The sequence below is a fragment of the Lynx rufus genome, unplaced genomic scaffold (assembly GCF_022079265.1).
Source record: "Lynx rufus isolate CCGP_SWC_20201006 ecotype Redwood Valley unplaced genomic scaffold, mLynRuf1.p SCAF_7, whole genome shotgun sequence".
NCBI classification, from domain to species: domain Eukaryota; kingdom Metazoa; phylum Chordata; class Mammalia; order Carnivora; family Felidae; genus Lynx; species Lynx rufus.
This window is the reverse complement of record NW_025814889.1, coordinates 109,736,755-109,880,933: the sequence shown is the minus strand read 5'-3', so window position 1 is coordinate 109,880,933 and position 144,179 is coordinate 109,736,755.

The following is a 144,179-nucleotide window of genomic DNA, read 5'->3' as shown; positions in this document are numbered from 1 at the left end:
TTAACTGGAGGGATCACATCATGACCCCTGTTTCTCCATGCCATGTTCTCAGATGAGACTATTACTCTCCTCCCTCCTGTCTGCTCCCAGTGTTTTCCCAACTGCTGGTTCTACACTGTATCTTCTCTGGCTTTTTGTCATACGGTCTCTTTAAAAGTGGAGATTTTACTTCCTGATGCCCTCTGGACTTTCCCAGAGCAGAGCCTGCCAATTTTTAAAATTCTAAGCTTTAATTTCTGCTGGTTGTAAGGACTAATGAAATTTGGCCCCTCTTTCTTTCAAATACAAATATTACTGGCATTCATCCTCTCCATTCATGCACTCCCTGGTGTGAAAAATCTGTTTTCTGCCCTTCTCTACACCACTGGCTCCCTCCAGACATGAACAGCATGGTCTGTTTTGCCCCAGACCACATCTTCACCTTTCCTACCTTCAGTCTGGCCTCTTCTCTGTCGTTATTAATGGAGTTTATTCTGCCAGTTTTTAGGCCATTTTCTGGTTTGTTTACACTGATGTGAATGTTATCTAGTTGTATTTGTGGTACCAGGCAAATTTAGGGTACTCCTAGTCCACCATCTTCCAAGCCGTCTGAGATTACCTCATTTAACCATCAATAGATTTATGAGCTAAATATTAATCTTACTTCACAAATTAGGCACTGAGGCTTTCAGAAATTATGCAATGTGCCCAAAGTCATACAACTAATAAGTAGTGGAGTTGGGTTTAACTGGGTTATCTGATGCCAATGTGTACTTCCATGTGATACGATGGGAAGAGAAGAGTTGGCAATAATTCTGTAACTTGCTCTCCACTCCTCAGGGATATGATAGGGAATTTTTACTTTGACTAGACTCCTCGCCAACACTGCATTGCCATTTACTGGCATAGAGATAATCAAGTCATTATTTAAGAATGTTTTTGTCAGGATATATCTGGTCTGAATTGACTGCTTATTATAAATGCATGTAGAGTTATAGACTTATGGAATACAATTGGTTGAAGAACAGAAGTATGTCATGTAGGCTCTCAGCCTGAATGAATAATGAAGTATAAACAAGAAGCCCAAATCCGAGCAGCTTCCTTGTCTAAGTATATTGCATTCCTTGTTAGATCTTATCTGTTACTTTGAGATGGCAAATATGTCTCAAGGCAGGAAAAGGGACTTTTTTGAAGTCATGGTTTAGAACCTTTCAAACAAAAGCCTATCAAAGCAAATGGTTACATTGAAAAATTCTTAATATGATAAATTCTATGTATATTTTACCACAATTAAAAAAACAAATATTTAGTGACATAGTTGATAATTCTGATTATCAGAATATGTGTGTGTGTGTGTGTGTGTGTGTGTGTGTGTGTTCATGTGGCCTTTTGTTTCATGAGTAAATGTTTATGCTGATGAATGTTGGTGGTGGCAAGGTTAAGCTTCTTGATAGACACACTCTTCTTCATTGATTTAAACATTAAAATAGTAGGAGTCTTGAGTCCTTTACCCTTAACTGGAAGTAAGCTCATACACTCCTCAACTGGGTTTCTTAACTGGTACACAGCTGACTATCAAATCTTTAACTTAACAGTAAGAAAGAGTGAAAACAATTTCACTTTTTGCAATTTTTTTTTTGCAGTCTGAGTTTGTGTCTTGTTTATTTGAAAGAAGACTAGAAAGATTGAAGAGGTATATGCTTTCTAGACAGCTAAAGTATTTTTTTCCCTTTGTCTCACAAAAGCCTCAAAAGCACTATGTAGCTACAGATCTTTAAGCTGAATCCAGAAGATTAATTGCCAAGTCAGGGTTTTATAATTTTTCTTTGGACCTAATGTGTGCAGATAGATAGAAAAGTTCTTATTTTTCTTTCACTGAGGTAGGAATGAGAGTAATATTTTAGATGGGGCCTGGGAGTAGGAGTTGATAGTGAAATGTGGAAATAAAAATGGGAAGACTCTTTCTTTAGTGCTGAAAACAAAGAGAGAGCAGCCCAAACAACAGAGTTAGTTGTTTTTTTTTTTTAAGTTTATTTTTGACAGAGACAGAGTGTGAACATGAGCTGGGGGAGGGGCAGAGAGAGAGAGGGAGACACAGAATCCGAAACAGGCTCCAGGCTCTGAGCCATCAGCACGGAACCCGACACGGGGCTCGAACTCACAAACTGTGAGATCACGACCTGGCTGAAGTCGGATGCTTAACCGACCGAGCCACCCAGGTGCCCCCCCCCCCAGTTTTTTTTTTTTAATTTTTAAAAATTATTTATTTATTTATTTATTTATTTATTTATCTTTTTTTTCAGAGTTAGGTTTTAATTAAGAACTTAATTAATGAGGTAAACTAAAATAAATGGTATATATACAAGAACTATGTAACTACAATCTACCTAATGTCTATAGAGTTGATAATAGCCAAGTAAGAAAGTGTTAACATTCCATAGGACAGGACACATTCAAATTTTAATAATCAGACAACTACTGGAATGAACTAATATGAAGAGCAAAATTTAAAACATAATATTTCAGATAATTTTAGATTTAGTATACTTTTATAATTTAAATAGAAAGGAAATACCTGATCTTAAGCTTTTTAAATCAGGGCAATTTTATTAGTAAATTCTTGGCTTTGGGTAACAGCTTTCTATAGCTTCTTCATATAAAGGTTCAAGATGATATTGTATAAAACATTTATATTTTCAATAGCTGGAAATGCTAGGTATTTTGGCCCTCCCAATTATTACATCTTATTTAAAACCATGATATCAGGTCCAGGATGGTTTGTATTACTACTTACACATTCATTTCACTGCAATTATTCCTCTGTGACTTGATTATATGCACCTATATGACCTTTGAATGGCTGAAAGTCTGATGATGGTTGTGGCCAGGATGTATTGTAGCATTGCCTAATAGGGCTTCTCTTACACATGAAGCATTTCTTTTGCTATAATGTTGAGCATTGTTGCAACAATGAGGTTATTTTAAATCTGTACTCTGGAGTAACAATAGTTTCTGTGAACACATTCCTACAGATATGATCTGGTAAAAGGAATATTGTAAAGCCAAAAATATCAGGGGTTATAAAGCTAGAAGATTAGTATGTAATTCAGTTACAAAGTCAATCAACCGTAAGTCATAAATCCCTAAGAAAACAGGCTTAATTAGTTTGGGTGCACGCCTCGTGAAACATCTTGTCAGGGAACTTAATTAATTTTATTTAAAAAAATAAAAATAAAGCTTAGATTAGAAGCAATAAAAAATCCCAGTGGCATTTTGCCATTAATAGTCATTTTGTTGACATGCATGACCCAGAATACTATATTTTAGGATTATATATTGGTAACCTATAGTTAATATTGTGGAATCTCTTTGTTCCTTCTTGTGTGCGGCAACCTCACTTCATGCTATGCAATTTTAATTCAGTGAGAATAAAATTCCCCTCTGTAAATTACTCTTTCAAGTACGGCTGGTAATTTAAGAGCATAAACCACCTTTAACCAAGCTCTTTTGAGGGAACATATAATTTTGGAGGACATTCACTCACTAAGTTGAAGCTATGCTACAATTCTCTTCTATAATTCTGTCCATACTCCTTATTTTATGCTAATGTGTCACTGTTCTTCGTTATTCATTCCACAATAGATTTTAATCATGATAAAATAAAAATTGATTAAATAGAAAGAGCATATGAATACAACTTTGAATGTTTATGAAAAATGTCCTCATGTGCCATTTTCTTTTAAAAGTTCCAGTTGCATGATCATGTTGATATTCCCTAAATTATTTTAGCAGTCTTTACCCAATAATTGAAACTTAGTTTAAACATTAATCATTTTTCTTTTAACCATTGAAATATGAGAGGAAGGTATATTTTCCATATTTTATAAGTGCTTATGAAGTCAGATATCTAAAAGTTCAAGGTAAACTAAACAGAACTTAGAAATTTTCATAAAGTGGTTTCTGTTTATTTCATCTTTTTTTATGGGGAAAATATTATCTTTGTGTTAAGTCTTACCAGTTGTAAATTGCATTCCAAACTTAAATTATTATGTTTCTCACCAAAACCTAGAAGCTTAACCATTACAGGTCCAAAGAGTAAGCAAAGTAAGAACAATCAATTAAGTTCAGAAAAAAACAAAACAAAAAAAACTAAGAGTCAAATATATAACTCAACATAGTTACACAGGCACAAATAGATGAATTTGGAGGTTAACCATGGTGAAGAAGAATAATTGGCAGGCCACTTGGGTAACAAATTAAATCAGCAAAAGATATATACCTAAAAGCATCTTTCCTTTTTTTATTTTTTAGCATTATTTAATAATTACTAGGTTAAGCATATTAAACTGCTTCTTTTAGCAAATCAAAAACTCTTGAATATGTGTTTCAACTTAGGAATTAGGTACCATAATTTATCTTTTTTATCAAGAAAAAAAATCTCCCCTTCAGCCATCAAATATTTGTCTATCTACTTGAAACTATGCTTGGCTGAAATTTAAGAAAATTGAATATTTAAATTTTTTCTTAATTGAAATGAGGGGAAATATATTCTCAACATGATAGCCAAGTTGACTCATTTTATATATATCAGATCATGTTACTGCTCTATTGAAACCCTCCCTCAGTTTACCATTTTATTCAGATTTAAAGTTTAAGTCCTTAAAATGGTGTAGAATGTCCTTCATAACCAGCCTCCTCCACTTTTGAACCTTCTGACTTCATCTGCTACCACTTCTCCTTTATTACCATTGCTCTACCTTCTTGCTATTTCTTGAACATACCAGACATTGTCTCACCTCCCTCAGGGATTTTACACTATTTTCTCTGCTGACAGTATTCTTTATTCACATATATGCATGGATTACATCCTTACTTCCTCCAGGACTCTGCCCACTATGAGAATGAGTATTTCTTTCAACATTTAATATTAAGTAGCATATTCAGAGTTATCGAACTTACTATTTCCCTTGTCACTTAGTTCTTTTCCTTCTCTATTCCACTCATACCCATTTTATGTAATACATACTTAACTTGTTTATTTGGTAATTGGCTGTCTTCACCCACTAGAATGTAAGCTCTATGAAGGCAGGGACTTTGTTTTATGACATCTATATCTTAAGATCCTAGAATGGGAACCGACATGTAGTTGGCACTCAAGAAATAGTTGAAGAAGTCACTACATTGAAGAATAGAAAGTCTCCTCTCCAGGGGAAGTCTTGGAGAAAAAAGTCTTGAATTTGTTGCAAACATGTCTTTAAAATATTTCCATTTTGAATTTATTTTTTTTCAATAACTTATCTTGCCCAAGCAAATAAGATACTCTTAGTGAAAAGAGAAATGAATTTGAATAAATTGATATTAAGAATTTGTGTTTACATTCTCAATTAAAATAATTTGAGTTGGATTGGTAAGAAACTGGGTTTGGAAAATGAACATTAGTGATATTTTATGGTACCTTAAAAGAAAAACAAAAGGTATTGTATTGAGAAAGAAGGACTGGCTTCCCTTCCCAATGCCTGATCAAGATGATCTAAATACAGTATGCAGGAATAATTAAGAAGCTAGAGGAGAGAGTGTGCTATGCTGTCTAGAGATACTCATTTATTTAAACAATACTTGAATGCTTACCACATGTCAGACACAATTCTAAGTATCATGCAACTTTCAATAAGCCAAAAATGCTCATTTAAACAGAAAAATGAACTAGTAAATAAATGAAAATAATTTTAGATAGTGATATAACAAAAATTAAAGAAGATATAAACTGGACTCCAATGGGATAGATTGGATAGTTAGAGAAGAACTCACTTCCCTAATCTGAATTCTATAAGTAAACAATCATGAAAGGATCAGGAGGAATGCTTGCCAGATAGAGGGAATAAGACACACAAAGGCATTAGGACCAAAAAGACCTTGGTGTGTACAGAACAAAGTGGAAGCTAACAGTGTTGGAACACGGGGTGCTGGGGGAGTAAAAGACACAAGTAAGGGAGAGGAGATTGAATGGGCAAGCAAGATGTGTCCTATTGAAGGCTTTGTTGGTCATAGAAAGGACATTTAGTTTATGTCAAGTGCCATTTGAAGACTTGAAGCATGGGAGTGTCCTGATTTGTTTTTAAAACAGTTTCTTGAGCTGCTGTGTGGAGATTGTAATGTTTTGTCCAGATTTATGTAAGTAAATTTTGAGTAATAATATATTTCACTCATACTTTTGGATGATGCCTTTAGAAGGGAAATATGTTCATAAATACTGGATGTAATTTTACATTAAGGTTTCATAATTTACTTAATATGATTTTATTTTTCATTGTAATTTTGAATTACCTATTTTTATCTTTCAAAAATTTCTACCTTAGCCTGTCTGTCCCTTCACTCTCCATCACTTAGTTATTCTAATTATTTGATAATTGGTTAAAGTGGAAAATAAAATATTCATAATTGGACTGTCTTAGTTGTGTTTAGGCTTGTATATAAAATTAAAAATTTCTTTAGTATTACTACCAATCCTATGAATATACTTCCAAACGTATTAAGCTTTTTTCTCCTGATTTACATAATTTTTCCATTTCATCATTCTGTATGTATTAGTTTCCTAAAGGTGCTGTAACAAATGATCACAGATTTGGTATCTCCAAACAATATAAATTAATTCCTTCATAGTTCCGAAGGCCACAAATCATTATCATTGGAGTGGAACAAAGGTGTTAGTAGGGACACAGTCTGTCTAAAGTGTCTAGGGGAGAATCCAGCCTAACCTCTTTCAAATTCTGGTGGCTGCCAGTTTTCCTTAGATTCCACATCACTCCAGTCATCAAGGAGCATATTCAAATCTCTCTCTGCCCCATCTTCATAACATTTTCTCTGGTGAATTACGTCTCCCTCTGTATCTCATAAGGGTACATGTGATTGCATTTAGGGCCCACCCAGAAAATCCAGGATAATCCCATCACAAAATCTTTAATAATATATGCAAAGTCTTTTTTTTTCCCCATATAAGGTGATGTCCACAGTTTTCAGGCATGAGAACATGTATATCTTTTGGGAAGTCAGATTGTGTAGCATCTAATTCTTTTGCCTGATGTATCTAATTCTTTTGTCCCATAGATGTAGTTTGTTTGTTTTGCTCATTTAAAAACTGTTTTCTATAATTCTAATATCTGAAACAAACAGAAGGAAGAAAAATTCTGAGAGATGGATGGTTTTCAAAGAATGTAATTTCATTTAAATAAGAAAATTGGGGACTGTAAATGATAATTCATATTAATAAATTTGACACTCTCATAAGAAATGAACTCTTTTCATTAGAATTTGATAAAGTGTGTTTTTCTTCCCTAGAATTTGTGCCTCTTGATGTTTGTCAGTTCCTAATATATCTCAACTTCACTATTCTTGCCTGAAAGTTGATTCCACTACTACTAATAACTGACATTGGGGTGGGAGTTAAAACACATCCGCTGCTGAGAAGCCCAGTTGTTCTCCCTGCTCCTCTCCCACTTCCAGTTCTCACTCCTCCCTGGAGTCAATCACTATTAGTTCTGATCCCATTCATCTGCAGCAGTTTGCTTCTATGCATATTCTGGCCTGCAATTTCAATGTATTCTTTTATGTAGATATCATCTATTTTTTAATTGTTCTGTGGGTCCAAATTAACTTTGTTATAAATCAATATTGCATTTATCTTATGACATGTATTTTTTCCTAATTTGCTGTAGGAAAGGTAGTATTTCAGCCCACCGTATTCCTCAAAAATGTATTGTAATCTTACCAAGTGCCAAGCAGATTGTCACATTACAGGACTTCATTCCTAATGGGATTATACCACTCATAACTTCACAAGGTCATTAACATGACAGAAAAAAAGGTAACTAAAATTTTGGGGATTATTATAGAAGAGTTCACACTGGAAGAAACATTTGGAATGGATCTTGTAAAATGAGGAAACAGAGAATGTGAAAAAAGATTTTACAGGAATAGCTAAGAGCATGTGTCAAGACAAAAATGCGTGAAATGGTTGAGTATTCTGTAAAAGGTGAGATGTTTAGTGTCTTTGGAACACAGAGTGAGGTAAGTGGCAAAAGTTGAAGCTGAGGAAATAAAAGACAGTGATTTTTTAAATTAACTTTTTTCTATAATTCAGTAAACAAATGTTTATTAAATGTACACTATAATACAGACAGGTCTTTCATGCTGCCTGCTGCCCTTGCAGATATATATTGATATGTCAAGACATTTGAAATTTACTAAAAGAAAGAAGAGAACTAAAACATATTTTTAATTACAGAGATAAAATGATCAGATTTGGTTTTTAGCAAGCTGGATTTAATGTCAGACTGAAAAATGGTTTAAAATAAAGAGAAACCAGTGGCATAAGTAGGAGAGGTAGATGCAGTCTGACCAGAGATTATAGAGCCAGAACTAAGACTCTGTCAGTAGAGATAAAAATCCAGGATTATTCCCTAGAGATGTTGGTGAAAAAGAATTTCATTTCACTTATCTGCTAAAACTTGCTTGTATGTAGGAGTAGGTGTGGTTTAAGGACTGGGTTGATCTAGAGTATCCAACTTGGTTATGTGGATGACTTGGAACTCCATTTACAAATATATAAGAAATGAGTGATGAGTATTAAGGAGGCCACTTGTGATGAGCACTGGGTGATATATGTAAGTGATAAATCACTAAATTCTCCATCTGAATTTACTATTACTCTGTATGTTAACTAACTGGAATTTATCTATTTATTTTTTGTCAGTTACAATATTATTGTCTTTTAATTTTTTATTTTTTTTACTTTTTTTTAATATGAAATTTATTGTCAAATTGGTTTCCATACAACACCCAGTGCTCATCCCAACAGGTGCCCTCCTCAATGCCCATCACCCACCCTCCCCTCCCTCCCACTCCCCATCAACCCTCAGTTTATTCTCAGTTTTTAAGAGTCTCTTATGGTTTGGCTCCCTCCCTCTCTAACTTTTTTTTTCCCTTCCCCTCCCCATGGTCTTCTGTTAAATTTCTCAGGATCCACCTAAGAGTGAAAACATATGGTATCTGTCTTTCTCTGTATGTCTTATTTCACTTAGCATAACACTCTCCAGTTCCCTCCATGTTGCTACAAAAGGACATGTTTCATTCTTTCTCATGGCCAAGTAGTATTTCATTGTGTATATAAACCACAATTTCTTATCCATTCATCAGTTGATGGACATTTAGGCTCTTTCCATAATTTGGCTATTGTTGAAAGTGCTGCTATAAACGTTGGGGGTACAAGTGCCCCTATGCATCAGCACTCCTGTATCCCTTGGGTAAATTCCTAGCAGTGCTATTGCTTGGTCATAGGGTAGATCTATTTTTAATTTTTTGAGGAACCTCCACACTATTTTCCAGAGTGGCTGCAGCAGTTTGCATTCTCACCAACAGTGCAAGAGGTTCCTGTTTCTTCACATCCTCTCCAGCATCTATAGTCTCCTGATTTGCTCATTTTCACCACTCTGACTGGCGCGAGGTGATATCTCAGTGAGGTTTTGATTTGTATTTCCCTGATGAGGAGTGACGTTGAGTGCCTTTAACTAACTGGAATTGAAATAAAAACTTGGAAAATCTATTGGAGGAAAGAAAGAAAGAAAGAAAGAAAGAAAGAAAGAAAGAAAGAAAGAAAGAAAGAAAGAAAGAAAGAAAGAAAAGAAAGAAAGAAAGAAAGAAAGAAAGAGAGAGAGAGAAAGAAAGAAAGAAAGAAAGAAAAGAGAGAGAGAGAAAGAAAAGAAAAGGAAAGAAAAGAAAGAGAATGTTTATTTTAGATAAATTCTGAATACAATGGTAGGCAAAATTCTAAGATGGCTTACAAGATTTTCCACCCCTGTTTTTGTACATGCCCTATGCTTCATCCAGAGCACAAGGAATATGATAGATTTTATTCCTATAATTAGGTTATAATAGATGGCATAGTTGACCTATAGGAAGATTATCCAGGTGGGTCTGACCTAATCACTTGAGCCCTTTAAAAGCAGTAAGCTTTTTCTGACAGGTCACAGAGGAGGAAGTCATAGATTCAAAGCATGGGAAGGATTCAATGTGCCATTGTTGGCTTGAAGATGAAGAAGTTCATGTGACAAGGTTCTAAGTGGCTTCTAGAAACTGAAAGTACCCCCTGGGTTGCAACCATCAAGGGCAAAGGGAATTCAGTCAAATAGTTTCAAGGAACTAAAATTTTGCAGCAACAAGAGTAAGCTTAGAAGTGGATTTTCCCCCAGACTCTTCAGAAAACTCAGTCCATCCTATGTCTTGATATCAGCCTTGTGATACTTTTAGCAGAGAACCACATTGTACTGTGCTAGACTTCTGACCTACAGAAAATGAGTTAATAAATAGGTGTGGTTTCATGCTGAAAAGTTTGTGACATTCTGATGCACAAAAATAGAAAACTAATACAAAACTAATGTAGTATATATTCAAATCAGTTCAAAAACAATAAAAATATATATAAGGCAATAACTTTCAACATGTATTAGAAAAGTCTATGGTGTTACATAAGAGTAATTCGGAGTTTTAATTAAATTGAATGATTTCCTTGAAAAATCTGTAAAGCAATATTATATATAAAATATAGAAAACATGAACAGACCAGACCACTAGGGAAGAAATTGAACATTGCCACAGGATTTTTTTACAGAAAGTAAAGAATAGATTGATTTTAGGTTAAGTTTTAAAGCTTTTAGAATCTTTCCATATTTGGCATATTGAACAGCTATAAAGAAAAATTGTCTTCTCAGTCCATTTTCTGAGGCACATATGATAGAGGCAATATAAGTTTCTGTTTCTTAAAGTCAGTCACACATATTAAACCTTTACATTATTAAAAGTACTATCATACATGTATAAATTTAACATATGGACTAGATGCTTAATATATATTAAAGTATATAAAATTAAAACGTATAAATAAAAATAAAATATATAAAAATGCATTAAATGCTTGAAAACACGTTCAGTATAATTTTAGGAAATGTATAACAAAACAATATATCTAAAGAATCATGTAGATATAGGAGAGGACTATCCTGCAAAAGCAAGAAGCGTATCATAAGAAATTAAAACTTATCCTGGCACAAGTTGAGGAGGTGAGGGTGGGTAGTGATAGGTTCTGATTCTGGAGAGTGAGGTTTCAATCACATCATGGAAATGTTTTTATGCCATGCCTAGAAGTTTAAGCTTTATCTTTCATCTTAGGTAAAGAATACAATAATTTTTTAATGTGCAGGGTGATGTGATCAGTTATATTACTTAGAAAGGTAAGTATGCTAACACTGTGGAGAATGGGGTATATAGGTAGAAGAGGGTCTTGTCAGAATGATTGCTTAAGGTCCAGGAGAAGATGATGTACAGAACTGAGAGATGGCCATGAGGAGTGGGAGTTGAGATCATTTTTATGAGAAGTATCTGATGCAGAATTGACTGGATTTGGAAAGAAAAATGGACTATGTGTTAAAGGAAATAGCAATCTATTCAGAAAACTCTTAATTTAGGAGAATGAGCAGATAATCTCCTCATTTGCTTGGGGAATACAAGAGACCACACAGATATGTGGTTGAGAACAATGATTAATTTTGGACTTATTGAGTTTCAAGTAACTTTGTCCAGAAAAAAACAAATATATATCAGTCAACAAAAATATGGTCAGCAAATTAATCATGCCAGCATGTATCTGAAATAATCAGTGAAAACTTTAGACCATTATACTTCTGATGACATTAATGCAAAATTACTGTACCTAATTATAAGTATGAGAAGACTGGGTGCCTGGGTGGCTCGGTCAGTTGAGCATCAACTTTGGCTCAGCCCATGATCTCATGTTTATGGGTTCAAGCCCCACATTGGGCTCCAGCTCAGAGGCTGGAACCTGCTTCAGATGCTGTGTCTCCCTCTCTCTGCCTCTCCCCTGATCATGCTCGCTCTCTCTCTCTCTCTCTCTCTCCTCTCTTTCAAATAAATAAACATTAAAAAAATAAAGTATGAGACAACAAATATTTATTATTTACAAATGAGAAAATTTTAAGTGCAAGTTATAATAGGTTTGAAACTAAAATGTTTAAAAGTTGTATGTGTGTAGGAAGCAAATGAATTTGTGACTGACTTGAAGTAACATGTTATTTTACCTTTATAGACTACCATGGTGATAATTTCAAAAGATTGTGTAAAAAATCAAAAATACTTCTATTACAAAGTCCATATAAGGGACATTTTTTGAATGTCTTGTCATTCAAGAAGTACCTAGCATGAAAAAATTAGCTTAATATTGTTAAACGAAATATTTTTGAGGAAATATATTTTTAAAGTCAGTCTTAGGACTTACTAAGAATCTAAGTTCCTACTTTAATATGTTTAATTAAGATAGAAATAATTTTGCTAGATGAAAAAAATAAATTTCGGGTTGACTCACTGGAGATATGAAATTAATTCAGCCTAATTAGAAATGTTTTTGGGGGGCACCTGGGTGGCTCACTCAGTTAAACATGGGACTCTGGATTTCGGCTCAGGTCATGATCACTCACTCATGAGATTCAGCCCCATTGTAGGGCCTGCTTAAGATTCTCTCTCTTCCTCTCCCCTTGCCCTTCCCTTTCTTTCATGTGCATGCACGCACTCTCTTTCTCTCTCACAAAGTAAAAAATAATAAATAAATAAATAAATAAATAAATAAATAAATAAATAAATAAAGTAAGAAATGCTTTTGCTAAATCATAAGCTTGGTTTAAATACCTTATTCTTTTTCTAACCTATTTAAACCAATTGCCTTGCAATTAAACTAAGCTTACTAAGACCTGTTATTCTTCTATAGTACATTTTTGGTGGCTACTGTTAAGTTCTGATAAATGGCAAATGCAGAATATCAAATGACAATGGTTGTATACAACTCTAATAATTCACTATGTTCCCAGACTAAGGACTCAGTAGCATTGCCAATAAACCATAAATAGTAATACTTGTATCAAAATCCACAGAATTTTTAATAGTCTACATAATGCTACAGCTTAAAGGGAAATCAGTAATGCCAAAATTTAATAAATTCTAAAAACCGATGGCTTAAATTTTCTTTAAAAGATGTTATAATATGCTACAAGGAGAATGGCAAATCATCTTTGTGATATTCCTCCCCCAAATCCATAACTCCACTGTAATCAGGAGGAACCATCAAACAAACCAATTTGAGGGACAGTTTTCAAAATCCCTGGCCATTATTCTTCAGAAGTATTAAAGTTATAGATGAAAAGGTGAGTGAAAAAATGTTATAGATGGGAAGAAACTAAGGACACCTGGTCCACAAAAGGCAACATGGCATCCTGATTTAAATCCTAGAACAACAACAACAACAAAAAAAAAAAAAACAGAAAAACAAAAAAAACCCAGACATTAGTGGACAACTGGGGAAATCCGAATAAAATCTATAATTCATGTCTCTGCAAACTATAGCCCATGGGCCAGATGAGTCCAGCTGCTTGTTGTAAAAGTTTTATTAGAATTTGGCTACACCCATTTGCAACAACATGGATAGAGCTAGATACTATAATGCTAAGCAAAATTAGTCAGAGAAAGACAAATAGCATATGATTTCACTCATATGTGGAATTTAAGACACAAAACAAATGAACAAAGAAAGAAAGAGAGAGAGAAAGAGAGAGACAAACCATGTGAAACAGACTCTTAACTATAAAGAACAAACTGATGGTTACCAAAGGGGAGGTGGTTAGGGATATGGGTGAAATGGGAGATGGGGATTAAAGAACAGGCTTATGTTGAAAAATAAAGAATATAGCAACAACCATTTATTTATGTAAAGCCTACTTTCAAGCTATAAGGACAGAGTTTATTACTTGGGGAAAAAAAAACATATGGCCCACAAGCCTAAAACAATGACCAAGTAGCCATTTCCAGAAAAAATCCACTTACCACTGATTTGTTAGTATTATACAAAAATATAGAAAATATAAATATTAATTTCTTAGCTTTGATAATTGTATCATGGTTATGTAAAATGTAAACATTAGAAGCAGCTGGGTGAAGCATATATGGGAGCACTCTACTGTTTGCAACAATTCTGTATATCTAAAATTACTTCAAAATAAAATCTTAAAAAAAAAAAGATTGCTGGGACACCTGGGTGGCTCAGTTGGTTAAGCATCTGACTTTGGCTCAGGTCATGATCTCACAGTCCATGAGTTTGAGCCCCGTGTTGGGCTCTGTGCTGACAGCTCAGAGCCTGGAGCCTGCTTCAGATTCTGTGTCTCCCTCTCACCCTGCGCCTCCCCCTAATCCACGCTGTGTCTCTTTCTCCTTCAAAAATAAATATATATTAACAAAAATTTAAAAAAAAGATATAATGGCTAAGACTTTTGGCTTTGAAGTCAGACAAAACTAGATTTAACCTACGTTTGCAACCCACCAGCTGTATGACTTTCATCTCTAGAATTTTAGTAATAATAGCACCTACTCACCACAGGTTACTTTCCGATATTAAGTATAATGATGTACTTTTGGCAACTGCGTATGATAAACTCAATTTATGATAATTTATATGTAATAATGGTAGTGTTTATCACAATATTATAAAGTGTAATAATAACACATAGAAAAAATTTTCCCTAAAAAAGTAAATCCTTACAGGATTTTCCGTTTTTACTTTACAAAGTGGGTTGTCTCAAATCTACTGGGATTGGTAAATATTTATGGAGGAAAAAAGTTGTAATTTTCTGGTGGAATCAAGAGGGAGTATATCCATTTTCATTTTGATGGAAGTTTCTGAACAACTGTACTGCCCAGAATTAATGAATTATTCAGTGAGGTTTAGACTAATTCTAGAAGAAAAATATAGGAAGACATTAAAAATATATACATTGATCAGTACTCAGAAGTAAATGGTTTATTTAGCTTGAATATAAAATTCTCTGAACAAGCAAAATTATCTACTTAATACAATTTCTGAATGAGTAGTATTTTTACCAACCTATTAATGTAACCCTTTAAATCCTCTCTTGTGTCCTTTCAGACATGCAACTGTCAACCTAAGACTAGAATCTGTCTCAGTGCACCAAGCATATAAGATATGAATATATTTTGTAAATTATACCTCAGTCCTGTGACTGTATCCCAACATTAAAAATATAAAATTTGAAAATCTATCCTCAAATATTGTCATTTATAGTATATTAATATTCATTCCCACTGTTCCATTGTATTCAGAAGAAAAGTTTAGGAGCACTTGACCTGTATGTGTGTTTGATAATACATAGCTGTCCATTGGAGACATTGTAATTTGTTCCACCAAACACATTGAATGTTTGAGAAAATAACCCTATAGGCATCTTGGAGAACTTTTTGACTTTTGACATTGATACAGGGTTGACTTAACTACATGTCCTCTTTGAGATTTGTAAAACTCTAGTATTATTGCCTACAATCTTCAGTCTTAACAATTTGAATGTAGTAGTCATGTTTTATGGCAATTGGCCTGAATTGTTTCATGTCTCTTTAGATCTGAGAATAATTAAATGTGAAATATTGCTTTTGTACATGTCACAGCATTAGATGTTAAAAATTACCAGCAATTGTTTTCATATTTTTTAGAGTGGATTTTAATACTTTGTTGGTTCATCTGCTCTTTATACCTTTATTTCTCATTCTTTCCAATTCCTTTTTTTTGCTATTCTATACATGTATTTTGGAATCCTAGATTGTGTATTTTCATGCTAAAACTTTTGAGTTTAGAGGAAATCCAGTTGGAAGTATTGCCACTCTAACCAAAGATGGCACTCTGCTGTTCCAATAGAGACCAGTTTTCTAACATGACATTCTTCCACAAGTAAGTCAGAAGTGGCCACAGTGCCTTCTCAATACAGAGGCCCACACAACCATCACTATTAGAGTGACCACAGCTGCAATCATTTTGCTATCCCTACATTTGAACCATTTCCCATGCTATTTTGCTACCCATTATACTTCTTTGAAGATGAGCCTGAAGATATTGATATGCTATCCACATGATTCTGCAAGTACAAACATCGATGCAATTCAATAAATTATTTAAAAAATGTATTCTGAGTTTTGTGTTCTAGTAGACACTAAGACTGGAAAGATCAACAGATGTACCACCTCACTTCCCTATTCATAGCAGTATAGATGGATTTAACACATATCTCTTTTTCTCTTTGGAAAAATACTTTTGGTCATAGACAATAATGTCCATTTCACAGATGAAAGACAATTTGGACATTTGTTCAAGATCATTATTTTAAGTTAACAATCTGGGATTTGCCAAGTCTAAATGATTCCAAAGCCCACACTTACAGGCACTTAAAAATTCTCTGTGTGGGGCACCTGAGTGGCTAAGTCAGTCGGTAAAGCATCCAGGCTCTTGATCTCAGCTCAGGTTTTGATCTCATGGTTGTGAGTTCAAGCCCCGCATTGGGCTCCATGCTGGGCGTAAAGCCTACATAAAAAACAAAACAAACAAAACTCTCTGTGCACTTATGTGATAAACATCCCTTTAGCCAGCGTAGTACTTTCTCCTAATTTCCTATATTGTCACTGCAGCTAACACAACATTCTTTGGTAACATAGAGCTTTTTTGTAATACTGTGAGAAAAGAGATTGATAAAATAAATATATTTAATTTGGGTCCTAAATAATGCATAGAACTACTACATAACTGGTAGAGATTAATAAGTAAATCCATTCATACATTAATTTCACCAAATAATTTTTTGTTGTCTACAATATGCCAGGGGATCTTTTAGGTTCTGAAGAGTCAAAAACAGCAGAAAATGTAGCACCTGTGAGGACATTTTATTAAAAAAATTAATATAGATATAGCTTAAGTCAGGGGTCAGGGAAAACTAACAATGGACCAAAGCTTTGATTTGTGGTCATATCTTTTAAAGTATTTTATATATACAATACTAAAGAGTTTGGATTTGATTCCACAGGATAAATAAAAGTCAATTGAGTATATTAAGTAAGACAATGGACAATTAGTTTATGCAGTGTTCCAGTTCCATAATTATCACTGAAAAATTATGAGAAGTTAGACAAATGGGTTAAAATTTTCATTCCATAATTTTCTTATTTTATTTTATTTTATTATTTTTATTTTTTAATGTTTATTTTTGAGAGAGGGAAAGAGAGAGAGAGAGACAGAGCATGAGTGGGGGAAGGGCAGAGAGAGAGAGAGAGAGAGACACTGAATCCGAAGCAGGCTCCAAGATCTGAGCTGTCAGCACAGAGCCCAACGCAGGGCTCGACCCCACAAGTTGTGAGATCATGACCTGAGCCGAAGCCCGACACTTAACTGACTGAGCCACCCAGGCGCCCCCATATTTTATCTCAGATCAGAGTGCTAACTGTCAGTGCACCCTTCCTGTGGGGATAAGAGGGAGGATTTATTGGAAATGACTTGGGGTGGCAAGGAAAGGATTCATGGAACAGATTACATCTGCAAAGACCTGACTTTGTGAGAAAGACATGAAGATCCCTTCACACAGACATGGCAACAAATTTGAGGAATTTATGCTGGATAAAGAGGACACAGGTGTATGAGAGTGGTATGGGATGGTGAAAAGATGATAGAATGAACATATTTTAAGTACTGATTGAGTTAAAGAATCATAGGAGTTAATGTACTGGAGAGAGGGTTTTAAAAATATAGAGATCATAGATAAGAGCAGTGCTTAAAACTGAGATTCTGGAAGGATTGCATTGATCAAAAATGACAAAGTCTAGAGAATGAGATAGAGACAAATCATATATCATACTAGGATGTGATAATAGAAGTGCAGCTGGAGCAGGGTAGAAGACAAAATCATTGGAGGAGAGATCAAGGCATTGAGAAGCCAGGGTATTGAATAAAGTACTTATGAGCTGAAATAAATCATTATGAGTTGAAATCTCTAAGACTTATGGCAGGATTAATGTTGGGGAGAGTGACAGATTGGGTGCTAAAGTCTTCAAGGAACAAGGAAGAATTGCACAGGGGTTTGTAGAAGTCTAAAGCAAAGAGCATCAGTAAGAAGGACTGAGACTAGGCTGTAGGTGATGAGACACTCAAGCACAAAATTTAAAGAGGTAACTAAAACATTAATCAACAAGCTGAATAATATTTTAATGCTACATTTAACAGAAATCAAGATTAATCCAAAAAATCCATGATATACAAAATATTAAAATGTTAAATTAAGACAAGATCATGGTACGTAGGGTGATTTGAGATTAAAATATCATGTCTTTAGATACCAGCTCTATCTGAGATTTCTCCTGTGAGTTATTCAAATATGTACTCATTTCTCCATTTCTATGTCTGCTGGGCATCTCTAACTTAAAATGGCCAAAACTTAACTGCTGATTGCTACTTCGTTTTTCTCTGCTCCTTCTCCAATCTTTCCCACCTCAGTGATTGGCAATTCTGTTCTTCCTGTTGCTCAGGAAACAAACAAACAAACAAACAAACAAACCGTGGATTCATTGCTAAATGCATTTTTTCCCTCAAACCTCCTCCCAACATCAGCAAATTCTGTAATCTCTTCCCAATAAATCCAGTCAGACGCCTCACCACTTTTCAGCACTTTTGCTATCACCCTAGATTATGCAAACATTGTTTCCCAGCTGCATTTTTGCAAAGCCTTCTCAATTGGCCTCCTTTCTTCTGTTCCAGACTCCCTGTCAGATACTCTCTACCCTGCACTTAAAGACATGACTTTCTTATGAAGTCAGATCAGCTTACATGACTGCCCAAATGTTCTAAAGCATTCTCACATCTCAGAGTAAAAGCCAAAACTCTTACAGTCTCATATATATGGCTCCTAGATATCTTTGCAACATCTCCCACAAAATTCTCCCTCAAAGAGTTTCAGTAGAACTGGATTCCTTAGTATTCTTCAGATACATCATATATGGCCTTTGCCCTTGCTATTCTTTCTACCTATGGTGCTCTACCCCAAATATCCATACGGCTCATTACCTCACATTCATTAGGTTTCTCCTTGAGGATCACCTTATTATCATGTAATCACCTTTACTAGATCATCCAGATGGGGCAACGATGGCATCACCCATCACTCCCTATGCCTCATATCCCTCTGCATTTATATTTAAGGCTCTTATTATAACCCCCCAAATTGTGTATTTATTTGTTAGTGTCTCATAAATCCACGAGGGCATGTGGTATATCTGTTTTGTTCTCTGCCGAGCACAGTATCTGGAATACAGTATTTGCTCAATAAATATTTGTGAATAAATTGGTATTTAAATAAATTACTCAATCTTTAAATATTTACCAAATATAATTAGACGGAATTTTAAACATATTTAGAACCCAAATTTTAGTAATAGCATCTTTTCCTACTTTCAAATTTAAGTCAGTCAACTGAAATACTTTATTCTGAAAAGCAAACTTCTTTTATTTCAGACTATATCACTATTTAAAATATAGATTAATACAGTTAAACTAATTATCTGAAAGTGAAGTTGAAAAACATGTTCTATTAACCACTTCTTTTATAATTTTTTTCTTTCTGATTAGAATCTGATTTCTTTTCAAAATTAAACTTAAATCAAGCAGGTTAGCATGAAATGCTATCCAGAATGGCCCAATTGTTTCATACCAAACTCTAAGCTACATTTCAAGGAAATAAATTCAGTGTTGTCTCTGAAAGCTTATCAGCTAAAATTACCATACAGAATTGATCAGATATTTTTTACCTCAATCAAAAAAACTCCAGTGTTTATAATCAGAATAATTTATTTTCTTATTTATATAACCTACACTGCTTTATTTCACTTTATAAAAAGAAAGCCGAAAAACAGTGCTCCAAGACAAATGTTATAATGCACTAATTTCAAAAAAAAAAATAGTGGTATAATAAGCCTCTTTGCTTTCTTTGCAGGTATACAAGTTTCTTACTACGTATTTTATTTAGCATTTTAAAAATGAATGGCTTTATTTTTTTCTTTGACCTTTGTATCAAAATTTCTTTATGCTCTCAGATTTCTACCTAATCTTTTTTTTTTTTTTAATTTTTTTCAACGTTTATTTATTTTTGGGACAGAGACAGAGCATGAACGGGGGAGGGGCAGAGAGAGAGGGAGACACAGAATCGGAAACAGGCTCCAGGCTCTGAGCCATCAGCCCAGAGCCTGACGCGGGGCTCGAACTCCCGGACCACGAGATCGTGACCTGGCTGAAGTCGGACGCTTAACCGACTGCGCCACCCAGGCGCCCCAAGATTTCTACCTAATCTTAACACAGTGAGATTCCTGTCATCAACAACTCTTGTTAAATTGATAGACTAAAAGCACAAATGAGCAAAAAGATTACTTGTATAGAAATCTTAGCACATCTTTTGTCAAATAACAAAGTGTAAAACTCTTCCAAACTCCTTATGTAACATTACAAGTCAGAGCCAACTGGTTTCTCTATAAATTAGAAACTATGCAACAGAATAGTGGTACCTAAGAAAAAAGAAAATTAAAAAGGGACATATTTATACAGGCCTGTATCTAGAGAGTGATCTTGGCTGAAGTAAGAAAGCAAGGAAACTAAATTATGAAAATCATACAATCTGGATTTTCCCCCTCACCTCTCCGTCGTCGTCGTCGTCGTCGTCCTCCTCGTCGTCGTCGTCGTCGTCGTCGTCCTCCTCCTCCTCCTCCTCCTCCTTCTCCTCCTCCTCCTCCTCCTCCTCTCTTCTCCTCCTTCCTGTTTGTTTAAACATAGAATCTACCTTACCTGTTATGCCTAGGACAGACAAATGGATGTACATATATTTCAGGAGAAAATAACTTAGGAGCACAGTACATTTGCCAAATTACCCCATTTTAATATAGATACGTTTGTCTCACTTCTGAGATTCTGCATAATTTTAAACTCAAGTAAATGAAATAGCAGCTTATCCAAAGGGTTGAACATTTTCCTATCCAAACTGTGAAGTTCTTTTATCATTTATATACCATATGTTGGTTTTTCTTTTCTATATATGCATTAGAAACTAAGTGATTTTATAGCCTGTAGTTTGGAGCCACTATTATAAGCTGTCAGGTTTTTTGGTGCCCTAAAGGAATTTGACATTTTGAATGGTTGCGAATCCTACTTTTCCTATGGATACCTCCTCTTTGCTGCAAAGCAGGGATTATAGTTTAGAATATTTCCCTGGAATTTTAATCACTATTCTAGAATTTGAGTGATAGTGAAATCAGGTTTAATATTCCTTCTCATCATCCAGTGAATCGTTTTGGAAAATAAATTACACTTTACTCTTATTTTATGTGTTTCTCTTATACCTAAATAAAGACAATTTATAAAAAAAAATTATAAGTTAGGTTAACTCGCAGAGATTGATAGGTAGTTTCTAGAGGTCCATAGGGAAATAGCATAAATTGAGTATGCATTTTGATAGACAACTATTCTAGTTGTTTTACATATGTACTAGCATTGAATCAGTAAGATACCTTTATGATTAAGCAGTTAGTTTTTGTTTTCCTTATTGTTTCTAATAGATACCATTCTATTTGTTTTACATATGTGATGGCATTAGATGAATGACACTCCATGATTAAGCAATTATTATTGTTATTATTATCGTCATTTTTTGGATAAGATAAAAGATAAAAGCATCAGGCTCCATGCTGACAGCTCAGAGCTTGGAGCCTGCCTTGGATTCTGTGTCTCCATCTCTCTCTGCCCCTCTCTGGCTCATGCTCTGTCTCTCTCTCCCTCAAAAGTAACTAAATATTTAAAAAAAAAAAATTAAAAAAATGGGTTGGTACCAAATTTTGCCAGACTGATTCTTACAGTATCTCAGCATGAAGTTGATTTCATTTAGAATCCCCAGAATTTGGGTATCATTTTGGCCATTTGCTCATCTGGAAAACACTTTATATCTTCTGTTTCCTAAAGTATGGAGGGAAATACAAAGAGAAAGATTTCAAGGGCACGTTGAGGGGTGCCTGGGTGGCTTGTTGGTTGAGCGTCCAATTTCAGTGGTCTCGTAGTTCGTGAGTTCGAGCCCCGGGTCCGGCTCTGTGATAACCAGCTCAGAGCCTGGAGCCTGTTTCAGATTCTGTATCTTTCTCTCTCTCTCTCTCTCTCTCTCTCTCTCTCTCTCTCTCTCTCTCTGTCTCTCTCTCTCTGTCTCCCTCCCCTGCTCATGCTCTGCTTCTCTCTCTCAAAAGTAAATAAATGTTAAAAAAATTTTTTTTAAAAAGGGCACATTGAGTAGTAATCATGACAAGCATACACAACAAACACCATAATATAAAGCGAAAGTATTTGATACCTTTGCAACCAAGATAAATGGACTTATTAACCAGACTTTCCGTGGACAAACGAATCTTTCTCCAAGCATGTCATGTTCTTGTTCAAAACAAAACAAAAACCCATGGAACAAAAAAACAAAACCAAAAAACAAACAAAAGACTTTAGTGGCTCAACATTGATTACTATTCTATGCTTGGACTCCACTTACCTGTTGTGCTTCATTCCTTATCATGTTTCTAACAAACACTTTAGACTTATGGTCTTTAAAATGCTTATTAGGGGGGCACCTGTGTGGCTTAGTCGGTTAAGCGGCCGACTTCGGCTCAGGGCATGATCTCGCGGTCCGTGAGTTCGAGCCCCGTGTCAGGCTCTGTGCTGACAGCTCAGAGCCTGGAGCCTATTTCAGATTCTGTGTCTCCCTCTCCCTGACCCTCCCCCGTTCATGCTTTGTCTCTCTCTGTCTCAAAAATAAATAAACGTTTAAAAAAATAAATAAATAAAATGCTTATTAGACACTCTTAGCAAAAAAAAAAAAGCGAACTAATGTAGGCCTCACTTGCCAATATTAGTATGATTCTATATATTAATTGTATAAATGCACTGCTATCATTAGTTAATCATTTTGTTCACAATATATATTTTGGGTGAAGTTACTATTAAGCATAGCACATATTTAAAAAAAAAGTCATAGATAATTTTGAATATTTTGCTTTTATTTTTTAACTTCGTATAATAGTTTTGTAGAATTCCTTTTAAGTTTGAAGAGTTTTCAAAAACAGTAACTATATCTTCTCTTATTTAAAATGCAAAATAATGTACCAAAAGGATGATCCTACATTTTCACTCAAAATTTAGCTCAACATGACCAATTATTTCCTCCCTAAGCTATAGAAAATAACTTAACCTTTCTGAGTGGTGCTCACTTTTCTGGTTTGTAAGTTTATTTGGAAAACTGTGTATTTGGATAATAAACTTGAAAATAAGGAGAAAGGAGAGCTCTACAAAGAGTGATTGTTTAAGGCATTCTTTTTTAAGAAAAAAAATGCATGAGAAAACCATAAATAATTAAACTAGAAAGAAAGGAAATGAAAAAAATGGTAAAATTGAAGAGATAAGAGAAAAAGTGAATATTATGATATTGAATTCTTTCCTTATAAATCATTCATGTACATTTAGACATCCCCTAAACATTCTAATTTTTTTAGTTCTACGACATCATCTAGTCCAACCTTCTCCATTTTGTGGTTGGGAAAATTCAAGAATAAACTGGATGTGCAGCTTGTCCTAGGTCACACTGACAAAAATAGATATAGAAACCTAAATCTAGATCTCCTGAGGGCCAACTTCATATTCTTCCTGGGACACCACATTCCTTGTGTGGAAAGCTCTTAGAACTGAAGTTCAGAAAAGAACACAAATTAAAGAAGGACAAAAACCAAGTAAATCAGAAAATATATAAGAAGACAAATGGAAATTTATTTAAATTAATGGTTCTCAACTGGGGATCAGTTTTGCCCCAAAGGGGATATTTGATTATTTCTGGAGTCACTTTTTATTTGTCCCAGTTTGGGGAAAAGGAATGCTTCTGGAATCTAGTGAATTCATACCAGGGATGCTGCTGGATACCCTAAAATAAACAGGACAACCCACAGAGCCAAGAGTTATCTGACCCAAAATGTCAATAGTGCATCTGTCAAGAAACTCAAATAAAATTTTAAAATCCTAATAATTACAGAGAGAGAGAACAAGAGAGAGAGAAAGAGCAAAAACTAAGGAAAGCAGAGTGAAACGTGGAGATGAAAACATAACAGAAATAAGAAAAGGGGAAAATATATAACAAACAAGACACTACCAATTATATATATGCATATGAATAACTTGCTGGGGAAAGCATATGTCTTCACCTATTTCCAAGTGTATCCATTTTTCTTCTGATAGAGGATGAAGGATATTTTATCTAAACAAACAAATGCTTTCTTCACTGCATAGCTATGAGCAAAAATGTTAAATAATTTTACTGGAGGAAAAGGGCAACTTTAAAATGAAACCTTTCATGTCAGACTTTGCCTCATGGAGAGCATCTGCACAGAGGTATGGTGGGTTCTTCTGAACTCTAATTATATAGGAAATGTTGTCATGCCTTTACCATCAGGGTTCTTTGCTGTTCATAGATAAGAATGTTTTATTTTTCAGTTTTTGTGTGGTGTTTGTACATAGGGTTTGAATAATTATTTCATTTCCTTGAGGAGAAGTAAACATGTTTTCAAGTTCAGCTTCACATCAGCTATGGCTGCATGCATTTCAAAAGAACTCTTCAGTTTTCCTCCAAATGTATGAAGAATCAGAAGCAAAGAGATATATTTAAATAATTATAAAAATGATGTGACACTTAAGTGATTGTGAGTTCCAGGAACCATTCTGAGTGCTTTACATAATTTATTTTGTAGTCCTTATAATATGAGGTAGATAGTATCAGTACAACATCCACTCGATACACGAGGAAACTGAAATACATTGAGGTTAAATAACTTGACCATCATCTCACTGAACTGTAGTACAGGTTAGATTCAAATTCAAGCATCTGGTGCCAGAGCTCTTATTCCTAATCTGCATGATATATTTTCTTTGCCAATTTTGTCTGATTTCCAGGCAATTACATTTTTGTGAGAAGCTTCAGGAGATCTTAATAGATAATTCCATTTTTTTTTTCATTTTGTGGATGGAGCTGATACTTTAATTCACTTTCAGAGCTCAAATATATATATTTAAAATGCTCCTTTGCAAAAATATGTAGCAGGAATTTGCTGCCAATGCATGAACGAAGAGTAGAGCCTGTAGACTGATGCTGGCAGAGATAGTTCCTCACTAATGTCTATTATCCCATTATTAGTTAATAAAAATAGCAGTAATTTAATTTGTGTGGCTCTTAAAAGAGGGACAGTCAGCTGGCATAGACCCCTCAGTGCCTGTTCCCTTTACTTGTGTCTTGTGCCTGGAATGTAAGCTTTATGTATGGAGTCCCAGCATCCATTTTAGACAGTGAGATGACCATTACAATGAATGTCCCTTACCCAAACTGACAAAGCAGAAAAGGAGCCTGGAATCTGCTGTTTATGGGTTAATTATACCAGTTTAGGAGACTATTAGATTTTGTTTACCTGAGAGAAAAATAAGCAATCTTTTTATTTAAACTATTGCTGTTGCCAACCTCCTTCTGCTATTGGCAGATGAATCAAAGTCCTAAAATGTATGCTTAAGACAATGACTTATTACCCTTTGTTTTCAGCAGTGAACTTTCTTTTCTTTTCTTTTCTTTTCTTTTCTTTTCTTTTCTTTTCTTTTCTTTTCTCTTTCCTTTCTTCCTTTCTTTTCCTTTCCTTTGCTTTTCTTTCTTTTCTTTAAATAAAGGAAATATGGTTTACTGAGCACATGTGTTTATCTCCTCTCCCTGTAATTCTTATTGGAATTGCAGAAAATTTAGTTTAAAGCAAGAGGGAAAATATATAGCTATATGGAAAATAAGAAAGTTATGAGTGGAACAGAAAGAAACTCAATTCTTTACATTTGTAAAGAATTTCAGCAAGAAAGGGATTAGCATAAATATGATTGACTGAGAAACCAGACAAGTGTCTGTACACTCATGAGAAAGCTGTTGCAAAGATGGCAGCAGCTGTTTTCAGTGGGGCCCTAATGGAACTCTGAATTCAATGTCATCAAATACAGGAAGAGACCACTGTGCAGTCTTCAAAGCTATTGGAACGTTCATAACCCACATCATCATCTACTACACATCTGATCTCTCAGTAAATCCTACCACTTCTAGCTGCCAAATACGTACAGATTGCAGTCAATTGACACCCCTTACTGCTGTTATTATCATCTCATCCGAATTATTTACACTGTGTTTCTCCTCTGTTCAAAATCCTCCAATGGCTTTGCATCGGACTCAATGAAAACCAGAGTCCTCCCAGTAGCCCTCCAGGTGGTAATGATTTTACCTCCACTACCGCTATGACCTTATTTCCTACCACTTTCTCCCTAAGTCACTTCACTTCAGCCACACAGCTTCTCACTAAACATGCCACAGCAATCCCTCATGGAGCCTGGTCAACGACTGCTCTTCCCTTGGCTTAGATGCTCTCCCATCAGGAAACAGCATGGTTCCTTCTCTCACTCCCTTCAAGTATTTTCTTAAGGGTCTTCTTTTCTGTAAGGCCTTTCTTAACTACTTTATCTATAACTTTAACACTATCCCCCAACTCTTCCCTATCTGTTTTCCCTATTTAATTTCTTACTATTCATCACCACTCAACATACTAGGTATTTATCTTATTTATCTAGTTCAGTGTTTGCATCTCCTCACTAGAATATAAAACCCATAAACACAGAGATTATTACATTTAGTTTTATATTTATATATTATAAGGATGCTATATCCTGATCCTTAGAGAGCCTTACCCCTGGTAAACAACCAATAGGTGTTTTTTGTTTTGTTTTGTTTTTTTGTTCTTTTGTGAGTATGTGTGTTTTTGTTTCTGTTTTTTGTGAATGAAGAATACTTTACCAGTTTGGGGGGCTTTACCAGTTTACCGTGTGTGTGTTTTTGTTTTTGTTTTTGTGAATGAAGAATACTTTACTAGTTTTGAGGGCTAGTTGAAATCTTCCATCTCTCTGTTTAAATAGTCATTGAAAATAATGTTTTGCCTCTAAAGTCCTAAGATCTTCCTTTTTTTTTAATTTTAACATTTGTTTTTCAGAGACAGAGAGAGACAGAGTGTGAGCAGAGAAGGGGCAGAGAGAGAAGGAGACACAGAATCTGAAGCAGGCTCCATGCTCTGAGCAAGCTATCAGCACAGAGCCCAACATGGAGCTCAAACCCACAAACCATGAGATCATGACCTGAACCGAAGTCAGACACTCAACTGACTGAGCTACCCACGCGCCCCGTAAGGTCTTCCTTTTTAAAAAAGGTGAATAATCTCCTTAGGAGAGATCCTGAATGGGGTTTGGGGCTCACACAAATCAAGAAAGAACTACAGTTTTTCCCACATCTCCATAATAGATATTGAGAATAATAGAAAATGCAGTTCTACTGTAAAGTGAAATGAAGTGAAATGAATGAAGCTCTCCATCCCCAGAGTAAAGTTCCCCTTACTTCAAAATAATGAAAGGAAGGAAGGAAATAAGGAAGGAAGGAAGGAAGGAAGGAAGGAAGGAAGGAAGGAAGAAAGAAATCAGACTTCTAAAGTAATGATTATAAATAATCCATAAGGAGAGGAGAAACAGAAATCCAATGCCAGTTTCACTGAAACTAGACACAAACTAAACTCTTCCCCATCCAAAATGAATGTAAGACCCACTGTGAGCAGCAGAGTCTGAACAACTGCACAAGAGAGGAAGTGAGAGAAAATGCGATGGCTGCAGATAAAAGAGAGACCAACAAACCATATTTTATATGGATAAGGAGCTCATTTTTAGGTATAAAACCTTAATTTCATGTCTGTTATAATGGAAACTGTTGCCTGCACTAGAACCATATATTTCCTTAGATTTGGTTTGTTACTAAAGAGCAGGGAGAATAGAGCTGAATGAAGAATTATGCAGATGCACCATAAATGCAATGATGAAATGGATACTTTCTTAATCAGAATACTCAGAGTTAATACTCTTAGAGTAGAAAAGTAAAATTGAAGAATTGCTAAAATTCAGCAATATTACATTTCTTCAATTCCTAATGATTTCTCTAAATTTGGAGATGTTAAAAAACCATTAAAAGCTTAGGTATTAGTTTTGGGGTGCCTGGGTGGCTCAGTCCATTGAGTGTCCGACTTCAGGTCATGATCTCATGGTTTGTGGGTTCTGGCCCCACATAGAGCTCTGTACTGACAGCTTAGAGCCAGGAGCCTGCTTCGGATTCTGTGTTTCCCTCTCTCTCTCTGTCCCTCCTCTGCTTGTGCTCTCGCTGCCTCAAAAGTAAATAAATAAACATTTAAAAAAATTTTTAAAGCTTAGGTATTAGTTTTTATTTATTATACATTTTAATGAGTTTAAAGTATCTAAGTTTAGTCAGTGGTTCATAAAAATTCCAATATCTCACTAATGTCCAAATGACAGTGATAACAAAAACAACAAAGGTAAGAGGCAGAAGATCCATTTGAATTGTAGATGTAGAAATGGAGGGACTGGGCAAAACCATTCATGTGTAATGGCAAAGGAGCTTTCTATCTCAAGGAGCATGTTGATGGGTTGAAACAGATCCAGTACCACTGTGTGTTTGAATGAGAATTCCCAACAGCCAGAGGCTGAATTTGGCTCACTGATTATCTGGGAAATGGAGTACTAACCAAGCACAGTACTGGGCCTATCTAATCCTTTTCTCCTAAAGGAAAGGCACTGGCTCTTACATTGAAATTGTAATATAAGGTGAAAGTCTCACCTCCTGCAATGCATTTTTAGACATAATTCTATATAATTTAATGGCATGATTTCTGTCACAGAGCTATACTTTGAAAGTATTTTTAGGTTGCTGATATCTTACTTTTAGGAGATTTGTCTTTTAGGAAATTAGATAACAGTTTCTAGCCTCTAGTGATTCTAGAGAACAAGTATGATTCAGAGGAGCAGAACAAAAATACCTTCCCTGAAACAAGCCATCACTACCACGTTCTTGAGAAATACTAGTTCCCTACTTACTCTGTGTTCCTGAACAAATGAAATAAGAATGCATTTCTGATTTTGTTCTGCCTCTCTAAATTTTAAAATAATGTATAATTCTTCTGGCATTAATAATCTAATGTGGGAAACCAAATCTAAGTGGTAAACCAAAGCAAAGAATCTACCCTCTGAATGAAAACTTTTCTTAGAAATTCTGAGCAATTTATGGGGATATGTTGGGTACATAGTTGGGTACATAGGGTACAAAGTTGCAGTTATGTAGGATGAATAAATCCAGAGATCTATTGTACATAGTGATTACTATAGTTAATAATACCATACTGAATACTGGAAATTGGCTAAAAGAGTAGATTTCAGGTACTCACATCACAAAAATGATAACTATACAAGAATATATATTAATTAACTTGACTATAGTGATCATTTCACTATGTATATGTATATTAAATCATTATTGTGCACCTTAAACATAGACATTTCTGATTTTAAATTTTTTTAAAAGGTCTAAATAATAGAGTTGTGAAGTCTTTAGACACAAATTATTTAGTAAATACACTCTAAGTGGAGGTATCAATTTTATGTTTGCGATATGAAATGAAAAATATAGTGGATCTCATGACAAAGAGAAAGAGTGGCTACTAGAATCATGGAAAACTATATCTTTAAAAAGTGAAAATAGCCACCTCCTTTCAAGTACAGTATGTAACTTTAGGATATAAATTTGCTCTCTGTCCCTTTTAAAATAGAAGGTATACATTAATATTTATATAGCTTCAAAAATTATTAGATCATATAAGCATTAGTTTATTAGTAATCAGTTTCTATTACTAGGGAAATATGGGCATTGTTTATTGATGCACAGATACCTTATGATAATATGTCAGCAGAAAAGAATCTAAAAATGTGGAAGTTTAGAGTTTCCATCATTTTTACTCCTTTCTGATTCCTTGAATCAATACATTTTATGTATAGTTGTATATAGACATATACACATAAATGTATTCATGAGGATGATTTTTTTTCCCTTTAGCTCTTTGCATGGAAGTGACAAATCTCTGAAAATAGATCTGCCTTAAGGTTCTATGAATCTAACCTTTTATTTTCAAACTTTTCTTTCCTAAGGAGATTGACTTTTAACTCTGCTAGTATATTTTTGCCCCTCTGTGATACTTCTTGCTAGTTCTTAAGATCTTGTTTTTGTCTTCCCTTCCAGAGTAAGGTGTTTACTTTAGGAAGGACTGCTCAGTTTCTCCCCCAGACTGCCTTTACCCCAAGACTATCCATTCATAACTATCTTCCCTATTGCTGACCTCTGTGCCTTATATTCAACAACGTTCCTCCAAAGGATCAGGGTCAGAGCCAGAAGTCAGGAGAAAGTGACAAGTGTTTGTCAGATATATTATCGTAAGTGCCCTGTTATACTTAATGTATCTTAAGGAACAAGGGAGAAAATGTAGGTGAGCCAAGAAAGACCAGAAATCATTAGTCATTTAAATATTAGCCATAGTAATGAAAGCTCATTTTGTTTGTCCACAAATGACTTATGATAAGAATTTGTTTTTTAAATTGAAAAAGTAAGTAGTTAATTTAAGAACAGGACCTCAGTAGCAGGCTCTCAGGCAAGGTGAGGGTGGGGACATGAAGTGGGAAAGACATACAGAAATAAGTCAACCAGTAAACAATACTTTATGCAGAGAGAGGGAGACAATTTGTAAACACAAAGAGTTATAACATTTAACTCTGACATTCTGGAAAAGGCAAATATATATATATATTTATATATATATATACATACACACATATACATATATATACATATGTTGACTATATATATAGTCAATTGATCTTTAATAAGGGAACAAAGGCAATACAATGGAGCAAAGATAGTCTTTTTAGCAAATAGTGCTGGAACGAGACAGCCATATGCGAATAAAACTATTCTAGGCATAGACCTTACCTAGCACCATTCATGAAAATGGATCACAAATCTAAATATAAATTGTACTACTGTAAAACTCCTAGAAGATAGCATAGGATAAATCCTAGATGATATGGTGATGTATTTTTAAATACAACACCAAAGTCATGATCCATGAAAGAAATTGTTGATAAACTTGAATTCATTATAATTAAAAAATTCTGCTCTATAAAAGACAGTGTGAAGAGAATGCAAAAACAAGCCAGGGAGAAAATATTTGCAAAAGACACACCTGACTGTTATCTAAAATACACAAAGAATTCTTAAAACTCGATAGTAAGAACACTAACAACCCAATTAAAAAAATGGACCAAAGACCTTAACAGACACGTCACCAAGTTACACACATGACAAATAAGCATATGAAAAGATGTTCCACGTTATGTCATTAGGGAAATGTAGATTAAAACAAGGTACCACTGCCCACTTATTAGAATGCCTAAAATCCAAAAAACTGACAACATCAAGAAATAGAGAAGATGTGGAACCACAGGAACACTCATTCATTGCTGGTAGAAATGCAAAATGGTACAGGCACATTGGAAGACAATGTAGTGGTTTCTTACAAAACTAAACATAGTCTTACCATATGATCTAGCAGTTACACTCCTGGGTATTTACTTAAAAGAGGTGAAAACATGTCTACCCAAAAAAACTGCACATGAATATTTTATTCATTATTACCAAATCTTGATGTCCTCCAGTAGATGAATGAATAAATAAACTGGTACATCCAGACACTATAACATTATTCAGCACTAAAAAGAAATGAGCTATCAAGCCATGAAAAGACATGGAAGAATTTTAAATGCATATTAGTAAGTGAAAAAACCAATCTGAAAAAACCACATAATGTATGATTCTGGCTCTCTGACATTCTGGAAAAGGAAAAATTATAGAGATAGTAAAAAGATTGGTGGTGGTTGTGGTATTTATTGGGAGGTAGATAATGGGATGAATAGATGGAGTGCAGAGGATTTTTAGGGCAGTAAAAATACTCTGTGTGATACCATAATGATGGATAAATGTCATTAGATATTAGTCTAAACCCAGAAAGTACACAAAACCAAGAGTGAACTATAATTTAAACTATGGACTTTTGTGATCATGTTGTTTCATGTAGGTCCATCAGTTGTGACAAATTCACCACTGTGGTAGATTAGTAATGATCTAGGGGAGGATGAATGTTAAGAGCCGAGAGTATATGGGAGACCTCTGTGTTTTCCCCTGTGAACCTAAAACTGCTCTATAAAATAAAGATTTATTTAAAGAAAAATAGAAAGGTTTTGGTCCCTTGTGAGATCACCATATAAAGGAATGAGGTGAAAATGGACATGAAATCCCTTGCTTGCATTTTTGAGCAAATTGGCATATGAAATAGAGGGCAAAGGAGAATCAGAGAAAAAGTAGTAGGTTTTGGTTTAGATATAATGTGGTCATGAGTCCATGTGCCATCCAGGTGTGATTTCTAAGACCAAGAAGTGAGATTTTTGAGCATCTTCAGCTTAAGACTACCTCAGATGTATAGACTTCGATTTTAGAATCTGGGGTATTAGAATATAGTAGAATTGGCCATGGGAAGAGGTCAGAGGAGATAGAGGAAAGGGAATTCTTGCTTGAGAGTTTTAGTTTAAATGGTTTAACTATAATACTGACATATCATTACAGCTTAAAATGCTAGTTTATATAATAAGTTACTTAAAATTATTTTATCTTCTTATTAAAATTGGACTAGGTATCATTTTGAATAGCTAAAAATGATGGCTTTATTCCTGCGAAGAAGAATTTTTTTTCCAATGGAGACGCTTTCCAACTTAACAGAAGTCTGTTTAGTTTCATTGTTTAGTTGATCCTCTTTCAGTCTGAGGAATAAAAATGCACAAACGAAGATCTGGAAAACATAGGTCTACACTACTCCTTAGAGTATCTCTAACCACGAAGCTATCCGAACAGAACTGTGTATTTGTGTTTGAGATGTGGATTACTCACCAGAGGTTAGTGCTTAAAATGCGGACGTGGAAAGGTCAGAACGTTTATCCATTAAGCCATCAAGCTTTTTTCTATAATAAGAGTAGATGAAAGGTTTTAACTTGAATCACAATGTAAAGTTCAACAGAATGATCATATCTCAAATGGAAAGAACAAGGCAAAAATAGTTTTGTCATTCTGTGTATTGGAATCCAGTTGTCTAAATGTCAGTAAAGAATGGCAGAGTATCAAATCTTGGATCATATCACCAAAAGCCAGAAGATAGGGCAATTTTCAGCTTTCTAAGTTCAAATTATATTTATAAGTAGGTTGCATATTTGAACCCTATTTATCTAGCACTAGCATGAGTTTAGATTTTATGGGCATATGCTTATCTATAATTATATACTAATAAGTGTGTTTCTTCATTTAAAATCCAACTCTTGGTACTGCTGCGGTATAACATGCCCCACACTGAAGAAACTAAGGAGGTGTTGTGCATATTGCATAAGAAGAATTTAATTTCATATTTGGTATGATGAAAATGAAGACAGATTTGGTTTCATTTTCTTATGACACATTATTGTATGAGACACTTACAGTTTGTACTGACATATTTATAGCTCTTTTATTAAATTGTAACATCCAAATATTTTCTAAGATATTACCAAGCTATTGTGTTCATATAATTTTCTTCTGAATGATAAACACTGGCTTCATTTTATTGTATTATTTTTTTAATACTGTTTCATTAAATTTAATATATTTATCCAATAAGAGGAGGAAAATGAAACCAGGTTTTTGGAAACATCTGAAACACTGTCTCCTATATATTGAGAGATAATTCATATTTTCTCATAAAGACCAGTGGATTTTTATAGTATTCCAACTTGAGGAAATAGAAATTTCTGATGAATAATATCAAATAAAACAGTAAAATTGAACAAAGAAATTCTTATTAGTCTTATTTAACAAAATGATCTGGGAAACAAAGCAGACACATTCTCTGCCATTACATTCCTCATACCCAAGAAGTAACACACTCCGCATACAGTTAACCTGAGGTGCTGATTTTTTAAAAATAATGATAATGCATGTTCAGGTTTGGTGTTTGTTAAAGGGATTCTATTGTATTCCCCACAAAGATTTGTTGAAGCCCTAATCTCCATGCTGGAGAATGTGATCTTTTTTAGAAATAGTAGGGTCTTTACAGATCTAATCAAGTTAAGATGAGGTCAGTAAAAATGGGCCTTTAATCAAATATGACTGATGTCCTTGCAAAAGATAGGAATTTGGGCAGAGCCACACAGGGAAGATGCCAAGTGAAGACAGAAGCAGAAATTGGAGTTATGCTGCTCTAGGTTAAGGATCCCTGGAAGCAGGAAGAAGAAATGATCCTCCTCTAGAGGCTTCTTAAGAAGGATGGCTCTGGCACTATCTTGGTTTCAGATTTCTCTCCTCAGGGACTGAGGGAAAATAAATTTCTATTGTTTTAAGTCTCATTTTGCAGTACTTTCTTATGGCAGTCCCATGAAATGAATACAGGAATTATTAGGTCAATTCTACAATAAAATAAAAATTGAAGAGCCCAAAGTTAGAACTAGCTTTTCAAAAGCAAGCAGCCATATGATATCATCACCAAACTTTCTTTGTCACAGGTATATATACGTTTTTAAAGTTTATTTATTTATTTTTGAGAGAGAGAGAGAGAGAGAGAGAGAGAGAGAACATGAAGGAGGAACAGAAGGAGAGGAAGAGAGAGAGAATCACAAGCAGGCTCCACACTGTCAGTGTGAGCCCCACAAAGAGGCTCAAATTCACGAACCATGAGATCTTGACCTGAACCAAAATGGAGTTAGACAATCAACTAATTGAGGTGCCCAGGCTCCTCTGTCACTGTTATCTTTCTAATTCTGCTTGCTCTTCCTCGTTCACTGAGGATTTGAACATGTGGTTCAGGTTCTCTCTGGGCAACACTACTCATGTAGTCAGTGTCTGTTAATATATGCTCATGTAATCAATCCAGCAGCCTAGTCTTAGTTTCTCAGCATCCTCACTCCCAAGATCATTGCCTCCACTCCGTCTTACCTGTCCATCCGGTGTCATGGCCTAGATTGTCATTGCCAGTAACTGTGCCACTTCCAAAATCTTGATTTCAAAAGTTAGATCACTCTGTGGTCATTACTTCATTTCTCTTTTCATCTCACTTCTGTCCTTAGTTTTTTAAATTTGACACTATCTCTTCAATGCACTTTTTTATTTGTTCCTCATAACCTTCAATACTGTCAATCAGTTTCATTTCCCTCTGCAAGATCTGCCAGATTCCTTTCTGCTTTTGTGCTAGGTTTGTAATTTTGGGCATGATCTGTGATGATCATCTTGTCATCTATTTCTATTGGATATAGAAATATCATCTTGGCCATGAGAAACAGTCATGCATTCCTTGCCCTGACAAATTCTGAAAATTAAAGCTAATTCCAAAGTAACAGTAGCTTACCTTTAGGTGTTTTCAAAGTAAGTTGCAATCCCATCTCCGCTGCCTTCCTTAGCCAGGATGGAGGTTCCAATCTTCATTTTTCCTCAGTTGAAAGGAACACACGTTAAGACCCAAGTAGCCTAGTTGAAGTCCAGAACCACTATCCCTGAGGTGAAAGGGCAGGTACCCCTAATTTTACTTTGTAGGTGATGGTGGTGGGAGACTAACAGTACATTTACCTAAAGACATTCTTCTGAAAAAATCCCATTTCTAAAATTTTTCTTCCTTCCCCACACTGACTCTTTTTTCTATTTTTAATTTGGATGACATCTCAAAGAATTTTAAAAAATTCAAATTATCAAATATTTCACTTGTATGTCTTGCATTCTAAAAATCCAAAAACTTCTACTGACATGCTCCCCAATATTTTACTTTAACATCTTTTGCCATTTCATCTACTCTTTCTTTTTTTAATTTTTTTAATGTTTTTATTATATTTTTGAGAGAGAGAGACAAAGTGCGAGTGGGGAAGAGGTGGAGAGAGAGGGAGACACAGAATCTGAAGCAGGCTGCAGGCTTTGAGCTTTTGGCACAGAGCCTCATGCGGGGCTCAAACCCACCAACCATGAGATCATGACCTGAACTGAAGTCGGACAATCAACCGACTGAGCCACCCAGGCAGCCCTCATCTACTCTGTCTTAATTAAGGTAATGCTAGTTGTTGTAACATTCATTGCCTTGTGTTAACAAAATAGAACTTTGATTTTTCACTCACAAAGAGCATAATAAGTTATTACATGAACAGCTGGACTTGATTAGAGAGAAGGAAACACAAACATTCTTATCAATGCCTTAAGTCTCAACTGGGTTCTCTGTGATTTAGCTGGTCAATTCAATGTCCCACTCACAAAAAGATAGTTTACTTTTTTTTCCACTTAAATCTTTTATGTGTCTTCCCCTACTTATCTTCATATTCTTATTTCCTTGAGAAACAGAAGCAATCAATGGAGCTAACCTTTTTTTTTTTCCACCATTAATTCCTACTTACATTATCTACCTATAGCCTTAGATTTCCTCCCTATTGCAGATGTATTATGTGGACTTTTATGGGCAAGCCTTTTACTTCTGTGCTGGATTCTATCATTTCGTTATGTTTTTATTACTGTTGTTTCCCTCACCAAGAAAAGAACTTTACTTCCAGAGTTGTTTTCCTCTCTATATAATCATGCAATTTCCCTTCTCAGTCCCAGCCTCTAAACATTTGATTAACTCAGTCTTTTGTTCACTATCAACATACACTATCTAGATGATCTTACCCAGTCCATTTATATCCAGATGGTTACCATTGCATTATCTCCAGCCACAATATCACTCTGCATTCCAAATGCATATTCTTTATTCAACTGCTTACTTTACACTTAGATATATAATATGAATATGAAATTCAATAAAACTAAAACAGAATGCAACTTGTCCTCATAAGAATGCTTTGCCCAAAGTTACCTACTATGGTAAGCAGAATTTTAAGATGAGCCTCAGGATTCTTACCTTACTTCCTTGTGTGTGTGTGTGTGTGTGTGTGTGTGTGTGTGTGTGTGTGTGTGATTCTTATATAATTTGTTCCATTTGAGGATCTCTGAATATTATGGGATCTTACTTCTATGTTATTATATGGCAAATTAACCCTACAGATATAATCGAAGTCTCTAAACACTTGGCTTTGAGCTAATCAAAAGGAATATTGCTGTAAGTGGTTCTGATCCAATCAGTTGAACTGTAAACAGGCAAAAAACAGCAACTAGGATTCTTCTGCTGGCCTTGAAGAAGCAAAATACCATGTTATAGAGAAGACCAGATGGAAAAGACTCAAGGGGAGTCTAGAAGCTGAAAGTAGTATGTGGCCATCAACCACATACTGGGATCTTCGCCCGACAACCATGAGCAGCTGAATTCAGCCAAGAACTAGTGGAATTAGAAGGGTGCTCCAAGCCTCAAATGATATTGCTGCCCTCTCTGACATCTAAGTTTCAGTCTGGTGAGGCCCTGAGCAAAGTGCCCAGCTGACCCATACCCAGACTTCTTATCCACAGAAACTGAGACAATGGATGGGTGTTGTTTTAAGCTACTAAGTTACTGAAAATGTATTGCACAGTTAGTGGAAAAATCATCCATCTACTTCCCCAAAGTCTAGGCCAACAACCTCAGAGACAAACTTGCTTCTTTTCCCTCTCACAGCCCGTATCTAATTTCATCAACTAGTCTTGTGAGTTCTCCAAATATAAATAAAATTGGGCCACATCTTATGACCTCCCTATGACCTCATTTGAGTCTCATAATATGTTGCTTGAACAGCTATAATATTCTTCTAACCCATCTCTTTGTTTCTATTTTTGCTGTCTTACAGTTATTTAGCCACAGAGCACTCAGAGTGGTTTTTAACAACATCAGTTACATTATGTCTGTTACCTATGATAAATTTTGTTTGCACTTTTTATCACATAGAGAATAAAATTGCTAATCCATACTGTGACTTATAAGAATCAAAATTATCTGCATTCTGGCTATTTCTTTTATATATGCTCCTACTTTTCTCCTACTTACTCCTTCTACTAGAATCCCACTGGTATTATTCATTTCCTTGAATATGATAAGCTTATTCCCAGCACAAGGCCCTTGAATATCCTGTGCCCTCTGCCTAGTATGATCATAGTCCAGGTTTCATTTGATTTTCTCATACACTTCATTTAGACCTTTGTTCAGATTTTTTCTTGGGAGGAACTTCTGTCATCATCTTATCTACAATGCACTTGGTCTCCTTCATTTTCCTCTTCTGTTAGCCTGTACTATTTTTGCATTATATTAAATGTGTATGTGACTAATTATTTAATGTCTATTTTTCTTTACTAAAAAAAGAAAAAAAGAAAAAGGCGGTTTATCTCCATACATTTTTTATTTTTTATTTTTATTATTTTTCTTAGATTAATAATTTATTAATCTTTCTTAAATTTGCTCTCGAATAAATAATTGAACTCTGCCAAATGAATGGATCTGGATCTTACTCCAGAGAATAACATAGGATATTTAAGATATGACGACGTTTTGTATGTGTAATTGTAACAAATATAATTTATGATTTGGTTTGTCAAAGTGAAAGAATCTTGCCTGTTGTTTATTAGAGTATTACTAACTTCTATGTAGCATATGATATATAGCCATATATTTCAAATATTAATATACATAGAAATTACATGAGGAACAATTATATACACAGATTCTTAGGCTCCAACGTCAGAAATTCAGGGGTAGGGGTGCCTAGGTGGCTCAGTCGGTTGAGCGTCCGACTTCGGCTCAGGTCATAATCTCACAGTCTGTGAGCTCGAGCCCCGCGTCGGGCTCTGTGCTGACAGCTCAGAGCCTGGAGCCTGCTTCAGATTCTGTGTCTCCCTCTCGCTCTGCCCCTCCCCTGCTCATGCTCTGTCTCTCTCTGTCTCAAAAATAAATAAAAACATTAAAAACAATTTTTAAAAAAAATAAATTCAGGGGAAGAAATTTTTTTTTCAAATGTGAGTCAAGAATTCAGCATTTACCAGGAAGTGTCTCAGTGATTCTGATGCATGTTATCCTCAAATACAACCTGATTAGCACATACAGTGTATGTCTAGAATTTAATTTTTATTCAGCTAGTTAGTTTATCAGAGTTGTGTTCCTGCAATTTGCCATTTACTTTGCAAACACATAAACCAGTAAGCATGTGGCTGACAGCTTATAAAATGTGTTTGAACTAGATCTATTTTGTAGAGAATGGTAATTTCTTGATTTTTCATTTTTAGTTGTATCTTCATTTGAGACTCTGAGTTTCTCTCATATTACATAAAGTTCCAGAACTGTGGTCTTCGATATGGTAGCTATTAGCCACATGTAGCTATTGAGCCCTTGAATGTGACTGTTCCAAATTGAGATATGTTTTAAAGATAAATATACATAATGGGGCGCCTGGGTGGCGCAGTCGGTTAAGCGTCCGACTTCAGCCAGGTCACGATCTCGAGGTCCGTGAGTTCGAGCCCCGCGTCAGGCTCTGGGCTGACGGCTCAGAGCCTGGAGCCTGTTTCAGATTCTGTGTCTCCCTCTCTCTCTGCCCCTCCCCCATTCATGCTCTGTCTCTCTCTGTCCGAAAAATAAATAAACGTTGAAAAAAAAAATAAAAAATAAAGATAAATATACATAATGTATTTTAATGATAGCATTAAAAAGTAAAATATATGATAAATATTTTTAATATGGATTAAGTGGTCAACTAATATTTTGATTATCTGGAATAAAATAAAATGTGTTATTAAATTTAATTTTGCTTATTTCTTTCACTTTTCTGATATGGCAACTAGAAAGTTTTCGATTACACATGGGACTCACATTTATATTTTTATTGGACAATGATGTTGCAGATGTGACCAGTTTTTGTTGCTTTAATATTTAGTTTAAGAGCCAGCAATTTTTTCTTTAACAATTGTTTTCATGATACAGATGATGCTTAGATTCTTGGACAACCTTGAGATTTTAAACCATGATTATCTCCAATTATTTTCACTGTAGAACTACTTGATTATTGTGCTTTGACTATCTGTGGAGTGCTAACCTCTAAGAAACAAATTTATTCTTACACATAAGATTTTAGCATCATATCTCTCGTTCCAAATTCAATTGTTTTTTCATAAATATTTTTTCTTAAATGAGAAAAATATTTTATATAAAGAAATAAGATTCTGGGGCACCTAGGTGGCTCAGTTGGTTAAGCATCCAACTTTGGCTCAGGCCATGATCTCGGCTTCCTGAGTTCCAACCCTGAAGCAGGCTTGCTGTTGTCAGAGCAGAGCCTTCTTGGGATCCTCTGCCTCCCTCTCTCTCTGCCCCTCCCCTGCTTATGCACGTGTACATGTTCTCTGTCTCTCTCTCAAAAAAAATAAACACTAAAAACAGTATTTAAAAAAAAGAAATGATTCCATAATAGCACTATTGGTAGCACACAAAAAAGTAAACATAATGTGGAAGAAGAGAAAAGCTATATGTATTTGAGGTGTGCAAAGGCCTTCTGACCCTTCAGTCATCAAAAACAAATTGGAACCATATATCAGAGATGGTTAATAACTGTTGAAAAAGAGGAAAATGAAAATACAGATAGGACCAGTTATCAGCTGCACTGGCATATCTTGTGAGAGCAACTTACTGCAACAAGATAATAATAAGAGTGTAGGAAAATGCTATAAAATTAATTATTTTATAATATAAATACATACCCTTTAATTATTTAAAAGTAATCTTTTGTGTAAAAAATAAAAAATTGTTTTTCTTGTACTATTTGAAAACTTAGATCCTTTTGTATGCAACTAATTTTCTTTTTTCTTTTGTTATTTGTTATATTGCCTCATAGAGTGTAGAAATTTTTTTCTTCTTTAAATATATGTAAATTATTCAGTTTCATTTTCTTAAATCATTCACAATGCAATTGCAATTGAATACCAAAAATGAGTCACTATGCAATTATCGAATACTGAATTCCAATTTAGAGAGTAAAGTGAAGAAAAGAATAACTGATGATAAGAAATCTACACTGAATGCCTATTTTTAAACTGAATAAAACTACAAGTAACTAAAATTTGTCTTCTACCGTCATAATGATGTAAAGAAGAACCAGAAATATCACAAAGATATGCTCAAAAATGTTAATAAGATACATTTTCCAGAATGTTCACAGAGAAATCAAGCAAACAAACTGGTTTGTGCCTAGTTTACTCTGGGTTTTAATGTGACTAGGTATTAAAGTGTAATCATGAAAAAAATCCATATTGACAAAATATAACCATGTATTGTTAAATGAATTAGTCATTACTCCATCATAAAGCTAATTTAAGCTAATTGTTTAATAGGATATTCCATAAAGTTCAGTCAAATTAATGATCTTTTTGTAGTCCTCTATTTATGTGTCTGCCTCCTCAGCTAGGCTAACTTCTAGGCACAGCGTATGGTACATGAAATAGTCTCAATAAATTGTTGTTAAATAAATGAATAAAGAAATAGATGTGGGAATAAATGAATGTCTTTGATAGCTTAGAGATATTCATGTTTTGGACTCAAAGAAGGGCTGTTTAGGGGATTTCTTATTAGATATTTGCTTACCCAAGTGCTTGAAGTAATTCAGTTTTCTAAATGATTTTGACTTAGGTCAACATCTGATTTTTTGGACTGCTTAGCATCCACTTCCTTTTTCATTTTTTTTTTTTTTTAAATTTTTTTTTTCAACGTTTATTTATTTTTGGGACAGAGAGAGACAGAGCATGAACGGGGGAGGGGCAGAGAGAGAGGGAGACACAGAATCAGAAACAGGCTCTGAGCCATCAGCCCAGATGCGGGGCTCGAACTCACGGACCGCGAGATCGTGACCTGGCTGAAGTCGGACGCCCAACCGACTGCGCCACCCAGGCGCCCCAACTTCCTTTTTCATTTTAGAGACACTTTGTTTCCCATAAGAAACCTCAATTTAAGTGAGGTTTAGTCTACCCTAACCCTATAGAAATAGGTAAATGATCCCAAATAGGTTAACAAGAAGAAGGCAAAGCTGATTATCAGAGTTCTGACCAGGACTTTTGGTCCAGAGCTTTAAGAAAATTATTTCTACTTGCTGTGCTAAAGTCTTCTTTGTCCTTGAACACCCCAGTTATATGAACTAATATGATTCTTTATGCTTGGGCTAACTTGAGATGGGTTTCTGTCACTTTTAGGTAGAATGACCCTCTCTCATTCTTTGACTACACATACTTTGTGGGCTTATGTAGTGCTTCATTCATTTATTCATTAAACAGTTTTGAGTGCCTGTTGAGAATTAAATGTCTGGTTCTTTATGAGGTGCTAAATATACTGAGATATATTATTTTGAATCCCTGCCTTTGAAGAATGGAGATTGGAGGCATGCAGGGAGAAGGTTGGGGTTACAATGGAGGTTAATGTACAAAATGGTATGGGAACACAGAAAGAATATAGGTACTAACTTGGCTTTAGAGAAAGACTTCCAAGGGAAGGTGGCATTTGAACTGTGTTTTTTCATTCGTGAGAGGGTAAAGCATTTTTTTTTCCTGCTGTATTTTTATATTTAAAGTTGCATGTATTTTATGAAGGATTCAGCAATGTTAGCTCATGTCAACCATGTTTGTTGAACAATTATCCCTCTATTTTCTCTTCTCTATATCTCTATTACAGGATAATTAGCTCCTACTCAAAAAAAAAAAGTCCCAAAAGCTGCATAAATGTTCAACATGAAGACATAACAGTGTGTGTAACCTCAGTATATGTCAACCATTCATAAAGTACAGGCCAGCTGTTGATAAGGACACTGAATATCCTGTAGCCAATGTTTTTCTTCTTTAATCCCATAAATAACTCAAACAGTAGACACGTCACCATTTGAATGGTGGTATAGAAGCCAACTGAGTTCCAACGTTCATACAGAAAGCAAGTTAATGTGCTGAACAGCCAATAATTTTGTCTTGTACTGTATCTCAGTTGCCCAAATATGAAGAGAAGCCCACTTCACCCTTTGTTCTATGTGCTCTCTCCTAACACTTCAGAGTGTTCAGAAGAGGGGACCTCTCTGTGGAAGAGAAAATTTACCTGAGTAGTCCTCTGTTCCTTGAGGATAAGACCAATGGCTTAATGGAAATAAACTAAAAATATTAAAAACAAAGCAAAAACTCCATCCATTAGGAGAACATCATTCATGTGATAATAAATCCAAACAAAACTAAAATATTTTTCCCAAATAGAGAAATGTTGTTCTTTTCGATGCCAAGCTCATGTTCTTTCTCTAGATTTTAGTACCCTTACACATATGTGCATGCATACACCTACATTCACACAAGCAAACATGGTCCACAATTCATTGCTTTCTATGCATGCCATACAGAATGAATAATTAATTGAAAATAGAGATATTATATATGTATATATATATATATACACACACTATAATTCTATATAAATATATATAACCACCATATGTATAAAATAGTGGTTCTGTAAACAATCAAAACAGCATTGTTTTAGAGGGGGTAGAACTTACATATCAAACAATGTCATTTTGTTTAATCAGAATTAAAATTTCTTTTTATAGGACATATTGGGAAATCTCTGAATCTCAGAAAATGTAAGAACCATGTCTTCAAGGTACACTGCTTCTACATGATACAGGCAGGATTCACATGCAGGTTTGTCTGATGCTAACATGAACACACTTTCTATTATACTATAAAAGAGGTAAGATAATGCAATCTAATCCAAAGGACTATGGATGTGATTCATGCGATTCTCATTCAGAGGACTAATTTTAATGTAAGGATGAAAATAATTTATAATTACCAGACAAGTGAATGTTAGCTATCACAGGTACTTAAATTATTTTCCTAAGTACTTTATATTACACCTGGAAGACCACACTAGTGCTATTATTTGACAATTTTAAAATATTTTTTCAAATAATTTTTTAAAGCTTTTCAAGTAAAGTTTAACTTTAGCCTTATTCCTTGGTGAAGTTTTGGTATTTTACATTTATGGCTAAAGAGACTTGCATTGTTTGAGATACCCAAAGATGCCATAAGTCTTCTAGGTAGTGTCTAAATCCCTGAGTAGCAATTAAAAAAAAAAATCTTGCTTAACTTTTATTCTCCAGGGATTTTATATTGTCAACATGTCATGAAATCTTTATTTATCTAACTTCATCTTTTATCTCATCTTTATTTTATTTCATCCTTGTTTAACTGAAACAGGAAAATTGTGGTGAACGATTCATGTTTTCATTATTAGAAATGCCCAGGAGGTCTTGTTAAGCAGTACAGAATATAGTTGTGTATTTAAGAACATAAAGAATGCATTTACTTATAGGTAACTGAAAATAATAGGAAGAGTGATGCAAGAGTCTAAAATTTGATGAGAACTAGTTTTAGAGTATCATCCTACATGTTATCACTTCAGAGAATTTATTGTTTAAAACCATGTTATACCCTTATCTATAAATAGTACATTGAGAGGTTATATAGTCTGGAAATGCATAACAAATTTACTTGATGACTTTCGTAGGACTCCGTGATCTGCTGTGACTTTGTCATAGGCCACTAGTTCTTTATATTTTAATGTTGTATTAGCTATTATTAATCTATTTCCATTTTTCGTGAATTAAATACATTTATTTGTTCATTAATTATTACACCAGCATCCATTTAACAGCTGCTTTCGGCATTAGCCTGAGGAGGTGGGAGTTATACCAAGATAAGTAAGACATAATGTAAATACAGGAGACAATTTTTTGACTAAATAATTAAAACAACACATGATAAGAATACGAGAGACACATGAAAAATGCTGATTAGTGAGGTGATACCAGGCAAGCTTCACAGAGGAAATGATGCTTACACATAGACTTTTGAATGATAAATGTATGTTTGTAGTGATGTAGTTTGAAGTGGGGTTCATGAGTGAATGGTCAAGAATGAATCCTTGAGATGTTTCAGTGCAAAATGTAGTTTTATAAATCACAGGGACAGGACCTGTGGGCAGAAAGAGTTGCACTGGGATTGTGAGGAGCAATTGATTATATACTTTGGAGTTGGGGGAGCTAAAGACAAAGGAAGTTCCCAACAGGATTTTCATATATTAGTGAAAGAAAACTTACAGGATTCTGGGGGCCTAGCTATCGTCAAACTAAGGTTGTTTTTTCTTCTAGCAAGGCATTAACATTAAGACTGGGAGTTCCTGGAGGAATGTTATACTCTGCCTGCTTCAAATATTTGTCAATGGGCTGCAAATTAGAAAGAAATTTAATTTATCTACATTTCTTTGGCCTTCATTTTCCACGTCATTCCCCCCCTCAACAATTTTGGCCCTTAAATACTTTAAGATTGCTGGAGGAAGTTATCTTCTGTAACTTCTACTGAATAAGGGCATAGAGATGTCTCTACCTACAGGTCAATAGTGGTCAGTTGGGGAATGTATAGGGGAGTTATGAAAGGCTGAGGCAGCTGAATCCAACATGGACAGTAAAGAAGTACCTCTGTGGGTGGTAAGGATCATCAGTAGACATGAAAGTTATTGTAGTGATGCACCAAGCAGAGAGATGTTGAAAAAGGCAACATATTAGGATTGATATGGCTATAAGAATGAGAAGCCCAATAAAGAGACCCTTAATAGTTAACCACAATCCTCCTCCAAACCAGGAAGTTAATCAGTCATTGAAAGAGACAGTTTTTGTAAAGCTTCAATTTAGGTATTTGTATCTTTTAATAGACTTGTGACATTTTTGTGATAATCTGGGATGTATACACAGCATTATTTTAATAATGGCACATGTACCACCTTGTGCTGCTGTTAGGATATATAAAGCCATTCTGTTTTGTAGAACCACTTTGCGTATCTGTGTAATTTCAGTGTGAAGTAAAGAGATACTGTTCTGTGAATCGCTGAGTGCTTTTATGTTATATTAATTAAGGGCTTCCATATGCCAAAGTATACTTTCTAATCCTACAAATGGAGCAAAAATGGACACCAAATGATCATACCAATGAAAAATAGACCATGTCCATCTTTATTTTAAATTGGGAAGATTAGCTGGGGTAGTGATGATTTTGATAAAGTGTCCATGAATCCAGGCAAAACCTAGGTACAACAATGTATCCACCCTTGAGGAAGCAAGGGTTAGAGATTAGTTCCACATTACCATTGAGTTCCATTTGGAACTAGCCATCTGATACCAGGTTGCCTTATCCAATCAGTAGCAAACCAGTCAGTAGCCTGGAGTACAATGCTTTGAGAACACGCTTCTAATAATAACCATCCTAAATACCATGTGCTATTTGCCCAGGTATCATGTATATGATTTATTTGCTCCCAGCTTAAAATTGCCTTTTGACTGAGCTATCCAATGGTGGGTGTCAGCCATAATTATGCATCTCAAATTTGATATATGTCATCCTCAGTATAGTGGTAAGTAGGGTTTTATAACTTAGGCACTCATCAATTTGTGGGTTTGTACAGTCAATTAATGTTTTAATAGTTTGAAGGTATGAAAAAGTCTGGCTATGTCCTGGTAAATTTCATGTCCTGTTGATCATGGGCCAGGAAGAAACATTCTGCTTAGTGACAGATTTATCATGAAACATGGTATCATTATATATCATTTCTGCAATACAAGTATGTAGAGAGTGCCAATTAGTGCCTTGTAAAGGGGAAACCTAACAGGGTAACCAAGATGTACTTGATATGGGCAAAACTCCGCATGTCCAACAAGCTATTTGATTTTGTAGTTCAGCGTAATGATGTACCCATTGTAAAAAAGGAAGTCAGCCAAGATAGGTGAACAGAAAACAAAGATAAAATATACAACCTTCATTGTTGTTTGAAGAGTAGTTTCAGATCTTCTACAGGTTTACGAGAGTAAGAAGGCACATTAGTTTGCTCATTGGTTTCCTGGTAAGGCTGCTGAGAACTCTGTAAGAAAGGTATGAGGCCAATATTTGCAGGGTGTAGCAGGATTCTCGCACAGAGAGAGGACACTGAAGCTTTTCTGTCTAGGAAGCAACTTTATTCATCGTGCTGGCACGGGCTTAGTGGGTTCATACCTGAAAAACTGAGCCCCAAGCACAGCAGGATATAGCTTTTTATGCAATTTCTACTTCTTTGTCTCCCATATATGGTGACATATAGTCTGATTTCACATAGTCCAAGTTACAGAGTTATGTCAGAACTATGCCTAGGTGTATAGGAGTTGATTGGGCCACATTGCCTTCCTTTGTTCTGAGGAGGCCTCCACCACATTCCTTAGGGACGGGCTCTACCACATTCCCCCCTTTGATGCTCATACACCCTATTTTGAGTCAAAGAGCATCATCTTGGTTTGGAGGTTTATATTTCTATAATGTCATCGCACACGTGGCTGTTTCCCTTTCCATCATTGCATCAGTGAGGCTGGAGACAGACCGTATAACCAAGAGAGCTAGGCAAGGTAGGATTAAGCAAGCTCCCCAAATCAAGAAAATAATACCTATGAGGGTTTTGAATCCCTCAAAAATTGAAAACCATTTTCCTAATAACTCCCTAGGGTTCCAACCTTTCCAGGTCTGGACTGGGACATGAGAAACCTTTCTTATTCGATCTGTGATCTCCTCTATGACTTTTCCTTGATCATCTATCAGTAGGCAGCAGTTACTTAGGTTAAACCTTCCACAAACTCCTCTGTCAGAAGCAAGCAAGTAATCTAAGGCCAGACTCTTGACATTTTCTTGGTTGTAATTTCTACAACTGCTTAAAGTCTGATTATGCGGTTTTAGCATGTAAATGGGAGTGCAGTAGCCCCAGGACCCATCCCCTGCCCGGGAGGCAGGGCCATAATATTGGATTATATGCTTGGGAGGCCATTCAGTATCTTTCCAATTGCCAATTTGTAGGGCACATTATTTCCTTTGAGTCTCCCTGTCCCCATACTCTTGGACTCCCAAATGTCCCCCTCTGGCAAGTGGGACACATGACCCTGACCAGCCCGAGGGAAGTACTGTATAGGCTTTCCTACAAATCCAGTATAATCTATCTGGGGCTTGCTATTTGATGGCTGTGTCAACACTGCCCCAGCCTCTCAGATATGAGAGAAGTAAGATAAGGGGTAGGGATCTGGCTCAAGGTGCTCTGGGAACCCCCACCATTGGGTTTCCCAGGTGGTTCAGTTATAAAATCTTTGGCTTAGGCATGTAAAGCTTCCAACAGAGATGGTGAACTTCCTTCCTCACCAGTCAAGGCAGTTTTTTCCAATAATTGAGGTTTTGAGGAGCCAAACCCTGGTAGTAGGACTGGGGTATTCTGTTCCACTATAAGGTTTGCACAACTCTAATTCTCTAGCTTCCCATGGCCATTGATCCCCTATGTTACTCCCCCTAACCCCCATAGAAAACAAGTAGAGATCTTTAGAGTCTGGGCTATAAACTCTGCTAGGGCTAGAAATAGATTTTTCATTGTGGCAGAAACAGGAGGAGGACCCTTCTCCATTTCTTCATAAAAGGAATGAAAGACCTGGTGGGTCATGGCCTTATGTGTGATTGTAGCTCTCATAAAATACAACATGATTCCTGGGTCTGTGCCCTGCCCATAGATAAGTATACCAATCTGGCGGTCTGTTTTCCATTTTGAGTCTCCTGGGTCAAGGATGGTAATTTTTTTTTTTTTTTTTTTTACATTTATTTATTTTTGAGAGACAGAGAGAGAAAGAGCACAAGTCAGGGAGGGGCAGAGAGAGGAGACACAGAATCTGAAGGAGGCTCCAGGCTCTGAGCTGACAGAACAGAGCCTGATGTGGGGCTCAAACTCACAAACTGTGAGATCAGGTCCTGAGCTGAAGTCGGACGCTCAACTGACTGAGCCACTCAGGCGCCCCAACGATGGTAAAATTAACAGGGTTACAGGTTCCCGATTGGTAGTTTGACTCAGCCATACCCTTTTGGAGGAGTGCTGTTTTGTCTTTAGTCTGCCCATGTGGCCCATGGGCACAGTTCCTATAAAGACAGAAGAATTCAAGTGCCTGGGGCCAGGAACCACATGTACCAGACCCCTCACACATGTATTTATCATTGAGTCGGTACTCTCATTCTCATGTCAGACCTCCACATGGCAAACCATATGGCAATGTGTCACCTATGGCTGTACATACATCAGAGAATATGGACACTGGCTGATTTGGATATGTAATTTGAATTTTGTTAGTTAGTCGGCCCACACCAGCAGTACCTGTCTTCGGCTACCTTTACTGCTGTAGGGGTGGACAAAATGACAGTGAATGGGCCCTCCAGAGGGGTTGGACATTCCATTCCTTCACCCTTACAGCATCTCCTGATTTAAGGGAGTGAGCATCTGTGGTCAGACTCACAGGTAATTGCTTCTTAACCCAGTGGTGTAAGGTGGTTAGGGTAAACCCAAGGGCCTGCATCTGTCGCCTTAGGGTTAGATGACCTATCTCATTTCGATACCCCCTTATGTCCTTGATAATGGGGAGAGATACCCAAAAAGGATTTCATAAGGGGAGAACCCTGTCTGCTTCTTCAGCCTCCCACTTGCAGCTGCAGTCTGCCTCCCTGAAGTTCCCTTTTCTCTCCCTGCTTAATGTTAACACTTTTCCTATTCATCCCTCCCCCTGGAATAGGGCCACTAATGCTCCAGAACAGGGACAATGCCCCTTCTGGCTTCTTCAAGCTGATAAGGGGCAGTGTGGTAGTACAGCAGTTAGAGTCTACCCAACGTTCAGTCAAGTGGCCCACGGTATGGTTCTACAGGCAGGCTGGCAGGCATGAGGTGGCACAAACATTGGCAGACACAAAGAGAAAAACACAAAGTAAAGGTTATACTGACCAACAACATAGCATCTTAAGATAATGTCCCCAGTTCCCAAACCAGTCAAACAATCCAGGAGAGACCCTAACTTTGTCCAATTATGCCTGAATGTCATCTATCAGTTCTAAGACTCTGTGAGAATCATCAGTTATATTGAAACAACACATGTCAGGGGATCTCTCGTAACCCAGGTGATGGAGGAGCAGTAACTAATCGATAGTGGCTCTATTCTCCAAGAGTCCGGCCCTAACTTTATTTAATTTTTTATTTAAAGCATCTAATGCTTGTAAGGTGTTTTATAGAGTTTTGCTGAGCATAAGCAGACATTTTGCTTTATTTTGAGGTGTAAAACTTTTTCAAGAGCTGGAAGTCCTACCAGAGAAAGAGTCAAGGCAGCCATTTACCATTATTATTTTGCAAATTTTTAGGTAAGCTGAACCTGGGTATTATTTTATAAAGCAGAGCTTTTATTACTTCTTGGGCCTTTCCGGGTTTTTTTTTTTTTGTTTTTTTTTTTTGTTTTTTTTTTTGGAGGGGGGGAGGCCTCTACCCAACTAATAAAAGTATCAAATCATACCAACAGATGTTGGAATTCTTTTGACCTTGGCATATGGGTGAAAACTAATTGTCACTCTTCCCTGGATAGCCTCCAGTTCCTTGATTGCCTGGGAGAGCAAGTTTGTGGTTGAGAGGATTGTTTTTAAGACATACTTCACAAGCTGATACTACTTGCTGAACTGTCCTTGACAAATGTTTCCTGGTAAACCTCCTTTGGGCCATTTGATAAGTTTTATCCCTCCCTAAATGAAAGTCCTGATGCAGTGCTTTAATCATCTTTTAACTCTGTGAGCTAGGTAATAGTAATTGCCTCTGCTCTGTACGTGACCATCCCTAGGACTGGAGACAGTGTGCCTGAGTCAGACCCCAGTTCATTTACTTGGGACAGTAAGCAAGATTGGGTCTCTTTTAATAATTGATATAGTGGGCAAGCTATTTTCCTGAACCCCAGTATCTACAGCCTACAATATCCAGTAATTCCCAAAAACTCACACAATTGTTTATCTGTCCTGGAGTTAGTAGCACTATAGTCTCCAATTCATTTATAATGTCCCTTCCTGGCAAGGGAGGAAGGCTCTCTGGTATTATCAAGAAAGAATGAGGAAAAATTAGCTTTCCCCATATTCATCCCAGGGGCTGGGAGAAAAATTTAGTTATAAGTTTTCTGGAGACTTCTCTAATCGTTATGCTGAGTTTGGACAGTTGGCCTGGAGTGGAAAGGAGGACAGAGAAGGTGGCTCTGGTATCAAAAAGGAAATGAACAGGCTTTTTAGTTACCTGAGTTTTCCAGAGTTACCCAAGGCTCCAGGCTTCCAATAGACAGTGGGTTCCCAGAGAGCCACCCCAAAGAGCCCCAGGTCCCATCAGTCCCTTTCAGGGACACTGGTTATCTGAACCCTCACAGATAGAGGTCCCTGAGAGCATTCAGACTTCCAGTGGTTATCTCCACATAAGGGGCATGGCTTGTGGGGCTTTGACTTCTGTTGTCCCTTCTGAAGGCAGTCTCATTTCCAGTGCCTTGACTAGCCACATAAGTGGCATTTGGTATAGGATTTTGGGAAATCTGGACTGACATAGTGCATAAGGCATGACTAAGGCCTCAGATTTTTCTTAAGCCTCCTTTCCTGTTTTTTTATTTTTTTTTTAATTTTGATCTTGGTTGTAATATACCTGATTGGCAGCTCATAAGAGCTCCTCTGGGGTCCCTTCCAGGCCAACAGCCAATTTTTGCATTTCCTGTGAATATCTAGGGCTGATTGAGTGACAAATTTGTCATTTAAAATCATCTCAGCCTTAGGGGTGTCAGGGAAGATAGCCATATATTTAATGGGAGCCTCCCGCAACCTCTCCACAAAGCCCCTGGGCTCTCATTCTGTGTTTGTAAAATTGTGGCTAATTTAGCAGAATTTAAGGGCTTAACCTTAGACCTCCTTAATTTCTCTGAAGCACAAGCTTGGAAGTGGTGGCAATACCATTTCTAAATGGGATGGTCATAGTCCCAGTTAGAATCTTGGGATGGAATTACCAGAACCCCAGTAGGAAACGAGAAGTTCTCTATAGGACCTCCAGCCCCGTGACAATTAGTGAGGTTTTTGTTTGTTTGTTTGTTTGTTTTTCAGACTTATGGATCAAAATCATTCCACATTTTCAGAATGCATCCCAAAGGAGTATGGTCTTGGTTGGGCAATTGCCCATCTATAAGAAAAAGTCCCTTATCCCAATTTTCTATAGCTGGCTAGGAGAAACTTCATCTCTTGACACCTATTGGTGGCCAGGAGAAGCCTCATCTCCTGGCCCTGCCTTTTGGCTGGCTGTTCGGCTGGCAGCCAAAAGCTCTGTCAGTCTCACAAAGTACTGGGAGCAGTCACTCTTATCCAGACTGTACCCTGCCTCCGAGAGCTGACCTTGTCTTTCCTGATTTCTCCTATCCCTCTATTTTCCACCTGCAGGACTTTGGGGCTATCGACTGTGACCAAGCAGGACTTCCCTGGTTGTAGAAGCATGTGCTAATTTTATTTTGGCCCAATAGTAGTCATCTTTACAAAAATATTTTAAAAGGCTGGTGAAAACTGATGAGGTTTTTTGGGGTGATAGTGGGAGTTGTGGGGTCCAGAGCCAACGACCAAGAAAGAATTCTTGAAGACATATTTGGTGCAAAAAGGTAGTTTTATTAAGGAACAAGGACAGTACCCATGGGCAGAAAGATCTGCCGCAAGACCATGAGGAGAGACTTGTTTTATACCATAGAGTTGGGGGAGGTATAGTCCAGGGGAAGTTTCCGGTGAGATTTTCGTAGGTTAAAGAAGACTGACAGATTACTGGAGGCCTAGCTATTGTCAAGCTAAGGTTGTTTTTCCCTCTAGCAAAGCATTACAATTAAGACAGTAGGGAGTTCCTGGAGAAATGTTTTATTCTGCCTGAGTCAACTATTTTTCAATGGGCTGCATGTTTTAAGGACATTTAGTTCTATCTGCCATTTCTTTCTGCCTTTGTTTTCCACATCTAAAACCATGTTTTTGTAAGAACAAAATTGGCCATCAAATGGGCTAAAAGGGGCAAAGTTGAAGTCTATTCCCTTGCCTTTTTCAGCAGGGCCCACATAAAAATGTTCCAAAGATGTAGATACCCATTTTAGAGTATCTAAGTTGTTACAAATTGGCATACACTGGGCTAAATGTAGCAAAATAGCTCCTGTGTATTCCAGTAAAAGCCCTTCTTACATCATAGTCATCTATCCCTTATATGGCACAGGTATCCATTCCTTTGCTAAACAGAAACTACACTAATGTGGAGCCTTTAGAAGCAGGCAGTGAGGACATCGTCACCATCTCTCCAGCCTTTGGATCGAGGGAGGGACAGTTTCAACTAAGGCTTGAGTGAAACAACTCATAAGGGTATGCTGTTTAGCTGTCCTGCCTTTTGGTTAAAATCATATATTTTCCCCATATTTTTGGGCAGACAAAAGGGAGGAAAAAAAGCTTTTGTTTACCCCTTTTTTTGATCAAAAGCATACCAACAATCCAAGAAAACTTTGCCTTTTTAACAGAGAGAAAAGCAGAATCTTAATCTTATACCACTGTATTTTTAAAATCCATTTATTTTAACCTTAGTCCATCCTGACCACATACAAAATTTCTTTCCAAAGATTTCCCTTCACAAACCGCCTACAACTTCCCTTTGCTTTCAGATTTGGACCTAAGCCCCTTTTCTCCAACCAACCAGTCTCATTTAGCACAAAATTACTTTCTTTTACCTTCAACAAAAATGTATTCCCATTCCTTATATCTTTCTTACATATCTCCTACTTTTCTACATACAGAGTTATTTTCCTTATTTTTATCAGTCTTAATTACATTTAGCAGAATTTTAACTCTTAGAAACCTTAGTCTCCAGTGAAAACTAAGTAGTAACTAATTGTGAACTGTTACATTAGATTTTTTTTAGATGGCAACTTATGAATCCATTAAGCATAAAGCATGTTTTTAAACAGATCTAAATATCCTTAGTTGGTTGTTGTTGTTGTTGTTGTTGTTCTGTTTTGTTTTGTGTGTGGGAGGTGTTTTGTTTTGTTTTGTTTTTTTGCCATAAAAAAACAAAAGGCTTAGTAAGCAGTGCTTTAGTATTCCATTTGATTTGTAAGAGGCCTAAGTGTCCAATGAATTTAATTTGTTTATTGTATAAGCAAACCTTTAAGGTTTTAGGTTACCAAAGACCCTAAAAGTTATCTAAACAATTACCCATTTGAGACAGACAAAATTAATCATCATTTTAAGCCATCTTTTTTGTTGACAAATTGTAACAGAGGTATCTTAATTATGTTCCACCTGTGTTTACTTAAAAGTCCACCATTGTCAACTTTTACCGGGGGGTACCAGTGAGGAAATCTGAAGTGGGTGGTGTAAGTCTAAGTTGGTGTTCTTTGCTCTTTGACAGTAAGGGAAGGAGGAGTCCATGGTGCCAGAAGCATCCAGATGGTCTAGGAGTCAGTTATGCAGGCTGCATCAAGATGATGCAGAAACAGGATAGGGAGGAGAAGGCAGAAGAGGTGAGGTGCCACCCAGATGCCTGGAGGCAGATAAAAGGTCAGAGGGCAAAGAAAGAGGTCTCCTGAACCTAAAGCCTATCAGCTCAAACAGATGAGCAGATGCAGATTTCTTCCACCAACAAGTGGAATTAGGCAGTCCTTGTCAGGCCAGAGAAAATAGGGAATTTCCCCTAAGAAAAGGAGTTTTTGGCAGATGCTTGGGAATATTCCTTAAAGTCTCCATTCCAAGGTAGACTAACTAGAGACAGTTGGCTCTAACGATCATAGCCATTGACCCAGGAAATGAATGAGGGAGTAGTCCCCACATACAGTTAGAGTAACCGGAGTGTATTAGGAGAAAAAGTGAGAGAGTTAGTCTCCTGTGTTATTGATGGCCTGTGTGTGTGTGTGTGTGTGTGTGTGTGTGGTGTTGTTTTGTTTGTTTGTTTCCAGCATCCTGGGTTAGGTTTTGGAACACTTCTATATATTTATTAGGGTTGTCTGAAAATTTGCCCAGGTCCTTTTTATTTGCTTAGAATCTTGCAAGGAAAACAGAACCTTTATGAGGCCTAATCCACCATGAGGCATTTCAGTCAGTAGATACATTGAGCATACCTTGATTTTAGAGGGGAAGGTTTTTTTGTGTTTGTTTTTTGTTTCTGTTTTTGTTTTTGTTTTTTGTTTTTTTTTATCCCTGCCAATCCTGGATAAGGAGGGAATGAGGGTCTAACGGGTGGCTTTTCCTGAGGAGAGGCCTCAGGGGCGAGTCTGCAAGTACTTGCCTTTATTGGCCCCTTTAAGGCAAAGAAGACCTGCACATAAGGAACTTCTGACTATTCACCCTCTCTTCTACAATATAGATCTAACTATAAGATAGCACTGTACTGAATTTTTCCCTTAGGAGACCAGGACTCTCCATTCTCCAGGAGATATTTCAGGCGCCTCTTAGCATTGGCGGGTTCAGTATCAATCCCTGACCCAGATCAGACTCCAGAGGAAGTCTGAAGCTGCCTTAAGCCTTATGAGGTCACCAAGGAACTGCGGATTGTCACTCAACACTCACATTGGCCCACTGGCCAGGTTGGAACCTTTACACTGTTATCTTATTGGCACACAGTCACATAGCAATTCCAAGCCAACACCCAGCATCCAGCACCTCGGAGTTGCAGTTTCGTTCCTTATGGAACTACTCGGGTAACTTTGGGAGGTGATCAGGCTCCCCTTCTGCCTCTTGGGGGCAGGTCTACCAAAATGAACCTGGGTTCTTACCAGTCTGACTGGCGGCATTTCTGAACTAGTTCCTGGGCCTCACCAGGTTCCGTTGTGCATTGATGGGTCCTCACCTCTGCAACCCAGGAGGGTCTATTCTTTTATGGATCAAATGGTCCACTGGTGCCAGGCAAGGTCATTTCTCCCAGTGCTCAGAGGTTCGCACCCCAGCAACAAAGAAGGTGGAAAGGCACCATCTCTGAATTCTGGGTGCAAGCCCCCAAGAAATGTGGCAGGATTCTCACACAGAGAGATGGGACACCTAGCAAAGCTTTTCTGTCCAGGAAGCAACTTTATTCATTGGGCCAGCATGGGCCCAGTGGGTTCACTCCCGAAAAACTGAGCCCTGAATGCAGCAAGGTGTACCTTTTATAAAGCAGTTTCTACTTCTTTGTTTCCCACATATGGTGACATGTAGTCTGATTGGACATAGTCCAAGTTACAGAGTTGTGTCAGAGCTATGCATTTGTGTATAGGAGTTGATTGGGCCATGTTGCCTTTCTTTGTCCTGAGGAGCACTTCACCACATTCCTTAGGGAGGATCTCTACCACAAGGGTTTTATTGGCTCCATGTTTCATAAAGTCAACCTCAATTCCTTAAAGCTGTCTGGTTATATCTGAATCTATGCGTGTTTCTCAAATATGACATTACAGTCAAAGCCTTTGAAAAATGATGAATGTTTCCAATGGTGTCCTGTTACAAGGAGAACAGATTCTTATTGAATTTATGCAAACAACTGTAATTGCCATGAAAGAAAGAATACTCAATGAGAGTTTCTGAATTTCAGAGGGTTCAGGTAGAGGGAAATATTAAAGGCTTAAATTTGTCCACAAATGAATATTTTATTACATCTCTGTAAGTCATAGATATCTTAAGAGAATATTTCCTTAACTTGGAAGAGCAAAAACATTAGAGAACCAGTGATGTTTCAAACAAAAGTCACAAAAACTATAATCATCTTCCTTAATTTGTTTAGTCCCATGTTATTAATTCTTGTTCAGTTTGAATGCAGGGCTTTAGTTAGTTCTGGAAATTCTGACCAATTTTAGTTTTATGATTTTAAAGGTATCAAAAACCTGTCTTTGTTCTTTTTAGGAATCTCCTTGCAGATGAAATACATTTCACAAGAGAAATAAGAACAATAACTATGAATGACAGAAAACTCAAAAATGGATATGGTTAAATATCTGATCAGAGGTCATATTATAGCTGGCAAGGAAATCAAGTTATTTCTGTGACACACAACACTTTGACGATCAGAATATCAAGTGATGTGCTCATACCAAAACATATGAAAACTCTAGGAATTGCATATAATCTCTAGAATAGTTACAGCATTTACCCAAACATAACCTAAGGCGTATTATTTGTTTAACAGTGCTACCAGAGTCACTTACATACCAAATAAAAAGGTCTAATTAGTCAAAGAGACTTCATTTCTAATTTAAATCCTGGGAGAAGTTTGTTATAAACCTTAGAAAGTTATAAAGCACATGCTTAAATAGGGTTACAGATCATTACAAATTCTAAAACTTAATTGTTTATTTAACCAAGGTGATAATGAGAGATTCCAAATGCAAATTTGTAGTGTTATTTGGTTGTTAGCAAAACTTAGATGCTTTAATATTGAGAAGTTTGAACGAAGTAATAAAAAACCTGATCCAGACAAAACATAGACTGGTTTTCTGGGCAGACAAAAGAGAAAAAAAAAATCTTTGTTTACATTCTCTTATCAAGAGCAGAGCAACAATAAAAGAAAACTTTGTCTTTTGAACACAGGGAAAAGCAGAATTTCAACCTTCTACCAGTATACTTTTAAAAATCCATTCTTTTTAACCTTAATTCTTACCACATCTAAAATTCCTTTTCAAAGATTTCCCTTTGTAGGGCACTTTTTTATTCGACAACTTTTTTATTCAGAGTTGCTGTCTTTATTTCCATCAGTCTTAATTACATTTAGTAGAATTTTAATTCTTAGAAACCTTAGTCTCCAGTGAAAACTAAGTAGTAACTGATTGTGAATGGTCTGTTGCACCAGAATCCTTTGGATGTGAAATTTATAAATATAATTCATAACTTTAAAAACATGTTTTTCAATAGTGCAATCTTTCAATAAAGCACAAAGCATGTTTGCCAACAGACCCCAGTACCCTCAGCTTCTTTGCAATAAGAAGCCAAAAGCACAAAACCTACATTCAGTAATCAGTGTTTTAGTATTTTATCTCATTTGGAAAAGAGATGTTCAATAATTTAATCCCATCTATCATCCTAGCAAAACTTTAAAGTTTCGTGTGACCAAAGACTTGACAGCTATTTTAACAATTACTCTTGAAAACTTTGAGACAGACAAAATTAACCATCATTTTAAGTCATCTTTTTTGCTGATAAATTGCAACAGAGATAACATAGGAGCTTATTTCACCTTTAGTAAACCTAGGTAAAATAAAAGTTTCATATTTAGTGTTGATCACTAAAGACATGTCTTTCTTAAGTAAACCAACACACTTAAATTAGTTTAAGTACTGAATGTGTTCCACCTGGGTCTACTTAAATGACAATCAATTTGATCCCCATTTTCAATTTTTACCTGGGACACTGGTCGGGAAATCTGAAGTGGGTGGTGTAAATTCAAGGAGGTGCTCTTCACATGACAGCAAGGGTAGGAAGAGCCAATGGTACTGCAAGCACTAAGGATAGAATAAGAGCCAGTTATGCAGGCCACACCAAGGTGGTGGAGAAACAAGAGGAGCGGAGGGGAAGGAAGAAGAGGGGAGGTGCTGTCAGGAAAGCTGAAGGTGGATAAAAGCCCAGAGGGCAGAGAGAGAGGTCTCCTATTCATAAGTCTTATCAACTTGGACAAATGAAAAGATGGGTTTTCTTTCTACTAAAGTGGAAATAGGTAGTCCATGTCTGGCTGGAGAAGACTGTGAATGTCCCCAAAACAAAAGGAGTTTCTGCAAGTGCTTGGGAATATTCCTTAAAGTCCCCACCCTGAGATAGACTTACCAAAGACAATTATCTCCAATTATTATAGCCAGTAGCCCAGGAAATAAATGATTGAGAAGTCCCCACATACAGTCCAGTAACCTGAGTCTATTAGAGAGGAGGAACAGTGAGAGTGAGTCCCCTTCCTTAGGGATAGTGTGTGTTTCCTCCAGCAACCTTGGTTTATTCATAGGCCTGTTTAGTCATTATAATCCAATATGTAAGGAGGAGGGTTATCAGTGTAGTTATTGACTAAGTACATTCTGCAAGAGGCTCTTAGGTCGGGGTCCCGATCTACAGCCATGAAGGCCTGATCATAGGGTACCTCTGTCCATTTGCCCTGTTTCTTGCAGAAGAAATCGAACTGATAGATCATACTGAAGTCTCATGTCCCATTAGTGGGCCAGTTTTCCTCATTTCCTAAGGAAACCTCAAACAAGAGCCTTAAGATTAGCAACCATCCTGGTGACTTAGGTGGCTGTCCTATGCCCAAGACAGACAAGTTTGTATAAGGACAGGAATGAAGAGAGGGCATCATGTTGCTGGGTCTTATTACCATTCTGACCATGGTACTAACTTCCAGCCAATGGCAGGTGTTCTCCTCCCTGTAGATAGCTATGGGATAGGGGATTGCAGCCTAAGCAATTGACATATTAGTGTTCCAATGAGACCAAGTCCCTGAAATGAAATTAAAGGGAGAAGTGAGGAATTACTTATCAAGTTTGTACCAAGCCTCAGAATCCAGATAAGAAGACTCAAGCCACACATTTGGATGGCAAAATGATGCAGTTTGAAGCAGGTTCATGAGCAAACAGTCATGAAAGAATTCTTGAGAACTTTTTGGTGCAAAAAGGTGGTTTATTAAAGCACAGGGACAGGACTTGTGGGAGAAAGAATGGCACTGGCATTGTGAGGAGCAGTTGATTCTACACTTTGTAGTTAGGGAAGGTAAAGACAAAGGAAGTTCCCCAAAGGGTTTCCATATGTTCAAGAAGGGGCACCTGGATGGCTCAGTCCATTAAGCATCCAACTCTTGATTTTGGTTCAGGTCCTGATCTCATAGTTCGTGAAGTCGAGCCCTGTGTCAGGCTCTGTGCTAACAGTGTGGAGCCTGCTTGGGATTCTCTGTCCCTCTCTCTCTGCCCCTCCCCACTCTCAAAATAAATAAATAAACATTTTTTAAAAAAGATTCATAATCTTAAAAAAAAAAGAAGAAGAAGACTTACAGGATCCTAGAGGCCTACCTATGGTCAAGCTAAGATTAATTTTCCCTCTAGCAAGGCATTAATATTAAGACTGAGAGTTCCTGGAGGAATGTTATACTCTGCCTCATGTATTTGTCAATGGGCTGCATGTTATGAGAAAATTTAATTTTATCTACATTTCTTTGGCCTTTGTTCTCCACATCAATAGGGTGGAGAAAGTGAGGGTGGGCATGGCAGATAAAGATAATGGAGTATGAAAAGGCATTGATATTTTCCTGTATCATGGAGTTAGAAATGGCATGTGAGAGGTGAGCTTTTGTATTTTGTATTGATAAGGAAGGGGCATGAAATGTATTGATCAAGGGAATTGAATAACCACACTTTAATTTTAGATGAATAATTGGAAGCACTTTAATGAATGAAGTGGAGGAGTAAAAACTAGAGACATGAAAATAGTGGAAATAGTGTAGGAGTAAGATGTCAGGTGTCCTGTAATTTAAAGCCATAGAAAAGCAGATGGAGCAGTTGTAATGGAACTCAAAGGATTTGCTATTTGGGATGCATCAAATTTAATACAACCCAAGGAAATGTTGAAAGCAAAGAACTTCTCATTATTCGTTATAAGTAAGGAGACAGGGAGATAGCTCTCAAAGCACTGTCTCCTCATGAGGTTGGTACAGAAAGCTTTTATTCAGTGTCTTAGGGAGTGGGGACAGAGAGCTTGCATAGGCACCTTGGTTCAGTTGTACATGTCTAGCACATCAATATGCTTGTGCATACATCCTATTTTCAAAAAATGGCAGAAAATTCTATCCTTAGGGTTATCCTTAGTATTATAATGAATTAAAGGTAGTTTCAGGACAATGTTAGAGGCTTCTGTGCAGGTCCTCAGCTCCAATCCAGCTCAAATTGGTTTATACCAGGGACTACCAGGTGACACACACCGGGAAAAGCTATGCCTGAAGCACCTAGTTGGGTGCCTCTGACTCTAGCTGTTGCTTCTGCAAAACACTTTCCTTTCCTGTTTTTTTTTTTTTTCCCTTCACCATCTCCCTTCTATGGGTAGCTTTCAGTCCTTTTATTTGAGTAACTTCCTGTTGCATCCTAGCTAACAGAAATTGGAATTTTGTGATATACAGAAGATTAAGGCAGCAAACTTTAGACTGGATGTTTTGAGTTTTGGAAGATGAAGAGGGGGCAGCCTTGTGCTTTGGTAACTGTCTATCTTAATTCTTGCATTCATGCATTGGGAAAATATTTGTTAGTAATATCACATGCCAGGCATTTGGGAAAGAGCTGAATAAGACTTACTTTCCTCATGTCTTGTAGGGAAAAATAGAAACATAAACAATCTAAAGAAGAGATGATTAAAATTATATATATATATATATATATATATATATATATAAAAAATACGGGCTTCCTGGGTGGCTCAGTCAGTTGAGTGTCCGACTTCAGCCCAGGTCATGAGTTCCAGCCCTACATTGGACTCTGTGCTGACAGCTCAGGGCCTGGAGCCTGCTTTGGATTCTGTGTCTCCCTCTCTCTCTGCCCCTCCCCCACTCTTGCTCTGTCCATCTCTCTGTCTCTCTTTCAAAAACTAAATAAACATAAAAAAAGTTATAGCACAATTCACATGTAAGTTTTTAATCCGTTTAAACTTAGAGATAACTTTTATCTCTGAAATGTCTCATTTTAGCCCTTCATGACTCTGCTTTTTCTTGGTAACATGTTTTTATTACTCAGATTTTCTGTTTCTTTTTGGAACTAAAGTGACAATCCACCATTATCACTATTCCAGAGGTGTCTTCACAGGCAGAGCATTATTTAATTTACTAGGGTTGCTGTAACAGATGACTGCAAACTAGGTGACTTAAAAAAAAACAAAAAACAAAAAAACAAAACAAAACAAAAAGACAAAAAAAAGACAAAAAACAAAAGAACAAAAACAAACAAACAAACAAAAAAAACACAGAAATTTATTCTCTTATACTTCTGGGGCTAAAAGTCTGAAATCAAGGTGTGGCAGAGAAGTTCTTTCTGGAAGCTGCCAAAGAAGGCCCTTTTTTTTTTTTTTTTTTTTTTTTCCTTTCTCCTGTAGGCCCTTGACCTCCCTTTTCTTAGAGCATTTACTTTTGAGAACTTGCAATTAGAAGTTGTTTCTCTGGCCTTTTGATAGGCAAATCTTATTAAAAGCTTTTTGTCAGTTTTACTACCATGGAATATCTTTCTCAAGGTTCACTCCTAATCTCCCAGATTCCCTGAGAGGGTGAGGAGCCCGGTTTAATAGTTATAAATATCTCCTTAAAATCCTTGGTGTGAGGGTCTGGTATCAGCACATGCTCAAGACTATTTATGTGCATATATGGCAACTAATCTTTTTTCCAGGTTTTCAGGGTCAGCTTTTCTCTCTGGCTCAGCAGTGGCTCTCTGGTGTAAATTATTCTCATAACCTCATTCTCTTCTGACTCCTTAACAGGGCAACATTGCAATAGATGTTGGGCCATATGACTGTGGTCTCTAGGAATTTCTCAAGGTTCTTAGACTGGCCCATGTCTTACTTGACTCAGGAAAGGCTAGAAGACAACATATGGAGCTCCCTTAGGCCCTGTGTTCGGCATTGAATTTGCCCAGTTCTGAAAAACATAGACTGCAGTTACTGCTAAGCCTATTTAACATCTTTCCTCTTCCCTAAAATCTCTCCCCAACACCTGGCACATTTTCAGGGATTTACATTTGCTGGTAAGACTACTGAGCTATTTGTAATTATGCTGATAGGATTTCTACATTTTTGTTTTTCTTTTTCCCTGTGGAAAGGATAAGAAAATTTCATGTTCTTCCTTACCCTAGCAGGAGATCATTTACTGAAAATATATTTCCACAGACCTTCTCTGAGAATGACTGTCCATCAGGTCTCTTCTCTTACAGCAATTTCCACGTTTTCCCCTCCTAATCACCATCCTCTTAACCATTTCACAGCATGGAAGTCACCAAACAGATGAGGTCTTTCTCTTGTTTTCCCTAAGCAAATTTCCTGACACTGCACCAAGAACTTTTGGATCACTGAATTTTTGTATTGTATTCCCAAATTTCTCAGCCTACAAAAGCTATGCATAGTTCTTGATATTTTATCATATGAAATATCTTCCTAAGTTTAGTGATGCTTTGAAGGCATGGAGGTAAGGTAAGCTATGAAGTATAGAAGAATGAAGATAAGGTTGTTCTGAATTATCTTGATTAATAAAATATGATGCCATTGATTGATAGGAGGAATACGAGACGGTTTGAAGTAAATTAGTTGGCTTATGTTATAAACATCTGAACAGAGAGGAATCGTCCCCAGAATTTTTGTGTCCTAATCCCTACTGTCCATCAACTCATCCACACTTGTCACCAAAGTGAAGCTCTAATCATAGTAATAAAAGGAAGCCTCTCATTACACAGCCTCTATTACTTAGCTCTTTTTATCTCTATGTTCTAGATGAGGGGGTCAGTATTTTATGATTTATGGGCCGATCTTGCACACTACCTGTTGTTGTAAATAGAGTTTTAGTGAAATACAGCCATACCCATTTATTTATGTTTTGTCTGTGGCTGCTTTTGCTCTGCATTGGGAGAGTTGAGTCTTTGCAACAAAGATCATTTGACTGTCAAAGCCTAAAGTACTTAGGCTGGTTCTTGACAGAGAAAAAGTTTGCTGACCTCTGCTCTGTGGGGGTGTCCCAATTGGATGGGGAGGCTGGTGGCATGGGTGGTAAAAGAATTCATCCAAGGCAGAACAAAAGAGATAAAAGCTTATTAAATACACTGCAAGGGAGCAGTGGGTAAGACAGCAAATGAAGAGACTGTCTGCCATGAGGCAATGGTGAGGAGCCACAGTTATAGAGTGGAGTAAGTGGGTATGGGGATGTATGGAATATTCCTTTTATGGGTAATCTTAGGAACCATGCTTGGTCAGTTAGGGTCTGGCTATTTGGAGCTGGGTTGCTTAATGAGCCTGTTTGTATTCAGCTTGGTGGTCACTATGGGCCTTTTTGTCTTGCTTGAATTTCCATTGTTCAAGCCTGTTGTCAAAAGTGGCCTCTAAATGCTCTAGATAAAATAGAGCCAGATTATTTGCTTACTTTTCTTTATTCACACTAAACTTTACTCGGAATCCTCCCCTGCTCTTTCTTAACCCAACTATCTATGTTTAGCTGGCAAAATTCTACTTATCATTTTAAGACTTGGGAAAGGGATATATAAGCATTTTGTTTTAATTTTTAGTATTGGAAATTCTTTTCATTTCCTTATAAAACTTATGTATAAACTTAAATAATGATATGGGTATTTTTGGTCATCAGTGCAGATTAAATACTATGAATATAAACAGCTTATTGAAGGGCTGAAAGGGTAAACACAGAAAGTGGTTCTATGTTTCTCCTATTAATACTTTCTACTACGTTCTATCTAGTTTCACTCCCATCCTGTTGGCCAGACTCTCCACCGCTAGAGTGATCTTATAGCTTTGTGGTAATTTTTAAGCATAAGACCAGTTTCTAAAAAAAGGGCCAGTTTCACTTTATAGATATTAAAGCCCCCATTCTGTGTAAATAAAAGTTCCAGTTGCATATCCAATCAAGTCTTCTGTTCCCATTTATCAAAACCAATTAGAGGCTAAGGAATGGGTAAGGAGGTTACAACTTGTTCTTTCCTCTTGTTCCGTTTCCTTCTCCTTCCTGAATCTTCTTTAGACTTCAAATATGGGGGGAAAGGGAAAAATGGTGGGATTAGATATTTTTACATTGTTAATGCTATTTTTAACTCTCTCCTCACTGACTCTTACTGGCCATTATACTCTCTATTATGACAAGCATCTGAATTGTTTCTTGGAGGCACATTTGTGAATTTTTTTAAGTTTATTTATTTTGAGAAAGAGAGAGAGAGAGAGAGAGAGAGAGGGAGAGTATGTGTGAGTGGGGGAAGGGGCAGAGAATGGGAGAGAGAGATAGAATCCCAAGCAGGCACCACACTGTCAGTGCAGACCTGATGTGGGGCTCGATCTCATGAACTGTGAGATCATGACCTGAGCTGAAATCAAGAGTAACTGACTGAGCCACCCAGAAGGCACCACACATTTGTGAGTGCAGAGACACCCTCCTGTGCTACATTCTGTAATATACCACTACTCTATCTTTATGATTGTATCCCACCTTCCACGTCCTACTGAGAGGTAGATAAGGCAAGCTGAGGGCAAAGCACAAGCTAGCAACAGCCCCCCTACCCACCCAGGTGGGATATGTGTGATATTCCTCAGGCACTCCTGGCTGCCCAAGGACAAAGGAAAGGACAGAAAACAAATGGTGAATTGATAGAGATCACAGGACCTGAGTCTCCATCAGTTTACAAATATCTTAGTAAATTATAAGAAAAAGGCAATCCAGGGGCGCCTGGGTGGCGCAGTCGGTTAAGTGTCCGACTTCAGCCAGGTCACGATCTCGCGGTCTGTGAGTTCGAGCCCCGTGTCAGGCTCTGGGCTGATGGCTCAGAGCCTGGAGCCTGTTTCCAATTCTGCGTCTCCCTCTCTCTTTGCCCCTCCCCTGTTCATGCTCTGTCTCTCTCTGTCCCAAAAATAAATAAACGTTGAAAAAAAAAATAAAGAAAAAGGCAATCTTATCAATAGCCTAATCTCCAGAAACCTATAGCCCCAACATTACCCTCTCCTCCATAGTGATGTGGGAAACAAAGACAAGAAAGAAATGGCAGGTAAAATTAAATTTCCTTATAACCTGTAGCCCATTAACAAATACTTGACAGAGTATAACATTTCTCCAGGAACTCCCTACTGTCTTAATGTCAGTGCTTTGCCAGAGGGAAAACAACCTTAGCTTGGCAATAGCTAGGCCTCCAGCAATCTGTGAGTCTTCTTTAGCATATGGAAATCACTTTAAGAAACTTCCTTTGGTCTTTATCGCCCCAACTCCACAGTATGTAAACAGTCACCCCTCAGTCCTTTCTACCACAGGTCCTGTTTCTGTGCTTTAATAAAATCACCTTTTTGCACCAAGATGTCTCAAGATTTCTTTCCTGGCTATTGGCTTCCAATCCCACCATCACTTCAAAACCCCATCATTACCATCAATGGTAGACCCTACTATTTGTTCTGGTGCCACTTTTTAAAAAAATTTTTTTTTCAACTTTTTTTTATTTTTGGGACAGAGAGAGACAGAGCATGAACGGGGGAGGGGCAGAGAGAGAGGGAGACACAGAATCAGAAACAGGCTCCAGGCTCCGAGCCATCAGCCCAGAGCCTGACGCGGGGCTCGAACTCCCGGACCGCGAGATCGTAACCTGGCTGAAGTCCGACGCTTAACCGACTGCACCACCCAGGCGCCCCTGGTGCCACTTTTTCAGAAAAACAGCTCTCTCAGATGTAAGCTTCTCAGATCAGTCTGACTATAGACACCTGTTTTTTCATCTTAAGGGATTCACACATGATGTGAAATGGTAGAACTCACACAATGTAAAATGATGGGAGTGCAGCTTGATCAACTGTCCCCATCCTTACTCCTTACCATATAATCACTGACAGCTACAGGCAACTTTCTGTATGCAGGGTTTTTTTTTTTGTTTGTTTGTTTGGTTTTTTTCCAGAAGGGAAAAATACATCAGGTAATTCATATATATTCCTAAACCCTATGGGGCATATTTCAGGTTGTCATCAGAATTATCTTTCACTCACTTTAGTTGTCCTCAACTTCTAATTTACAGAGAAAGAAGAAATCAGAGATGAATAATCACTAATTCCATGTATTTGATTTATTTCTACTTGATCTGTCTTTTCCTCTTTTTCTCCTTATCTTTTCCTTTCTAAAGCTCATCCCTCTACCAATACTCTTCTATATTTCTAAGGACTATGACTATCCATTATCTTCTCTCTGTTTATCATCAATCTCTTTCTCTTTGCTTCTTTTCAAAATCATTTAACAGGCTTGAATTGCATTTTAAAAATAAAGCCAGGGGCGCCTGGGTGGCGCAGTCGGTTAAGCGTCCGACTTCAGCCAGGTCAGGATCTCGCGGTCCGGGAGTTCGAGCCCCGTGTCAGGCTCTGGGCTGATGGCTCAGAGCCTGGAGCCTGTTTCCAATTCTGTGTCTCCCTCTTTCTCTGCCCCTCCCCCGTTCATGCTCTGTCTCTCTCTGTCCCAAGAATAAATAAAACGTTGGAAAAGAAAAAAAAAAATTTTAAAAATAAAAATAAAGCCAAATAAGACAGCCTTACTGGAATAACTCCAATACCCCTCAAGATTCTTTTATTGATCCCCTATAAGAAATAGAACTCTTGACAGAGTATATTACCCTTTCTTAATTTTTCACCTCACATTCACTGCAATCTGTCACTTAACTTAAAGTGCTAAAATCACTCTGTGTAACTGTAACTGGATGTTAAATTTGCAGTATCTTGAAAAACCAAGATATAATGCATATGATAACCTGAAGTGAGGTACTAATCTAGTACTAACATTTGATAATTAAGTGGTAGGAAAGTTTGAAGAGAACACTCCTAAAAGTCCTCAAACCCACAGACATTATGAAAGGATCTGAAGATTGGAAAGAATTTGAAGAGGAAGATTTACTTAAAGAGAATTGCCACAGTAATGTGATTACCCCTTCCTGCCTCCATCCAAATGAGAGACTGTAAATCCCCTACTTCCTTATCTCAGAACAAGAGATAAGAACTTTAGAGAGGCTGTTAGAGAGTATAGTATCTGTCCATAGTGGTTGAAAATAGGTTTAACTTTTGCATAGTAAATCTAAAGGGACAGAGAAATGGCTTTTAATTGATAGATCAGCCAAATGATTTCTGAACTCTTAGAGATTGTTAGGGAAAAGAGCACGTGTTTTTCCTGGATTTGTGATGGAATACACATGAAAGAAATGAGAGAAGCTAGCAGAGGGAAGAGAGAGAGACTTAAACTCAATCCAAAATGACCACCAGAGGAGGAAACAGGTATTGGTAGAGAAGCTTATGATACTAAATATATCACCAGTTTAAATAGACTGTACGATCAAAAATTAATTAACTGAGAGTCACTTATTTGAGACATGGACTTTAACATCCTGTCAAATACCCCACATGATAAAGAAAATTTATGGTTAGGATAGCCTTTAGAATAGAGAAAGTAGAGGCTAGCACTGAGCAAAGGTAAGATGTCTGGGTTGCAGTGTCATATGGTAGAGAAAAAGTTTAAGAATATGGGCAAGTTGAAATAATACACAAGGCTACTAGAGCCGCCACAGGAAATACTCAAGAAGACTCAGAAGACACAATTTTTATTAAGGTCACCCAAAATATGCTGGTGGGGGTTACCAACATCACCAAATAGAGTGGTTGTTCTCACATGCAGTCCAAGGATATCAGTAGGAGAAGCAGTCTCAGAATTAGAACTTGTCTTATTAAATGACACAATGGGGATCAGGAGGCCCAAAAGCAATAGATGTCAAGTGGTGGTGGTAGTGCTTAACCACCAGAAGGCAGAGTTCTACAATTTTCACCATGACTTGCACAAACAATGAGATCTTAACCCACAAATGGCTGTGGAGATCAATATAATATGGCATCCCTAGAAACAAACAAAAGGATAGTCACGATTCTGTTTAGCATCTACTAATCAGAAAAAGTCAAGAATCTAGGAACAGTAAGATGAAGACAGTTGTCTCAATATAAGGTTAAAATCCCCTGCTCAGTCTCCATATCTGACCCAATTTTAAGGTCTGTATGACAATGACAAAAGAGATGCCTAGGTTTATAAGAAGGACTCTGTAGCATCACGATAAGGACATATTACGGAGATTCTATCAGTGCCTCCCCCAGTGGAACCTATGGAAATTTACTTAGTTTAATGAACACTGGAGAAAGAGGGATATCCCAACATTTAAAGGACAATTAGACCAAAGATCTTAGTTGACAATGATACAAGAAGATACAAAGCATCATTATAGCTTCCTGCTAGACTGGGTACATATGATAGTCAGATAATAAATTAATTTCTAGCTAAAATTCAGCTTACCTTGGATCCACAGTGTCAACATATCCACCAGTTAGTTATGTTACCAGTACCTGTGTGTATAATTGGAATGACATTTTATAACCCCTATATTGGATGCTTGGCTCATGGGATAAGGAATTGTCAAATTCTAGAAGGCCAGATTCACATTTCTGAAACTGCACTTAGATCTTTTTTCAAGAGAGAACCTGCTATGAAGAGTGGCATTAACTGACAATACTCATCTCAAGGTTCTCGCTAAGGTGGCTCTCTCTCCCGAAGCTGCTGCTGCTGGCTAATGACTGAACATAGTGAGGGTACTAGAACTGGGCCATTCTTACTCCTCTAATGGATGAACCATACTCCAGGGCTGCTAGAGCCTACATAAAAGTTTAATAAAGCTTAATTGCAATCTTTATTCCCATGCAATCCTCCTTTTCCCCAAATGTCAGTTCTGCATCATGGTCCGAAGGCTTTTCCTACATACTCTTAAATTTTTACAGGCATTTTTGCCTACAAATCTCTTGCACTTCTAGTTCTGTCTTGGCATCTGCTTTCTAGAAAACTTGAGCTAAAACAAAATCTGTAACTTGACCTAAAAGGCACTTAATGATTTGGAATTTTCTGTGGCACTGGCCTTGCCAGGTACAATTTTCCCTTTTGATCTTTAGGGATACAGAGTTATTTTTATTTTTATGAACCTATATGGTGTAACATTTTATGAACTTTACATATTTTCTTATTTTGCCTGGAGTTTCTTTCTTCTTTACGTCCTCAGTTTTAATTTAGTTACTATGACTCTCAGGAAGGGCTATATAATTTTCAAGGCTCATCATAAAACAAAACTACAGGACTTCTGTGCAGAAAATAGTAAGGATTTCAAGAGAATGACAACAGAAAATAAGCCAGGTGTAAGCCCTGCTAAATGAGGCTACTGGGCAACTGCATAGTTCACATACCTATGCAGCTGGTCTTGCCTACTCATCTTTTGTGACTGAGCCAAAATGTTTCATCAGGCATGTCTTAGCTGATCCTTTTTATGGAAGAGTACACAGCTTGAGCTGATGACCTTTTATTGTCAACTGATGGCCTAGATTCATACTTTATTTGTCTTGATGAACTCTTTTAAATATATCAGAGTAATCAGATCAAAGAACAATTCATAGTAAGTTTTATAATAAACTCATCCTTTATGTTGCAACAATTACATTTTTAAAGTTCATGCAGGGGTGCCTGGGTGGCTCAGTCTTTTAAGCAACTGACTGTTGATTTCAATTCAGGTCATGATCTCACAGTTGGTGATATCGAGTCCCACATCAGGCTCTGAGCTGGCAGCCTCTCTCTCCGCACCCTCTTTCTCTGCACCCCCATCCCTCTCAAAATAAATAAACATTAAAAAATTAAATAAACTTCATGCAAAATTTAAATTTTTAAAATAGCCTTTTTTTTCCACTTAGTCTTTCATTATCAAGTATTGCCTACTAACTGATTTCCCTTTTATCAGTCATCTTTTCCATGTGTATTAGCTCTTATATTAAGAACACATAGGGGCACCTGGGTGGCTCTGTCAGTTGAGCGCTGGGACTTCAGCTCAGGTCATGGTCTTGTGGTTCATGAGTTTGAGCCCCCGTCGGGCTCTGTGCTGACAGCTCAGAGCCTAAAGTCTGCTTCAGATTCTGTGTCTCCCTCTCTCTGCCCCTGTCCCACTTGTGTTCTGTCTGTGCCTCTCAAAAATAAACAGTAAAAGAATTTTAAAAAAGAACACTGACAAATTGGGTGTGGCCCTTGTATTCTCAAGGTGTCCTTTCATTTCAAGGGGATAAACTGTACGGATTTAAACAGTACCCTTAATTGATTTACAATGTACTGCTGATAAATGTCTACTGAGATTGATTGTGCCCTTCACCTTTGCTTTGTCATTCTGTCAATCTCAAAAGCTCTTATTGCTAATAAAAATAAAGTAATTAGTAAAATTGCTTGGATGGTGCTACTTTCTTTAGGTCTCCTGACAAAGTAGAAAATAAAATTGCCCTTTAAGTTTTATGTGTTCATATATATTTTAAGATTATAGACATACATTTTAAGATTATAAAGTCACCAACTTTAATCTCCAAAATGCTAATGATAATTTAGTATATTGTTTTTGTTTGTTTGGAGTGTATGTCTATATTTAGACATATTTGAAAAGAATTTTAAATTATAAAAATGATAACAGTTTTACTGCGATAAGTATGGAATATACACAGAAGTACAAACAAGACAATACAAATCAATCATAATCACTCCTATAGATTTAATTGCAGCTAATCATTATACATTTTATCTAATCCCTATATACTCCCCCGGCTTTAAGATATAGAAAAGATTGGATAAGATTTGTTCAAAACACCCCTGAAAATTACATTCTGAAAATCCAGATTCCTCTCCATGATTTCTGGAAATTCTGCACCTCTGGTTCTGTACTTCTCTTTCCACTGAATTGGTTCTCCTGAATGAAGTTCTAGATAATCTAGCTGTTTATTTTACATAGTAATATAAGATTAATAATGGCTGTTAATGATGTTAAGCATCTTTTCATATGCTTACTTGTCATCCATATATCTTCTTTGATAAAGATAAATATTTTGTCTATTTTTATTAGTTTATTAGTTTTATTGTGTTTTTTTGAGAGTTTCTTATAAATGAATACAAGTGGTTTGTCAGATGCATTTTCCATATTTTTTTTTACCCAGTTTGTAGCTAGTCTCTATTCTTTTAACAGTATCTTTTGAAAAGCAGATGTTTTTAATTTTGATGAAATATAATATATCAAGTTTTTCTTTTGTACTATTATCTAAGATATCTTTGCCAAACCCAAAGTTACCAAATTTTTCTCATGTTTTCTTCTAGTAGTTTTATAATGTTAGTGTTCATTTTTAGGTATGAGTTCTATTTTGTGTTAGCCTTTTTAAAATTTGCATTAAAAATGTATATATCCATTTGTTCCAGTATTATTTGTTCAAAAGATTGCCATTTATTTTTCCACTGATTTGCCCCTAGATTTTTGTTAAAAACCAATTATTCATACATATGTGGGTCTAGTTCTAGATTCTCTATTTTGTTCCATTGTTCTATTTATCTATCTTTATGCCAAAACCACACCATCTTAATAACTATAGAATCAGGTAGTTTTAGATCACCAACTTTGTCATTATTTTTCAAAGTTATCTTGCCTATTTTAGGTCCTTTGCATTTGCGTATATTAATTTTTTTACATTTATTTATTTTTGAGAAACAGAGAGAGACAGAGAACAAGTAGGGAAGGGGCAGAGAGAGAATGAGACTCAGAATCCCAAGCAGGCTCCAGACCCTGAGCTGTCAGCACAGACCCTGACGCAAGGCTGGAACTCACAAACCGTGAGATCATGACCTGAGCCAAAGTCAGAGGCTTTAAAAAAAAATTTTTTTTTACATTTATTTTTTGAGAAACAGAGTGAGACAAAGCATGGGCGGGGGAGGGGCAGAGAGAGAAGGAGACACAGAATCTGAAGCAGGCTCCAGGCTCTGAGCAAGCAGTCAGCACAGAGCCTGATGCAGGGCTCGAACCCACAAACTGTGAGATCAGGACCTGAGCCGAAGTCCATGCTCAACCGACTGAGCCACCCAGGTGCCCCAAAAGTCAGAGGATTAACCAACTAAGCCACCCAGGAGCCTCTGCATTTGCAAACATCTTAAAGTCAGCTTATCAATTTATGTGAAAATCCTTCTTGGGTTTTAATTAAGAATGTCTTGAATCTACAAATAAATTTGGAGACAATTGACATTTTAGTAATATTAGTCTTTCTACACATAGACATGGAACATCTCATTTACTTAGGTTTTCTTTAATTTCTATTACCATTTCCCCCCTAATTTTAGCATATAGATTTTTAAAATCTTCTGTTTCATGTTTATTGATTCTATTTAAATAATAATTTTAATATTGATTTTTGATTTTTTTTTATGTAATTGATTGAATATAATTGATTTTTTATATTTAACTTGTATCCTGTGACCTTAATAAACTTACTTGTTAGTTGTAGTAGCTTTATTATATACTCCCTCTGAATTTCTACATGGAGGACGTGGTCATCTGTAAAACAAACAAATAAACAAACAAGTAAATAGTTTTACTTTTTTCTTTTCAGTATGAATGTTTTTTGCCTTATTGAACTGGATAGAACTGCTAGTACACTGTTAAGTATTAAAGGCAGGCATGTTGTCTTGTTTTGATCTTTTGTATATAGGGGCAAATTTAAGTGTTTTACCACCAATTGTAATGTTAGCTGTAGATTTTTTTTTTGTTGATAACTTTTATCAAGTTGAGAAAACTCCATTCTACTTTTTCTAAGTTTATTTATTTATTTTGAGAGAGAGAATGAGAGAGAGAGAGAGAGTGAGAGAGAGCGAGCACATGCCTGCACTGAGTGGAGGAGGGAAAGAGACAGAGAATCCCAAGCAGGCCTGTGTTGAACTTGGGGCTTGATCCAATGATTGTGAGATCATGACCTGAGCTGAAATCAAGAGTCAGTTGCTTAACTGACTGAGCCACCCATGTGCCCCAGAAAATTCTATTCTATTTTTAATATCCTGGTAGTTTTTCGTTCAGGAATGGATGTTGGATTTTTCCAAACCATTTTTCTGTGTCTAGTGAGATGATAATGTAGTTTTCTTTTTTGGGGTTATTAATATGGCAAATAATACTAATTTTTAAACTTGAAAACAATCTTGCATGTATGGGATAAGCCCTAATTAGTCATGATACTTTATTGTTTTTACATTCTATTGAATTCTATTTGCTAAAATTTTGTTTAGAATTTTTGCATCTATCTTCATGAAGGACAGTGTCCTGAAAGTCCCTCTCTTTTGGAAAAGGTGAAAGATTTTTAAAAAAACTTGTATTTTCTCCTGAATTCTATGAATTAGTGGGATGGAAAGATCAGTAGTAGCAGAATAAAGTCTTATGACATATGCTTTCTTTCCCAAATGAAATAGAAGTTTCAGTGTAAAAGCTTTTTTTTTTTTAATTCCCTTCTACTATGGATGTTCTTCAGGCTACAACCACAAAATCATTCTTAAAGAATCTTTTGAACTGTTTTGAAATTCTACCCATCCTTAGCAGTAAAAGTGGTAAATTAATTGTTCCCTCTCTATCCAGCACCTTCACTTTGCCTATAATCTTTTTTCCCCCTCTACAATTATGGGAATCAATGGGTAATTCTATCAGATACTCTACTTCCCAGCTGGCTTGTATGTTTACAAGTCACCCTGCAGAATCTTCTCATCTGCAGTAAACCCAGCAGACATTTCGCAACAGTTCTGCCCCTGGGATTATAGCCTTTGCATCAGGGACTTAAATGAGATCTGCAACAAAATGGAGAGAAAGTCAAATGCTATCTTATGCCCAAATATTTGTATGGTTTATTTGTACACTTTATTTAAAAAAATTTAACATTACATTTTCTAATTTGATCCTTATAATACCTCTGTGAAAAACTTGGAAGGTATTGGTAAATTACATATAAAAATACTTGCAGGCAGAGAAGTCAATAAGTGATACAAGATATACAATACATAAATAAGCAACAAAGCCAAGGCTAAAAGTAAAGGTCCACTCTACATTTCAATGTCTCATGGAAAATGATTGAAGTTTAACTACTTTTAGAAAGCAAATTATTTTTCTATATTTAGAGTATCTTCTGAGCGACATATACTTAACATTGGTAAAACATTTAGAAAAGTAAAATTATTTTTGTTTTGATAGAATTAAAGAGCATCATTTTATATGTTATTATATTATATATATATATACACATATATATGTGTGCGTATGTGTGTGTGTGTGTGTGTGTGTGTGTGTGTGTGCGTGTGTGTGTGTGTGTATACCCCATTGAATCAGAAAGGGCTTTTAGTTACCAAGCTATTATCTCTGAGATCCAAACTCTCCTTTTATGCTCTGCTTTATGATAGTAGAGCTATGTCTCTGCAAACTACATTTTTCTTTTCCCAGTGGGCTCTCTGTTCTTTCCACCAGTAAGGATTCTAGTTAAAGGGAAACTAGAAAGCCAGGAATGACCTTTCACCTTGGCAGCAGCAGTTGGCTTACTTCTTGTTTTATTTATTTTTAATTATCATTTTTTCCCTTTGATACTCCCAGAACTAGCCTTGTTGTGTTACCTCAGAGGTAGCAGCGTCAGCTAAACAATCCCCTCAATGTCCTGTGTTCCATCTCTGTGGATCTTCTCTTACAGGTTCCTAGGTTCTAATAACACTAATTTCATCCTTTCTTTTGTTTCCCCATCCCTGTGGGTGGTATCTGTTTCCTGCAGTTACTATATCTTTGTCAGGGCAGTGTTCCCTTTTTTGTTTTAAAGTTCTTCTTATTTAACTGATTCCATGTATTAAATGATTGGGAATAGAATAACTGGTGTAGTTTTTATTTGGTTGGCCAATTTATAACTGATTAATTGAGTAGAGGAGGACATGTAGTTGGAAAAGAGGGGAAAAGGCATTATAGTATTTTAATTAACAGCTCATAAAATTATGGAATTTTCAGAATAAATCTCTTCTTATATGTTCAGGAGTATATGAACATATGTATAATTCTGCCATATTTTTATTTGTTTTCAAGTCATAATTTGTTGATTTTTAGAGATTGAAAAGGGAAATTTGAAAGTCCCTCTCTTTTGGAAAAGGTAAAAACTTTTTTTAAAATGCTTGTATTTACTCCTCAATTCTATGAATTTGTGGGGTGGAAAGATCAGTAGTAGCAGAATAAAGTCTTATGACATATGTTTTCTTTCCCAAATGAAATAGAAGTTTCAGTGTAAAAGAAGTGAAATTGGGTTCTACAAAGGCAATCTCTACTTTCCTAGGCTTTTTGTATCTAGTGTGCATCATTATGACTAGCGCTTTACCAACCTGATGCATCTGCCAGCACATTTTGGACGTAAACTAGTGATGGCAAACAAATAAGGATTATACTAGATCCCTTCAATGAAGGGTGGGGGCAGTGGTCAATCTGTGTCTATTTTCAAAGGGAGAAGACTTAGTAATGCAATGGGTGGTATATTTTCAAGGGCTGGTGGTATAATCAGCACTGTAGGTGTTCTATAGCTATAGTACTGGGATATTTGGGATATTTTACCTTCTTGATATTCTGTGAGCTACCAAGTATCCTTGTAATGCATTTCGTTTTGGGGGGGAGCTTGTTAATTAAATAAGTTAGTTGCTGTTGCTTGCAACTAAGAAATATGAATGATATATTCTTTTTCTTTTTAAGAAATTCTAGGTTTCTTTTTTTTAATGTTTTTATTTTTGAGAGAGAGAGAGAGAGAGAGAGAGAGAGAGAGAGAGAGAGAGAGAGAAAGAGCATGAGTAGGGGAGGGGCAGAGAGAGAGGAGACCACAGAATCTGAAGTAGGCCCAGGCTCTGAGCTGTCAGCGCAGAGCCCAATGAGGGGCTCAGACTCACAAACCATGAGATCATGACCTGAGCCGAAGTCAGACGCTTAACTGACTGAGCCACCCAGGTGGCAAAATGACATATTCATTTTGAGCTCATCAAGATGACAGATGAGAAAAATTAAAAGAATTTTATAATTAAAATTAATACATATATGTACACATTAATAATAGTATATAAATAGTAGTAGTATATACAGTGTACTATATATAATATACACATTATCCACATATATACACATATGTATATATATGCACATATATATGCACACACACATAATTTATGCATTAAGTAGCATCAAATAGAAACATTTAATGGTTACTAGTTTTTAAAGAGAGTCCATGTATTTTTTCTTTTTAAAGAAAAAGTATTTTATTCCTATACAAAATTTCCTTCTTTTCCCATTTGTTCCCAATTTTCCTTTACACTGGGGGAATATAGAGATGAAGAAACATCAGCTAATTCAAAGCTGTGATTTACAATTTAGATGCAGTGTGCTTTTCTTATGTTTGTAACCAAGATAACATTTTTGTTTTTAAATAAGACAACTCCTTTTTTTTTTTTAACTGACATAGCAAGGGCATCATGTGTCAGAACTCTGAGACTCCCAGGTGGAAATAGACTTTGCTAGAATAAAAGCAGATGTAGGAATTGGGAACTCTGCCAAAGTAGAAATACCAGTAAGAATACAAAATATTTTTCTATGAGTTTGACAGTGCCTAAAGAATTTTGAGCTGTCATCAGCACTTTGGGTCCCAGAGAGTAGCTTGATAAGGAAAGTCTGTATAATGCTAAGTAGAATTATAGTAATTTTCAGCTGCCTTTCAGTCTCAGGTATATCATAATAGTTTGCCATAAAACCAATACTTTGCAAATCAAGTAGATACAAAGAGAAGTCCCACCACCTGCAGGGGTCAAGCCTGTGAAGCTGGGACAAGTACCCACTCAAATGATTACTCCTGTCCCTCACTCTAATCACTATACCTTGCTCCAGAATGCTGATTAAATTTTAGGCTGCAAAAAATTGCTATCATATCATATCATTTCTTAGGTTCTGTTCAATCAACTTGATTAAACCTTGACTCTTTTGATGTCTCTCATTCTTCACATCCATCACCTCCCTTCACCTCCCTCTTGTACGTAAGTCCTTTGCTATGCAGTTTAGGTCCCAATGTTTACTACTTCAACTATACTCTTGATGATACCTTACATTTTCTTGCCTTCCTGTCTTTGCTTTTGTTTTCTACTTGTGGGGAAAATGCTTAACTACAACAAATAACTGTTTTCTCTGCTTCTGTGTCTAAGTGTTGTGTTCAAGGAATATATGTATCCCCCAGATTGGTGCTACTACCTGTGTCTACCCTCAATTGTTTTTCAAGTTTCTGCTGTAAAATTATTCTGATTTCTTTAGTGAGGGTTCTGTTTTTTTGTTTGGTTGGTTGTTGTTTTTTTTTTTTTCTGTGTGTGTGTTTTGTTTTTAGTTTATTTATTTACTTATTTATTTATTTTTTACCAGCGACTGTTTTAAACTTTTTCCATCCAATCTGGTAACAACTTATCTTTCAATACTCGGAAGATTTCACCTATTTATTCGAATGAGTGCCCTCAGTGAACATTTCTTCAAATTTTAGTACATTCATTATTTCTTCCTAAGATCTTGTCACAATGAATAGATTTCTTTCTTCAAATGCAAGAGCAACAGCTCAACCTATGTCCTTGATGTTATCCCCTTTTCCTTCGTCTATTAAATATATCCTTACTTTTATGTATTAGCTACATTTTTTTGTCTATTGTTTTTTTCCCCCCAGTCTTTGCATTAGCAGTCATGAGTATCTTCCATCACAAAATACGCTGTTTCCACCTGACATCACTTTTTATCTAGGGCTCTTTCTCTTCATCTTCATGACTAAGTTACTTAAATGTGTTTTTTACCTTTTTACTCCACATTGCTATACTTCCTAAGATCTGTGTTCTACTCCTATTCACTCATCTCAGTGGCCTCTCTGCTGCTAAAGAGAATGAAAATGCTTTGGTCTCTATCTTCCTTTCATTTACTGCATTTTTTGAGACTGCTGATTAATCCTTCTTTCTTGAATTTCTCTCTTATTTGATTTTGAGTCCTTTGTGGGCTTCTTGTTCTTTTCCAATCCCTCAGATTCCTGTGTTCTCATCAACATTGCCTTCTGAGATCTTTACCCATGTTCTTTGAGATAAGATGCTAGTTTCAAAGACTTCATTTACCAACTCTTTATTAATGGCACTTAAATAAATATTTCTACTCTGGTATTCTCTCCCAAGCTCCTGTCTTATTTACTCAACTGCTTATTATTATTTCTTGCCACACTTAAATTGCAGTGTGACACAAATTCACATACTTCCCCTACTCAACTAATGCTTTCTCTTTTCTGAGTCTGGCAAATGTCTCTACCACCAGAGCAGCCACCTAAGCTAAATCCTATGTAAACTGATGACCTCCCTCCTTTGGTTCAATATCTATCCCACCTCCAACTAGTCTGTCACTAAGTCATATTTAAAATGTTTCCAGAATTTGATCACTTCTCTGCATTCCTGCTGCCACTCTCTGTCCAGACTGATCAGTTTAGCCTTCTCCTGGGAGTTAGCATATGAACAGAGAAGTGAATGGAGTGAAATAGTAGCCCATGGAAATTTTCAGGGAAGAGTCTTCCAGATAAAGAAAATAACCAGTGCAGAGCCTCTGTTGTAGATATGCTTTAGATATGACCTATGTTTTTAAAAATATTTCTATGGTTGCCAAGTAGAGGATAGATACTAGTGGAGCAAGAGTGGAGATAAGAGAGATCAGTTAGGATTTAGCATTAAATGAAAATTGATACTTTTTTTTGAGAGAGAGAGAGAGAAAGAGGGAGAGGGGGAGAGAGAGAGAGAGAGAGAGAGAGAGAGAGAGAGAGAGAGAATCTTAAGCAGGATCTATGCCAGCACAGAGCCCAACAGTAGGCTGCATCTCACAACCCTGAGATCATGACCTGAGCCAAAATCAAGAGTGGGATGCTCAACTCACTGAGCCACTCATGTGCACTTCTCCTCCTCCTCCTTCTTCTTCTTCTTCTTCTTCTTCTTCTTCTTCTTCTTCTCCTTCCGCTTCTGCTTCTGCTTCTCCTTCTGCTTCTGCTTTATGAGAGAGAGAGAGAATGCACACACATGTGCACAAATGAGGGAAGAGGGGCAGAGGGAGAGGGAGAAGTTGATGCCTTTTTAAATGCCTGCTTTGAAAAAAATAATAAATAAATAAATGCCTGCTTTGTACTAGAAATTGATTTGGAGTTTGCCCAGAATAGTTTCAGAGTGCTCACTGCCCACAAACACACATACACACTTACTGTTCTCCAATCATTATGTAGTTCTTTGGATGGGCTATATTCTCTCTCACTTTTGAATCATCTTACATCCTGTCCTCTATCCATTCATTGCTTGCTTCTAACATCAACTCATTTACTAGGATGTAGTCCAGATGATTACTTCCTCACCTCTAAAGCTTGGGTAACATGCAATTTATGTATGCTTTCAATTCCTACCATTATATTGTCTGGTTACCAATTTACTTTGCACTATATGAAGGTTCTTATTTGATGTGGTATCTCCTGTACCTTATCACAGTAACTAGGTGACATTTAAATAAGATTAGGAAGAGCCATTCATGTAGATAAATCAGGAAGTCAAAGAAGCAGATGGAGAGATAGCAACTGCAAAGACTTAGAGGTCAGTAAGATTTTGTTGTGTTTTAGGAGCAACAATGAGCTAATGTGGTTAAAATGTAGTCAGGCAAGGGAGAGGAATGTGAAATTGTGTGCATACTTGCCAACATAATATTTTTTAATCTTGTGTATAATTTATCCCCTTGCACTTATATAAGGCATTTTAGATCATAAAGTGAGTTTTCATGCCAGTATTTCCATTTGCTCCTAATTACCATTCTAGGATCATTTCTTACACATTTTTTTTCTCCTCCTATATTTGAAACCTTACTGAACCCCTGCTCAGTCCCATTCATAAACACATTGTTTCTAGCCTTCTTTACTTTATGAATGGATGCTTTCAAAATCTCCTATTTATTTATTTATTTATTTATTTATTTATTTGGTTAGTTAGTTAATTTAGTTTTTTTGAGAGAGCAGAAGAGCATGAGCAGGGAAGGGGCAGAGAGAGAGAGAGAGAGAGAGAGAGAGTGAATCTCAAGCAGGGTCTTCACTGATAGCTTAACTGACTGAGCCACCCAGGCACCCTCTTCTTTTTTAATTTTTAAAATTATTCTTATTTAGGGGCACCTGAGTAGCTCAGTCAGTTAAGCGTTGGACTCTTGGTTTTGGCTCAGGTCATGATTTCACGGTTCATGAAGTTGAGCCTTGCATCTGGCTTTGTGCTGATAGTGCAGAGCCTTCTTCAGATCTGTCTCCCTCCCTTACTCTGCCCTTCCCCCATTTGCTCTTTATTTCTCTCTCCCTCAAAATAAATAAATAAATATTAAAAAAATTCTTATTTCTTCACATTTTACTGATATTTTGCTATGCTGTAAAAATACAACTTCTTGTGAAATCAGCAAGAGAAAGCATTCCATCTTTCATTTCAGAAGAAGATTAGAACTATCTTATTTCTTACTGCTATTTGTCTGCCATGGTTCTACTGCCATCATAATTCACAAACCTTGCCTTCTAAAAATTCACTCAAAGTGTCAATCCAGTTTTCTACCCATCATCAATACTATTATTTGTAAAGATATAGAAACATTTATCTAAGCTTCAGTGAAGTGAATACAGGCTTCCCAGTCTCTCATTGTCTACCTCCTATAACATTAAGATTTCTTAGTTCCTTTACTCCATATGCTTGTATTGCCTTTTCTTTCACTATATTTTACATACCAGAAATGTATTTTTATAACATTTCACTGCAAAAATCCTATCTCGTTCCAAGAGCTGAATCAGAGCTCTGAATATTTATTTAACCAGTCATCTATTCTTAAATCTACTATTCTTTTCTTTCTTCATCTATTTTGTGACATGCAGTTCTTCAACTCACCTCTAATTTCCCAATTCACGTATTTTACCTACATCCTTGCCAAGTCGGGACAAGATGATGGACTATATAAAAGATGTAATCTAAGTTTTTTTCACCTTCATTTTATTTTCATTGTCGGAGAGACTGTGTCCATTCATTCAACAAACATATAATGAATACCCACTCTTTCTCAGGTACTATCCTAGATACAGTAATACAACAATAAACCAAGCAATGACTGCCCTCCTTTAGCTTTAATTCTAGTCAGGGAAGAGACCATATGAAAATAAGTACATTTATATATATATATATATATATATATATATATATATATATATATAATGGTACATTTATTACTTATTACATAAGTACATATACATTTATATATATATATAAAATAAGTACATTTATATATATATATAATGAAAATAAGTACATTTATATATATATATATATATATATATATATATATATATAATGGTAAGGCATGCTACAGAGAGGAACAAAACAAGATAATGCAATAGAGAGAAAATATGCCTATATTAAAAAAATAGGTGGTAGCCCAGTAAGGGCTTCCTGATAAAGGGATATTTACGTAGAGAACTGAAGGCTATTAAGGAGTGAACTATGCAGATATCTGAGGGACTGTGTTTCTAAACACAAGAATAGCAAAAAGCCTGAGGAAGAAATGTGTTTAATTTTTATGAGTATGAGTAAAGATGTCAATAAGATTGGAGCAGAGTAAGCAAGGAGAAAGTGGTAGGAAATGAATTGAGAGGTGCCACATGTCTTTAAGGTTATGTTTCTCCTCTGCCATATCCAAACTTACATCCTATAGTTCACTATTTTTTTTTCTGGTTTATCATTGATTTTTTATTGGGTACAGTGGTAGATGATACTACTTTACTTCAATAATAGTCACTGATTTTAAAAGTATTAATCACCTAACATGATATCCAAAACTAATGTGCTTATCTTTCCAGCATTCATATGCTTCCCCACCTAACACATATATAACCTACATATTTTACAGTGAAAATTTAAAACATCCACAGAGAGTTTCCTTCAAAGTGTTTATTTATGTGCACCCATTTCTTTTCTTTACCTCTGTTCTGAAGGAAGAAAAAAAACAAAAGAAAGAAGGAAGAAATGGATAAAAACTAATATTTGAATTTGACCTATTCTTACTATGGGTTCCAATATTATCCTGTGTCACTGTATAGTCTTGTGTAATTGAACCTATATTATTATTATGTTATTTCTTTGAGACATAAAACCTGGGGCTACTTTTTAAGGTACAGAGAAATGAAAGCGGTCATTGTGACTTGTGCAGAAATATTTTGATATTGTGGAAGATTCTTTCTGAAAGTGACAACAATTTTTTTAAAAAGAGATTTTTGTGTGTGTGTTTGTATTTTCAACCTGAAATTCCCAAACCTATGAAACCCTAAATTCTGAATTATGGAACTAATCATGCTTATTTCATAGTCTGTTAAAATTTGGAGATATCATTTTGATTGCTTTTCTTCCAAACTATTTTATAAATCAGTTATTTTATTAGTTACTATATGATTCAGTAAAATAAATGTGTTCTTTACTTCTTTAGTTGCTTGCAAAGCATAATGCTGTTCACAAGTCTCATGAACTCATGGTCAGCACAAAGACTTACTGAAAAGTAATAAAAATACTGTTCAAACAAAAATTGTAATCAAAATATCCCCAAGCTATAAACTGGTAACACAGCCATTTCAAACAAAATGTGAGAGAACTCTTTTTTGGGACAAGATATATACAAGCTGTTCTTGCAATTGTGATAAATTTGCTTTATAATGCAACACTTTATTGGAAAACTCAAAATTTGTATGTTTCTTGATATTATATTGTCCAAAAGTTCACTGTGAGGGCCCAGTGTATTAATTAGTTTATACATAGAATTTGCCTTAATAATGGTAATAATTTTAATAATAACATCAACAATAATAAATTTAGGGTTGTTTTTAATCATCATCTAACAAAGAATAAAAAATTCATTGTGATGGTGAAACTTTTCAAGAGCCCTGAAAAACATTTAGAAAAGATTTATTTTTCTGAAATTATTAAAAATAGCTGCAATGAAACTATTCTGTAAGATGTTGTAATGGTAGACATATGATATTATGCTTTTGTTGAAACCCATAGAACTTTATAACACAAAGAGTGAATGTTAATGTGAATAAATTAAAAAAAATCTTTGGCAGGTTAGAGAATCTCAGGGAAGGTTTCAGACCATGATGATAATTTAAATGTATTCTAAAATTTTTTTATTATATTTTTTATTTTATTTTTGAGAGAGAGAGACACAGTGAGAGCAGGGGAGGGGCAGAGAGATGGAGACAAAATCTGAAGCAGGCTCCAGGCTCTGAGCTGTCAGTGCAGACCCGGACGTGGGGCTTGAACTCACAGACTGCAAGAACATGACCTGAGCCGAAGTCAACGCCCAACCGACTGAACCACCCAGAGGCCCCTAATTGTATTATAATATATGAAAGAACCTCCTGAATAGGGAGAGGGAAAAAGAGCTGATCTAAGTAACTTTGGAACTAAGACAGATAAACTGTACATAAGCACTATATTCTATTTGATAAAGCTGTTTTTGATGAGAGCATGAGTTAACAATTCTGATACTGCTGTGCATGTGTTCTTGAACTAAAAAAAAAAATTGTAACTGAATGGCAGATCCATCTCACCTGGCTCTCATCTGGAATTCAGGTTTCTTAATGTCAGAGTGGAAATTTACAAATAAGGTATCTTATAGTGCCAAAAAGTAGGAAAGTGCTAAAAAGAAATCCAAACAAACAAACAAACAAACAAACAAACAAAAAAGACTGTTAATGGGGATATATTAAAGGAGCATTGAAGCCAACTAAATGAGCTCCCAACGGCTAAAGAAAACAATTTGAGCCACAAAACAAAAAAGTATTATATTATAACCTAAAGTATAAAATAGATACCCGTAGTTCCCTGCTGTTAAAAATATATGACTGAATAAATACATACATGTAGGAGAAGATAAAAAAATGAAGAATTTCGAATAAATTTTGCAGATAACCCACCTTGAGGAGAGGGAGTATATCTCATTCCTTAAATGTGGGCTGTGTACAGTGATTTTTTTTCCAAGGAATAGAGTGTGAAAAACAGGGGAAATGACTAACTTTGCAGTGGAGAAATCTGGCAAACTTCAGTTCAGCCAGGTGATTAAGTTAACTTCAAAAGTTATACATCATGTTGATAGCATGTACCCTTGATATGACATGATTAAAATGATATCACTGTGATCTTCCTTTCAAAAAACTATAATCCTAGTCTAATTATGAAAAATTATCAAATTAATTCCAGTAGATAGTCTTACACAACCTGACCAATACCACCTGAAAGTCATCAAAACTATCAAAGTTAGCAAAAATAAGTCTGAGAAGATATCATAGCCAAGAGGAGCTTAAGGAGACATGATAAGTGTATCACAGTAGCTTAGATGGGGTCCTGGAACAGAAAATAAATTAAATAAAAAATAAGGAAATCTGAATAGAGACTTTAGTTAATAATATGGTATCAATAATAGTTAATTATAACAAACGTATCACGCTAATATATTAATAATAGGAGAAACTCTGTGCAATTGTGGGTGTAATATGGAGATTTTCTGTACTGTGTGCTTAATTTTTTTTTCAATTCTAAAAGATAAATTTATTAATGAAAATTGGTTGGGTAGTTTTAAGAATTTCTATTTTAATATTGCTAATTTGTACTTCACTGTTCTGAAGGAGTTTATACCAATGATTAAGGTTCAAACTTACTTATAAAAGTTTTCCTATGATGGATAATATCTTCCTTCATATTTATAAAAGATATAAACAATGTTATTGTGTTTCACACCTACACAAGCTGCAGCTCCACAGATTTGGGAACTTTGTTATTGGAAATTATTATGGGTAGACACATAAATATTTTAGTTGTTATTGAAATATTTGTTTTATTTTTTTAATTGAAGTACTGTTGACACACAATGTTACAATATTTTCAGGTGTAGAGTATAGTGCTTCCACAACTCTATACGCTATGCTATGCTCACCACAAATGCAGCTACCATCTGTCACCATACAACACTATTACAATTCCATTGACTGTATTCCCTATGCTGTACCTTTCATTCTCATGACTTATTTTTATATAACTTTTATTGAAATACTTCATAATAAAAGCTAGTTAAGAAGAAAATATGTAACAATAATAGAAAACCCTTTTCAATCTGGAATATGAATTGTAGGTAATACACAATGATGCTTTTATAATTACACTGAATAGTAAGCTTTCCACGTGAATACTATTAATATCATTCCAAACACTAGTAATAATGTAAGTGGATCATTTAGATCCACTTACATTACTGTGGGATCAGATTGCCGACATATTAGGAAATTATATTGTGTCCATGTCATATTATTAGCATATTTAATCATCAAGATGTTGAATAAGCACTTCTGGAAATTGGAAAGCAGTTTGACCTACTTAGTTGGAAGAATTCAACAAAAAAGAAAACTATTTTTTTTTAATCAGGATATATTTAGCCCTGAAACCTCTTGATATTAATGTAAATATAATTTTAGGGATTGAAAGTACATATTTGAAAACACTTCATATTTCTTTCATAGGCAACATGCTTTTATTCTCTCTTACAATAATGACAGTCTCCTCACACAGGCTAGATATGTACAGTGGGAGACTGCATGGCCTTTGAACGCCAAGAATGCAGAGTTTAAATCCTGGTCCTTATATTAATAACTCAGTGACTTTAGGTAAACAACCTACCCTCACTGTGCCTCAGTTTGCACATTGATAAATTGGTACTGATTAGTGCTGTCTACCTGGCCAGATGATGAGTTGAATGCTAGAAATAAGGTATGTAAAGCTGTGTCATAGAGTAAGTGCTCAATGTGCTTTAATTATTCATTATTAGTGAATAATTAATGACCATATATTTTTAGAACTGTCGCTGCTAACCATTTCCTTAACTGCTGATTAATAGTTTTTTTCCTCCCTTCTTCCTTCCCCCACGCCCAAGTGTCTTGTATCATTTATGCCTGCATAAAGTATAAGGTAAAGTTTAGGACCATACTTGAATCACATATCGTTAAACAGGAGGTTGACTTTTTTGCTTTTGTTTCTGTTTTCTGAGAAATTGAATAGATGTGATTGACAATAAACATGGGGATTTTAGTTTAGAAAAATCAAGGAAGGTGTCTTAGTAAGTAAGCCCTGTGTTGTCAGGCCTCTACTCATCCTTCTAGTCTCCACATGGGCCACATTTCTCTATACTCCTTCACTCTAGCCAGCTGTATTGCTGCATACCAGTAACCCATTACTGCTGAACTTCCTTTTAATACAACACTTTCTCTTGTTAGAATGGTAAGGGTACATACGTAAGTGTGTGAGCACACACTTGCATTGTGCACATGCACACACTTTAGCTTAATTAACTTCTAATCAGTTTGTGTGTCCCATCCTCAAAAATGATTTATTTTGATGTTCCTGATTAAGTCAATTTTCTATTATATGCTTTCATAATACTCTACATCTTGCCTTTGTGGCTCATTTAACACTTTCACATTTCAGTTTGTTTTTGTGCTTGATTAAATGTCCATCTTGCACACTACTATGAAAACATCTTTGAAACAGGAACTTTATCTTGTTTTGTACATTGCACACCCCTGACTGCCTCATCACTGCCTGCACATAATAAATCCAAGATAAGCAATTGTGGAATGAATGAAAAGACAACTTGCCTCATTAAACTGAAACAGCCCTGTAACAGGTAGAAAAAAAGTAAGAGTATTTCTTTAGACTTTGTTGTCCATATTCTTCCAGACAGACTGACATCAGCTGCTTCATGAGAAAGAAAAATAAAATTCACCCCAGGCCCCCCCTCCAACACAGACTTGACGTCATTGAGTTTTAGAACAAATATTTGAAGATTGACTTTTCTGTTGACTTTTATAATCAACACGTAGATTAATCCAAAATTATTTTCCCAAACAAAATGATATAAAACTTGATTCCAAAGCAGCTCCTCTACTATATATTGCTGGGCACCACAGATTTTATTTTATTTTATTTTATTTTTTTACTTTTTGTAATTTAATTATGGTAAAGCAATTTTTTTATTTTTTATTTTTTTATTCAATATATGAAGTTTATTGTCAAATTGGTTTCCATACAACACCCAGTGCTCATCCCAAAAGGTGCCCTCCTCAATACCCATCACCCACCCTCCCCTCCCTCCCACCCCCCATCAACCCTCAGTTTGTTCTCAGTTTTTAAGTGTCTCTTATGCTTTGGCTCTCTTCCACTCTAACCTCTTTTTTTTCCTTCCCCCCACCCCCCCCCATGGGTTTCTGTTAAGTTTCTCAGGATCCACATAAGAGTGAAAACATATGGTATCTGTCTTTCTCTGTATGGCGTATTTCACTTAGCATCACACTCTCCAGTTCCATCCATGTTGCTACAAAGGGCCAGATTTCATTCTTTCTCATTGCCACATAGTACTCCATTGTGTATATAAACCACAATTTCTTTATCCATTATCAGTTGATGGACATTTAGGCTCTTTCCATAATTTGGCTATTGTTGAGAGTGCTGCTATAAACATTGGGGTACAAGTGCCCCTATGCATCAGTACTCCTGTATCCCTTGGGTAAATTCCTAGCAGTGCTATTGCTGGGTCATAGGGTAGGTCTATTTTTAATTTTTTGAGGAATCTCCACACTGTTTTCCAGAGTGGCTGCACCAATTTGCATTCCCACCAACAGTGCAAGAGGGTTCCCGTTTCTCCACATCCTCGCCAGCATCTATAGTCTCCTGATTTGTTCATTTTGGCCACTCTGACTGGCGTGAGGTGATACCTGAGTGTGGTTTTGATTTGTATTTCCCTGATGAGGAGTGACATTGAGCATCTTTTCATGTGCCTGTTGGGCATCTGGATGTCATCTTTAGAGAAGTGTCTATTCATGTTTTCTGCCCATCTCCTCACTGGGTTATTTGTTTTTCAGGTGTGGAGTTTGGTGAGCTCTTTATAGATTTTGGATACTAGCCCTTTGTCCGATATGTCATTTGCAAATATCTTTTCCCATTCCGTTGGTTGCCTTTTAGTTTTGTTGGTTGTTTCCCTTGCTGTGCAGAAGCTTTTTATCTTCATGAGGTCCCAGTAGTTCATTTTTGCTTTTAATTCCCTTGCCTTTGGGGATGTGTCGAGTAAGAAATCGCTACGGCTGAGGTCAGAGAGGTCTTTTCCTGCTTTCTCCACTAGGGTTTTGATGGTTTCCTGTCTCACATTCAGGTCCTTTATCCATTTTGAGTTTCTTTTTGTGAATGGTGTGAGAAAGTGGTCTAGTTTCAACCTTCTGCATGTTGCTGTCCAGTTCTCCCAGCACCATTTGTTAAAGAGACTGTCTTTTTTCTATTGGATATTCTTTCCTGCTTTGTCAAAGATTAGTTGGCCGTACGTTTGTGGGTCTAGTTCTGGGGTTTCTATTCTATTCCATTGGTCTGTGTGTCTGTTTTTGTGCCAATACCATGCTGTCTTGATGACTACAGCTTTGTAGTAGAGGCTAAAGTCTGGGATTGTGATGCCTCCTGCTTTGGTCTTCTTCTTCAAAATTACTTTGGCTATTCGGGGCCTTTTGTGGTTCCATATGAATTTTAGGATTGCTTGTTCTAGTTTCGAGAAGAATGCTGGTGCAATTTTGATTGGGATTGCATTGAATATGTAGATAGCTTTGGGTAGTATCGACATTTTGACAATATTTATTCTTCCAATCCATGAGTACGGAATGTTTTTCCATTTCTTTATATCTTCTTCAGTTTTCTTCATAAGCTTTCTATAGTTTTCAGCATACAGATCTTTTACATCTTTGGTTAGACTTATCCCTAGGTATTTTATGCTTCTTGGTGCAATTGTGAATGGGATCAGTTTCTTTATTTGTCTTTCTGTTGCTTCATTATTAGTGTATAAGAATGCAACTGATTTCTGTACATTGATTTTGTATCCTGCAACTTTGCTGAATTCATGTATCAGTTCTAGCAGACTTTTGGTGGAGTGTATCAGATTTTCCATGTATAATATCATGTCATCTGCAAAAAGTGAAAGCTTGACTTCATCTTTGCCAATTTTGATGCCTTTGATTTCCTTTTGTTGTCTGATTGCTGATGCTAGAACTTCTAACACTATGTTAAACAACAGTGGTGAGAGTGGACATCCCTGTCGTGTTCCTGATCTCAAGGAAAAAGCTCTCAGTTTTTCCCCCATTGAGGATGATGTTAGCTGTGGGCTTTTCATAAATGGCTTTTATGATCTTTAAGTATGTTCCTTCTATCCCGACTTTCTCGAGGGTTTTTCTTAAGAAAGGTTGCTTAATTTTGTCAAAGGCCTTTTCTGCATCGATTGACAGGATCATATGGTTCTTATCCTTTCTTTTATTAATGTGATGTATCACATTGATTGATTTGCAAATATTGAACCAGCCCTGCATCCCAGGAATGAATCCCACTTGATCATGGTGAAAAATTCTTTTCATATGCTGTTGAATTCGATTTGCTAGTATCTTATTGAGAATTTTTGCATCCGTATTCATCAGGGATATTGGCCTGTAGTTCTCTTTTTTTACTGGGTCTCTGTCTGGTTTAGGAATCAAAGTAATACTGGCTTCATAGAATAAGTCCGGAAGTTTTCCTTCCCTTTCTATTTTTTGGAATAGCTTGAGAAGGATAGGTATTATATCTGCTTTAAACATCTGGTAGAACTCCCCTGGGAAGCCATCTGGTCCTGGACTCTTATTTGTTGGGAGATTTTTGATGATTCAGTCTCTTTGCTGGTTATGGGTCTGTTCAAGCTTTCTATTTCCTCCTGATTGAGTTTTGGAAGTGTGTGGATGTTTAGGAATTTGTCCATTTCTTCCAGGTTGTCCACTTTGTTGACATATAATTTTTCATAGTATTCCCTGATAATTGCTTGTATCTCTGAGGGATTGGTTGTAATAATTCCATTTTCATTCATGATTTTATCTATTTGGGTCATCTCCCTTTTGAGAAGCCTGGCTAGAGGTTTGTCAATTTTGTTTATTTTTTCAAACAACCAACTCTTGGTTTCGTTGATCTGCTCTACAGTTTTTTTTTAGATTCTATATTGTTTATTTCTGCTCTGATCTTTATTATTTCTCTTCTTCTGCTAGATTTAGGCTGTCTTTGCTGTTCTGCTTCTATTTCCTTTAGGTGTGCTGTTAGATTTTGTATTTGGGATTTTTCTTGTTTCTGGAGATATGCCTGGATTGCAATGTATTTTCCTCTCAGGACTGCCTTCGCTGCATCCCAAAGCATTTGGATTGTTGTATTTTCATTTTCATTTGTTCCCATATATTTTTTAATTTCTTCTCTAATTGCCTGGTTGACCCACTCATTCGTTAGTAGGGTGTTCTTTAACCTCCATGCTTTTGGAGGTTTTCCAGCCTTTTTCCTGTGGTTGATTTCAAGCTTCATAGCGTTGTGGTCTGAAAGTATGCATGGTATGATTTCAATTCTTGTAAACTTATGAAGGGCTGTTTTGTGACCCAATATGTGATCTATCTTGGAGAATGTTCCATGTGCACTCGAGAAGAAAGTATATTCTGTTGCTTTGGGATGCAGAGTTCTAAATATATCTGTCAAGTCCATCTGATCCAATGTCTCATTCAGGGCCCTTGTTTCTTTATTGATCGTGTGTCTAGATGATCTATCCATTTCTGTAAGTGGAGTGTTAAAGTCCCCTGCAATTACCACATTCTTATGAATAAGGCTGCTTATGTTTATGAGTAATTGTTTTATATATTTGGGGGCTCCGGTATTTGGCGCATAGACATTTATAATTGTTTGCTCTTCCTGATGGATAGACCCTGTGATTATTATATAATGTCCTTCTTCATCTCTTGTTACAGCCTTTAATTTAAAGTCTAGTTTGTCTGATATAAGTATGGCTACTCCAGCTTTCTTTTGACTTCCAGTGGCATGATAAATAGTTCTCCATCCCCTCACTCTCAATCTGAAGGTGTCCTCAGGTCTAAAATGAGTCTCTTGTAGACAGCGAATAGATGGGTCTTGTTTTTTTATCCATTCTGATACCCTATGTCTTCTGGTTGGCGTATTTAATCCATTTACATTCAGTGTTATTATAGAAAGATGTGGGTTTAGAGTCACTGTGATGTCCATAGGTTTCATGCTTGTAGCGATGTCTCTGGTATTTTGTGTCACAGGATCCCCCTTAGGATCTCTTGTAAGGCTGGTTTAGTGGTGACGAATTTCTTCAGTTTTTATTTGTTTGGGAAGACCCTTATCTCTCCTTCTATTCTAAATGACAGACTTGCTGGATAAAGGATTCTTGGCTGCATATTTTTTCTGTTCATCACATCGAAGATCTCCTGCCATTCCTTTCTGGCCTGCCAAGTTTCAGTAGAAAGATCGGTCATGAGTCTTATAGGTCTCCCTTTATATGTTAGAGCACGTTTGTCTCTAGCTGCTTTCAGAATTTTCTCTTTATCCTTGTATTTTGCCAGTTTCACTATGATATGTCGTGCAGAAGATCGATTCAAGTTATGTCTGAAGGGAGTTCTCTGTGGGCACCTCAGATTTTAAATGGAATCCATTTAAACTCATTCCTCATGCACTGTACTGTATATGAAAGGTATTCCAAACATAAAATAATTTGCATTATATTACCTTTTTTTACATTTTCTCTTTAATCGTTTTTTTTTCTTAAGATTGTACCATACACATATCAATAAACATCTTTGAAATCTTTTAATAACCAGCTCTGTCTGGAATAGCATTAGGAAGCTTAGTCTTGGGAAATGCTATTGTAATTAAGGTTGTTCCGAGTCAAATGGAGTTCAAAAGAGATTAATTTTAAGCCTTGAAAATCCCATGACACCTCACATGGTGGCATGCATCCTGAAGTTAATCTAATTATTTGATGACAATTCCAGTATTGAAGATTATTTCACTTAATTGTTTTCATTTTGCCTCTTTGGGGATTCTGCTATTTGAATCAAAGTTAGGAGAATCTTTTTTTTTTTTTCTAAAGGCAATTGAACCTACTCTTTGAAATGAATCGGCTGACCAATGGTCTCCTTTGGTTATAATTAACTTGAATATTTTCAATTAGTTAATTGAGGTTTCATTTTTTAAAATTCATTTAATAAACATAAACGTCCTGTATCAGTTAGGATACAGATACAGTTTATGTTATGGTAACAAAAAATAAAAGAAAAAATATAAAAGAAATCTCAGAGGTTTAGTTCTTAATTCTTTGATGTCAGTGTGATCTTCAGCCCAGAGAGTGGTTATCCATGTGATAGCTCATTGTCTATGTCAATGTCTACACATAGAGTCAGGGAAGAGATACATGGAAAGTTAACTGAAAATAAATTATTCCACACAGACGTATCAAACATAAATTCCACTCATTGCTCTGAACAATTCATGTGACCATGTCTTCAGAGATGGGAAGATACAATTCCCTCACTTGCCTGGATTAGAGAGAAATAGGATGCCAATGAATTTTTTCAATGTATGTCACATAGTGAAAGAAACAAGGAAAGAAAGAAAGAAAGAAAGAAAGAAAGAAAGAAATCAAATTATTTTCTCTTTCTTTTTCCCAGTTTAGGTGGACTCCAGAGAATGACTATTGGAGTTCTTTTCTTGATTTCTTTCTAGTCATAAAGTTGATAAAAGCATCTGTCAATAAGCATATTCTTTACTCTTATGGGAATCACATTTAGCAACTGGAAAATTAGAGCTTACATCTTGCATATTTATTCCTCACTTTTAGTCGGTGGTTCTCTTTGTGTCCATTAGCATCCTCTTGGGAAATAGTCCCAGTAATTCTTAATGTGAAGATGGAGGTTGTGGGTTAGGGGTTTGTATTTTAAATCACCTTAGGGAGTCTATTGAAAGTTGTTCATAAGTGATGCTTTGAGAAACACTGATCTAGGGGCATGAAATTCTCATGTGCTTACCCAGTTGAAAATTCAATTCAATTCAAAATCCCACATGACAGTTGACAGTTTTAATTAAAAATAGTAATGAAAGCATCTATTATTGTATCAGCTACTTTTCCTCTAATAGTCAGTAAAGCAGAAGTAAAAGCAGATATTTGGCCACTGAAAGATCTGAATTTGAATCATAGTTATTCTAACTGGACATGTGACATTGAGAAAAATATTAACCTCTCTAAATCACAGTATTCCTTATGTTTACGAGGAGATTAAAGTGCTTACCAAATAGACTTGTGGAGAGGATCTCATGAGTTATAACTGTAAAGCGATTGACACATCAACATTAGTCACCATCCAACATTTATGTGTGGAGCCAAAGTACCAGATATTGCTTTAAATAAATATGAAAATGTATGTTAGGAACACAGCTCCAGAATTTAAAAGCCTAAGTAGTGATAAATAAAACTACATTACAGTATTAGATTATTGAACATAAGATAGATAAAATAACTTGTCTGAGACCATAGAGTTAAGTGGATTTGAGCATGAACTTGAATGCTGGTGGTTAGATACCATCATGCTAAACAGAAAAGAAAGCCTGCATATATATGCTAGAGGATTTTTTTTTCTTTTCTTAAAGACTATGATGAACCACTGAAAGAGTTTAAGGATTTCAATTTCGTAAAGAACATTTCGAAAGCAGTAAAGATGGCTTTCATTTAGTTTTGTTCTGAGAAGAAATTCTGGAGTCAAGGAGGACTGTTTAAAGGCTATTGCAGAAATTTACACAAGAAAAATAAGAAATTATACTGAGGTAGTGATGTTTGACAGAAGACATATTTTTCAAGTTATGTACAATATAGGTCTATAGAACTAAATAAGTGATTATATATAGGTATTTAGGAAGAATGGATATTCATACTTGCTTCCTCATTTTTTTCTTGGTGGTTGGATATTTGGCTTGCACATTCATCATAGTTGTGAAAAACACTAGAGAATACCATAGAGTGAGGATGTGAATGATGTATTTACACTTATGTATATTGAGGCTGTGATTTGGTGTAATATTCATACGGAACCAGTCCAAAAGAATACGTTATACCTGTTGTGGAGCCAAAAGAGGACAATTAGTACTCAACATAAAAGGGATGTCATCAACATTTGAGGGTGAAATTATATATTTAGATGAATGTATCCATGGATAGTGAGTAGAAATGGAAAGGCAATCATTAATAACACATATTAGATACCCAAGTTGTATATTAGAATAGTTGAAAGGATAAAATATGGGTAAAGACTAATACTGATACCAAGTAAAATATAATGTCTGTTTACAGTGTTTCAGGCACTATGTTAAGTCCTTTATATGAAATACCTCTTTAATATTTATTTTAACCTTATGAGGTGAAGTAATATTTTATAACCATTTTATTAGAAAGGAAATTGAATCTTTCTCATGTTAAAAATTTCCCAAGTGTTGCATATGTAAAAAGTGAAGAAGTTGGAGTTCAAATTCAAGCATTCTTGACCTATGTGTTATACCGTCAACTATGAGTTACCCTGCTTCCAAGAATAACCATAAAAGGGAAAGAAAAAGAACATCAACTACAAAAATTTAGAGGATACAAAAATGAATTGTTTGCAAATCTTGACCACAATGAAGAACAGTGGTGGGGTTTTAAAGTTAGGTGCAGAATAGGCTGTTGTAGCCTGAAAGTAGAGTAGCATGTGTTTAAAACTTAAGAGATGAAGCAGTTAAGGAAATGAGACAATTGAGGATGTGATATTGGGAGTGAGTGGCTAAAGTTCAGCAGAGGTGAAGATCAATAGAATAGAAAAGAACCGTGTTTATGTTGCAAAATGCTACATGCATAGAATGGAGGGCAAGGCAGATGCTGAGTTTCTTGAAAAAAGAGGATTATATCAGTGTTACCATCTTCAAAGAATTGGAGGGTAGGACTTATCTAGAAAGTGTGGCTATTACAGAGATAAGGGAAATAATTATGTGATACATTTATTCAATTTTCAAATTTTCCCCTTATACCTCTTATTTAAGTGCTCAAGACCAGTACCACTCATTTGTCCCCCTGACCCACTTCCAGCAGGGCAAGAAAAAAAAAAAAAAAGAGAGAGAGAGTGAATTGCCAAAAAAGTCAAGTTGATTCTCTTTCTGTGTGTTTGATTCTATAGTTTTCCTCTCCAACTTTCTCAGCCTTTTTGACCTTATGCTTTTGAGAAACTTCTAGAGTTATCTAACTTGACCTTAGGGTGTTTAACCCACAGGCTTTATTTAATATGCTCTAATTCAAGTTTAATCTTGACCCTGTTTATTATAGACTTCCAGCTGCCTGACTGACCCAGTTAACTGTATTCTGGCAACCTTCTTCTCCTTTAGTCTCCTTGGTCCTGACCTTTTATATTTTCCTGACACTCCCTGTAGGGCTCTTGGTTACCTAAGCTGGATGTGAATGAACATTTCATGTTTTTTTTCTGGCTGAAAAAAGAAATCTACTTGTTCTATGTTAGAAGAAGACTCTACAATGACAGCTCCTACAACACTGTAAGACTAAAACATTTTCATAATGAAGTACCAACTAAGCCATATGTAATTTAAGTCTTGTATCATATATGTATGTGTGTGTAGATAGATAGATGATAGGTAGGTAGAGAGGTAGGTAGGTAGGTAGGTAGGTAGATAGATAGAGGCATTTTTTTCCTAAATAGATTTATCGCAGTATTATGGAGGATAAACAGCTCTGATTTAGCATGAGAGAATTTTGGATTTGCAGCTCAGTGGGGTTTTGGCTTTTATAAGCTTCTTTCATTACAAAATTAATTATTTAAATAATTATAACAATGTAAATGAACCATCATCTCAAAATAGAACCCAATTTACTTCCTGCTAGTTCCCTAAGGGTCCTTTTTCTGTAGTTCAGTGTAACCATGTCATTGCTCCAATTCACCAATTTGCGTTCCCTGCTTTATGGATTAAGCACTGCAGGGGCTATAATGTTCTAACTACCTTTGTTTCTCCTTCTTCTTTAGTGCCATGTTAGTATTTTACCAACAACTGACAAGGTTTGGTAGGAGGCAGGAGGTGAGAACAGCACGTCTACAGAGAAATTCAGGTTAAATATATGTACATTTAATTATTTACACTTGGATTTACATATTGTAATTTGGAGTTCTGGAAAAGCATTAGACTCTCTGTTTATTGCTAACAGCATGGCACTTGGGTTTTCAGAGAAGAGTTGATATGGAGCTAATTAGATTTAGTATTGGATATTTGGAGTTGCCTGAAATTGCCTTCTTCACTCTTTCAATAAGTAGTAAGATTTTGCTAAGTCCCTTATCTCAGGGAGGTTGTCTTAAACTGAGACCCTAATGCTACTAAATGATTAAAGAATTAAGTTTTGAAACATATAATAAGATTCTTTCTTATTAAAACCTTGAAAGAAACAGAACAGGGTACGTACTTGTGTGTGTGTGTGTGTGTGTGTGTGTGTGTGTGTGTGTAAGTGGGAAGGGGTAAAAGAAAAAAAGAGCAGTATGATAGGTAAAGAATAAAACATAACTTTCCAAAGACTTACTTGTATGGCATATAGACATCCTAATGTAGCTACTTAGGAGCCAGTCAAAATATGTGATACCTAATAACTATAGGGAAAAGTAAAACCTCAATTATTTTTCACCACCTCTTTAAAATAATTTAGATTGTCAAAGTAATTATGAATAAACAAATGAAGTTTACGGAGTATATTTTAAAAGGGAGAGGGAATATGCTTGGTAGTGTCCACAGTTCTGTCAAGAAATGATGGCTTTGTTGTGGTTCCACATTGGTGTAACCCAGGAGGTTAGACCAAAATCCATGAGAGGTGAGAGAGCTTGGCAGTGCAAAGAGAGTCTGAAATGGTGAGATCAAAGGCATGACGGTAGTCTTTACCTATTTTTTTTTTTTTAATTTTTTTTTTCAACGTTTATTTATTTTTGGGACAGAGAGAGACAGAGCATGAATGGGGGGAGGGTCAGAGAGAGAGGGAGACACAGAATCAGAAGCAGGCTCCAGGTTCTGAGCTGTCAGCACAGAGCCCCATGCGGGGCTCGAACTCACAAACTGCGAGATCACGACCTGAGCTGAAGCCGGACGCTTAACCGACTGAGCCACCCAGGCGCCGCTACATTTGTAATTATTTCAGAGATATTTGTGTAGCACAGAAACATTCATTTGAATGATGTATGGCTCTTAGAGAAACACAGAAAGATGCCTTTTCACCCATGGGATACCTCGGTTTAGCTTACCTGGTAAATCCATGAGTGACAAGAAACACACAAAAAATAGGGAATTGAGAACAACACATAAAAAGTAATTATGCCATAAATTATCCTCACGACCTCCACATGCCTGTCTTTCATGTCTATTTTTGTGCCTCTGTGCAATACTGCATGCTATCTCAATATAAATTTCCAAATTATTAATTATCTTCCTGACTGGATCAACTTATGGATGTATATTACTTATTGCATTTTTAAATTTTATTCTTATTTTTTTAGGTTTTTAAAATTTATTTTGAGAGAGAGTGACAGTGTGTGCATTTATTCACATGAGTGGGGAAGGGGCAGAGAGAGAGGGAGAGAAAAAGAATCCCAAGCAGGTTCCATGGTCAGCACTGAGCCTGATAGTGAGCTTGATCTCACAACTGTGAGATCATGACCTGAGCTTAAATCTGAATGCTTCACCACCTGAACCACCAAGGCAGCCCTATTGCATTTTTTTAAAATTTTAGTCTTTATGATTTTATTTCTAACATTTTATTGTCTTTACCACAATGAATTTTTGCTTTTTTTTCTATTTTTAGTTCATATTGCAAATGTAATGTATCTTTTTAAAAAACTTTTTAAGGTTTATTTATTTTTGAGAGAGAGAGACAGAATGCAGGCAGGGGAGGGGCAGAGAGGGAGGGAAACAGAATACAAAGCAGGCTCCAGGCTCCGAGCTATCAGCACAGAGCCCAACACGGGGCCCAACCCATCAACTGTGAGATCATGGCTTGAGCCGAAGTCGGATGCTTAACTGACAGAGCCACCCAGGCACCCTGCTAATGTAACATATCTTTGTTTAAACTTTTGACCATGGAAAACATGCCAGTTTTGAAGTACTTGTTCAACTGCTTAATAAAATTATCTGGACCTGGAGAGAATTTATTTCTGATTTTATTTTTATCTACTTTTTGAGGAATTATATCTCTTCATGTGTTACTGAATTTTATATTCCACACTCCCTTTTGATTGATCTCTCATTCTCTTTTCCTCTCTCTTCTCCCTTTCTCTTTCTGTGTAGTTTCCCTATCAGTTTAGCAGTTGACTTTACCATGGCTAGCCTTACCCATTCAAGCACCAGGATATAATGGTAGTCATTAGTTCCATAGTCACATATCTTAAGCAAATCAAGTCAGAGCATGATAAGATGGCTTGACCTATATCTTGGTCCTGAGTCTATATCTATGACTTCTTACTTCTCCAAGTTCATAACTTTCTATAGGCCATAGTCCCAACATATCTTCCAAAATAGCAGAATTAGAAACCAGTCCTTGGCTTCATATAGCAATCCCAGTCTTATATGCCCTCTTGAGAGCACACTTTTAATTGCTTTTACATCATTACAAATCCAACCTAAATGTTATTGCTCATCTCCAAACTTTAGGCAAAAGCATCATTTGATCTAATGAAGAACGTTTCAGAAAGATGAAGTGATCAAACCAGGAAGAAGATAATTTAATTCAAAACCTGCATGCATTCCATAGCAGAACTTCAAAATATCTAAAGAAAATTTTATAGAACTAAATGGATTAGATGTCCACATTCATAGTCCAAGATTTCAATGTACTTTTTTCAGTAGCTGATAGAAGAAACTGAACAATAACAAAAACAAATATCAGTTAAGGATACAAAAGAACAAAGGGATAACAAAATTAATGAACTTGTTCTAATTAGAATATATAGAGCATTGCACCAAACAATGATAGAAAATACATTCTTTTCTGAAAACCCATTTAGGAAATTCATCAATATTGGCCATATTATGGTTCAGAAAGTAAGTCTCAACAAACTTCAGTAGGTGGATATAATTCAAAGCATATTCTCTGACCACATTAAAATTAGCTAGAAATTTCCCAAAACTACAAAATTACATATTTCTAAATAACTCAAAAATCAATGAAAAAATGGAAATTAGAAAATATTTAGAATCTGAATTATAATTAAGTGCATACGATTAAAATTTGTAAAGGGCATCTGGGTGGCACAGTTGGTTAAGCATCCAACTTTGGTTCAGGTCATATCTCATGGTTTCTGACTTTAAGCCCTACATCGGGCTTTCTGCTGTCATATCAGAGTCCACTTCAGGTTCTCTGTCCATCTCTTTCTCTCCCGCCAACTCATTTTGCATTCTCTCTCTCTCTCAAAAATAAATAAACATTAAAAAATTGTAAGAATCAACCAAAAGACTCCATAGAAAATTTTAGGTTTGAATTTATATTTTAGGAAAGAAGAAGGTATGAAAATCAATAAGCAATCTCCAATGTCAGAAATGAAAAAAAGGATATCACTATATATCTTAAAGATAATAAAAGGATATTACAAATAATTCATGCCAATTAATTGACCATTTAGATAAAATTGACAATCATCTTTAAATACCAACTTTAAAAAAATGACACAAGAAAAAATAGAAACAAAAAGACAAAGTAGAAATTGTTTTATATTTATTTTAACAATTAAATCTGAAATTAAATTCTTTGCTATGAATAAAACTATAGGCACAAATGAGTCACTCATTAACTGCTTTGCACATTTGAGAAATGAATAGCACCAAAACATACAAAGTAGAAAATACCAAAAATAAAAGGAAAAATAAACAATTCAGATTTTTATAGATGAAGATTGTAACATTATTTTCTCAACAATTGATACAACATATAGTTTTTAAAAATCCATGAAGACATAGATAGCTGAACACTATCAACCTTGTCCTAATTAATATTAGTAGAACACTAGTTAACCAACAATTGCAAAATACATATTTCTTGCAAGTCAAAAATAGATAAGCCAGAAAATAGATTTGTACATATATTGTTTTGTATCATTTGTGATAAAGGTGAACCAGCAGTGCAGTGAGAAAAAGATGGAATTTTTTTTCCATAAATAGTGTTGAATGTATATCCATATGGGAAAAGAAAAAAAAAACTTGATGATTACCTCAAACCATACATATGTACATATAAATATAAAAGATGAAATATTAATGTTTCTTTTTTTGATTATTTTTTGAGAGAGACACAGAGCGTGAGCAGGGGAAGGGCAGAGAGAGAGGAAGACACAGAATCTGAAGCAGGCTCCAGGGTCTGAGCTGTCGGCACAAAACCCGACATGGGACTCAAACTCAGACTGTGAGATCATGACCTGAGTTGAAGTTGGTCGCCCAACCAGCTGAGCCACCCAGGTGCCCCAAAATATTAATGTTTCAATTTGAAATCATAGGAGAATATTTTCATGATTGTTGAAGGCAAAGTTTCCTTAAATAAGATACTAACAGCATTAAGCGTTAAAGACTAAAGTGTGAAGTGGACTGTATTAAAAGTAATAATTTCTGTTTATTAAAAGACATTACTAAAGGAGTTTAAAAACAAACAACAGAATGGGGCAGATATTAGGGTACATATTTCAAACAAAGGATTTGACTCCAGAATATATGAATAACTTCTATCAATCTATAAGGAAAAAAAAAAAGACAGAAAATACAGCAAAAGCTTTAAATGGGTACTTCACAAAGGATGATATCTAAATAACAATAAACATATAAAAGTGGTCATTTTATTTGCCATCAGAGAAATCAAATTAAAATCATGATATAATAATACTGCATAGCCATCAGGCATATCTGAAGAAAAATACACAGAAAAAAGTAAGCAACCAAAACTCTCAAACACTGTTCTCAGCAGCATATGTTAAAAAACAAAACAAAACAAAACAAAACAAAACAAAACAAAAGAACAAAACAAAAGAACTTAACACTTTTTAGCAGTTTATTGAAATATAATCCACATACAATACTATTCAATCATGTAAAGGGTACAATTAAGTGGATTTTAGTATATTCACAGATATGTGCAACCATCACTACAGGTAGTTTTAGAACATTTTTCCTATCTTAAAAAGAATACCCAGGGGCGCCTGGGTGGCGCAGTCGGTTAAGCGTCCGACTTCAGCCAGGTCACGATCTCGCGGTCTGTGAGTTCGAGCCCCGCGTCAGGCTCTGGGCTGATGGCTCGGAGCCTGGAGCCTGTTTCCGATTCTGTGTCTGCCTCTCTCTCTGCCCCTCCCCCGTTCATGCTCTGTCTCTCTCTGTCCCAAAAATAAATAAACGTTGAAAAAAAAAATTAAAAAAAAAAAAAAAAAAGAATACCCATACCTTTTAGCTATTTATGCCTACTCAGCCATAGGAAAGCACTAATCTGATTTCTGTCTCTATAGAGTCCTATTCTGGACATTTCATGTGAATAGTATCATATTATATACTATGTTTTGTACCTGCCTTTTTTACTTAGCATGTTTTCAAAGGTCAGTCATGTTGTAGCATATATCAGTACTTTATTCCTTTTCCATGTCCAAATCATAGTTCATTGTATGAATATAACACATTTTGTTTATCAATACATCAGTTGATGGATATTTGAGTTGCCACTTTTTCACTATTATAAATAATGCTGCTGCATACATTTGTGTACACATTTTTGTATTGACATATACTTTTATTTATTTTGGGTATACACTGAGGAATGGAATGGCTACATCATTTGGTAACTCTATATTATTCATTTAAGAAATTACCAGGATATTTTCCAAGATGGCTGCACTGTTTTGCACCCTTACTAGGTACCGCTTGTTGTTATCTGACTTTTTGATGTTATACATTCTAATGGGGTATGAAACCCCAAATTCATTGGGGTTTTAATTGGCATTTCCCTGATGACTAATGACCATTGAGCATCTTTTCATGTGCTTTTTGGTCATTTGTATATCTTATGTGAAGAAATGTCTATTTGAATCCTTTGCTTATTTTTAATTGGATTACTTGTGTATATTATTGAGTTATATTCATCTTTTATATATTGTTGATGCAAGTCCCTTATCAGTTATATGAATTACAAATACTTCCTCTAATTGCAAGGATTATATTTTTACTTTCTTAATGCTGTCCTTGGAAGCAAAAGGTATTTATTTATTTATTTATTTATTTATTTGTTTGTTTATTTTGGTGAAGTCCAGTTTATATGTTTTTTTCTTTTGTTGCTCCTGCCTTTTGGTGTCATGTCTAAGAATCCCTTGCCACATCTCATATCATGATGGTTTACCACTATGTTTTCTTCTAATAATTATATGGTTTTAGTTCTTATATTTAGATCTTTGGCCATTTTGAGTTAATTTTTTTATGGTTTAAGTTATGGTCCAACTTCATTCTTCTTCAAGTGACTATACAATTGTCACAGCATTTGTTACCCTTATCAAAATCAGTTGAAAATATATGTATGGGTTAATTTCTTGACTATAAGTTCAATTCCATTGATCTGTATGTCTTCCTTGTGCCAGTAGCACACTGTCTTGACTTTTGTTGGTTTGTTTTAGCTTTTGAAATCAGGAAGTGTGAGTTTTCTACTTTTTTGTCTTTTTCAATATTGTTTTGACTATTCTGTGTTCTTGGTGATTCCATATGAATTTAAGAATCAGCATGTCAATTTCTATGAAGAAGTAAGCTGGTTTTCTGATAGTGATTGCTCTGAATCTGGAGAACAGTTTGGGGAGTTATGCCATCTTAACAATGTTAAGTCTTATTATCTGTGAACTTAGAATGTTTCTCCAATTATTTAGGTATCTGATTTCTTTTAACAATGTCTTATAGCTTTAATGGGTTTTAAATTGAACAGTTTGGGATAACTGAGAAAATAGATGGTTCGCATAGGAGTAGGGGAGGAATTCTGAGCAGAAAAAAAAGAAAAAAGAAAACCTTTCAAAGAATATTTGCTTTATTTAGTTATCCTATACACAGACATTAAAAGAGGGAGTTTATAAAATTCGAAAAGGTATGCTGAACCTTGCCTTTTTCTAAAAGTTCAGGAAAATTAATTTATATCATATATTGGCACCAGAAAATGATCAAGTTTAAATCCTATTCAAAGTTATTGTAAGTAAAAGGAGAATTAGTAGAATAAGTTGCCTATAGATAGTAAAATCACCTTAGAATAAGATGCTCAGAGATCAGGACTTCTATTTCAAAATGAACTTGAAGATATTAAGAACATGCTACACCATATAAAATAATAATGCACATCAGAATTAGAAAACCCCAAAATTGAGATAATAGAATTTAGTAAAGAATAATATAAAAGAGGGGAGGAAGGGCCAACATGGTGGGGAAGTAGGGAGATCTGAAGTTCCCTCCTATCTCAAACAAAAGAGTATTGATGCTAAAGGACTTTGAACTCTGAGAGCCCAGGAGACAAAGAGATAGTCACTTCCAGGGACCCACGGGGACAACCTGATGGGCCAAAAATGAACAGAGGGGAGGGATCCCCTTCTGTGGAGAGACAAAGGGAAGAGAAAGAGAAAGAGAGGCTGGGGAAACATAGGACTGTATCTGGACAAGAGAAAAAACACGGACCTGCATGGAGAAAGATCCAATCTCTAACTGAGGGGCTTTCTCCCGACTGGAGCCAGCTGCCCAGATTACACACCTGAAAAAGAGGGGAGCCAGCTCCAGTCTCAATGACTAGGTCAGGGGTGCAGTCCACAGTAGGAGAAAGCAGTCTCCTCCCTGCAGTGCTATAGGATCAGACAAAACCTGCCTGTGCCTACCAGCGAGAGACCACAGACAGGGAGGTGTGGAGCAGCACTTCCCCAGTACTGGGGTGTGTGGAGCAAGAGTTTGAATCCCAGCCAAGGGCCAGGGCATGGGAGTTGGGGGAGCAAGACAAACCACCTCGTTTGTGCCCACAGCACAGCAAGGACAGATCAAACAGAGTGGTTTGGGGCACCTGGTCTGAGGAGGAGAGACTGAGGGCTCACCATTTTTCTACCCACCACCACCAAGGTGGGGCCTCAGGGAACAGACAACAGAGCCCACAGTTAGGTGGGACCCACCTACACAACCCCCCTCCCCCTTCACCTGGTAACTGCATATCTACTGGAGCTGGATTGATGCTGGTGAACCAGATAGCCCCTGCTCCAGACTTGCATTGCTGCATTGCCTGGTTTAACACTCAGACAATTATTATATAGATATAATCTTCCTTCCCTTTCTCCTTCTTATCTCTTCCCTCCTCTAGTCTGGTTACTCTCCTTGTTGGCTTGTTTAAGCAGACATATTTAATTCATTCTCTTGATATATGTTCCACAGCTCCTTTATTCTCCTTTCTCTCTGGATTAGGCTGTATAGTCTCTCTTTCTGGACAACTTAATCTTCTTTTCTTTTTTCCCACCCTTTTTTATTTTCCTTTTTCTCTCTCTCTCTGGATTAAACCATATAGTTTCTCTGTCTGGTAAATTTTTATTTTTTTCTTTTTCTACACCTCTGTCATTTCTCTCTTTGTACAGGATAAGGACTCTTCCATCAGCACTGCCTCCAGCCTGTTGTTTACTTGTAGCTGGTGTTTCTGTTTTTTTTGTTTTGTTTTGTTTTTGGGTTTTTTGTTTGGGTAACAAAGAAACCCCAAATGCAACAGAAGAGAAATAATAAAGATCAGAGCAGAAATAAGCCATATAGAATAAAAAAAAAAAGAGTAGAACAGATCAATGAAACTAAGAGTTGGTTTTTTGAAAAAAAATAAACAAAATTGATAAACCCCTAGTCAGATTTCTCAAAAAGTAAAGAGAGAGGACCCAAAGAGATAAAATCACGAATTAAAATGGATTTATCACAACCAATCCCTCAGAAATACAACCAATTATCAGAGAATACTATGAAAAACTATGTGCCAATAAACAAGACAACCTGGAAGAAATGGACAATTTCCTAGACACCCATACGCTACCAAAACTCAAATGGGAAGAAATAGAAAATTTGAACAGACCCATAACTAATGAAGAAATTAAATCAGTTATCAAAAATCTCCCAAAAAATAAAGAGTCCTGGACCAGATGGCTTCCCTGAGGAATTCTACCAGACATTTAAAGCAGAGTTAATACCTATCCTTCTCAAGCTGTTCCAAAAAAACAGAAATGGAAGGAAAAATTCCAGACTCATTCTATGAAGCCAGCATTACCTTGATTCCTAAATAGATAGAGACCCCACAAAAAAGGAAACTACAGGTCAAAATCCCTGATGAACATGGATGCAAAAATTCTCAATAAGCTACTAGCAAATCAAATTCAACAGCATATAAAAGTAATTATTCACCATGATCAAGCAGGATTCATTGCTGGGATGAAGGGCTGGTTCAATATTTGCAAATCAATCAATGTGATACATCACATTAATAAAAGAAAGGATAAGAACCATATGATCATGTCAATAGATGCAGAAAAAGAATTTGACAAAAAACAACATTCTTTCTTAAAAACCTTCACGAAAGTCAGGCTAGAAGGAACATGCTTAAATATCATAAAAGCCATATATGAAAAGCCCACAATTAATATCATCCTCAATGGGGAAAAACTGAGAGCTTTTCCCCTGAGATCAGGAACATGACAGGGATGTCTACTCTCACCGCTATTGTTTAACATAGTGTTGGACATCCTAACGTCAGCAATCAGACAACAAGATGAAATAAAAGTCATCAAAATTGTCAAAGAAGTCAAACCTCCACTTTTTGCAGACGATATGATACTCTACATAGAAAACCCGAAAGACTCCACCAAAAGACTCTTACAACTGATACATGAATTCAGCAAAGGTGAAGGGTACAAAATCAATGTACAGAAATTGGTTGCATTTTTATATGCCAATAATGGAGCAACAGAAAGAGAAAGAAAGAAACTGATTCCACTTCCAATTGCACCAAGAACCATAGAATACCTAGGAATAAACCTAACCAAAGATGTAAAAGTCCTGTATGCTGAAAAATATAGAAAGCTTATGAAAGAAATTGAAGACACAAGGAAATGGAAAAAAAAACATTTCATACTCATGGATTGGAAGAATAATATTGTTAAAATGTCAATACTACCCAAAGCAATCTACACATTCAATGCATTCCCAATCAAAATTACACCAGCATTTTTCTCAAAGCTAGAACAAACAATCCTACAATTTGTATGGAACCACAAAAGACCCCAAATAGCCAAAGTAATATTGAAGAAGAAAACCAAAGCAGGAGGCATCACAATCCCAGCCTTTAGCGTCTACTACAAAGTTGTAGTCATCAAGACAATATGGTATTTTCACAAAAACAGACATACAGACCAATGAAATAGAATAAAGAACCCAGAATTGGACCCACAAATGTATGGCCAACTAATCTTTGACAAAGTAGGAAAGAGCATCCAATGGATAAAAGACAGTCTCTTTAGTAAGTGGTGCTGGGAGAACTGGACAGCAACATGAAGAAGAATGAAACTAGAGCACTTTCTTACACCATACACAAAAATGAACTCAAAATGGATGAAAGACCTAAATGTAGACAGTAAACCATCAAAACTCTAGAGGAGAAAGCAGGCAACAACGTCTTTGACCTCAGCCACAGCAATTTCTTACTCCACACATCTCTAAAGGCAAGGGAATTAGAAGCAAAAAATGAACTATTGGAACCTCATCAAGATAAAAAGCTTCTGCAGTGCAAAGGAAAAAAAAATAACAAATCTAAAGGCAAACAACAGAATGGGAAAAGATATTTGCAAATGACATATCGGTTAAAGGGCTAGTATCCAAAATCTATAAAGAACTTACCAAACTCCACACGCTAAAAAATAATCCAGGGAAGACATGAATAGATGCTTTTCCAAAGAAGACATCCAGATGGCCAACAGACACATGAAAAGATGCTCAACATCAGTCATCATCAGGGAAATACAAATCAAAGCCACACTGAGATACCATCTCACACCAGTCAGAGTGGATAAAATGAACAAATCAGAAAATTACAGATGCTGGCAGGGATGTGGAGAAATGGGAACCCTCTTGCATTGTTGGTGGGAATGCAAATTGTTGCAGCTGCTCTGGAAAACGGTGTGGAGGTTCCTCAAAAAATTAAAAATTTATAACTATCCTATGACCCAGCAATAGCACTACTAGGAATTTACCCAAAGGATACAGGAGTGCTGATGCATAGGGGCACGTGTACCCAAATGTTTATAGCAGCACTCTCAACAGTAGCCAAATTATGGAAAGAGCCTAAATGTTCATCAACTGATGAATGGATAAAGAAGATGTGGTTTATATATACAATGGAATACTACTTGGCAATGAGAAAGAATGCAATCATGCCATTTGCAGCAATGTGGATGTAACTGGAAGGTATTATGCTGAGTGAAATAAGTCAGTCAGAGAAGGACAGATATATGTTTTCACTCATATGTGGATGTTGAGAAACTTAACAGAAGACTATGGGGGGAAGGAAGGGAAAAAATAGTCACAATCAGAGAAGGAGGAAGGCAAACCATAAGAGACTCTTAAATACAGAGAACAAACTGAGGGTGGATAGGGAGGTGGGGAGAGGGGAAAATGGGTGATGGGCATTGAGTAGGACACTTGTGGGGATGAGCACTGGGTGTTGTATGGAAGCCAATTTGACAATAAATTATATTCATAAAAAAGAACAATATAAAAGAAAAAATCATTTTCAGAATTTAGAAATAACCTAAAAAATACAATAGCAAATTAAAAGAGATACTGCTCTAAAAGATATATTGTAAAAAGGAAGAAAATTTTAAAGGCAAGAAGAAAGTTCCATGTACGTGAGAAGAATGCTGCTGCTTTAGGATGAAATGTTCTGAAGGTATCTGTTAAGTCCATCCAGTCCAGCGTGTCATTCAAAGCCATGGCTTCTTTATATTGACATGACACATAATGAATTAAGTAAAGAAGATCCAATTTACATATCAAAGGATTCCCTGACGAAGAAAACCACAGTAAAGAAATATAACAAATACTAAAACTAACTGGAAGAAACTTTCCTGAAATAAAAGTTAAAAAACAAAACAATGGAATTACATAATAAAAACATACATGCTTAATATGAGAATACTGACCTAGAAGAGCCAATTTCAATATATATTTCACAAAATTATTGGCTTTTACAGAACACACACACACACATACACACAAATTCCAGGAGGAGGGTATTTAGGCAGGAATACTAAGTAAATTACAAACAAAAGAAAATTAGGTTATCATTGGGCTCTTTGGCAGTGATGCTTCATTAAAGATCAAAATAGAGTATTATATTTAAGACAGTCAGTGAAAAACATGTTCAAGGAATTAATATCTCATAGAAATTACTTTGAAGTATAAAGTTCACAAACTCTTATCTTAACTCAGGAAATACTGTTACAATGATATCTTCTTAAGAACCTATTACAGAATGAGTTTCAGACAACCAAAATGCCTGGAGACAACAAGAGCTTATGTGAGCATGAAAAACATTGTTATTTGTACAGCTAAGGTTGAATGAGGCTTAAAAAGTATGTAGTATGCAACTACTATAAATTCAAACGATGTAGATAAAGTATGAGTATCATAGGGTTTGGGAACATCGTAAGAAAAAAGTATTTCTCAATAAATAATTCTTAGTAAATATTTTGATAGTGGTAGTAGTAGTATTACTACTATTCTCTGTGTAATATGAGATAATGTAAATTATTAATTATAAGAACTTCTGATTTGATAATCCCTGTGTCCTTAATAACCAGGATACTTGGTATGGATTAAAATAAATAGAGATATAACACAGAGAACATTAAGAAAAATTCTATACTACTGGATTTTAATTGGAAAAATGGGAGTATAAATATACAGAGACTTAATATTTAATATTCAGTATAGAATTAAAATGATCAACATTCTGGCATACGTGATTAATTAATGGATCTAGGCCTTACCATCAACAGCTATTAATATCACATACACAAACAGGAAATTAGACATTTCGGGTTTCCTACAAAACAAAACGTAACAAAACAAAACCCTAAAACATAAACAACAACAAAATATATATACCATCACCTACAGATTTGACTAATGGATTGAATGTGAATCTTAACAAAACTCTGAATTTAGCTGCTAATTTGTAGAAAATACAGAGGACAATGGTACATGTTGAATGTATCATGACTATGAAATCAGCAAAACCTATAATATGGGAAAATCTACAGATTTTTTTGTAGCTAAATTGTAAGAGAATACACACACACACACATACACATATATATGTCCATTAAACATGTTTATGTTTATATAAACACCATTAAACATGTTTATGTTTGTGTAACATTATGTTATGTAACATGTTTGGTTATATATATGTGTGTATGTATACGTATATACACATGTATATGTATGTACAAAATAAACACAAGAAATGATTCCTATAAAAGTCAGGGTAATGTTTACTTCATGGAGATGTAAGGAGTTAAGATAGAAGCAGGGCACATGGAGGAGTTCCTGGAGTCATTGTTCAAGTTGTATGTCTTAACCTGGTTTGTGTTTTGCCTCATAGTATCTCATTAAGCTCTATGTTTGTTTCACGTGGTTTTCTGTTATCTGTGTTTAACAAAAATAATTTTTAACTGATTTTTTTATTCTACATTAATGAAGTCATAGTTTTTAAGGGATAATTTAAAACAGAAATAACATGACATTGTTTTTCTAGTTGTAAAATAAAGTTCTCCAAGGCTTAGATTTAAAAAATAATAATTTAAACATATGCCAAACTACAATTAAATATGAGTATGCTGTGGGAAGCATGTCTTTTAAAAAAAGAAGAAAAAATGGGGTACTAGGACAAAAACAAATATACCTAGAAGTTTGTACTGAGCTAAGCAAAATAGAGGGCTTCTTATGGAAAAAATAAGAACATAGACTCTACTAAGAAGAGAACCTGGCATCTTCTAATTCCTAACACTTTTTTCCCCCTGGTTGTACTATTATGCTTTCTTTCGTTACTACCTAAAATAGTCACCTGAATTAAGGCAACTTTAAAAATAATTCTAAATGATACCTCACTGACTAGGGAATAAATGTAAATTGGCTGCTTAGTTAAAATTGACTGAGGTAAGCAAAATGTCTATATTGGAGATATGAACAGACAGACATGTACATTTTACAGTAGCAATTTATTTTGTCCTTTTAAAAAGTTTTTATTTAAATTTCAGTTAGTTAACATACAGTACAATTTAGTGATTCATTACTTACATATAACACCCAGTGCTCATCACAAGTGCACTTTAAAAAAAAATTAAGTAGGCTCCACACCCAATGTGGGACTTCAATCATGACCCTGAGATCAAGAATCTCATGCTCTACCAACTGAGCTGGACAGGTGCCCCAACAAATATACTTCTTAATTCCCGTCACCTATTTAACCCATCCCCCACCACCTCCCTTCTGGTAACCATCAATTTGTTTTCTATAGTTAAGAGTCTGGTTCTTGGTTTGCATCTCCCTCTCATTTTTTCCCCTTTGTTCATTTGTTTTGTTTCTTAAATTCCACATATGAGTGAAATTATATAGCATTTTTTTCTTTCTCTGAGTGACTTATTTTGCATAGCATAATACTCTCTAGTTCCAAACATGTCATTGCAAATGGCAAGATTTCATTCATTTTTTTGGCTGAGTAAGATCCCATTGCATATATTTACCACATCTTCATTATCCATTCATCAATTGATGAACATTTGGACTGTTTCCATAGTTGGGCTATTATAGATAATGCTGCTGTGAACACTGAGGTGCATGATGTATTCCTTTGAATTAGTATTTTTGTATTATTTGAATAAATACCTAGCAGTGCAATAGCTGGGTCGTAGGGTAGTTATATTTTTAACTTCTTGAGGAACCTCTCATCTGTTTTCCAGAGTGGCTGCACCAGTTTGCATTTCCACCAACTGTGCAAGTGGGTTCCCCCTTCTCCACATCCTCACCAAAACCTGCTGCTTCTTGTGTTGTTATTTTAGCCATTCTGGCAGGTGTGAGTTGATATATCATTGTGTTTTTGATTTTTTAATTGGATTATTCATTGTTTGGGCATTTAGTTTTATAGGTTCTTTATATATTTTGGATACTAATCTTTTATTGGATATATCATTTGCAAATATCTTCTCCCATTTCATAGGTTGCCATTTAGATTTGTTGATTGTTTCCTTCACTATGCAGAAGCTTTTTTATTTTTGTATTTTTTTTAACGTTTATTTGTTTTTGAGAGAGACAGAGACAGAGAATGAGCGGGGGAGGGACAGAGAGAGAGAGGGAGTCACAGAATCCAAAGCAGGCTCCAGGCTCTGAGCTGTCAGCACAGAGCCCGATGCGGGGCTCGAACCCATGAACCGTGAGATCATGACCTGAGCCAAAGTCAGACGCCCAACCAACTGGGCCACCCAGGCGCCCCTATGCAGAAGCTTTTTATTTTGAGGTAGTCTCAATAGTTATTTTAGTATTTATTTATTTATTTATTTATTTATTTATCTATCTATCTATCTATTTAATTTTGGCTTATATTTCCCTTGCCTCAGGAGACATATCTAGAAAGAAGTTGCTATGGCTAATGTCAAAGAAGTTATTGCCTATGTTCACTTCTGGGATTTTTATGGTTTCAGGTCTCACATTTAGGTCTTTCGTCCATTTTGAATTTATCTTTGTAAATGGTGTAAGAAAGTGGTCCAGTTTCATTCTTTTGCATGTTGCTGTCTAGTTTTCCCAACACCATTTGTGGAAGAGACAGTCTGTTTCCCACTGCATATTCTTTCCTGCTTTGTGGGAGATTAATTCATTATACAATTGTGGTTAATTTCTAGGTTTTTTATTCTGTTACATTGATCTATGTGTCTCTTTTTGTGCCACTGCCATACTATTTTGATTATTACAGCTGTGTGGTATAACTTGAAGTCTGGTATTGTGATGCCTCTAGATTGGCTTTACTATTTCAAGATTGCTTTGGCTACTCGGGGTCTTTAGTGGTTCCATACAATTTTAGGATTGTTTATTCTAGTTCCATAAAAAATCCTGTTGGTGTTTTGATAGGGATTTCATTAAATGTGTATTATTTTGTCTTTTAACAAAGTATGTAATTCATCCATTTAACTGCATTTAGACTATAATCAGAAAGCTTTTTTATACATGAGTGGTCCCAACTTTTTTCTTTGTTTGCTAAAGAATTTTGGAATAAAAAAAAAACACATATTTTTTTTAACGTTTATTTTATTGTGAAAGAGAGAGAGTGGGAGTGGGGGAGGGGCAGAGAGAGAGGGAGACAGAATCAGAAGCAGTCTTCAGGCTGTGAATTGTCAGTACAGAGCCTTTAGCTGGAGGCGGTGCCGGGGCGGGGGGGGGGGGGTGCTCAAACCCATGAACGCCTAACAGACTGAGCCACCCAGGTGCCCCGAATTTTTGGAATTTTTAAATTTCTTTTCTTTGCCCTTTTCCGACCTCAGAGGAGAGTCCTAGTGTGGGATTTGTTATGGGGTTTACATGCAGAGTTTGTAGGAGTAAAAGATATGGGGAAATATGCCTATTGGAATTGAGCTGGAATTTGAATTAAGTGGTAAATAGGGAACAAGAGTAGAATTTTTAAAACATACTGCTTTATAGATTTGTTCACATTATTATAGTTAGTTTGACATTGCTTTTTATTTCTGTGTATGATATTTTGACTTACGCTTCTCTGAGAATGAATCATTTTGATAAGAGATTTACATGCAGTAAACACGAAAAAGTAGAGCCTTGTATCAATAAGCTATCAGTGGGCCATAAACCACTCCAAAACATGGTGACTTAAAACAATTTATTATTTCTCACTAGCCTATTAGTTGGCTAGGCAGTCCTGATGTAAGCCAGATTCTGCTGATCATGAGTGGGCTCACTTATGTATTAGCAAGGATTACCTCTGTTTCCGGGGTATGTATGGGGAGACTTTAGCTTTCCTCCATATATTCTCTCATTCTCCTGTGGGCTGGCCCAGATTTGTTTTTGTGGCTGAAATGGGAATTCCATGGAGACAGTAGCACACAAGGTCTTTGAAACCTGAGCTTAGAAACGATGCACCTTCACTCCTGCTGGTTGTTTTTTTTTTTGTTTTTTTTTTTTTGCCAAAGTAAGTAATAAGTCCAACTCAGATTCAAGGGATCATGAGGGAGGAAAAAACAAAACAAAGCAAAATAAAGCACAATAAAACAAAACTCCACCTCTTGAAGTGAGGAGCTTATGAAGTCCCATAACATAGGGTTTGGAGATAGGAAGGCTCTTAACTGGGACCATAATAAGTTAAATCGGTCTATTGTACAGTATCAAACATCATTTAAGGTTTAATTTTATAAATGTTTTTCTAAAAGAATAAGAGCTTCAGATTTTCAAGTTTCTATGTTTCCTTTATAAATATAGGGGTATTTGACATGTATTATAGCTTATTACTCAGTTGAACATATAAATGAGAATGAACAAAGTTAGTTACAGAAAGTCTTGATAGTTACAAAGTGAATTAAGGGCTTGATGGGCTGCTAAAAATAAGCAGCAGAAAACAAAACCACATTGTATTTGCAATGTGTTTTCTGGAAACTGATTACTTTTTGTAAGTTTTGTGTTTGTTTACTCAATGGATATGAGTTTAAGTTTGGCTGTGAGTAATAGAAGACCCCAAGTAGTAGCCATTATATAAGTTATAAGTTTATTTCTTGGGGTCACAACTATAAAGGATTCCATGGTGTTAGAATCTAAGTTTCTTTTTGTTCTACTATACATTTTTAATTTTTTTTTTGATTTTGGAATATGCTTAGATTTACATAAAGTTACAAAGATAATACAAAAAGTTAATGAATACCGTTTACCAAATTTCCCTCATTGTTAACATCTTACACCATGTAAGAAACCAACATTGATATATTACTATTAACTAAAATCCTGACTTTATTTGGATTTACTAGTTTTTTTTCACTAATGTCTCCTTCAGTTCTAGGATTCAATCCAGGATACCACATGGTATTTATTTGTCATGACTCTGTAGTCTCCTTTGGTGTGTGAGACTTTATCAATCTTTCCAACTTTTCCATGACCTTGATAATCTTGAGGCACACTGGCCAGGTATTCTGTAGACTATTCCCCGATTGGAGTTTTTTTTTAATTTTTTTGGGGGGGGATTTAATTGGGGTTATTGGGTTTTAGCAAGAATACTAGAAGTGGAGTGCCTTTGTCATCACATCCTATAAGTGGATAGATGACATTGTTACTGACATTAACCATCACTTGGTTAAAGTAGTGTTTGCCAGATTTCATCACTCTGAAGTTACCTTGTTTTCCTTTCTATGCTCTATTCTTTATAGTCATACCTTTATAGTCTTTGTAATCACATTTAAAAGCACATCTTTAAGGGGTGGGCACTAAGCTCTACCTCCTGGCATGGGGAGAATGTACATATATTAAAATGAAGTTTATAAGGAAGTAAGGAAAACATATCTCTTCTCTTCCATTTAATTATTTATTTAATCATTTATTTATATCATTGCAGTTCATTGATATTTATTTTATACTATAGGTTATAATCTAATGATAAATTATTCATTTTGTTGCTCAGATAATTCCAGTTTTAACTATTGGGAGCTTTTTAAGGTTGGTCTCAATTTTTCTTTGACATGTCACCATCTTGTTTTTTGTTTGTCTTTACTTCAGGATACTCCAGAATAATCTTGTGTTTTCCCTGGCCACACTCTACAATAACCATTTCTCCAATTAGCTCTAGTTCCTTTTATGAAAAGGATACTTAGAAACCAATATGTGGGTGGTAGGTGTGCTTGTTCCCCATGAGGTGTGCATGTTTCTAGGCTGTCAATGGACAGAACTAGGTAATATATGAATGTATACTAATGCATGTATATGCAGATATTTATAATTATTTATATATCCTCTGTGTGTATACAAATATATGTATATGTGTAAACACATATATGTGCACACATGCATATATATATTAAATAAATATGAGTTTATTCTTATGTCCATGATTCTAATCCAGTAACAATGGCTTATTCTAAATTTACTTTCTTACTCAGCTGTAATTTCCCTCTACGACAGCAAGAAACCTGGCTTTCACTATCATCTACTCTTTTACTTATTTGTTCAACCCTATTGTACACACCTATCTCAGTGTGCAATATAAGAGCCTGGAGATTCCATGTAGCATATTGAAGGTAGGGGTGGAGAATTACAGGCAAAGAACACACATAGAATTTCCTTTAAGGAAAGGTTTCCAGAAGCTGTCTTGCAACCTTTCTGGCTGATATCTCATTGGCCAAAAACTAGTCACAAGGCCACATAAAGCTGAAAACAAGTTTGGGAAATGTAATCTTTATTCTGAGAAGCAAAATGCCAACCTTAAACAAGAAACAAACTATTACATTCAAAGATGGGAAAATAAAAGGGAAGAAAATTGGAAATTTGCTAAGATTGAAAAGTTAGAAAATATTCACATTTCCTGGATATTGTTGTTACTATTATTATTATAATGAACAAAGCAAGGAAAATGAAAATGGTCAATTTTACAATTCATGTGGCATTTATAGAAGGTAATATAAATAGACTGGAAAGATAACTTTTGTATCTTTTTAATTTATGTTTTATTCTCCTTCGTCTTTGCCACTATCTATAGTCCAGTTGAATTTAAGGAAAATGAACAAGTGATTAATATATTTAAAGCCAAAATGGGTCTAGGAATTAGGTTGAGAAATCTAATACCTGCTGTCATTAAGGGGTCTGGAGAGACTATTTCAACACATTGTCTAAAATGTTCTTTAAATGTGTGAAGGGAGAGGTACTTTTATTTTTATATCAATGTTTTCCCTTTTCTTCTAACAAGGATTGTGAGCAGTGACATTAATCTGTTGACTGTTGCTGAATATATCAGATACGCTTCATAAATGTGCACCTGCTGTGCTGCTGAAAGAACCTGGTATTTTCTGATGCTCCATTGAATACAATGGACTGACAGCTTAAAGAGGCAGAACGAAACATAGGTGGGAGGGAAGTCCAAGAGTAAATGGGTTAATAATACACCATAATATACTCTTCACTGAAACCAGTTATTACTGAAAAGAATAGAAGGACAACAAAGTCTTAAATAAAGGCTATCTTATGAAATGTAATAATACTAGAACTTGTGCTAAAATAGATATACTCCTCAGGCTGAACTGATTATAAATTCTTAAATGCATGGTACTGTGGCTTTTTTTTAAAAAGTCTGTTATTTAGAGGTGATGGTCTTGCGTATGAGCTAGGCAAATTATGCATAATACTTATACAATATTAAAATGCAAAGAACTTTTATCAGAAAAAAATTGGCATATCATACTCCCCTATGTAACATTACATTTTTAAACTTTCAACAAAAGACCTATAAAACCTCTGGGTATAGCTGCATAATGGTTCCCAATTGTTCTAAGAAATAGCTCACTCCATGGAAAACATTATAAAGAAATTTCATTCAGCCCTAAATATGTCTATTCTTTTGACATAGGCATAGCAATTCAAGCATAAGAATGAATACAAAATAGGCCTTACTAAACCTAAAATGGGATTTTTCTTTATTTTTAAATTATATTCCCCTTCTAAGAAGCGAGAATACTTGGGTGTAATTCAGTCTAAGCTACTACATACATGAAACTTCAGTGTGAAAGTATTTCACTAATTAATCCTTCCTTCCTAATTATAGTTGTAGAAAAGCACTTTTTCTTTATAATTTCTGAATATGTATCTTAGTACAACTTTCAAATTAAAAACTCATACATTAAAAATAATTGGGTTACATTTAAATAGAATACAGAATGTTTACATCCTTCAGGTTTCTATTATTATCATACAAAATATGTTTTAATAATATGAATATAATTATTTCTCTTCTGATAGAAATATACCTTAGATTTTGCCAGTTATTAACAATGATTATGATTACAATACTAATAGAATAGAAAATTTTTTTTCTACCTGAGTTTTATTAGTTCTTGTAGTTTGTTGAATAATTTTTCATAATATGCAAACATTTCTGACATTTTTCAATACACATAAAATTATTGCAACCGTAGGTTTTCATGTTTTATTGTTTTTTTAATTTTTATTTTCAAATTTGCATTTAAATTCTAGTTAATTAACATACAGTGCAATAATGGTTTCAGGAATGGAGTTCAGTGATTCGTCACTTACATACAACATCCAGTGCTCATCATAACAAGTACCCTCAATACCCATCACCCATCTAGCCCACTCCCTGCCCACCTCCCTCCATCAATCCTCAATTTGTTCTGTCCTAAGAGTCTCATAGTTTTTTTTCCTCTCTTTTTCCCCCTCCCATATGTTCATCTGTTTTGTTTCTTAAATTCCATAAGAGTGAAATCATATGGTATTTGTCTTTCTCTATTTTGCTTAGCATAATACACTGTAACTCCATCAATGTCATTGAAAATGCCAAGATTTCATTCTTTGTGATGGCTGAGTAATATTCCATTGGATATATATACGGCATCTTTATTCATTTATCAGTCAAGGGATACTTGGGCTCTCTCCATAGTTTGGCTATTGTTGATATTGCTGCTATAAACATCGGGGTGCATGGACCCCTTTGAATCTATATTTTTGCATCCGTTGTGTAAATACCTACTAGTGCAATTGCTGGGTCATAGGGTAGTTCTATTTTTAATTTTTGAGGAACCTCCAAACTGTTCTCCAGAGTGGCTGCACCAGTTTGCATCCCCACCAATTGTGCAAGAGGGTTCTTCCTTCCCCATATCCTTGCCAACAGCTGTTGTTTCTTTGTTAATTTTAGCCATTCTGACAGATGCGAAGTGGTATTTCACTGTGGCTTTGATTTGTATTTCCCTGATGATGAGTGATGTTGAGCATCTTCTCATGTGTCTGATAGCCATCTGGATGTCTTCTTTGGAAAATTGTCTATTTGTGGCTTCTGCCCATTTCTTCACTGGATTATTTATATTTAGGTGTTGAGTTTGATAAGTTCTTTATACATTTTGGATACTAAACCTTTATTGGATATGTCATTTGCAAATATTTTCTCTCATTCCATAGGTAGCTTTTTTAGTTTTGTTGATTGTTTCCTTCACTGTGCAGAAGCTTTTTACCTTGAGGAAGTCCTGATAGTTCATTTTTGCTTTTGTTTCCTTTGCTTCTGGCAAAGTGTCTAGTAAGAGGTTGCCATGACCAAGGTCAAAGAGGTTTCTGCCTATGTTCTTTTTTAGGATTTTGATGGTTTCCTGTCTCACATTTATGTCTTTCATCTATTTGGAATTTATTTTTGTGTATGGTATAAGAAAGTGGTTCAGTTTCATTCTTCTGCATGTTGCTGTCCAGTTTTCCTAACACTATTTGTTGAAGAGACAGTCTATTTCCTATTAGATATTCTGCCCTGCTTCATCAAAAATTAGTTGGCCATATAGTTGTGGGTACATTTCTGGGTTTTCTGTTTTGTTCCATTGATATTTATGTCTATTTTTGTGCTGGTACCATACTGTCTTAATGACCACAGCTTTATAATATAGCTTGAAATATGGAATCACAATGCATCTAGCTTTGTTCTTCTTTTTCAGTATTGCTTTGGCTATTCAGGGTCTTTTCTGGTACCATACAAATTTCAAGATTGTTTGTTCTAGTTCTGTGAAAAATGCTGCTGGTATTTTGATGGGGATTGCATTAAATGAGTATATTGCTTTGGGTAGCATAGACATTTTGACGATGTTTGTTCTTCCAATCCATAAGCATGGAATGCTTTTCCATTTCTTTGTGCCTTCTTCAGTTACTTTCAGAAGTGTTCTATAGTTTTCAGAGTACAGATCTTTTACCTCTTTGGTTAAGTTTATTCCTAGTTATCTAATTGTTTTTCGTGCAATTGCAAATGGGATCAATCCGTTGATTTCTTTTTCTGCTGCTTCGTTATTGGTTTATAAAAATGCAGATGAGGGGCACCTGGGTGGCTCAGTCAGTTAGGCATCCAACTTCAGCTCAGGTCATGATCTCATGGTCCATGAGTTCAAGCCCTGCATTGGGCTCTGTCCTGACAGCTTGGAGCCTGGAGCCTGCTTCAGATTCTGCATCTACCTCTCTCTCTGCCCCTCCCCTGCTCATGCTCTGTCTCTGTATCTCTTTCAAAAATAAATAAACATGAAAAATTTAAAAAATAATAAAAATTCAACTGATTTCTGTATGTTGATTTCATATCCTGTGACTTTGCTGAATTCACACATTAGTTTTAGTATTTTTGGGTGGAATCTTTCAGGCTTTCTATATAGAGTATTGTGTCATAAACAAAAAATGAAAATTTGATTTCTTTTTGCTGATTTGGATGCCTCCTATTTCTTTTTGTTGTCTGATTGCTGAGTCCAAGACTTCCCATACTATTTTAAATAGTAATGATGAGAGTGGACATCCTTGTCTTGCTCCGACTATAGGGAAAGGTTCTCGGTTTTTCCCCACTGAGGATGATGTTTGCTGTGGGTCTTTCATATGTGCCCTGTATGATGTTGAGGTATGTTCCATATATCCCTGCATTTTTGAGGGTTTTAATCAAGAATGTATGCTGTATTTTGTCAAATGCTTTTTCTGCATCTATTGACAGGATCATATGATTCTTATCCTTTCTTTTATTAATTTAGTGTATCATGTTGATTGATTTGCAAATACTGAACCATTCCTGCAGCCCAGTAATAAATCCCACTTGATTATGATGAATAATTCTTTTAATGTAGTGTTGAATTCTATTTGCTTATGAGAATTTTTGCATCCAGGCTTATCCAGGATATTGGCCTACAATTTTCCTTTTCAGTGGGGTCTTTGGTTTTGGAATCAAGGTAATACTGGCTTCATAGAATGAATTTGGAAGCTTTCCTTCCATTTCTATTTTTTGGAATAGTTTGAGAAGAATAGGTATTAACTCTGCTTTAAATATCTGGAAAATTCCCCTTGGAAGCCATCAGGCCCAGGAATTTTTTTTTATTGGGAGATTTTTTATTACCTATTCAATTTCTTTGCTAGTTATAGGTCTGTTCAAATTTTCTATTTCTTCCTGTTTTAGTTTTGGTAGTTTTTAAGTTTCTAGGAAACTTGTCCATATTTTCCAGATTATAATTTGTTGGCATATCATCTTTTCATAGTATTCTTTAAAAATATTTTTTTGATGTTTATTTGTTTTGAGAGAGAAAGAGGGATAGGAAGCATGAACAGGGAAGGTGATGAGAGAGAGAGAATCACAGAATCTGAAGCAGGCTCCAGGCTTTGGGGTGTCAGCACAGAGCTCTAACTGTGAGATCATGACCTGAGCCAAAGTCAGTCACTTAACTGACTGAGCCACCAAGGTGCCCCTTCTTAGTATTCTTTTATAATTATTTATTTATGTGGTGTTGGTTGTCATCTCTTCACTTTCATTCATGATTTTATCTATTTAGGTTCTTTCTCTTTTCTTTTTCATAAGTCTGGCTAAGGGGTTTATCAATATTGTTAATTCTGTCAAAGAACCAGCTCTTAGTTTCATTGATCTGTTCTACTGTTTTGTTAATTTGTTTCTATATTGTTTATTTCTGCTCTAATCTTTACTATTTCCCTTCTTCTGCTGGCTTTAGGCTTCATTTTCTATTCCTTCTCTGGCTCATTTAGGTGTTAGGTTAAGTTGTGTAATTGAGACCTTTATGCTTCTTAAGATCTGCCTGCATTGATATGTACTTCTCTCTTAGGACTGCCTTTGCTGAATCCCCAAGGGTTTAGACTCTTGTATTTTCATTTTTATTGGATTCCATGTATTTTTAAAAAATTCTTCTTTATTAATTTCTTGGTTAACCCATTCATTCTTTAATAGAATGTTCTTTAAACTCCATGTTTGAAGGCTTTCCAATTTTTTTTTCTTGTGGTTGATTTCAAGTTTCATAGTGTTGTGGGCAGTAAATATACATGGTATGACCTCAGTCATTTTGTACTTGTTCAGGGCTGATTTGTGACCCAGTATATGTGGTCTGTTTTGGAGAATGCTTCATGTACACTCAAGAAGAAGGTGTGTTCTGCTACTTTAGGATGAAATGTTCTGTATATATGTGTTAAGTCTATCTGGCCCAGTGTGTCATTCAAAGCCATTGTTTCCTTGTTGATTTTATGCTTAGCTGATCTGTTCACTGATGTAGGTGGGGAGTTAAAGTCCCCTACTATTATGGTATTATTATCAATGAGTTTATTTATGTTTGTTATTACTTGTTTTGTGTGTTTGGGTTGTTTCATCTTGGGGGGCATAAATATTTACAATTATTAGATCTTCTTCATGGATAGACCCCTTAATTATGATATAGTGCCCTTCTTCATCTCTTATTACAGTCCTTGGTTTAAAGTCTATTTTGTCTGATATAAGTGTGAATACTCTGGCTTTCGTTTGATGGCCATTAGCATGATAGATGTTTCTCCATCCCTTTACTTTCAATCTGTGGTGTCTTTAGGTCTAAAATGAGTCTCTTGTAGGCAGCATATAGATGGGATCTTGTTTTGTTTTTAACCCATTCTGGTACCTTATGTCTTTTGACTAGAGCATTTAGTCCATTTACATTCAAAGTGATTATTGATGTCACAGACTTTGAGTCTGGAGTTCTCTTCTGTCCAGCAAGAGAATGGACACAAAATTGAATATGAGAGAGGCATGTCTGTGAGGTGACAAGAGCCCCGAATAAGTGTCCTTGCTCTGTATTTATTAGTATCAGAAGGCTTACAAATGTGATGGATGTGCAGAAAGAGACAATAAAACAGTGATCATTAACTCATGTGTGTGAGAGAAAGGGGGTTTTGAAGATACGTGGTGTCAGGGGTTTGGGTCAATACAAAACAAAATCCCTGTGCCAAGCAGATTGCTGTTTAAGGCAGGCACCAGGCACTGTGTCTATTTATCTTAATCTGTCTAAGGGATAAGGCAGATAAAGCATACTACCTCAGGGTCAATAAGGTACTTCTTATTTTTATTTATTTATTTTTTGCTAATTAGCTCTGGGCAATTTCACCCTGCTGTGGCAGTCTTTCACCCTGTTTACCTGTTTACCTATTCTCGGACACTTTCATCCTATGGAAGCGGCTTCCCGCTCTATGCTTTGTTCTACACTGGGGGCACTTTCACCCTGTGGTGGCTTTTCACCCTAAACCTTGTTAACCCATTGGTGCAAGTTCACAGAATTCTTAAACTTATTCCCCACAAGTGAGAGATGATTTAGTGTCATTGTGTTACCTGTAGAGTTGGTATTTCTGGTGAGTTCTCTGGTCCTTTTTAGTCTTTGTTACTTTTGGTCTTTTTTTCTCCACTGAGAGAGCTCCCCCCTTAAAATTTCTTGCAGGGCTGATTTAGTGCTGACAGACTCCTTTAGTTTTTGTTTGTCTGGGAAAATCTTTATCATTCTTTTCTTAATGACAGCCTTGCTGCATAAAGAATTCTTGGCTGCATATTTTTCTCACTCAGCACATTGAATATAGCTTGCCACTCCTTTCTAGCCTGCCAGTTTCTGTAGACAGATCTGCTGTGAACCTGATCTATCTTTCCTTGTAGGTTAAGGACATTTTTTCCCCTTGCTGCTTTCAGGATTCTTTCCTGAATCCTTTCAGGATTCATGGACTATGATATGCCTTGGCAATGGTGGGCTTTTGTTGAATTCAATGGGAGTTCTTTGTGCTTGTTAGATTTGATGTTTGTTTCCTTCCCAGATTAGGGATGTTTTCAACTATAATTTGGTTGAATAAACCTCCTGCCCCTTTTTTTCTCTTCATCTGGGATTCCTTTGGAATGATTAACAAATGTTATTCCATTTTGACATTTAACATTTTAACATTAACAAGTGTTATTCCATTTTAATAAGTTGCTGAGTTCCCTAAGTCTACTACTGTGACCTACTTCCTTTCTTTCCCTCTTCTTTTTAGCTTCATTATTTTCCATTACTTTATATTTTATATGACTGATTCACTCCTCTACTTCATCCATCCTCATTTTTATGGGCTCCGTTTGGGTTTGCATCTTCATTATAGTATTTTTAATTTTGGCATGACTAGATTTTAGGTGTTTGTCTTTGTTTTTGTTTTTTATCTCTGCAGAAAGGGATTTTCTAGTCTTTTCTATGCCTTTTTCAAGCCCAGCTAGTATCCTTATAATTGTTGTTTTAAATTCTAGTACAGACAACTTACTTATATCTGTATTGATTAAATCCCTGGCTATGAGATCTATTTCCTGTTCTTTCTTTTGGGGTGACTTTCTCCATCTCATCATTTTGTCCCGAAGAGAAGAAAAATAAAGATAGATAGAAAGAAAGAAACAAACAAAAAACACAAAAAACTATATCCTGGGCGTGTTTTGGTCTGCTTGTTAAAAGCAACTAGATCCAAAAATTAAAAATAAGTAAATAAATAAAATGAAAATAGAGAAAAAATAAAAAGTATACAGAAGTGTATAAAGTAAAATTAAAAAAATAATAATAAATAAGGGAATAAAAAATAAAAGAAATTTAAATAGAATAATAATAAAATAAAGAATAAAAGTAAAAAGAAAGCTAGATCTTACTTCCCATAGAACTGAAGCTTTGCAGCACTCTATGATCAGTAGACTTGGTGCAAGCAAATTGTTTGTGCTGGTCTTCTGGGAGAGGGGCCTGTTGAATGGATTCTCAGGTGGACTTTCCCTAGTGGAGATGGCCTGCAGGGTACAGAAGGGTGGGGCATGGTGTAAGCAGCTTTGGCCTCCACTAGTGATGCTCGTTCGCTCCCTGAAAGGCTTTCAGCACTAAAGGGATTTCAACCTCCTGCTCTCCAGCCTCTGAGCTGAAAGTTCCCACTCCCCACTCTTTAAGGAACCTTCACAGAAGAGCAATCAATCACCCCTCTTGTGTCCCTGGTTTCCAACAGAACCGTGAGTTAATTCTGCCTGTGTCTAAGCTTTTTTATCTCAGATGCACGACTGAATTTCAAAACTCCAAATTTTAGGGACACCTGCTATGTGGACCTGAGCTGTTTCTCTGGGGTAGTGTCTCACCTTACTTTTGCTGTTTGCTGGCCATGCAAAGAAAGTGGTAACATGATCGTGTCTCCATTCAGAGCTTGTGGCAAAACAGAGCAGAAAGCCAGCACCCCAGGTCACTGCCCTTAGCCAGAGTCCCTGCTCCTATGCCTGGGAATAGTGTAGCACGTTGGTGCCATCCTTTCTTCTTGCAACCCAGGAAATCCTCAGTCACTCCTGAAACACCACCTTGCTATGCCACCTAAGCATCTTTAAGCCATGCATGTCACTTTTGGTAGCAGACTTCTAAAAGTTCATATTTTGTGCTCAGCTTCTTGCAATACTTTGCAGTAGCTTCTGTAAGCAGACTTTTTCCCCGTGGCCATAGTACCCACAGCTATACCTTCCCCAAGTCCACTCTCCACACATCCTACCTTCCAAAACATGGTTGCTTTTCAACTGGTAGACTTGTAGTTTTTGTTCTCTCAGAACTCTGATTGATTTCTTGGGTGTTTAGAATGATTTGATAACTATCTGTGTTTGAGGTATGAAACAAGCTTACTCCTCCACCATCTTAACTTCTTTCTCTCAACCACAGGCTTTTAATTTTTTGCATTGCAAAAATATTTCACTTTTAGTAAGTTTGGCTGAATTACACTATAATTAATCACTTTGTCCCTTGTTTTATGCCTGGAACCATGCTACAATCCTCTTTCAATGATGTTTAACTTGTATACAAACTTTCAGATAACTATTATATTTCCCTTTAAGCTTTGCTTGGCTAAACTGTATATATTTAATCCTTTAATATTTATTTTATTTTCTGAGAAAATCTTCCTATTCAGAGCTCTAAGTATTGTTCTCTGAATTTTTTTTCTATTTCTCCTTATCTTTTGAGACTGATGTTTACCATTTGTGTGGTGGTGGTAGGGGATAGCTGATTTGTGTGGTTTCCTATTTCTATAGTGGAAATGTTCCCTCCATGGTTATATCAAGGTATATACATTGATATACCAAATACACATTTGGCCTCTCAGAGCTTACTGGTGAAGGCTCTGGTTCACCATTCAATTTATTTATTTTTTTCTTTGTAGTCAATTGCCTCATAACCTACTAAACTGTACTATGATTATTCAAGAAAGGATGATCACTATTAACTAAGTCCCCCCCCCCGTTTTATTCCCACAATATACTTGCATGACTTTCCATATTAGAACATGACTGGAAGTTGGAAATTCTCTCAATAGATATTTGTATTCCCTCAAACCAGCTTCCTATTCTTTCAACAGTTTTTTTTTACTTTTTTTTTTAACGTTTTATTTATTTTTGAGACAGAGAGAGACAGAGCATGAACGGGGGAGGGGCAGAGAGAGAGGGAGACACAGAATCGGAAGCAGGCTCCAGGCTCTGAGCCATCAGCCCAGAGCCCGACGCGGGGCTCGAACTCAGGGACCGCGAGATCGTGACCTGGCTGAAGTCGGACGCTTAACCGACTGCGCCACCCAGGCGCCCCAGTTTTTTTTTACTTTTTTAATAAATTTCAGTATATTAACATTAGATCATAATTCCATTAATTTCCTTATTTCTAATATCTGAATTCATGATTCAACAAATGAAATGATTATCTTCTAAATTACTTCTAGTTTTTCTGCCAATCTGGTCACGTCTTTTTTTTTTAAGTTTATTTTATTTATTTTGAGAGAGAGTAAGTGTGAGAAGGGAGAGACAAAAAGAGGGGGAGAGAGAGAATACCAAACAGGCTCCACCCTCAGCACAAATCCCAATGTGGGGCTTGATCCCACAACCATGAGACCATGACCTGAGCTGAAATCAAGAGTCAGACAATCAACTGACTGAGCCACCCAGGCACCCCTCTGATCACTTCTTTTAAGTTCCTCATTACAGGCTCCTTCTCCCTTACCAATCCCGTAGTACAGTGTTTCTCAAATTCTAGTATATGAAAGACTCAAATGGAGAACTTTAAAAAATGTAATATCCTGGACCTAATATTCTGATTTAGTAGATTTGCCTCCCACCCCACAAACAGCATTTTTACAAGCACCAAGATGATTTTTACATGGATGATTCATGGATCACATTTGGATAAATACCACATAAATCTTGTTCTTCTTCAAGGATCACTTAGGTCCTTTCCTTTGGCAATATTATCCTCTTTAGCTTAAATATGCAATGGGTTTAAAAATCTATATCGTAAACCTTGTCCAAATATGTTCACTAAATACACTTTTTAAAGCATTGAAGATTTAAGTATAATATTAAGACCACTGGTTCATTGTGACAAAATCCTTGTTACATGTTTCCACAAAAATATGTTTAGACATATTAAAAATTTCACCAGTGTCCCTTCAAAAGAAGAGAGATAACTCACACAAATAAAGAGCTATAAGCAATGTGGTTTAAAAAAATGACAAACTAATAAAAACCAAAAAACAATGTGGTACTATCTAAATGTGGTGTAGAATTGAATAAATGAGCATTTGAACAAAAATATTTTAAGTAGTTTCCAGGTATCCAGCTGAATTGCTATGTCTTTGTCATTATTTGTCAGTATGTGGTATTCACAGGATTGGGGGTTGGGGGGGGGAGACTGTTCAATTATAGCATCCTGGTTTCAAAACTTCAATGGTTCTGCCACAACTAGTTATGTGAATTTAATAAGTGCTTTCAGCACAGTAACCTTTCACTTACCCATTTTTGATAGAGGCATGAAATTGTCTACTTGGATAGCCTATAGGTCCCTAGATAATCCAACTCACAATTCATTGACTAAAGGCTAACAGACTCTTCAGGAGTTCAGCAAGGGAGCAAGTTATCTCACTAAATTGTCACTTATCCATGATCCTCATCTTTTGAGCCAAATTGGTGTATTTCTTCCATTAACATCTGCTACTAACCTGGAAGGCATTGCGCTCCCACATCATTCTCATCTTCACACACAACTTCACCAATAAATTTAATGCTCCCCTTAACTATATATATATATATATATATATATATATATATATATATGAAGCTCATTAAATTTTTATGGGATCTTGTGTTTTTAGGATTATAATATCTTCAGATATTTAATTTATAATTTAACATTTTATATTGAAATTATTTATTTCATAATTTATTTTGTGCTTGATATGTGTAAAATGTGATGTATTTTCCAAATCACCAATGAAATATCCATATTATTACATAATCTTTTCCTCACTAATTTTGATACTTTTTCATATGTTAGGTTATTACCCTACCTGTGCTTTTATTCTTGATTGGCAATTTTCTCATTGATTTGTATCCATCTTTCCCTTGTGAGGGATGAGAGATACAGACATTTTCATGGTAGATGACAGGATGGAAAAGTAATAACTAGTGTAGGTAAAGATATGAGACCAAATCAACCTCATCTCACTCCCCACCCCATCTATTGTGTCTTAAGATTTCTAGAAATAGGGAACTAGAAATTTGAGGATAAAAGGAAAGCATGGAAAGAAATCTGAATTGATTAAGTTTATTCTAAATTGATGAAGTTATATTGTTTCCAATTAGAAAACGTGGAGGGGGCTTGTGACAGAAATTTCACCTAACTTTGATATGCTACCAATTTATAGTTGGAGGCTGAAAAAGTTAATTTTTAGGTGGAGAGAAAACAAAACCAAGACAAAATTATGCTTAAACATTCAGTCTATTTTTTCTTTTTGATGTTTATTTATTTATTTTGAGAGAGATTACAGAAGAGGGGCAGAGAGAAAGACAGAGAGAGAGAGAGTCCCAAGCAGGCTGTGCACTGTCAGTACAGAACCTGATGTGGGGCTCACTCCCACAAAATATGAGATCATGACTTGAACTGAAATCAACAGTCAGATGCTTAACTGACTGAGCCATCCAGGTACCCTCATTCAGTCTAATTCTTAATACTATTTTGGTTTTCTTTTCCACAGACACATAACTATTCCTAGCAAATCACACATTCAACCTTCAAAATAAAGTTTGAAAAAGACTTTTCCTGCTCTTTTATCAATGAAAGTTTCATGTTGGAATTAATTATTTTTAATTGTGTATTTAGAAGGTGACTTTTCCACATAGACAATAATTTTTTGAGTCTCTGAACCTCAGAACACTAATTTTAACTTAATTAGTTTATACATTTGTTCCACTCAGTTTCAAGGTCCCTGCCCTATTTCAGAAATTACACGTCCTTATCTGTAAAAACAGAAAGATTAACTCACACATATTAAACAGAGTTACTCATGGTTGAAAGTGATAACATAAGATGTGTGTAAGCATAGAATTTTAATTTTTATTGTGTTTAACCTTCTCTCTACTAGGTATCCCTATAGGGAGGACAGGATTGTGGATAGAAAGACAATTTTTTTTCTTTTTAGCTACATTTACTCACTCTTCCATATAATCTACATGTGAAATAATGGGTTTGTCGTTTCTTTTTCCTTTCTGGGTCATGGCTCTTTATCATTTTAAAGCTAAAATGTGGAGGTGTATCTTGTTAATTGATGTTTTAAATAGTCATCTTCTTGATCACCAACCCAACCAAGAATCTTTACTTGTATATGGCCCCTAACCCTCCCTATACAAGTCTCTGTTTTCTTTTCTTTTTAAAAAATGTTTACTTATTTTTGAGCAAGGGGAGGGGCAGGGAGTGAGGGAGCAGAGGATCTGAAGTGGGCTCTGTGCTGACAGCAGACAGCCCAATGTGGGGCTTGAACTCACAAACTGTGAGATCATGACCTAAGCCACATTCAGACGCTTAACCAACAGAGCCACCCATGTACCCAGTCTGTTTTCTATTACAAATACAAAAAAAAGCTGTCTTCTACTCTCAGGCTTTTTGATTTACTTCTGCATGCCACACAGATGATCCCTAAATGCTAGAAGCAACCACATGAGGCTTTTCATTTCTCTTGAATTTTCTGTGTCAAAACTGAGGGGAAAGGCTATAAATTCTAAGCTACTATTCTTCACCACTGTGCCGTATCTTGCATAAAAGGAGGTGTGAGACCGAAGGAATAAAGATATGCCAAAATACCAAGAATCTTTCATTGCCCAGACATCCATGTAAATCTCTCTACAGCTCCCATTATCCTCTGCAGGGGCAAGTCCCTTGTTTCCTAGAACAAGAGGAGAATTGGCAGATAAAGGAAGTGACGGAGGAAGTTCTTAGATATTCTTCACTTCATTTTTTTTTTGTTTGTTTCTCTCTTCACTTCATTTTGAATGTTCTGCCCTATAGCTCCAAACAGATGTCATAAATATGAGCTGAGCAGCTCAACTCCATAGTCTAATGATGTTCCAATCTATGAACCTCTTAATTCCATATTTTTACCAGATTGTTTAGGTATATGTCAAAGTCTAGGTCAGGAATAATTTCAGAGGCAATGATTTTAGTATGAAATATACCTACAAGTAAGACAAAATATATTTTATATAACTCTTTATCTTTTTCTCCAAACACTATTCCATGATTTTTCAGTTACTACTATATTGTGTTCAGTTCTTTGCTGTGCAGAAGACTATTTCAAACTCTTTGCTAACTGGATCCTTCACATTTTATGGGGGAATAGAGAGAGGTTTCAGTTACAAACTGACTACTTTCTAAAATGGAAGAGATATTCTAAATGTTTTATAACCTGTCCCAGGGAGCATCCAATTATAACTTCATTACCTAATTAAAAAAGATTTAATGATTAGGTGTTTCCCTGTCCTTCAGTTTGAGCAGTAAAGGTAAGCTAATGGGATTTTTCATCCAAGTTTTCTTACTGGAACTTTACAAGCACTGCATGTTCCATTTACTGTAATTGTATGAAATGTATCTTTCTGAGAAAAGTGTACACATATCTTGGCATAGCTTTCTTGAGAAAAATAGCTAACAGTCACAATTTGTTATATCCATCTTTTTTCCCCCTCCTAAGAAAGATAAAAACACAAGAGTGAGTGTTAAAGAACTATAGGCCTATAAAACAATTTACCAAGGTCTCTTGGAACTCAGGCTTTGAAGGAAGTTCTACCAATCTGAATGAGTGATAGAAAGAGACTCAGAGAAATACATTGCCTTGTGTATGCTTTACCAAAGAAAAATTGAACAATCCTCAGGTCATCAGATAAATTAGGAAGCTGCTTCATCCTCTCTTCACTTTATGTACCATGTTTTTAAGCTCAGGTGCTGGGCAGCCAGGAATCTACTACCCTATTCTTTTCTTTTGTCAGGGGTTGGGGGGAGGCAGATGGAGTGCCCTCTGCTCCTTTCCAGCCCCATGTGTATTTTCTGTCTCCTCACTACTGCTTCTTCTGTTGATTCTTTAAAAAAACATTTTGAATCAATTTAAAAATGCATCTTTGCATTTGATATGGAAATTGGGAAGAAAGGGATGGGGAAAGATGATATTTTTTGGACATGAATATATTTTTCTTAATAAGGGAGTCTATACACTCATTTTTATTAAATCTAATTTATTCATACTTTTTAAAACTTATTTTATATTTCCTATTTGCTTTCTAGCCATAATCCTGATTTTTTTATTTTATTGTTTTTGCTGAAGTTATTATCATTAAAAAAATAAAATTCTCTGCAAGTGACTTGAGATTGATATGTTACATTTTAAACCTCCTGGCATTTCTCCTTTATTTTGAAAGACATTTGAACTCTATTTTTTCATTAAATAAGGAAGGAAACAACGAATTTTGTGATGATGATGAAATATTTAACATGGTTTTATTCTTCTCTTGCTCCCTTTCCAGCCTCCATATTAATAATAATAATCACAACAGCTGCGATGGCATTATTAATTCATTACTTGTGCTCTTTTTCCTTTCTTTTTTTTAAATAAGAAAAATCCTATGGGCTTAACTCCAAGTTTTATTTGTCTTTTTTCTCATTACTAGATTAATAGAATGATATTGTCTTGATTAATAAATGTTTCTATATATAGTATACATAGTGTATATATATATATATATATATATATATATGGTATATATATATGGTATAACCTTCTGAAAATTTTTTTGTTAAGCACTAAGCTCGTAAAATTTCTCAAGACCTAAGCAGAGCACAGATGAGTTTTAGAGTGGTGAAAATACTTTATATGATATAATGATGGATATATGTTATTATGCATTTGTCCAAACCCATAGCTGTTGCAATTCTAAGGGTGAACCCTAAGGTAAACTATGAATTTTAGGTGATTATGATGTGTCAGTGTAGGTTCATGCTTGGTAAAAAATGTGTCACTCTGAGTAATGTTAATAATGGGGGAGGCTATACATTTGTGGGAGCAGGAAGTAAATGTAAACCTGTAAATCCTCTCATTTTTGTTGTAAATCTGAAATTGCTCTAAAAAGTAAATTCTAAAAAAAAAAAAAATACCCTGACCTTTAATAAAACTATTACTTGAAAGTGTTTCATCCTAAGAAGATAAACATAAACATGCTGGGGCGCCTGGGTGGCTCAGTCAGTTGGGTGGCTGACTTCAGCTCAGGTCATGATCTCACGGTTTGTGAGTTCGAGCCCCGCGTCGGGCTCTGTGCTGACAGCTCGGAGCCTGGAGCCTGTTTCAGATTCTCTGAAATCTGTCTCTCTCTGTCTCAAAAATAAATAAAAACGTTAAAAAAAATAAACATAAACATGCCAAAACTTCTTGCAACAGTAATAATAATTGCATATTTCTAAAGTGATGGAATATTAGAAATCTTCCTCATGAACTTCAGTTTTGTGTTTTTAAATTGATGATATAATATTCATAGGGTCAAAGAGCATGTTGATGGAGTGTATTGGTAAATTTTTAATGACATGGATAAAGGATTATAACATATTAGAAGAATAAAATGTACACTTGCAAAAACATGAAGTCTAATTCTATTTTTGTTCAAAAGCATATAAATGTAAAGCATGTAAAATGCATATATTTATCCTCACATATTTATGTGGGACATGATGCATTAAGTTCTTTGGGAGAGTGATTATTTGTAATTATTATTTCTTTCATGATACTTCTTTGTAGTTTTTATTTTACAATAAATACTTCTTGTAACAGCTCATACAATAATATTTTTTTAACGTTACGATAGGTATCTATAAAATAAAAGATACAAATATAACTGAATAAAGATTAAATATATTTTTATGGCAAAAGACATCATAAGAAAGTGATAGAGGGAGATATTTGCAATACATATGATCATCCAAGAATTAATGCCCAAAATAGACAGTGACCTTTTGCAAATTATTATAAAAAACAACACTCACCCCAACATGCAAAGGGTCAAAAGATATAAAGAAGCAATTCACAAAAGAGCAAAATTCAAATAACCAAACATATAACATCAGGAAAGTTAAAATTAAAGCAACAAGGATATATCAATTTTTGCCTGTCGTGTTGACTCAAACAAACATAATGCATGTCAAAACTTAGTGCTGCCAAGGATGTGAATTACTATGGCCACTTGGAAGATAATTTGACAGTATCTACCAACAGCAAAATTAAACATAGCCTTCAATTTGCTTCAATACACATGCCAAAGAGATAAAAGCATTTGTGCAGAGCGTTATATGTATTATGTTCTTTTCATTGTTTAAAGTGCCACAAATCTGGAAACCAGCTGAATGTCTACAATATAACTACAATTCAGCAATTAAAAACCTACAGGAATTTCCGGGGATGCAATGTCAATGAAAATTCAAGTTACTAAAAAAATAAAATAAAAATTAGATTTGTTTTAATCCCATGTTTTTTTAAAATATTTATTTTTGAGATAGAGAGAGAGGCAGAAGGTGAGCGGGGAAGGGGAAGAGAGAGAGGGAGACATCTGAAGCAGTCTCCAGGCTCTGAGCTGTCAGCACAGACCCCAACATGGGGCTCGATCTCACACCATGAGATCATGACCTGAGCCAAAGTCAGATGCTTAACCGACTGAGCCACCCAGGCGCCCCTAATCCCATGTTTTAATGAACAACATAACATAATAAAATATTTAAATCTTTATATGTATTTGTATTTGTGTAATACATAGAAAATTGGGAGGCTGTTAACACAGCTTGCATGGATTCAGTAGGTTTTCCCTGAGTCGGTGGCTCTTCACCTTGGCTAATAATAGATATAGATAACAGAATTACCTGAGGACTTTGGCAGTCTTGCTAAATGCAGTGGTTCAGCACCATCTGGATTACAGAAAACTATCTATCACCCCTGAGTTGGAGGCAATTTTACCAAATTACCAAGGCAATTTTACCAGTAGAAGCTAGAAGTGCAGCAGCCCCTTTGGGGAGTGATTCAGAATACTGACCCCCAATGTCCAGGATGTGCTGTCTCCATTCTCTTCCAGGCAACTAGATTGTGTCAGAGAAACCCGTTGGAAAAGTTGGAGTGCTGGATGCACATACCAACTCTTCCCTTCCCTGGGAAAAACTGGGAACCAGGGGTGTTTTTTCTTGATCATATGGCACCAGGCTGGTGGTAGGAACTCTGGTGAAAGTGTATCCTGAATCTCCCTACCAGTTCTGATTCATCCAGCTTCGTGTTTGTCTCAGATACAAGAGTCTTTCAATAAGTTTCTCAGTTTCTCACAAAGAAAATTTGTCTGTGAATTATTGCTGAATTGGTGTGTTCGTGGTGGGGAAGGAATGTCTAGGGCTTTTTACTCTACCATCTTGCTGATGACACTCTCCTAGAGTGTGTTTTAAATTTTTTTTGTTCAAACTTATGTTTTTAGAGATTTAACTATGTTTTAAATTCAACTCAGGATAAGTATAGCTGTAAATTCATTCCTGTTGCTATATACAGTTTTGTTGTATGACAAAGCAGCGATATTTATCTGTTCTAATGTATAACAGTTACATATTGTGTGTATTTTGTTTGTTTTGCTATTACTAATGATGCTGTTGTAGACACAGAGAAGAGATTTTTTAGAACAGTGAATTTTAACTATACATTCTAGCTATCTGAAAAGCTTAAAAAAACTAGTTGCTTGAGAACCCATTCTAGCCCAGTTGGAACAGTAATTCTGGTGGTGCCTTGTAAAATTTCCCTAGGTGATTCATAGCTGCAGGCTATGGTTGAAAACCACTGCTATGATTCATTTGATTCATTAATATCTAGGAGTAAAGAATTTTGGTAATGAAGTGGGTACACTTTAATTTAATTAATGTTAAGTTGGTTTCTATATTGGTTATACAAATCTACAGTCTGACCAAGGTATATTAGATTGCTGTTTCTCCACGTCCTTGCCAAAACTGGCATTATTGTCATTGTCATAGTTTAGACATTATTGTGAGTCTGATGAATGTCGAAGGGTTACCCATTGTGTTTTTAATTTTCATTTCCCTGCTTACTAATGAGATTGTATACATACTCAGATGTATATTGGCCACTTTTGAGTGATGTATTTATAGCTGTTTTGTCCATTTTTTTTCTTTTGGTTTTCATGTTTTTTTAAAAAAATTCCTTGAAGGATATTAGACAGAAGTGCAACATCTAGACCTGATCCATTAAAGCCTCTCCAGTGGGAGTCTCCCATTCTTCTTCATCTGTTGGCCAGATGAATAAAATCCATTAGAGGACCCCAAAGTTATAGGGGAGTATTTTTCAGTCTCAGCACTATAAACACTTGAGATCAAATAATTCTTTGTTGTTGGGGATTTCCTGTGCACTATACAATGTTTAGAACCATCCCTGGCCTCTATATATTGGGTGCCAGTAACACCCAGTTGAGACAACCAGAAGTGTTCCTAAATATTACCAAATTTACCATAGGGGGCAAGTACTGCCAGTTTTCCCAGTTGAGAAGTACGGCCATGGAGGATGGTGGAGCTAAAAAATGGAAGAAGTCTATATACCTGAATCACAACTTCACCAATGAAGAAGCCATGATATTTTCAGGTTTATTTGTTATCTAATGCAATTAAATTATCCAAATCTTTACAATTCCTTATTTTTTGTTTGATTTATTAATGAGGAAATGTGCTCGGGGCCCCTGGGTGGCTCAGTTAGTTAAGTGTCTAACTTCGACTCAGGTCATGATCTCACAGTTTGTGAGTTTGAACCCTGCATCGGGCTCTGTGCTGACAGCTCAGACTCTGGAGCCTGCTTCAGGTTCTGTGTCTCCCTCTCTACCACTCTCCTGCTTGTACTGTATCTCTCTTAAAATTAAATATTTAAAAAATTTAAAAAAATAATTAGGAAATCTGTTCAAATCACCCACTAAGATAGTCATTTCACTATTTGACAATTCAATTCTATTACTCTGCTTTGTACAACTTAAAGCTAGATTAAAATAAGCTTAGAACATTATGCAGGTGAACTTGACTCAGACTTTATCTAGTAACCTGGGTATGTGGGCATGTGTATGTGTCTGATAATGCCTTTTATCTTTCTTTACATTCTGTCTCATGATATAGTTACCTGTTTCTTTTCATTAGTATTTTATTGCCATACCTTTACTTTGCTTTCAACTATTTGTGGTCTTATATTTTATAAATTTTCTTGCTTTATTTGGATTGATAGGGTTTTGTTTTTTATCTCATTTCGTTTTGTCCCCAAACAGGTTGGAAGTTTTATGGGCTCTTTTTATTCATTTAGTAGTTACATGCTTATTTAAATTTCAAAAGACTAAAGTTAATCAAATGTCTTTATCCACCTCATGAAAAATGCAGGTATCTTAGAATGCTTTAATGTCTGTGGCTTCCCTTTCCAATTTATGTGTAACTGTTATACAGTATCCTTCATATTTTTCTTCCACTTTACAAATTAAATGCTGTTGTTTGTTTATGAATTTGATGTCTGTTTATATTTACCCAAATGTTTTCAGCATGTTTCCAAATTTTTGGATAACCATCTGGCATCATTTTATTTCCTCCTGATTTATATCCTTTAGAACGTTTTTAGAGAAAGTCAGTTAATATCTTCATTTATTCTTCATTCTTGAGATACTTTGACTATACAGAAATATGTTCTTTTTTAAAAAAAATGTCTTTACTTTCTCACTACTTTAACGATTTTCTCTTGGGTTTTGGCATTAAGTAGATTCATTATGGTGTATTTATGTCAGCTTCTTTTAATTTATTCTTCTTAAGAACTATTCAGCTTCTCTATTTGAAATTGCTCTTTTTATGAATTTGGTACATACTCAAGCATTATCTTTACTAAACCCCCATTCTCCCTATTATCTTTCATTTAAGTCATTTTTGACATAAATAAGAACTTTTTGCTTTCCTTTACATGTTTAACTTTTTTTTTTTTTTGGTATGTTTCCATGTCTTTGTCTCTATGCTCACTATGGGTAATTTTTATGTCAATCTATACTAGTTTCTTTTCTCATTTGGTTGCATGCTGAGATAATAGTTTGTGGTTAGAATTCTTATAGTTAGAATTCTTATAGGAGATTTTTCTCTTCCTTCTTCCCATCATTTCTCTCTCTGCCTTTCTCTCTCTCTGTTCCTCTCATTTTTTCTCTATTTAGCTGAAGTAAGATAGCTGAGATATCTTTATCACCTCCATCTAGAGGTGGGGTTATAATTTTCTAATTTACCCATTGAGGGTTATGGCTTCCAGAAGCCCTAATTTATACAGGATTTTCCATCATTCTCCCTTTCACTTGAGTTATTTAGCTTTGTCCTTTATCTCTTGTACAGGACCAATTAATCTATAAACTTTAGGTCTGCAGACCTAGAAGTTACTAGGTAAGCACTACAACCTTAATTCTTAAGATTTTTATTTTCTCTTATCTTTTATCCACCAGTTCAAGTTTATAACTGGGACATTTGTGCTTCTATTCTCAAAGATTTTTCTGGCCAAAATCAGAAACAGAATTAAGGAAGTTCTCTGGCTTTTTGAAAGTTATATCTTCTTAAAACTTCTGCCCATTGTCCTTGAAAGAAAAGGTAAAGACTTCAGGACAGGTCGTGATCTCCCGGTCCGTGAGTTCAAGCCCCGCGTCAGGCTCTGTGCTGACAGCTCAGAACCTGGAAACTGCTTCTGATTCTGTGTCTCCCTCTCTCTCTGACCCTCCCCCCATTCATGCTCTGTTTCTCTCTGTCTCAAAAATAAATAAACGTTAAAAAAAAAAAAGAAAGAAAAGGTAAAGAGGCTGGTACTCCTGAAGTCAACTAGAGACAGCAGTATGTCCTCAGCCAAAACATGCACCTAGTGATCTTATTTCCTGTGCAATGAGATTTACAGACTTTTTGGGAGCTCCCATGCCTACAGGTGATGCAGTGGCATATAGAAGTCTCATGGATTTGTATCCATGAGACTCTAGTGAAAGACAGACCCCAGAATAACTGATGTTTCTGTTATCATTAGTCAAACAACCTGGGAAGAGTGTTGGTAAAGTGAAAAGGGCAGAAAGATTTGGATTTTAAATGATTAATATAAAACAAGTGTTACTTATTTCTGCACATCTCATTCATACCTGCTTTTTACACCTACGATTGTTCTCACAGGCTCACTCCCTAGTATGGTGATCGTCCTTGAATAGAACTGTTCATTGCCTTGTTTACATTCTTTTCTATCTTCAGAATCAAAGTCCTTTATCTCCATCCATTATCTCTGGAGTTTTCTTATATGTTCCAAGACATATAAATATGCTATTATTGTGTGTGTCTGTATGCTGATCTCAGATTCAGATTTTCATAGAAATTGTATCTTGCTCAATGTTTTATAGTAGTTACCCATCTTAACCTTCCATTGACTAGTTACAATTATATAAATTTTAGGATGTCTATAGATGATAAAGAGATAGACATAGACATAGACATAGCTGATATAGATATAGATACAGATCCCTAAATTTTATTTACAAATTGATTAGCACTTGGTGACACAAGTGTGAATTGTACAATGGCAAAGCAGGTTACAGCTGTCACTAATAGCTTCAGGCCATGAACTATTTCCTTTATCTCCATCCGTTGTCTCTGGATATTTCCATTTACTGGAAATATACTACACAGATACATTTTTAAGACTGTCTCAGCCCTGTTGTAATTTATTTCCATAATTTAATGTAACACTGGTGATGTGTGCAAATAGTGAGAAGAGATGTGTTCTAGTCCAAAATCATAAACCCTGAGTGCATTGTATGTATTTTCATGTGTATAGCGATGTTAATTTCCTATTTATTTCACAAAGTCTTGAATGATTCAAGTGAGATAAAAAGTGTGAATGTGCCTTAGTAATAGTGATTGCTAAATATAAGGTGTTATTATTATTCCCTTGTTATTCCTATAGATACCTCAGATTGCTTTTTGCAAAGAGAATTAAATACATTTATTGTACCATTTGATAGGCTTTGCTGAGCTTGTGGTTGTATTTTATTTTTGGTTTTCAAAATTTCGGACAGAATATTCCATAAGAAACTAATGATGACACTTTCAAACAGTTTCTAAATTCCCTTGTGTATGATTGCTATAATATTTTCCAAGTACTACTAAAATTTGGCATGACTTTCTTTTCTCACTACTGAAGTAACTGGGTTGTATAGTAATCAGCTTTGCCAGTATTTGCTCTCTTACAGCCCAATGATTTTCTGAAATGCACATCTTCAATTGATTAGGATATAATTTCTTGATTTATTCCTGAACAACAACAACAAAAAGCAGAAAGATCTGTTATTTTTCTCTCCTCAGGAACATTTCTAAGCCTAATGAAATTTTTAAAAGGTTGGTAAAAGGTTTACTGGTTTCTTTGCTCTTTTCCCTTAATCTTCTTAATGCTTTGTATGCCATCTAAAATTGGTGCTTTATCAATTTCAAGTGCATTTCGTCTTCTAAAAAAATCACTCTTATTTTTCTTTGTTTCTTAACTTGTCTGTCTTGCCTGAAAAACAAATTAAATATTTGAACCAATGCAATATCCTATTAGTATAAACCAATTTAAGATATGATTCAATTTTCTATTCTGAAAAAAAAGATAAATTTGCTTTTATTAATGCATCAGCACAGACACAAATTATAGATATGAGATTATAAGTCTCAAAATTAGGCTGTTGCCTTCCTGAGAAACAATATAAAAGTATTCCAAAGAAACATTTCTTCTAAGATTCTAGATACTTAGACAAATAAATTGTCTTCCCATCAAGTAACTAGAGTTCCTTTCCTGGTAAGCAACTATCTGATAATTTGCATATCTTGGAAATTTAATGAAGTTTTTAAAATTTCAATTGTTGCCACAAAATAATAATGCAAATATGTAATTCTAAGTAATATTTAATATTGTAAATATAAGGAAATATCCCTGCTCTTTTTCTACAAAGTGAAATATGTTTTAATTGAATCTCAAATACGTCATATTCATGCCATATATATCTTCTAAGAGACATTTCATTTGGACAAAATGCATTTCTAGTGCATACTTTACTCAAAAAAAATCACCTTGGTTTTTTTTTCACTTGTTTAATGTTTACTTGATGCTTTTCTCAAGTATGAACTATAAATATAAATAAGATATATTGAATACCTAGCTTGTGTCAGGTACCTTTCTTACATTAATCATAAGCCTTTCTCTAAAATAATTCTCAAAACAAGTTTTTTTTTTATTTTTAATACAGCAAAAATTAAATACCAGTGGATGTCATTAAGTTTCTCAAGAGAGAAACAGCTAGTAGGCTACAGAGTCAGAATTTAGTGTTCAAGCTAGGACCTTCTGACCTGTGTAAGCACAACGCCAGCTATGAGGAAGGACATTTCTTCAGTCTTCATTTATGGTGGATGAGAAAGTGCCTTCAAAACATATGGTATTTCAAATCTTATAGATTGATCCCTTAGACTTCTCCATTTAGGAATGCATTGTGTTTCAAATAAAATAAAGTCACATATATGTCATCAAACAATACAAATAGAGGTTATTTGTAACACATAACAAAAAGTTCACTGATATTACTGGTATATGTTCAATAATGCTATTGATCATTGAAGTAGCCCTATAGCCCATCAGGTTGTCCCAGTAGGTCCCTGGAAACCTCTCTGTCGCTTTGCCACCTGGAATCTTGGAATTCAAAGTCCTTTGGCCTCAATACTGCTTTGTTTGAGAGACGAGGGAATTTTGGATTCTCCTACTTCTCCCCCACGTTGGTCCCTCCTTCAATAATGCTATTGAGAACAAAGGCTCTTGTTACATTTTTTGCTTACATATTTTTCTTTAATATTTTTCTTTTGGTTTTTTGGTGTTCATTCTTATAACCTCAGGGTCACAATATGGCTGCTGTACCTTTAGGCCTCATACTATTTGCCTATTACAGGCCAGTGGCAGGAGAAAACCAAAGGGACATCTTTATGCATGTATCTTATTGACCTGAAGTGCCACATGTCTATCTCTGCATCTCTCTATCTCCCTATCTCTGTGTATCTCTAACAGTAATGGAAACTAGGATTTCAAGATTTGGCATTATTTCAGAGAAAGGACAATAGGTTGGAAATGCAGTTTTGAATAGCTACCTTACAATATCTGTTATATACACGTTACCCTGCATGTGTTACTTTTTTAGAAGTACCCAAAGTATGTTTTCATTCATTCATTTATTCTGCCAGTCACTCAAGAACTGTTTATTCAATATTGATTGCTAGGTGCTGAGAATATATCTGTGAATAAAAAAATGCCTATCTTAAAAAAAATACACAAAAATCAATTCCAAATGGATTTCAGGTCTAAATGTTAAAGACAAATGAATAAAGTTTCTTCAAGAAAAGATAGAAGAATATCTTTGTGACCTTGGGATAGACAAAGCTTTCTCAAAGAAGACAAACAGAGTGAAGCACTAACTATATGGAGAGACAAAGAGAGAGAGAGAGAGAGAGAGAGAGAGAGAGAGGAATATTGAACTATATTAAGATTGAGAACATCTGGAAATCAGAAAACCACCATTAACAGGGTGGACAGGAATATATAGGGCTGAAAAAAAATAGTCACAATATATATGGCTGACAAGAATTTCTAAAATCAACAAAAAATGCCATATAACCCAATTGAAAATAGACAAACATGTGAATAAAAATTTACTTAAAAGGATATACAAATATCTATAAACATATGAAAAAGTCCTTAACTGTATTAATTATCAGGAAATTCAAATTGCAGCAAGAGTGAAATTCTACCATATACCCAGCAAAATGGCTCCAATGAAAAAGACTGAAAATATCCATTATTTGGAAGGAAATTTTAAGTATTTGAAGCACCTGAAACTCTTCAGTGAGAATACGGATTGGTACAATCACTTTTATTTTTATATATTTTTAAATTTTAAATAGGCTACATATCCAATAAGGAGCTGGAACTCACAACCCTGAAATCAAGAGTCACAAGCTCTTCCAACTGGTCTAGCCAGGTACCTCTGGTACAATTACTTTTAAAACCTGTTTGGCAATGTTGACTGTAGCTGAACAAATGTGCTCTTGGCCTAATATTTCTGTTCTAGGTATATGCCCCAAAGAAATACACACATATATTCACCAAAAGACATGTGCAAGAAAATTCATAACAACAACATTGATAATAGCTCAAACCTGGAAATAACCTAAATATGCATCATGAATAGAATGGATAAATAAATCATGGTATTTTTTATAATGAAATGTCATACAGTAATGAAAACAAACAACTTAAATTGTATGCAGCAGTATGGATGGATCTCATAAACATAATGATTGAAAACATTAGAGCATACTTGATATATATATAGCAAAGGTAACCTATACTATTAAACTCAGAATAGTAGTTAGACCTTGTGGGGAGGGTGAAGACAGGAGTAGAGAATGAAGGAAACTTCCTGAGTATTAATAATAAACTGTTTCTCTATCTTGGAGCTTTATTACACAGGTGTTTTATGTGTGGGAATACATCAAGCTCCACACTGATGATATTTATACTTTTCTCTCTGAAAAATATTTTTCAATAAAAAAAGTTAAAAATAAGTACACAAAAACAGAAAAAGAAAACCAGATATGACACTGACCTCATAGAGGTTATTGACTAATGGAAGACAGATATTAAGCAACAATCATGAGCGTGACTATACTAATATGAGTTTTGCTAAAGAAATTAAAGGAAAATTGCAGGTCCTTCAAAGAGAGTTAAGCAAAGTGCTTTAATTCAGATCTGAGGCTTTAGGAAGGCACCTCTAAAGAAGTGAGGCCAAAGATATTATCTGAAGCATGAGGGAATTTTCAGATGAAGATTAAAGAGAAGAGTACTGTAAGCAAAAGGAGAAAAGCACATGTAGACCCTCAGGAGAAAAAGAGTTTGGCTTGTTAGAACAATTGAAAGAGTACTAGCATAGCCAGTATAGATGGAAGGCAGCATGATGTGATTAAATTCCTTTTAAGTCTTTAAGACGTAGGAATTTCCCAAATCCAGAGATCTAGTGTGAATTCAGAATTCATCAGTTATACATTAACATTTGGTATTGTCTCCATACTAGAATTTCAAGTAACTTGGGGTCAAGTGGAGAATGGAATGTAAATAGGAGAATAACACTTCATAAGGAGAGTGTTATGGCAATGGTGTGCACACGTTGCTATGAGAAGACACAGAAGTGGCGTATTATTAAGCCATAGGGGATCAGAGGTTATTTCTCCATAGAAGTGATAACTAACATGAATCCTAAAGACCAAGTAGGAATGAGCAGGCAAAGAAATTGGGGCATGAACAAGGATCATCTATTGAGGAAGGAACATGGACAAACCCCAAAAACAAAACAAATAGTTGAATATGGATGGAGAATAGGGTATGGGTACAGAGAGAAGACAGGTAAGGAGGGACACGTTGGATAAAGAATAAGCAAGATTCAGATCATATAAGACCTGGGCACACATGTTTAAAGAATTGGAGTAGTATTCTAAACAGAATAGGAAGACTTGGAATCAGTTTTTAACAGTGATTTGAGATGATCAGATTTAGGGATGGTATTTTTTGCTGCTATGTACTGGATCCTAGGACAATACCTGGCATATAATATGACCCAATAAATACTTGTTGCTGAATGAATTTAAAAACCAGATTTAATTGACAGTTATATGGACCTTGGATCCACTCTGTTGGAAAATCCTATTGGTATAGGGATTCCTGGGTGGCTCAGTTTGTTAGGCATTGAACTCTTAGTTTCAGCTCAGGTCATTACCTCACAGTTCATGAGTTTGAGCCCTGAGTTGGGCTCTATGCTATCAGCATGGAGCCTGCTTGGAATCTTCTATCTCCCTCTCTCTCTGCCCTCCCCTGCTCATACTCACTCACTCTATCTTTCTCCTTCTTTTTCTCTCTCACAAAAATAAATAAATAAACATTAAAAAAAGAATATCCTTTTGGGTATGCTGTGAAAATATGTCCATAATCTGATCATGTCACATCCCACTGCCTTCTACTTAGATTTCTGTAATAACTTCTTAACTGACTTGCTTGCATCCACACTTGCTCCTCTACTGTTCATTCTCAAGACAGTAGTAAAGTCAGAATCCTTTAAAATTTAAGTCAGAAGATGTGATGTGTTCAAAACTCTTTAATGCCTTAACTCATACAAAGTAAAATTAATTGGCCTTCAAACGTCTTGTGTAATCTGGTTCTCACTTTCATGAGCTCTCTGATCTTCT